The following is a 117,866-nucleotide window of genomic DNA, read 5'->3' on the forward strand; positions in this document are numbered from 1 at the left end:
ATTCTCATGCCTGTATATCAATTGCCATCACTTTGAGGAGTAAGATCACATTACGCAAATGGTATTGTCATTTCTCATTTTGTTTGATCATGCTACACAAGCTTTATATATGTGCCATAGAAGTGACATATAGAGGATTAACTACCATAGCAATAGATGAATACAATTTTTGAATATATCGCCCTGCACTACAACATTCACATAGTACCTCTGCATTGAACCATAGATGTCAAAGACCAAGGATAAAGACCTGGATCGTAATTCTGTAGAATATTCATATCATGCCGATTAGTATCTTTTATTCAATCTATGATTGCAGACATACACAGGTGGTGAGTGTAACCTGCTTGTAGTGCAGGGCGATATATTCAAAAGTTGTATTCATCTATTGCTATGGTATCCTCTTATTACATCACTTCTATGGTGAATAGCATTCAAATTTGTGCTTTTTTTTAAATAAAATTAAGACAGTTTAAACAAGTTGGGCAGCTAGCACATGTGCTAAACATTTTAATAAAGTTAAAATATGTACATACAAAGATAAATTGATAATTTAACATGATGACATCCATGATAGAAATCTATCCATGCTAGAAATGTGCTATTCCAGTTGAAATCCATACACCTATGGAGGACATACCCTTAATCTCCCACACAGGGAGTGTAGATTTCAAATACCATCACCCACAGGTAACCCATTTGAAATTCACACTCCCTGTGTGAAAGAGTTATGCCATGTTTTCCATAGAGGGTGTATGAATTTCAACTAGAATATCCTAACCTGTACCCAACTGATATGTAACATGGTGATTACTGATATTAAAATTCCTAAATCCCTGTAACCAGGATTTATATGCGGGGGGAGGGTCTGATTCTTAAAAAGTGGACTGGAGGAAGATTGACCAAAAAGACATAAACCTTTTTTTTTTTTCGCTCACAAATAGGACTTTTTGGGTCAAAAAAGGGTTTTTTTTGGCCTTTGGCATCCACCCCCTCACCCCTTGGTTACAGCCTTGTTTGCAGAGTTATGAACAATTTTCTTATGTTCTGTACTGTTTTTCCTCCTTCATCTCAATTTCATTACTGCTGACTGGTCTGATTGAATCAGATCAAATCACATATTGTCCTCTGTTGTGCAATATGTACAATGTACAGTCACAGATAAGGGCATTAGGCTATTCCAGTTGAAATCCATACACCCCTATGGAAGATGTGGCCTTTAAATCTTCCACACGGGGAGTGTGAACTTTAAACCTGAATGGGTGACTCCATTTGAAATCTACACCCCAATATGAGAGAGATTAAGGTCATATCTTCCAAACGAGGTTTATGGATTTCAACTGAAATAGCCAATTTATATTTTCCATGGGTTGAACTGCTGCACTTGCATCCCATAATGATTAGATACTTAAGCAAATGACAACAGTTTGATACACAGCCCACCACCACAGTAATGATGGACCATGAAGGACATGCCCAATAAATAACTGAAACCTTGAAAATTTCATCGAAAAATAGCCACAAATTGGCCAGACTCCCTTATTATCAACGCATTTAGGCAAGTATTAAGACTAGCCCATGGTCTCATTGTATCGAGTTGTAGAAGTATACAGAACACCTGCAGCTGCATCAACACAATTTGGAGCAATGTCTTAGCAGTTATTGAAGTCACTTAGGTTCTACCTTATAATCTATCATGTACCATTATTATGTTTTGATCAATCCAAGTGTGAGAAAGTATTGGATCCAAAACACAATAATGATAAATTGGATGCTTTACGCCCACTATAATTGGTCTCGCTATGAGTTTTAAAATATATGTCTCGTCCAATATTTAAAAACTCATAGCCAGACCAATAAATATGGGCTCAATATATCCATTTTTTTATCACAATCTGATCTACAGGCCAAAGGGGCAATTTTGAAATTGAATAATTATTGTCAACTTGCCCAAGTCATTAAGCATATTTTTGTTGAAATTCTTCAAATCCTCCAATCAATGCTCCCTGTAAGGATTTTATTATAAAAGGAATATTTCGTGATCCTAGCATCCTCTTTTTTTGACATTCTTCAGTAGATATCCACCAAAAATGCTTATTCTAAAAATGTCAGGTGATTCCGATTTTGCGTTTGCGACTTATGCATGATTATGTGTATTACACTGCTCCATAGGCCACTGTGTTGTAATTTCGTTCTGGTCCAGGGTTCTGGTATACCAGAACGAAATTCAAACTTGATGATATTTTTGCTAAATGAATTAATCTGCCAAAAATTTGGTACATAAACATTATGTAGCCAGAGGTTTCCAGTGGTATAAAAATCTCAACTTTTGTGAGATAGGGGGATGAGGCTGTGGATCACAAAATGCCTCTTTAAGCCAATTTTTCCTGTGAGTGAAAATTTTGGCCTACAGATTTTTTGCGCCAATTCTTGGAAGCGTGTGACCAATCACACACCTCATGACTATAGTAGGAACATTGATTCCTACCACAAATCATTGCAAAGTCATCAGCTTTTTAAGATGCCAATTCTTCTGCATTCTATTGTTTTCTTCCTCCCTATAGACCACTTGACATCATTGTTTATCAACAAAGGCGAGGGATTGGTCTATCGATATGCTCGAACGAACCGCTTCACTGTTCAAAATGAACATGCCCTGAGCAAACTACGATGCGTACGCACACTGGAGGACAAAGAACAATGGAAAGTGCCATAATTCGCGCGCATATTGCCGGGCAATGACGTCACATGTCAAGTGGTCTATATTGACTGCACACTCAATGTCACAATGGGCTGTTCCAGTTTAAAACCATACACCCCCAGGGAAGACATAACCTCAATCTCCCTCACAGGTGTACAGATTTCAAATGCATTCATTCACCTATTGAGGAAACCCCATTTGAAATTCACACTCCCTGTGCCGTGTCTTCCAGAGGTTGTATGGATTTCATCTGGAACAGCCCAATGCCTGCCTGTGTCCTGATTGGAACAGATCGTGCCACATAATTACTTGTATACTCTCAGTATTAACAGAAAACATGGGTCTGCAAAGAATATATGAAGAGCTTGTTTCCAAACCATGTTACGTCCACAACCACATGTTTCTCATATACTTGTGTGATACAATCACAATTATTTTGACAAGTTTGACATTAGCAACAATGAGTTATACCATCAACAAACCATTGTTTACCACAACAATGTTGCTTAACAATATGCAGACTATTGTTCTCATTTGGGAGACAAAGACCTCACACAGTATTATTACTGTGCATCCATCCACTGTTTGCTTTGTAATGGTGCATCCAACTGAAATTATAATACCTATAGCATCACAGCCCATTGCAATATCGCACAGGTAGATCAGAAACATGTGTTCGTGGACGTAACATGGTTTGGAACCAAGCTCTTCATATACAGGTGCTTAATTTTGTCACTTGTATGTAGATAGCAAAACAACACACTGTAAAAAGAGCCAGTCTAAAAAATATCATCTCAGGGCTGAGAGTCTGTAATACCTTCACAATATTGCCAATGTTCGCAAGTGTACATAAATAGGACCAAGCAAAATGCATGGTTCGCGTAAATACACAAAAAATAACACTTGTAGATCTTTAGACCTGTGTGTATTAATATAAGAAGTTCATTTCATAGTTTATAATTATTGCAGATGAGGGCTAAGTGTCTGTTTTTTGTGCCGCATTTGCTCTAAGTACTGCTCCTGGTGTTGGATACGGTCTCATCTGGTATAATGGTCCATTTGCTGTTGTGTCACGCCAGTTTTGGCTAAATCTCTCTTTGGCAGACCCGTTGACCATGTACCCCTGGGGAAAAAGATGAAATAAGAAATTTGTTAGTTTTATAAATCTAGCTTTCATAGTTTTTGGTATCACTTTGTAAAAGTGGAAGAAAGTGATGGGAGGGAACAGAAAAAGAAGGGTGGGAGGATGAGAGAGGGGAATAGAGAGAAGAGGAATGGGAGATGGAGGAGATTTAGAGAAAGAGAGACAGAAAGGGGTAGAGATGCCACTCAGTTGCACTCAAAATACCTGAAACTGGTGAGAAAAACCTAAAAAAGCATGTAAATGCAGGCCGAAAAAGCCCCACAACAGGCTGAAAATAAATAAAAACATGGGAATTAAGGGATCTAAAATGAGCGTTTATTGCGTTTCGACAGTATTTTTTGTAGAACATGAGAGCACCTCAGACCTATCGAATTGCATTCTGAATACGACGCATGTCTTTCTGATATCAAATAATTTTCATTTTTTGAAAATCACAATATAATACAAATTTTATGACAAATTATAAAAAATTTGATATTTTTCAAATTTTTGATATATAACAGTCCTCGAAGTAAATTATATAAATCTAATGATATAATCTTAAAGTGTATGTAGCAGGGAGGAAAAGCCGACGGTCAATTGAAAATTTTGACCTTTCATATTGAAGATATAGATTTTTTCCCCAAAAGACCTATTTTTTGTTGGTGTTTTGGGAAAAAATCCATATCTTCAATACGAAAAGGTCAAAATTTTCAATTGATCGTCGGCTTTTCATCCCACCTACATACACTTTAAGTATAAATCATCAGATTTATAAAGTTTACTTCAAGTATTGTTAAATATCAAAATATCAATTTTAATGATTTGCCATAAAATGTGTATTAAATTGCTAATTTCAAAAAATCAAAATTATTTGATATCAGAATGACATTCTTCGTATTCAGAATGCAATCGATATGTCTGATGTGCTCTGATGTCCCAAAATAAATACTGTCCAAACGTTCATACCCCATCCCTTAACTCTCAAACAACCTGAATTCAGGCTAAAACCTGAAAAGTGGCATATCTGAAGGGGAGAGGGGCAGGTGGCCTTACCTTGGTGTATCTGAATAACTTGCTGGATCCATTGGATCTAATTCCTCTGTATCCTTTGCTTTCCTTCTCTGTTTTCTTGTGTCTGTGAGTTTAAAAAACAATCAGGCATAATAACAACAAGTTACATCACATCAAAATAGCTGTTTCAAATTAGCCCTGACCACCGTCCATCTTAGGCCAACTATAAAGGGTTTTAACTTTTTGTTAGAGAACCCAGCAACAAGAACTTAAATTTAACTCAATATAATGTGAATGAATATCACACTAACCAATGTTGCTACTGAACATCATTTTATCATTGACATGGGTAAAACCATATTCAAAATAAAAATGTATTTCAAATACTGCTTATGTATGTTAGATCGTATGTAAAGTAGAGGTGGCTACGTCAGCACGAAAAGTTATGATTAGTAGGTTCCAAGTAGAGTTTCTTTCACTGCATCAACCCAGCCAAAAATGAATCAAGCGTACATGACGCGAACGCGCTGTGCGTAGTACGCGGAGTGCACAATATACACAATCAATGCATGGTTTGGATTTTTCTAACGATTGCTCCGATTGGTTCGCGCTAAGAGTGTATGAATTATAGGTTAATGAACGCGAGTGCAATTTCAGTGAAAGAATTTCTACTTGGAACCTACTAATCATAACTCTTCATCAGTTAAAGAAACTTTACTTGGAACCTACTAACCATAAGATCTTATGTAATTCCTTGTGCTCCAATTGGTATGATGATATTACCAATTATATTTTGACCAATCCTTTTGGTTGCTTGCAGCTTCTGAATGACATTTTTCTAATCCATTTAAGACAGGAAGAAATACTTTTTGTGCACAGCTTTCTGAATAATGGTATTTCTTTACAGCCAAGCCATTGAAAACTGAAAGAGAACGAGGCTTTATGATAAAAATACAAACCTCTTGTTGGTTTCTCATATGGTGCCGGTCTATCAGCTTTGATATCCGATGGCATCATTGGACCAATCTATAACAAACAAAAGTTGATGATCAGGGTTCATTCATAAAAGCACATAAACAATAATGGTAAACTCAAGAAGGGTGACTATTGCAGTCATTTTGCCACCAAAATAGATGAAAAGCAAACCTTACGAGCTTTCACACTAAATGTTTCACAAGTTCAATGAAACCTAATAAACGCACAACAGAATAAACGACAACGACCATTTGTTTATTTATATTTATATAATAATGAAAACTAATAATAATAATAATAATGAAAACTTATAATGCGCAAGTATCCGACAGAGCCGCTCACTGCGCAACAACAGGAAAAATGAACACAAAGGGAACATGGTGAACATAGCATAATACAGAAAATATACAAAATACCATAATAAGCAGCGTTCGAAATTTTGGTTGTCCGGTTGCCCGGGACAACTAAAAAAGTCACCGGACAACCAAAAATACTGATTCGGTTGTCCGCCGGACAACCATAAATCTAGCCAAAAGTCACATTTGTAGGCCTACGGACAACCAAAAACTTAAGACGGACAACCAGAAATTGTAATCTGGTTGTCTGTGGGACAACCATTTATTTTTCCTAAATTCGATCACTGATAATAAGAAAAACATTCTACACTACAAGTCATATGAAGGAAACAGTTTCTAGTCAAACTTAGCAGCAGGGCAAGAAATTTTTCATCACAACTTACATATTCTATCAAAATATTGATAACTTGATCTTGCATTTTAGGTGTTGAAATTAAATTACAATTATATACATTAAACTCAATCAATTGGAAGCATAGCTTATGATATACCGTATTTAGTCAAATAGTCGCCCCCCCCTCAAATAAACGCCCCCACCACTTTTTTTCAACCAAGATGTTTCAAAAATTCCGATATTTCCATGCTATCTTGTGTAGTAAGCTTACCAAGTTCCCCACATGGTCAATAATAGGCAAAAATCTGCATCGGAACACCGGAAGTGAACCAAAAGTCAGTGTCAAAAGTTCATAGTTCGTCATTTTAGCGTGACTTTTAAGCTTACCTAATGATTTTAACGGGAATTGTCGTGCTAAAAATGACCTCTAATAAACGCCCCCCCCCCTGTAACTCCCCCGGGGGCGTTTATTTGACGAAATACGGTAGTAAGTTTCAATGAACTGATCATGATTTTCAATTCTAAAAATTGCAGTTCATTCATCTGCTCACCTTTGAATTATTAGTCTACTTTGATATCATTCACATTGGGATATTCCCATTGAAACCCCCCCCCCCCCCCCGAAGACATGAGCTTTATCTTCCATACAGGGAGTGTGAATTTCAAATGGGTTACCTGAATGAGTGACTTCATTTGAAATCTGCACCCCCTGTGTGGGAGATTAAGGTCATGTCTTCCATAAGGGGGTTTATGGATTTCAAATGTAACAGCCTGTTACATCATCTACTTACACTTGACATTCTATTTACTGCTGGCGGTGCTGTTATGACTTTTATAGCTGGTTTTGTTTGTGGAGGTGGAACTGGCGGTAATGGGATGTCAGGCGTTATAGTCATTGGTTTTACAGGTGCCATCGACACTGGTTTTACCGGTGGTGGAATAGGAATAGATACTGGTTTTACCGGTACTATAGATCCGGGTGGTTTTACCGGTACTACAGACGCTGGTTTTACAGGTGCTACAATGGATATTGGTTTTACCGGTGCCACAGGAATTGGTTTTACAGGTGGTGCAGACATTGGTTTTACAGGAAGAGGGATGTCTGTTGTTCCTGGTGGTATTAATGGAGGAGGAGGCTTGCTTGGAGGTGGCGCTGATTTTAAGCTTTCCTTGTGTTGTGCTTTTAACATACTGGCTGCCAATGTGATGTCTGCATTTGGATCTGCAATCACAAAACAATCAGGAAAAGAAATCATGAACATTTGAGACACACAGAGATATTCTGTATAAAATAGTGTCTATTGAGTTATTCCAGTTAAAATCCATACACCTCTGTAGCAGCCATGACCTTAATCTCCAACACAGGGGGTGTACATTTCAAATGGAATCAACCATTAAAAAAACTCATTTGAAATTCCCACTCCAGTGCATGATTTCAACTGGAACAGCCCATCAAACAATGAGCATGACTAGATTTGATCTTAACAATAGTTCATCTGTAGCGGTATAAGTTTCAATCTTTTGATTAAAAAAATTGTATTCTACCTCATTTTGCAGATGGCATTCCATCTTTTATCAGAGGGAGTGAAACTGAGATTTGTATCTGACCTTGGACTTGATCAGAGATTTGTAGAATCCATCAGTCACACATTACTCAACGCACAACTAGCGCAAGCGCTGCGCCCAAGTGCATCATTAATAATTATATCAATACACGGTGTTACGAGGTTTATTTTTTTCGCCTTATATAAGTTGACTGAACTTTACATACAGCCCAATATGTACTTGTCCCTTCTGGGTAACTTTATACAAATTAAGTGAAGCAAAAATTAGAATACAGCAAAATTGCAGTTTGATATTCCCTGACAAACAGCAACAGACAAATAAACACCACTTTTCAGGACATTTCCTGATCTTAGAAAATTTGCTCGGATTAACCTGTGGAAATATGCAGGAAAAGGTACATTTTCAGGATTTGTTTTCCATGCTTTTGCAATATTTTGACAATTATACCAATCGGCATCTCTGACACTACAACTCACCATCTGGATGAAGCCATGAAACCTTGTCCGTCTCTGAATCCCAGTAATAGAAGTACCCACTGGTGAAAGAAAAAGGAAAAACCATTTTTTCCATGACGAGTTTTAACTTTTTACATCTCGCCCATAGCCTCATACATGAACAAAACATAAGTTTGATGACCAGTTTCCTACGATATATACCAGTTGATATCCATACACTCCTATGGAAGACATAACTCTAATCTCAAATGAAGTTACATGAATAGATCACCCTATTTGAAATCTACACCCCCTGTGTGGGAGATTAAGGCCATGTCTTTCCTTATAGGAGTGTATGGATCTCAACTGTAATTAAAGAATTTACTTTTATTTGCTCTTTTTCCAAAACAAAAAACACATTGATATGAAGTGAAGTAGAAAGAAAACAACAAAGCATTGCAGCCAATACCTTTCAGAATCTTTGACTTTAAACCAGCCCATTGGGAGTGTCTCCCCAGCTATAAGTAGCTGCTCTGGGTCGTCCTCCTCTTCCTCATCGTCCTCGTCATCCTCCTCGTCATCATCATCATCTTCTGTGATTTTATGACTACTTGTCACAGCATCTTGGTCAGAGTAATCAGCTGCTATGATCTCCTCTTGTGGATCTACAAAACAATTCACAGTGATTTCATTAACATGATGTTGTCATGCTTTATTTACCAAAATGTCAGTTCACAAATATATGGATTCTGCTTGAAGATGAATATTTAACTTTACTGTGATACTGCAATGCAGTATTTTGGGAAGAGACTGAAATGCGGGGGAACGCAACTCACCTCAATGCAGATGCAGTGACGCATGAACGACCACGTACCGTAACACTAGCTTTGATGAATTAATACCAATTTCTCTATTCCAATTCCCAATATAGAGAATTATCATTTAAAAATCTTGGTATCAACAGAATTTTAAATTAGATAATTTAAACATGAAGCCTATTAAAACAATATGGCAAGCATCATTGATTTCTGATTGCAGCTTATACAATTACCTTGACTCTCTTGTTCTGCTGTAAGAATACCTCTCTTCTTCAATCGTGCTGCTAGTGCTGGGGGTAGTGGCATCGTGAAATAATTAATACCTTTATAGAGAAAAAGAAAAAAGAAGAAACACTTAATTGTAGGCTTTGATTGATTGATAGATTGATTGATATTTTATTTTATTGCCAATTCGTGGCCCGTAGGCCAAATTACATACAATAAATTACAATATAAAAAATACACATAAGAACAATTAGAATTAAATATTTAGGCAGGCATTGCACAAGATATAAAACACACAAAAATATACAATTTGAATTAACATTTAGAAAATTGATTATAAAAGTCACTAAAATCGTATTATGAAATATTGCACTTTTTTTTTAATATAGATAAAATGACATTGAAAGTATAGTATATGCAGAACAATTCTGGGTGGCAAAGCAAAAACACAAACTATTTATTTAGGAGATCAACGAAATATGGAAGAGAACTATTTTTAAAACGATTTGTCCTAGTCCTAAACTGAGAAAATTTGCTGCAATTACGTAAAAGCACGACCATGACACTCCTTCCTGGTAGGAGGGATAAGAGAACTTGTTCGATTTGTTTTGGTAAGCCCTTCGCGAACCTAAGACAGTGGTCCTCCCTCCTATCAGAGAGGGTGTCAAACTTGCAGATTTGAGCCAGCGTTACTATAAGATAAATAGTGCCGACCCAGAATTGTTCTGCAGGCACGTTTTTTTTTTTTTTCTATATCTTTGGACTGTTTAGCAGAGATTCCAGAATGCCACACCACATCAGCGTACTCAAGAATTGGCCTGACATAACCACTATATACGACACCGAGCTCTTGGTTGGTAAAACCAAAACGCTTAAGGGTTCGTAGCATGAACAAACAGGAATTAGCTTTTTTCAACATCGCGTCCACATAACCTCCAGTTGCATAACTATCGTGTGCAATAGGGTGCATCAGATGCCCCTCATGTCAATGGATTCATCTGTCCCTAGTCTTAAAATGTTCCTATTGTCACAAAACTAACATGTGCCAAGTTTGAATTAATTCGGAGGTCGTCCTGAGGGGCCACCAAGAGCCTAAAGTTACAATGTGTGTTCCTATGTAGTAAAGTTCGTTGACCCCTGTACAATTCCAATTAGAAGCCGATCAAACAATTTAAAGTAGCTGCCATATCAAAACCGTTTGGATTTAGAAGCTCAAATCTTGGGAGGTAAGCGTACTGATAATCATCTTTGAATCTGTGATGAAAATCCATCTCCAAAGAAATGACCGTGTGTGTTTTATTGTCAAAAGCGCCCCCACAGTCCATATTCTTGGGAAAATCTATAATTTCTGTCTTAACCAAGTGCTATAATACTTTATTTCACACTGAAAGTTGTTAATATGTATTATATATTGATCTAAAGTTCAGAAAATCTGCTTTGTAAAAGTGTAATGACAACCAGGACATCAACATTTGTAAAATTTGAGGTAAAAATGACCACAAAATGCCTATTTCACTGAAATTTTGTATCGAGGGCGCTTGTGCCAATTCCACACATGCTCATTTTGTTGGTAATTAATTTTTATCACCGATTAGAAGATGATTATCAGTACTATAAGCATAAAAGATTTGAGCTTCTAAGTCCTAACGGTTTTGATATGGCAGCTACTTTAAATTGTTCGATCGGCTTCTAATTGGAATTGTACAGGGTCAACGAGCTTTACTACATAGGAACACACATTGTAACTTTAGGCTCTCGGTGGCCCCCAGGACGACCTCTCGAATTAATTCAAACTTGGCACATGTTAGTTTTGTGACAACAGGAACATTTTAAGACTAGGGACAGATGAATCCATTGACATGAGGGGCATCTGATGCACCCTAGTGTGCAAATTCGTTCGAAGCTAGAGTTCTCGAGATCGAGTAAGCGTGGCCGTGAGCTAACCTCGATCAGTTAAGCTGGATTTATACTCGATCGCTTTTGCAGGAAAGCGATTCTCACGCATGCTCAGTGTTTACTTACAATTCCAGAGCGTCGAGCCGATCAATCGAGTTAAATCGCTGAGGCAAAAAGCGATGTCGCTTTTGCGAGTTGAAGAAATCTCAAGTTCCCAGCAATATCGCTTGACACATGAATGCATCAACCAATCAGTCCAACCAACTGGATCTATTATTTTGCTAATTAATTTATCTTTCTCGATTATTAACTTTTGGTGATGAATTAATTTAAAATAATTATTGACATAAATGGATGTTCTATAAATGTATACGGTAATTGTATTTTTGTGACATTTCGAACATTTTAATTGTCGTCTGCAATCGCTATCGCCATGATAAGTATAAATGCAAAAGCGACGAGCGATGCATCACAAAATTTGGCGAATGCCCATCGCTTTCAAAAGCGTTTAATCGCAATCGCTCGGCGATCAAGTATAAATTCAGCTTTAGGCCCTATCGCAGCGCAGGATCATATGTCTAAATTCCATAATCATAATTGTGGTAAAATACAGCCTTTTGCAAAGATCCTTTGCAGTTTTTATCCCACCTCGCGCAATTTCAGGTCTGCGACACGTCACACGATTAATTGATTAATTGCTGATGGTCGTGTAAATTTCGACAACTAGCCAATCAGAATCGGATTTCATGTTTGTTTACGCCATGTGCCAAAATAAAGGCTGCAAAAGAATTTTGCAAAAGATGATAGCCTAGGTTAGGTAAGCTTAAATTCAGTGTCAGTGAGTTAAGCTCATGAGCTTATCGTCATGATCGTCGTGTGTGGACGTGGTGCAGTGCCGTACTATTACGCTGACTTTCGTATTCGGCGAGGAGGACGATTTCGACCTCCTGGTTTGTTTACAAACAGAGAGGTAGACAAAAACCCGTTCCGCTTGTCCAAACACTCAGGTATCAGAAGGATGGTCCACAATAGCGTGATTCACGTAACCTGAATAGGGATTAAAAAGCTGTCACGTAGAACCATGTGCTTCTATTGTCCAATTTGCCATCAAGATTTCATATGGAAACAGTTCAGACCCAGTACACGATCATGTCAGAAATTAATATTTTGTTCTGGGTCTGATTATTCGGACTAGACGTGGTGCAATTGCAAGCGTGTTCCTTTTGAAGCTCTTCCAATGAATTTGTCGCTGCGTGAAGCTAGTCATTGCATGGAATATTTAATTAGCACCTTGGTTCTTTCTTACCTTTATCTCATACGATAGTCGCTGGAGAAATATGCGACAATAATGACTGGAAACCTCAGTTTTCAGCAAAAAACGATAAGACGCAAAGTTGCTGAATTCGTCAGGCTCTGGTGAAAAGCGCCCTCTTACAAGGAGGGTTTCTATAACATCATTTTCTCATGTTTAAATGTCACCATTATTCTGAATTTCGCCTCCAATAAAATTTGTTTTTGTTATGTTTTTTTAAAGCATGAATGATGATTCACATTTAGAGAAATATTAGGATGAAAAGATTACAAGTTATTTGAATTTTAGAGAAAAATATTTTCTGTAGTAAAACAACTGATTTTCACACAGGGCAAGGTTCCTTTTAATTGATGCGATTGCGGATTGCGGTAAGCTTATTTTTTTTGGAGTTGTTGACATTGTCAGTTTGTCACCAAAAAGATTTTGATCCGCAATTTTAATTGATGACGTGGTGATTGAAAGGCTGAAAGTGTGAGTGGTAAGTTTTTGAAGCATTTTCATGATGTCAGTGATGAAATATCAATTATCATGGATTCATGTATTGTATTACAATATTTTACTAGTATTATTAGTAATTTACTATTAGCTACATGTACTATACTAGCTAAAATAATAGTTTCTTGATCATGAGAGCTCAATATAGGCACTCAATGACAATTGCGTCGGCGTACAATGCCTACCAGTACCACACAAGCTCTGCATTTCCTGTGCATGCACAATCAATCCGACACCTTGACTTGTCCTTGTTCATGTGTTCCATAACCATTAAGGTATAGGACATTTTTTGTATTTGCTATAGCCCCCGAATGAAATGTATTTAATTATGTTTGTACTCACTCAGGTAGCATTGTGTGTGAATTTTACATCTGAACCAAGCGCTGTTCTTTTTTTATGGGCATTTTGTCTAAAATGGCCCAAAATGAGGGTTTTTCAGGCTCATAAAATTTATTAAATTTTACTAAGTGCTAAGTTCAGATGTAAAATTCATACAAAATGCTTTTTGAGTGATTACAAACATAATTAAATACTTTTCATTCCTATGTGCAATTTTTTTAATGTATTCCTATACTAAGCTTGTACAATGACATTTCGCAATAAAATGTCCATTGGAAACAAAGGTGCGCCCGTGTCGAGCAGTCTGGCAGGCGGGGTCAGGTGCAGAAACCTGGCTGAAATCAGAGTGTGAAATTGCATGCGCAGAACACAACAAGGTGCTTAATTTGAATAATTTGACACATGCAGCATGGGATGCGCCGAAAGCAAACAGGATAAAAGGGGCTTACTTAAATACATGTACAAGGAAATCACACAAGACTTATTTTGCTTACACCTTGGAAATCATATTAACTTGAACATGAATAAAATACACTGCACTAAAATCAAATCACTGGGTCACATAATAAAACAATGATAAAACATAATAAATATCACACAACATCATGTTTGCTGATATCACATTAGAGGGCTAAGCCTTAGATCAAACTCACCAGGGCACATAACATAAAAATATACACAGTAAAATGGAACCAAAACACAGTCATAAACATGCAATGGTAACAGAAATGTGTATGAACCCGTGTGGGCGTGTGTATTAATTATGGCCATTTGTTTATGTTCGAAAAGGGCACAATATGTCAGCGCTGAACAATATGAATGAGTCATTTTCCTACACAATCTTTGAACCTGTAAATGTAGTCTACTCTATATGCTACACGCAAGATCATGATGGTATCGTTGATTCCGATGACCCATCATACTGTCCCAATACTAAGGCTGGCATTTTCGGGCGGGCTAGCGTATACCCGCCCGAGATTACATTACCCGGGTAGGAAATACCCTCCCCGGGTACCCGAAAATAAAAAAAAAAATTGAATTGAATTTGAATGCATTTTGAAATCATTAATAGAGTATGACATGAATACAAAGTTTTCATATCAATTTTCATATTAAAAATACAAAATATCTTGAATTTTTTTTTTTTTTTTCAACCATGAATGATCCTAGCATTTTAGGTCTAGGTCCAGGGACACTAAAAAACCGAAAAAATAAAAAACTTTACCCGAAAATGCCAGGCCTACCCAATACACTGTCGCTTGGAATAACGAAGAACCCAAACTTCCCATTACGCTGTATCCATGTCCCAACAAACAACTGAAGTTCCACAATGTTTATGCAGCGAAGATCCCATTTTGGATTATATTATTAAACATGTTAAAGCGAAGCGTTTGACACCATGGGCGCAGCCCTCGAATTAACCCACGGCACCGACGGCATATTGCCGTGGGTGCCCAACCCCACTGCCGCAATGCCCTCAAAATATGTCCTTTACCGACGGCAGTCACTTGCCGTGCCCTCTAAAGAAGTTGCCGTCGGTGCCCTGCACCTCAAAGGACTTTGCCGACCACTCCATTGTGAATTCCTTTGTGATGAGTTCTAAGGTCCTTGCCGACTTTTATTTACATTGATTTCCCTCTAGATGACCTTTTGAAGGGACACCTATGCTAAACTCAAAGCTGACCTCAGAAGACAGTTTTGCCGACAACCCCTTTGAGCACTCCTTTTGTGATGAGTCATGCCGACTTGTATTTACATTTATTTCCCCTTCTATGTGACCTTTTGAAGGGACACCTATATGCTAAACTCAAAGCTGACCTCAGAAGACAGTTTTGCAGACAACCCCTTTGTGCACTCCTTTGTGATGAGTCTTGCCGACTTCTATTTACATTTATTTCCCCTTCTATGTGACCTTTTGAAGGGACACCTATATGCTAAACTCAAAGCTGACCTCAGAAGACAGTTTTGCAGACAACCCCTTTGTGCACTCCTTTGTGATGAGTCTTGCCGACTTCTATTTACATTTATTTCCCCTTCTATGTGACCTTTTGAAGGGACACCTATATGCTAAACTCAAAGCTGACCTCAGAAGACAGTTTTGCAGACAACCCCTTTGTGCACTCCTTTGTGATGAGTCTTGCCGACTTCTATTTACATTTATTTCCCCTTCTATGACCTTTTGAAGGGACACCTATGCTAAGCTCAAGGTCACTTTTGCTGACTTTCTAAATGTTTACATTTATTATTTTCCCTTCCATGACCTTTTTGAAAGGACACTATGCCTAAATTTTCGAATTAATTCTTATATATGGTCATTTTCACGGTAAAGGGTGTAACTTTGGATTTTTAACATTTTAATCCGTAGTGTTCTAATAAAGCCACAGAATTCCATAATTTTTGGCCACATAAGTCATCTAGTTAGCAGCTACCTTGGGTAGCATAATCAGCTTTTGGGAGCTACTGCGTTCAGTTTTAGCAGGCTTAAATGTACTTAATATTGCCATTTTGAAAAACTATAAAAACAGTAACATTTTTGTAAAACCCTGTGTTTTCTTCAGTTAGTTCATGGATAATTTTTCTTATCCTGAAAGTACAGTCATATGTTCAGTAAACACTGCCACATTAGATTTAATTGTGAACGGCCCTGTATTTTTGAGAACCGGACTTCAATATTTGTCGTTCGGAGGCTTCATTTTCCGTTAACAATTGTTAACAAACTTTGTGGGTGTAGCTTTGGTTCATAATTCTTGGTTATTTCTTCACTTCTTCTTGATTTATAACAGTTGTTATCTTAACTTGAAATGGGTAACAAAAATTAGCCGATTTGCAAGCTTTTAAAATTTTATAAAATCTTGACTTCAAATAGCCGTTTTCCGTTAACTTTTTGAAGCCTCGAAACAAACTGTTCAGCAAGCTTGTGCAAATATAAATAAAAGAGCTCATCCAATCTATTTATCAAAATGTAGCAAAGTAGATCCTCAAGTCACATGTTTTTAAATCGTGGAGATATATATCACCGTTTGAAAATGGGACCCAATACAAACTTTCCGTTAACAATTGAAGCCTCTGAAACAAATGAAGCCTCCGAAACAACAGTAAACTTAATTATCATCTATGCATATCTAAATTGGTGTGTTTCATACTGATATCTGCATTGTAATTATTACTTGATATGTGCAGAATGTCATAAATTTTAAAAAAAATTGACATTATGGTTAATGTTTGAAAAATATACTGATACCTTAAAAAGCCTGTTTCGGAGGCTTCACATGAAAAAAACACCATACTTAACAAATGGGTGAAAAAATTAATGTGTGATAAATCTACAATATCTGCCGCATAGAATCATTGATTCAATACACACAAGAAAATAACAGCTTAGATGATCCCAACACTGTTGTTTTCAAAAAACTACTTCTGCAATGTTTAACAATTGTTAACATGAAGCCTCCGAAACAAAAAAAATGACTTGCTGTGATAATTTAATTTTTGTCACAACTGAAATTCAATACTTAGAAGCAAAGCATGAAAACTGGTAATTGTGATATTTTTTACCTATTTTTTTATGTTAACTTGTAGTACTTAGCTAAATATTTTACTTTTATGATCACCTGTGTTGTTAACTGAAGCCTCCGAAACACAAATCGCTTGAATTGCCAATTCTAAAAAATAACTCCAATTTCTGTGAAACTTGGATGGGAGGTTCCTTTCATCAAGTAGTATTTGTACATGAAGTTAGACATTCAAATTATTTTAGGAACCCAATTAAAACTTAAAAAATATGTTTAAGGTTTGGAAATTTCCATTGTAAATGACACTTGATGTTAAAAAATTTCAAAACTGCAATTACAAACATAGCAAAACATGGTATAAAATTTAACTTATATCTGTTGACTTACTTTGGAATGGAATTTCACATGTATTCCAGCTTTCATGTCAAAATTTTCTGAGGTTATGTAAAATACATTTTTTCTTAGATTTTAACCAAAATGTTATGCAAATGTCAATTTTTTTATTAGAAATCAAAAGGTTTAAGCCTTGAAACATTATTTTACTTGAATTTAAGTTGCTTCTATGCATGATTTCAGTAAACAGAAACATATTTAAGTGGTTTGAAATTTTGACCCTAAAAATCAAAAGTTACACCCTTTACCGTGAAAATGACCATATCTGTTGGATTCATATATACCCTCATTTAGACATGATTATAAATTCCATGGTGTTAAATTGTGTTTTTTTTGCCCAAAATCATTGTCTGGTGGAGTAAAACAACTTCAAATCTATTGTGTTATATCATTAAATTAAAAACATTATTAGTGCATTCAGTCATAGTCACTAAATATTTCAATGAGCTAATTTGCATATTTTACCAAATAAGGAAACCTGTTTTGTAGTATAGGCCTACGTTCATATCAAAATATTTGCGAACATGATTAAGCTCATCAGTAGAGTAGACTATAATGACTTTATGCTTAATGCTTGTGGTGATAGCTGATGATGTCCAGGGGATGCTGATGTAGCATTTACATATTATAATGAGCTAATTTGCATATTAAAGTTTATTGTATTTATACAATAAACAGATTTACCTCCTGTGAAAGAGACTAACCCTGGTCCAAAGCTTGTGCTTGGACAAATCAATATGATTGATTTATTGATTGGTTGCCTAGTAATGGCTTTATGCAATAGCCAATGAGATTTAGGGTCTATTGTTTGAAGTAGCCAATGGGAAGTAGTCAATAACCTTCTGACACTGCCAGTTGGCCAGGGATTAGGCACATTTTTATCTGTCGTGGAAGGAGAAGGTTGGGTCTCCAATGTGAAGAAAATTTTCCCACCCACCACACCCAAAAATTTAGGTCATATCCCAGTATTCAATACCTTTGTGGACAGTCACTTGGGAGCAGTAGTTGGCTGGGAAGGCTTCCATATCGTACGGGGTATAGAGGTACATAGACCTAAAGGGTATTGCAGTCTGTATTTTAATGGTAGCCTCCGGGCATGGGCAAATTACCAAGAAGAGGGCGGTTAAGCTGACCAAGGGAGAGGATTCAATAAGTGCAGATTTTAACTTGTTCAGGAAATCCCTTTAAAAAGGGTTCTGTAGCTTGCCGGTTAATACATTGCTGTTAACTTCTTTTTAGGGCTCTTTTTGAAATTCCCTTACACAGGAAGGTGTGCGCCATCCTGCAGCTTTCCTGTGCTAGCCTTCTTTTGTTAAAATCCTGTGTGATTATAACACTGCAATTAGCCACTTCACTGACTTAAATTAGGAGCGCCTTCCTGACCGAGCTTTCCTAAGGCGCGCGCTTAGCGAAGGGAATCCTGCCTTCTTTCTGTGTGAAAACGTGGTAGGGTATTTCAATATGAGCCCTTAAGAAGTTGGGCCACACTTGGCGAGTGTGGAAAGGGCTTGAGAATACCCTGGAGGACCCCGTATCTTACAAGAAATTAATTTTGGTTAACTTCTCTGCAAGAAGAGGAGTTGGGCCACACTTGTGTGTGTGTGCAAAAGGGCCAGGGAAATTCTCCGGAGGGCCCCATATCTTATGGGGAATTAATTTGGGTTAACTTATGCGAAAAGAGAAGTTGGGCCACACTTGCATGTGTGCAAAAGGGCCGAGGAAATTCCCTGGAGGGCCACGTATCTTACGAGGAATTAGGGTTAACTTCTTTGCGAGACAAGAAGTGGGGCCACACTTGCGTGTGTGCAAAAGGGCTTAGGGTAATACCCTGGAGGGCCCCATATTCATTAATTCATTTTCATTCATTCATTTCTTTCATGCATTTATGTATTGTACAAGGAATTAACTTGGGTTAACTTCTCTCTGAGAAGTTGGCCCCGTATTCAATTAATTCATTTTCATTCATTCATTCATTCATTCATTCTTCATTGCATTCATTTATGTATCTTACAAGGAATTAATTTTGGTTAACTTCTCTATGATAAGATAAGATTGGGCCATACTTGTGTGTGTGCAAAAGGTCCCGGGAAAATTCCCTGGAGGGTCCGTATCTTATACAAGGAATTAAGTTGGGTTAACTTCTCTGTGAGAAGTTAGGTTCCGGAGAGGCTCCATACTTTACGGGTAAGTAGTGTAGGCATGGGCTCGGGGAAATTACCGGGAGGGCCCCGTATCTTACGGGAGAGTAATGTAGGAATTGGCTCGGAAATTACCGGGAGGGCCCCGTATCTTACGGGTGAGTAATGTAGGAATTGGCTCGGGAAATTACGGGAGGGCCCGTATCTTCACGGGTGAGTAATGTAGGAATTGGCTCGAAATGCGGGGAGGGCCCCGTATCTTACGGGTGAGTAATGTAGGAATTGGCTCGGGAAATTCCCGGGAGGGCCCGTATCTTACGGGTGAGTAATGTAGGAATTGGCTCGAAATTACGGGAGGGCCCGTATCACGGGTGAGTAATGTAGGAATTGGCTCGGAAATTACGGGAGGGCCCCGTATCTTACGGGTGAGTAATGTAGGAATTGGCTCGGAAATTATCGGGAGGGCCCGTATCTTACGGGTGAGTAATGTAGGAATTGGCTCGAGAAATTACGGGAGGGCCCCGTATCTTCACGGGTGAGTAATGTAGAATTGGCTCGGGAAATTACGGGAGGGCCCCGTATCTTATGGGTGAGTAATGTAGGAATTGGCTCGGAAATTACGGGAGGGCCCGTATCTTACGGGTGAGTAATGTAGGAATTGGCTCGGGGAAATTCCCGGGAGGGCCCCGTATCTTACGGGTGAGTAAAGTAGGAATTGGCTCGGGAAAAAATTGGGAGGGCCCCGTATCTTACGGGTGAGAAATTTAGGAATTGGCTCGGGAAATTCCCGGGAGGGCCCCGTATCTTACGGGTGAGTAATGTAGGAATTGGCTCGGGAAATTACCGGGGGGGGCCCGTATCTTACGGGTGAGTAATGTAGGAATTGGCTCGGGAAATTACCGGGAGGGCCCCGTATCTTACGGGTGAGTAATGTAGGAATTGGTTCGGGAAATTACCGGGAGGGACCCGTATCTTACGGGTGAGTAATGTAGGAATTGGCTCGGGAAATTACCGGGAGGGACCCGTATCTTACGGGTGAGTAATGTAGGAATTGGCTCGGGAAATTCCTGGGAGGGCCCCGTATCGTACGGGTGAGTGGACACTGTGTGTAGATGGGAACAGACTCTGTATTTATGGGGAAAGTAAAGACTATCCAGGACTATTCAACCGCGACTATGCTATGTTGCTATGCATGTGTGGATATGTCCCCCCTTTGCTGGAAAAAATCATTTGTGTGTATCCCCAGTTAGATAGTATGGAATCAGACATGTGTGTATTCATCTGATTCTGTACTTTGCAATAGGGGATCTCATCCCCCATATGTCTAACTAATGCCTTTAGCGCCATCTATGGGGTTATATAGCCCCATTAGCATAGTAATAAAATTGGGGATATCCCTGTTTGCTTGCAATTTATGCATATCCCCAGTTTATTAGATGGAGCACAAATGTAACCCCATTTCACATGCACCCCACACCCCATCCCACACCCCATCCCACATCCCATCCCACATCCCATCCCACACATTATGGATAGAGCACTTTATTGTGGTATATAACTGACAACTCCAGCAGCCTGGTCATGTACATGCAAGAGGGAGTGGAGAGCTAAAACCACCCATTAGTAAACAAAGTTTGTAAGACCTGAGTCTTAGGTTTACTTTTCGCATTGTGTGATATTTGTCTTATTATACTTTAAGATGCATGAATAGCAAATATATTGGGAAAAGTTTGTTCTGCTGTGCCAAAATTAGATTGTGTTTGCCAGGCCATAGAAATAGAGCTTTGTTAAAAAGTAAAGATTTATTTTCTACATGTATGTCAGTTGCTCAAAAATTTAGTGTTGTTTTTTTTTTCTAAAAAGGAAAGATAGAAGAGAATGATTTAGTCAATAATGTGTTACAGATTAGCCAATATTTGGCCTAAAATATGTTCTTTTGTGTATAATGGGGTGTATTTAAAAAAAATTAAATTAAACTGGACATATATTTTTAACTTGTCATGTTTAAATGTCTTTGGTATCAAGAAAAATCTACCAATCACTACTATCACACAATGCTGTGATGTCCACTTGTTCATGTTTACTTCTGAATTTTTAATTAACCATTTGGCTCAAAATAAGCTAAGGTGTCATAAAAGTGTAACACACAATTATTTTTCCAGCTCTTTTCTTTTGGTCTCCAACCAGGTTTAAATTATAGTATGCACATATATCGTTCATAATACACTAAAAGAAAGATAAGTTATAGACCATTTACTTCACAAATTTAATTTTCTAGCCCTTGCGTACGTTATATTTGACAGACACAATTTTGATGATTTTCTGCAATCAAATAAAAATTTATAAAGTATTACATAAGGTATTTTGTGGTTATTTAGGTGTAGGACCTACAGCAACTGATTGTGGAAAAAAATGTGTCCAAATATTACAATAAGGAGGATAAATTGTTATAAATAAAATATGTGTGTCTGTCAAGCCATAACATACGCAAGATGTCTGTCAAATGTAACATACAGAATAATAATTTGGCAAAAACAGTAGTTCAAGATGGGAAATTGAATAAAGATCACATGCAGTTTATAAATCACATGTTTAAAAACACTTTTATAAACTCTAAACTATCATCATAATGTGAACATCAAGTGATTTTTAATTTTTTTAAACGTATTGCGTATGTTACTTTTGACAGACACATACAAATCTTGCGTATGTTACTTGCGTACAAATGTTTGACAGACAACACTTAACAATGGATTGTGTCATCAAAAAAGCTTCTCCTCACAAAGTGATAGTGCCACAAAGCTAGGTGGAGCTAAATGCTATGTCATGTAGCATAATTAGCTGTATCACCCTAGTTTAGCAGGAATTACAGCACCGTCTTGCGTATGTTACTATTTGACAGACATTTCAAGAAAAATTTTAAAATTGTTATATGTTCAAAAAAGATGGCAGCCACTTACAAATTGATTACAGTACCTGACACGTGTAAGTGACCGCGTGCCACGCTTTTTTTGGCGTGTTATTTGCGTGTTGAAAATCCTTATTATAACACGCGTGTTGACAATAAGTGGTCTCAAACGTCTGTCCCGAGAATTCTCGGTGTTTGGCATCTGGTCTAAAGCTACCGCGATCTCACGGTAGAGCACGCGATCTCACGGTAGAACACGCTTTAGTGATAATGTAGCTGCTGACGAAATTACCAAGTGTGAAGTGCTAATTTGCTATGTCAATAAACACTTAAAAAGTTGTTGAGTTTTCGATAACATGATTTACCCGTTTATGTTTATCATCGCCGGTCACCGTCCATTGAAATGCACCAACCAATCATGAATCTTCCATTCATCAAAAAGGCATACGCCGGTAATTTTTAGTGCCGATTCATATGCATGTATAAATGTTCAGTTTTTCACGCAGGGTATTGAATTATGATATTTAATTTCAATCATGTTCACTCGCTACCTTGGAGAAATTCATGTTATCTATATCGGAGTAGCCAGCGCTGAGTGTAGGGCATTGGGAGCGGCAGCGCTACACTCAGTGATCTCAATGCTGTGGAAAACACGGACCGAAAGTCATACACATTATTTTCGTATTTCACTCTTTTTAGTTTTAAATGATAGTTTAAAACAGTCAATTTAACCATATTATGAACATGATTCTGCGAAATATAATATTTTTTTCGTAACATAATTAAAAAAGTATTTAAAATAACACGGGCAGTACGCATGCATGGACACCGTCAGTTCGGACTGATAGGAAGGGGAGATCCCCCATACACGCAATAATCAAAGCGGTGCGTCATGTAAACCCGCATGAAAGTTCCTTTCAAACTATGATAACCAGTGCCAATGTAGAAAGCAAATAAGGAGCCTTTTTAAAGTACCGCACTGACGCGAGTATACATGTAGTCCCGCCTTTTTTGGGCGAGAAATTACCGAGAATGGAGGGAGGATTTATGTGACACGAGGATTTGTAGAAACGAAATGACGATGACGGTTTTTGTGTTTGTTTATGATTTATGCATCTGACCCTGGATGGAAGATAAGTCGAAAGACAATAGATGGGTCGGGGTGGGGGTGTGCCTATTTCTCGCACGTGGTCGCGGCAATAATCAACATTAGGGCATACGTCATCCGAGAATCAAGAGATGTAATTGGTTGGATCACTAGATGGAGCATCTTACCTGCACGTGATCATTACATAGATGAGACTAGTAAACCAAAGTGGCTACATCCAGTTCCGATAGTCTCGATGTTGGGTCAGTTGAAGGGTAATCGGGGGTGTCCGTAGGGTCTTAGCCAGGATATCAAAGTTATCCGTCCATTTTCCCCCCATAGATCAAGGTCTGATCTGATTTCCCGCGAACAACTGCGACGTAGCCATTGCGGTCGTTAGTGACCCCCCCCCCCCACACACACACACCCGTGATTTTCCATGCTCTATCTATCTAGCTCTTGAATTCGATGTTGAAACGAAATCTTGGGCCAGATAAACTGCGTATTATGAGATATCATGTTACCTTTTACGATATAGGTTTACGCAAATTTTATTTATTTATTCCAAAATGCATTTTTATTTTATATTGAACAGAGGAACGAGTAATAGCCTATACTTGACTGTGCATGCTTTTGTCGCTGCTTCATCATTTACATTGTACCTGATGGTGGATGCAGGAGCAAAACGCAATCGCATCGGTGGTGTTAAAAATAGCTCACAACTTCCGTGGGAACTTCCAACTTCAAGTTGCTTTTATTAGACATAGGCCTTCAAAACATTCACGTACGATTTTGCTGCATGCGCCCAAACTGGGCGTAAACATAACGTACCGCAAAAAAACCTTTGTGGAAGGGGCGGATTTTTGGGTGTTTTTCTGCCACACTCTGGAATGTCTAATGTTGCCGTTTCTGTGCCCTTCATCCCCGCCCAATGCACGAATGACGCTAATAATTTGGGCGTGATATGTAGTTACATATAGTTATGGCAGCACACACGTGAATCGCAGACCCCTGGTAAAAATAATTTTCACAGGAATCCCAGGGTCTATTTCATCATATCAACGTTCGCGAAAAAAAAAAAAAAAAAACAGGACTGCATTGATAACGATGTTTGGGGGTTGGTTGACAAGGAGATTGTTGAGAAGCAGAGACACAACAATTTGTTGCATCATTTGTGAAAGCCTTTTTTTATTTGGTTGTGAAACTGCTCTCTTTTAGACGGCTTTAAAAATTTTTGTATCCCGGGTTTTGTATCCGTCCACTTTTTTAATAACCCGTCTTGGGAAGTAAGTCTCCAAAGCAGCCAGTTTGGTTCCGCTCCCCCACCCCCACATGGAGGGAGTGTAACCAATAAACCAAACTGGCTGCGGAGGAGACCGATGGACGTATCGCAGGCTAAGACCTTGGGTGGGGGTAATTATGATGGGGAATTAATAAGCAGGGATTAAAAATAAAAGAAATTGGACATAACATTTAATTATATAGACCTCAAAAGTTAGATTTTTTTTTTTGATTTTTTTTTTTGCATAGGCCTACTCGATTTCATAAGACCTCAAAGTCAAAAGGTGAAAATTGTTTTTGTTTCACCCCTCCAACCCTCCCCCAATGGGGCAGGCTACACCTCAAAAGACGAAGACTGTGCATAGTATAACGGCCTGCTTCCTCCTTCTTTTGGCCAAGAAAAAAGGGGCCAGTCATTACCTCAAACGTAAATGGCCTGCCCCATGGGGGGGGGGGGGGTGTTTGTTAATTGTTGTTGTTTTAATCCACGTATGAAAAACTCAAACAAGTAAATAAACAAATACCGGGAGGAGGGTCTTAAACATGGTGTACGGGATGTGCCACGCAGACTTTCGGATGCTGACTTGATCTGTACTATTACTGTGCCAAAATGCGCCCATTTAGCTCCATTTGGCGCATTGGTCTTCGCTGAAAACCCAGCCATCGAGGCCAAAATCGCTGTAAAGGTACCCCAAACCCGTGGCACATGTATTCCCGTATACCTTCAACCAGGAAGAGACCCTAGCCCTCCCTCTGAGGGGTATTATCTAGCTTTCTTTTAAATGTTATATTTAAAAAATGAAGCCTGGCCACTTGAAATATTCTTTGAAACATTTTTACAATTTTACAAATGGGTTGTTGACTATACCCAATGACCCCCTTTTGAAAAGTCATACCCGATGACCCCCCTTTTTTTTTTTAAAGCGGCTACCCAATGACCCCTCTTTTTGGTCGCGGCTACCCAATCATGACCCAAAGTGTTTGGATGCGAGCCGTTAGACCAATAGTAAAAATTAGAAATACTCGGAGACTCGTTTCTGATTAGAAAACATTAGCACAAACGTGTATATCTAACCCCGGGGTTCTTCCTGGTTGAAGGTATACGGGGATGTGCCACGGTTTTGGGGTACCTTTACACCGATTTTGGTATATCGATGGGTGGGTTTTCAGTGGATACCAATGCGCCCAATTGGGCGCATTTGGGCAAAAATGCCATTAAAGCGCCCAATTATGGCAAATTTGGGTGCTTTTTGGGTGCTTTTTCTTGAAAATTGGTATACTGATGGGTAGCAAAAACAGCAAAAAGTAGGTATAGAGAAAGTCAGCATCCGAAAGTCTGCGTGGCACACCCCCGTACAAATTTTTTCGAAGAACCCCCCCGGGATCTAACCACTGGAGCTCACTGGGGCCCGAGCACTGATGAAGACCTCAGCATCGCTGGATTTAGATGTTTTTGCTGACTTCGAACTTTTGCCATGTTCAAAGACTTGTCTGACACGGCGTTTATTTTATAGGCCTATTGGTCTAACGGCTCGCATCCAAACACTTTACTTGAACCACTTTTAGAAATGCATCATCAAAATGCCGCCACAAAATTCAAAATGCCGCCACAAAATAATGCGGAAACTTTCAAATTATCTTATTTTAGCAAATTTGTATTGGAAATTTGAAACCAGAAATAGAATTTTGCTGCATTTTTTCAAAATTGTCTACCCAATGACCCTTTTTTGAAAAGTTATAGGCCTACGTGCAATGACCCTTAATACTAGTATTCAAAATGTTATAGTACCCAATGATCCCTTTTTCATTTTGTTTGTACCCAATGACCCCCAAACAACGTTTACCCTACTTGACGGAATATCGTATTTAGTTGCCATGGTTGCAATGACAACAAGTGCATGAATGCGTGACATATAATATGTCGGCAACCACAAAGCCCCTTGCAATGTTTTTTATCATGTTGATGGTCTACTTTGGCTTTTATAGATTGACACGTGTTGCGTGCTCAGATCAAGACGGGTTTTTTTGTTGTTGTGGATTTGATAAAACAAGTTAACAATTTTCTTTCATCAGAAGTGAACTATCCAAAACCAAACCATTTTCAAACAAAATACAAACAAAATCAAACTATATTTGATAAATCAAAACAAAACACAGTGATAAAACAAAATCAAACATTTTACAAAACAATCATCTATCTGAGATGACTTTTAACCAAAATAAAATAAAATAAAATAAAATGGTAATCTTTCTTTGATAAGTTTAAATTGAACGAAAGCAAACGAAATAGTCTTCTTTCTTTGATAAGTATATAGAATCAAACCCTGTTTTTCTTTGGACCAGAAAAAATTATTGAGTAAAGGTAAAGCTAAAAACAATTTCATAAATATCGTATTTTAAACAAATCTTTCTTTGATGAGTTTGAAGAGCATAAGAAAATATGAAATCGTTCATCTATCTTTGATGAGTTGCAACAAATATGAAACAGTTTGCCTTTTGTACATTTATCTTTCACAGGCCTTCATTTTTGAGAATTGCAGGAGCTCTGTTAATCACTCTCCTGAGTTTACTAAGGTGCTCAACCAGGAGCTCAATCTTTAATAATATCTGTATTATTAGAACGTACTCCTGAAATGTTGTTAGGAGCTCTCTGGTGCAATCGAGCCCCTCAAAAATTAAGGTCCGCTTTCTTCGTTGATTTAAAACAAACTATATAACACTATATTTTTTATTAAATTTTGAGTTGAACTTAGAAACAGAACATTCATCTTTCTTTGATGATTTTAAAACAAACTACAAGGATCATAATGAGTTTACTAAAAAACAAACGAATCATTCATCTTTCTTTTGACGAAAAGAAAGATGAATGATTCGTTTGTTTGTTTGTTTGATCCGTTCGTTTGTTTGTTTAAAAACACTTTATGCCATTTATTGGAATAAAACAATGTTTTAAGTTATTGCACCTTTTCACTTTGATTTTATCGTTTGTCCAAACGATCAGGTACGGTGAAATCAATGTATTTCAAGATTAACACTCGTATATACAATGGTTGATACTACCCCCCCCCCCCCTTAAAAGAAAAGAGGCATGTTACCAGCTAACTTTTCAAAAATTAGAACTAGGACAATAAAATCTGAGCTAATCTGAAGAGATATCTACATTCTATTTATAATCGCACCCTTCTACTGTAAATTGCGTACGTTGGCCGCAAACACGCACCAACGAGTACACGCGGTGACGGCCTTGTCATCCATTTTCACCGTGGCGGCCGCTCCATGCGTACGATGCCCTCACCGATTTTTGGAGATTTTCAAATATTTTAGACCTTTTTCCTATTTGCTTCCTTACTTTGTTTCTCACATTGTTCTGAAAGAAAAACATGTACAGAAGGTCTTGGTTATCATTTACAACAAATACATTGCAAACACCTTTTTGAAGCTAGGACTTTTGGGAAATAAAAAAACAGGGACCATACGTTTTTATGATCATGTTGACAAGTTTCTTTTTTAACAAATCTATTGGACAGATATTTCGGTGCTTGATTGTTTACAATTTTATGCATTGTAACTGCTTCGTTCATGTATAACTTTTCTTCAAGATTTTTCCAGTTTAAAACATTTAACGCTTCTGTACTTGACTCGACCTGTAATCATTTTTGCTGCTCAGTTTTGTAAGACTTGAAGTTTGTTACTATACGGGTTTTGTTACATTCTTTATTACTAAGGGTTTTGTTACATCTTCCCCAAACAACATTGCAATTGCAATAGTCAAAATTCATTACTCATATTCATTTATCTAATTGACACATGCATCTCTCTTTTGATGTTTTGGTGGCTCTGAAAAGAGCCGTTTGGTTAATAATAGTGGCTATTGCTTAAAAGTAGAGACATCTGCGAGCTCTTCTAACATAATGGCCTATCTGGTTGCAGCTTTGCCTTCTTCTCCAAATCCTGTAGAAACTGCGTGGAGACCTCCCCATAACTGAGCGGTGCTACTTCATTCTGGAGATCGTCGAATCCTTCATCAAAGGGTACTAGTTGTATCGGCGGATGTTAACAGTGGCGAACCCTGCCGTCACTTTTTAGGGGGGAGGGGCAGGACTACGTGTGTATTATATCACAGTGAACTTTCAACAAAGATGAATTATTACCATGTTGACATGTTGTAAAATTTCCTTTATAATTTTGACATTTTAACGAAGAACCATGTTGTAATTTATCTTCTAATTAGCCTTGTACTTTTGCTATTCATAAACACGCGCACGTCTTATATCACAGAGAACTTTCCAGCTAAATGATTTCTTGATGTTGACATTGTATTGAAGAACCTGTCATTTCCTCAGTAGCCTCATATTATTCTGTTATGATCTCAAGAGAAGTAAACACGCAAGTCTTATAGGAATTTGATGACAAGCTGTTGAATGGAGATAACAAGAGTTTGTCCCAGACTGCATGGACCATTTTGACCTCTGGATAACGCACGCAAATAAGGTCTTTACTAGCAAATGGGAGGGGGTTGGACATAACCCCCCTCTTGATATTTTGAAAAGGGATGATAGACCATACCATCATCCCCCCATGATGAGGTCTGTTTATGGGTTTCTGACCAACTCAATCCCATTGGTCATTTCGTTACTCTAAAAACATGCTAGGACCTTGTAGCAAATGGGAGGTGGACATAACCCCTCCCCTCTCGATATTTTGAAAAGGGATGATAGACCATGCCATCATCTCCCCCCCAATGATGAGGTCTATTTATCATGTGTATGGGTTTCTGACCAACTCAATCCCATATTTCATTTATTTGGTCATTTCGTTATTCTAAAAAACATACTACTTACTAGGGCCTTGTACCGAACGTTAATTCAAAACGTTTTATTGAGTAACATAATTATGCTGGGCTATATAAAGATCGTGAAATTTTTTAAAAATAATATTGAAAAATATTTTGGCAACACTTAGGGGTCTAAATAACATCATGTTTATAATGTTTTGCGGTAAGTTTCCTAAAAAGTTTTTGGAATGCTATTTTCAGATCCGTTTTCTGCCAAACGTTTTGTGTTTGTGCGTAGATACGTGTAACTGCGTGCCAAACAAAACTACATGTACTCATTGGCACAGCTAGCTAATGCTGCCATTTTATCGCGTTTACCATGTTTAGAGAATACGAAAGCACGCAAATCAACGTGGTTTCTTGTAGGAAATTCCTTCTATCGACGGGGCACCATCAAAGGGTACTAGTTGTATCGGCGGATGTTAACAGTGGCGAACCCTGCCGTCACTTTTTAGGGGGGAGGGGGCAGGACTACGTGTGTATTATATCACAGTGAACTTTCAACAAAGATGAATTATTACCATGCTGGCATGTTGTAAAATTTCCTTAATAATTTTGACATTTTAACGAAGAACTATGTTGTAATTTATCTTCTAATTAGCCTTGTACTTTTGCTATTCATAAACACGCGCATGTGCATGTCTTATATCATAGAGAACTTTCAAACTAAATAATTTCTTGATGTTGACATTGTATTGAAGAACCTGTCATTTCCTCTGTAGCCTCACATTATTCTGTTATGATCTCAGAAGTAAACACGCAAGTCTTATAGGAATTTTGATGACAAGCTGTTGAATGGAGATAACAAGAGTTTGTCCCAGACTGGGCCATTTTGACCTCTGGATAACGCACGCAAATAAGGTCTTTACCCCGTGTTCTTTACTAGCAAATGGGGGGGTCCGACATAACACCCTCTTGATATTTTGAAAAGGGATGATACATGTAGACCATACCATCATCCCCCCATGATGAGGTCTGTTTATGGGTTTCTGACCAACTCAATCCCATATTTGGTCATTTCGTTACTCTAATGCTAGGACCTGGTAGCTGCGTGCCAAACAAATCTACTCATTGGCACAGCTAGCTAATGCTGCCATTTTACCGCTTTTACCATGTTTACAATGGTTTATAGAATACGAAAGCACGCAAATCAATGTGGTTTCTTGTAGGAAATTCCTTCTATCGACGGGGCACCATCAAAGGGTACTAGTTGTATCGGCGGATGTTAACAGTGGCGAACCCTGCCGTCACTTTTTAGGGGGGAGGGACAGGACTACGTGTGTATTATATCACAGTGAACTTTCAACAAAGATGAATTATTACCATGTTGACATGTTGTAAAATTTCCTTTATAATTTTGACATTTTAACGAAGAACCATGTTGTAATTTATCTTCTAATTAGCCTTGTACTTTTGCTATTCATAAACACGCGCATGTGCATGTCTTATATCATAGAGAACTTTCAAACTAAATAATTTCTTGATGTTGACATTGTATTGAAGAACCTGTCATTTCCTCTGTAGCCTCATATTATTCTGTTATGATCTCAGAAGTAAACACGCAAGTCTTATAGGAATTTTGATGACAAGCTGTTGAATGGAGATAACAAGAGTTTGTCCCAGACTGGGCCATTTTGACCTCTGGATAACGCACGCAAATAAGGTCTTTACCCCGTGTTCTTTACTAGCAAATGGGGGGTCGGACATAACCCCCCTCTTGATATTTTGAAAAGGGATGATACATGTAGACCATACCATCATCCCCCCCCCCCCCATGATGATGTCTGTTTATGGGTTTCTTACCAACTCAATCCCATATTTGGTCATTTTGTTACTCTAATGCTAGGACCTGGTAGCTGCGTGCCAAACAAATCTACTCATTGGCACAGCTAGCTAATGCTGCCATTTTACCGCTTTTACCATGTTTACAATGGTTTATAGAATACGAAAGCACGCAAATCAATGTGGTTTCTTGTAGGAAATTCCTTCTATCGACGGGGCACCATCAAAGGGTACTAGTTGTATCGGCGGATGTTAACAGTTGCGAACCCTGCCGTCACTTTTTAGGGGGGAGGGACAGGACTACGTGTGTATTATATCACAGTGAACTTTCAACGAAGATGAATTATTACCATGTTGACATGTTGTAAAATTTCCTTTATAATTTTGACATTTTAACGAAGAACCATGTTGTAATTTATCTTCTAATTAGCCTTGTACTTTTGCTATTCATAAACACGCGCATGTGCATGTCTTATATCACAGAGAACTTTCAAACTAAATAATTTCTTGATGTTGACATTGTATTGAAGAACCTGTCATTTCCTCTGTAACCTCATATTATTCTGTTATGATCTCAGAGAAGTAAACACACAAGTCTTATAGGAATTTTGATGACAAGCTGTTGAATGGAGATAACAAGAGTTTGTCCCATGCAGACTGGGCCATTTTGACCTCTGGATAACGCACGCAAATAAGGTCTTTACCCCGTGTTCTTTACTAGCAAATGGGGGGGGTCGGACATAACCCCCCCCTCTTGATATTTTGAAAAGGGATGATACATGTAGACCATACCATCATCCCCCCCATGATCACTGCATGATGAGGTCTGTTTATGGGTTTCTGACCAACTCAATCCCATATTTGGTCATTTCGTTACTCTAATGCTAGGACCTGGTAGCTGCCTGCCAAACAAACCTACTCATTGGCACAGCTAGCTAATGCTGCCATTTTACCGCTTTTACCATGTTTATAGAATACGAAAGCACGCAAATCAATGTGGTTTCTTGTAGGAAATTCCTTCTATCGACGGGGCACCATCAAAGGGTACTAGTTGGGACTAGTTGTATCGGCGGATGTTAACAGTGGCGAACCCTGCCGTCACTTTTTAGGGGGGAGGGGCAGGACTACGTGTGTATTATATCACAGTGAACTTTCAACAAAGATGAATTATTACCATGCTGACATGTTGTAAAATTTCCTTTATAATTTTGACATTTTAACGAAGAACTTTCAAACTAAATAATTTCTTGATGTTGACATTGTATTGAAGAACCTGTCATTTCCTCTGTAGCCTCATATTATTCTGTTATGATCTCAGAGAAGTAAACACGCAAGTCTTTTTTGTGTCATTGTGTTTTTATTGAAAAAAGCAAATCACAAACACATGATTGGAAAAAATTAGAACAAGTATACATAAATCATTAAACATCAATCAAATCACAAATTGACATCAAACATACACAAAAGTTCTGTGACCAAACATATCAGATTGAACCATGCGAACATACAAGATTTACCTGCCACCACAAAAAGTGGGCCTACTTAAATTACATGTACATGTACAGGAAGAGCATGTAAAAGGTGATTTATAAACAGTACATTTACAACCAAAAGTGAATCAAAAATCAACACTCCATTTACGGAAGTGTTGAGATAGTTTCCCTTTTTTCAAAGCAATTTGATACTCAATCTTCTTGAGCGCTCTGGAATAAAAATCGGGGTCAACAATTCACAACTTCCGTCACCAAATTACAAGTTGTGCCCCCCCCCCCCCCTCTGTCCCGAAAACCTTGCTACGCCACTGTGTAGTAGACAAATTAACTAGACATTACATATTATTAGCCAGCAATATTGTTGGGAAACTGTGACAACGTGACTGCCTCAACCCCCCCCCCGTCATTAATACCATAAATCTGATACCCCAATAACAATCTGACCAATTAGGGCGCAGTATATGAATCGTGTAACACGTTTTAATGAAATAAAAATGATGAGGGGCTGTGCAATAATTTTGAGCGGGGAGGGGTAAAAGTTTTCAAAATGCCCTGCCCTGCGCCTGCCAACAAATCTTTTTCCCCTCCTTAAACATGCCAAAAATGTCGGGATCCCAATTTGCAAAAAAAACCCCAACTTTTTAGAGCATTTTATTTTATTTAAAAGGCGCCCCACGAATGTGTGTCAACCCCCCCCGGCTTGCCAAAAATCGCCCCACCCGGGTTTCCCCTTCTTCTTCCGCTGGCCAAAAAATTCTTACCCCTCCCCCGGGCTCATTATTATTGCACAGTCCCTTATGTGAACTCGCTTCTCACAGGGTTGTCCCGAACGGCTGTACACATTGACCACAAAGACCACCGCCCGGCGTTACCATGGTTACAACTCGATGCATGGTACCAGGGATGTGAGAGTCACATCCCTGATGTAAATAAAAATTCCTTTAAAAAAGGAATGGGGCGCCCAAATTATGTGAGCTTGGACGTGATATGGTGAATTCCATGGCATGGTGTTTAGATTTGGTCCCGGGGATTTGGTATCATAATGATTTTTTCTAGGGAAGAGTAGAAGATGATCAAATGCAAGACAAATGTGTTTGATTGGGGAAGGTGTATCACAGGACCGTTTTGGATGAAATAAATTGAATTGGAATGAAGCTGTCGTGTCAATTTGCGATTATGTGGGGTGGGGAGTTCAATTTTGGGGCATATTGTAGTGATGATATTGCTTTGGATATTGAATATTGTTGAATTTCGTTATGCAGGGGGTATATGATGGATAGTATAGAAGAGGATCTACCCTATGTTGACCAAAAGAAAAGTTTTTATGAATGTATAACGTCTGTGATACATATACATCATAACGTCTGTGATACATATACATCATCTACTTGCTAATACACTGAAAATCTAATAGAGATGAAGGATAAAAGACAATTACAGAACATTCATTCTTCAAAAGTAGCTATATGGGTATACAATGTTTACAAGATAAGAACGTTAATGTTTTGTACATGAACGTAACATCTTTGATACATAGTTGTTAACACACTGAAAATCTGACTAGAGATTTACAATTTGATGATATCCAAAAGAATACTTACTAACTTAGCATTGAAGAATTAAAATAATTACAGAACTTTCATTTGTTAACATACACGTAGCAATGATTAACAATGTTGAAAATACAAACGTAACGTTTTGTTCATAAACATAACATCCTCGACACATCTAGGATCCGCATAATTTGTTGATTAATGTCATAAACAGTCACAAAAGATTTATGGTCTGATCATTTTATCATTTTAAGGGGGACCCGATATTGCATTTGGAAGAACCAGGCTTTTCAATTACTATCAAAACTGCTGGGTACCAAACTTTTTGATACAGCTTGTATAGTAATTTGTTCTAATTTCCATGCAAAAGGAGCCAGTTGTTTCATCCTTAAAACAAATAGGCTACACCATAATTTCCAATTACCCCATGCAGATAGATAAGACCTTGGTAAGATAAGCGTGTTAATTGTTATGTCACTATCACTATCTTGATCTTGATAAGATGCCTGACTTTGAAACTTTGGGTACAAAAACTCATACTCTGCAAGTTAGGTCAAATTTTGCACTATGATTGTTTATTTGAGCTTATTGGACTATGCCATTCAGATTAGGCTATTGTAATCCAAAGTGTTGGTCACCGTCTATCGGGTTCTAAGAGGCGGTAAACTGGTTACAAAGGTCAAAGTGGTTACAAAGGTCAAAGGTCTCGATTTATTTGGTGTTTTTACAAATCCATTAATTTTGTCTTTTAAACAAAGAATATACGCACACCATTTTATCCTGTGCATAACAGAAAACAATAATAAAATAAAATCCAAGCATATTGTGGATTTATTTCTGAGCAAGGGCATAATTTTAGCAAAATAGCACAACAATTGCGGAGTAAATCTAGTAAGACTGAAATTAGAAGCTACTCACAAGTACATGCCAATATTGTGGGACGCCTCCGTAGAGGGCGCCCCAAAGGGCGCCCCAATAACATACTTGACCCGTTGATTACCTATCATCATGATCATAATTAATGGGGAGCGGTTGGGGACCATGTGCATGTAACCATGGTAACCAGACGGAACGGCGACAACACAGGTGTGCGTGTAAACATAATTTTGATATTGACTTTTCGCCAGCCCATTCGGGGCTGGTACCTGTTTCAGGTTTGGGGTCAGTTTACTCAAGAGATTATATTTTAGTGGTATTGGAATGATTTTTTTTAAAAACTTTTTGTGGTTAACTTTTTTTAAAAATATTTTAATTCGATTTGTTAGGAAAAGTAAGTATGTTTTGCCGTTTCAACGAACGAAAACGAGTGAGTATTACCAAAGTTATGTTTGAACTAATTAATTATGACTTTAAAAGTTTAAAGGCCTAAATGTAACAATAATAGTTAATATATATAGCATCATATGGTCAGCAGAAGAAAATCTGACATCACCTATGATGTCATATCAGTGTCCTTGACCGGGGGTCCTTACTCCTTGACCACTGAACAGCGTGATATCATGTTGATAACAGATCTATAGAATCAAAATCTTCATCATATCCCCGGATCATATCACAGATTCTCAACAATCTGTGATCATATGGACCATATTGATGTGAAAGTAGTTATCTATCATATCCTGTGTCGTTTTATGGATAAAAATGACTCAAAATGTTATTGATGAAATGGTTGCTATCATAAACATCAGTTTTGTCTTTTCAACGGGAAAAATCCGATGCAAAATAAAGTTTTTAGGGCCTAGCTATAATATGGGCATAATTTATGCATATAGTATTGAACAATGTACCCCATTTGACATGCACTTATAGATAAATAAATTGTCTTACTTTATTAATTTAATAACTTCTTTATTATAAATAAAATGACACATATTACTATTTGATTCATAAAATTACATTCAACAAAATGATTGAAGAGAAAACACACAAGGCACTAGGCAGACTGTTATAGAATGGAGTATGTAAGATGCCATGTCCATAGCTTCGCAGGAGTTTCCGACTAGCAATCAACATGATCAGCACATTCAGAAAAACACAGTTTAAGAGTGAAGATTGTAGTGAGTAACCAGTCCTTTATAAATGTGCTGGCCACTATCTATTATAATATAGTAGGCTTAAACTATACATTGCGAATTAATTAAGTTATTTTAAAATAAAATGTACATGTAAGTTAACTCAAACCGGCAGTGTATATATCGAAAGCAGTGAAATCGGACATTCCTAAGCGAAGATATTGAGTTCGTAAGTTCTGGTATTACAAAATTGGAAATTGAGATATCTTGGTTAAAAAGCTGAAAAGACAAAAAAAACCAACGACAACAACAACAACAACAAAACAAACAGACCAGAACAATTTGGAGTACATGTAATGAATTAAAAGAGTTGACATGAGATTAGGAATTAATGTTTTCTGCTGTTTCAGTGTGCATGTTCTCATCGTTGATGGTTTGGTGGACTGTCATGTAGATGTAAGCGTGATCCTAAAAATGCCTTTCACATTGACCAAAACTAATTACAAGACCTCTTCTACATTGAGGCTGGCTTTCCTTTTAAAGGGAATTTTTATTAAAATTCAATATCAAAATGTTTATCCGCATGCCGCAGTGACGGTATCGGGAATTGGGAGGGGGAGCAGCGAGAGGGAGGGGAAACAGATATTGGTATATAGGGGCTGGCATTTTCTTCGGAAGAGGGTAGGTCCCATATACTGGGGCTCATAAACTTTTGAAAAAAAGGGGGGAAGTCATAAATTGTTGATGGCCAAAATGTATAGGGAGTCACAAGATGACAATAGATAGTGTGTTTTAAGCATGTTTAGGGGGTGGGGGAGGTCATAAAATATTTGTTGTCATATAGGGGGTCGCAATTTTATTGGCGCCGACTTTTTATAAATTTGGACCCCCCCCCCCGCCCTTCCGATGAAAATGCCAGCCCCATAAACGTGCGGTGAAAAATTGTTGGAAAAGTTTCCTCTGCACCCCAATCTCCCTCCATTTTTAGTTAGATGCTGGAGCTCTGCCCCCCCCCCACCAAAAAAAATCGGGTTCTGTTGGCAAAAAAATATAGCAAGTCTGTGGCCATTCCCCTCCGTCCGTTCCGATAAACTGGCTACACACCACTGTGTAGTACAACTAGATATTTTAATATTTAAAAATATTGGCCAGCATTATTGTTGGGAAACAACGCGCCGGGCGCCTGCCTCCCCCTCCCCCGTCATTATTAATAGCCTATTTAAGCTCGACACTCCAGTAATAATTTAACAGCACACCACAGTGAGTATGAATTGAGTATAAAGCATCAGGGAAGATGTAAGGAAGGAAACATGAAAGGCTAGTACTTCCATGGCATAGATTTGTTTTTTACCTGGGGGGGGGGGATGGGGTTGGAAAAAAGTATAGTGAATCAGGCACCTTTTGGCAACAGAATAAGTTTATGGTACAAATGAAAAATTGTGCCCTATTAAAGCTAAACTGGTGAAAATACCCGTAAAAATATGGTGCAAAACTGTGGAATAATTTCAATCAATTGGGGGGGACACGTGCCCCTATGACGCGACGCCACTGGGAGGATGTATGGACCATCCCCCATGGCAAAAATTGGGAGGACATATCCCCACCCCGGGATCTACGCCCATGGTGGCATAGATTTCTAATGGGGAAAAATTCTTGGAAGTAAAGTGAATCCGAAAAATTCTTATCCCCCACCCCTCCCCGGCTCATAATTATTGCACAGCCCCTGATAAAAGTGATATGAACTCGTTTCCCACACTGTGATTGGTTGAACGTCCCGGGTTGTAATGCATACCCATGATATACCAGACATCGACCACATCACCACAAAGACCACCGCCCGGCGTTACCATGGTTACAACTCCATGCATGGTACATACGTGTACCAATGGTATGGACATGGACCACAAAGACCACCGCCCGGCGTTACCATGGTTACAACTCCATGCATGGTACATACATGTACCAATGGTATGGACATGGACCACAAAGACCACCGCCCGGCGTTACCATGTTTACAACTCGATGCATATGGTATTAAGGGACGCACCATTAGATTCTCAGGGGGGGGCATGGGAGTTTGGGTCAGGCAGAATTTTTTTTTTTCGCCGCCGAAGGCGGCGGAATTTATTTTTTTCGCCTCCAAGAGCACCGAATTTTTTTTTTTTTCGCCGCCTTCGGCGGCGAAGTTATTTTTTTTCAATTTTAATGTACATTTTAATACAAAGTTGGGTGGGTGAAATTTTTTTTTTTTACTCATCAGTGAGGCAAATTTTTTTTTTTTCTCAATAGTGGGCAAAGTTTTTTTTTTTTCTCACTAGTGGGCAAAGTTTTTTTTTTTTAAAATACTCCCATGCCCCCCCTGGAAATCTAATGGTGCGCCCCTAATGTACCAATGGTATGGGCTTGTTGGCAATATTCCAGAGAAAAGCAGCTGTTGCCATGTCATGGTGTGCTAAATTGTACATGTACTGCAAGTGAGGCCTGGTGTACTGGTTCCCGGGGCATATTTCAAAATTCCAAGCCATTTTTGCGATGGATGTTAAATCCGATGATGTACCGGCTGAACCCTGTGAATGATAGTGAACTGGGATTCCATGCGGGATCTATGTCAAGGCTGTGTTCATTGAATTGAATTTTCTAGTGTGGTCAGCCAGAATATTAGAGATGCGAACTTTTGAAACAATATCAGCCCGAAAGGCTGCCTTCACCCTGATTTTCACAGATATCTCCGATAGGCTTCGAGTGAGGTTGAGAGAGATGGTGTTTCGGCTCATGGTAGGCATCAGGCAGGCGAGCTGCAGTGCAGGGCAATGTCCATGGATCGCGCAAGGGATCACTGAGCGTCCATGCATGGTCCATCCATCCATTTTTGGACAGGATATATATAATACCAAAGATAAAACTATGACTCAGTCGCCTACGTTTTAAAATGGAAATACGATGCAACATTCACTCTAGGGTCTATGCAAAATGGAAAAAATAAATTAATGACCCTATACCATCGGTGCGCATGTGTTGTCATGATGAGATGGAGAACAAGCATGACAAGTATCTGACAAGAAAATGCCGGCACGCGTCATCGGACGCTTGTAAAAAAAAATGTATTGGGAACCCTAAAATGTGCCAAAAGTACGAAAAACACTGCTGAAATGTACAAAAATTATGTCTTGAAATGAAATACAAGCAATATAAATCAGGTAAGAAATGTGCAAGATAGGCCTATAAAATTTACAAGTCTTGTGATAATATCTTGCACATGAAGTATGCATATATCAAAATACATTTACCTTCAACTTGATTCCCTTGATGTTTCAAGTTGAACTTCTTGTTGATTTTTAAAGCGGGAAGACTACACGATGTGTCAATCGAATATACAAATTACTTGTTCAACCTTCAAGGATCGAATCATCAATTGGACCTTTTAAGAAACTACTTTCATTTTTATTTAATTTTAGCATTCCTAGAGTGCAACGACTGAGTGGATATTCAACACGGCGAAACCCCAGGGCGAAAATATATCTAACGACCTGAAGAGTTTGGCTACCTGGCCCGGTAGCATCTAGTTCTAGGTCCGTAGATGTCATTATGTTTATGATAAAGACTGAAGTCTTGCTGGCAAGACTAGGTAGCATCGGGCCGCTATCTAGGCTCGCTATCAGCTGGCCGGGGTTTCGCGGCTGGACTGGGTAGTGTCGATGTTTCCACAAGTCCCTGTATTGCCCATTTTTTCCACTATGCCTGATCTGGCTTATAATATAATTATTTCAGTATTATGTCGAAAAGGGGAACACTTGTGGTTTAAAAACAAAATTGGATAATTGCCCGCGTACCATTTATTTTTGACGAGGGGTTTTGAAGATCAAAACATGCCATTGTGCATTTCACGTGAAATATCTGGGGCGTCGCGAGCACCCTGGCTATGCACGGTGTCAGGGGAGCTGAACTTGCGTAAAGCAAGCTTGACTTTGAAAGGCCGTCAACGCAAAAATAAAAGTTAAAATACACTTTTATGATGATTGGTTGTTTATTTCATCTATGGTGAGGGGTTTTAGTCAATTTTAGAGCTATACTTTAAATTTGAAATAAATAGGAGCGATTTTAAAATGCCGAGTTTTGGGGTATTTTCGGCCCGCCGCGTGCGGTGTGTGCATCTGTATCCCTGTAACTGTAAAGTGAGACACAAAGGGCAAGCAGTCGTTCAGTCCCAGTGTACTAGAGGCTTCGTTGAGTCTGTCTATCCCTGGTTGAGTTGACCATAATTACATTAATTACACAACAATTACGTTAATCGTCATCTTGTTTGGTTTTGAGTACATGCACTTAACAGAACAAACACAACGATATTGATTTTGAGACAAGAATTCACAACACGCTATAACACGATACACGACGCGATCACACGGAAGACCACGGGTAATTTGCCGAGTTGTATCTCCTCGACCGACATCATGCCTCCCAGGCGGATTACAACACGCATTCAACCGCGATCAGTAATTCCCACGCGGGAGTTTTGCGTGGAAAAATTCGCGGGGCACGCGTGTTTTGGTCACTTACACGCGTCAGGTACTGTATAATATGGAGAAATGAAGTTATTTACAATAGATTTACCCTTTAGTTTATGCTTCAAGTCTTTGTTTATAAAAAACTGAGGGACTTCAAAATCAATCAAAAGTTTGACAGACAATAGTAACATACGCAAGGCAAACTTTTAAATCCTTTTTTTGATCTGTTAACTTATAATTCATAATGCCTCTTTCTGTTTTTTTGATTGGTTTACTGCACCATTTTGGGAAACAGGTCACATGAATTTCTATAAGGATCCATAAAAAAAATTAAAAGCTGTTGAAAAAAGGCGTCTCTTGGCATGTTACAAATAAAAGTGTAAAAATAGGCATTTTTACAGCTATTTTTTATTTTTTTATTATTTAGAGTGAAAGGATTTTACTTAAATTGTGTATGCTATGTCTTTACTACCTAAACTTGCCACTAAACTAGCAAATATTCCATTTCTATAATTATTATTTAAAAAAAAAGATGTCAAAATATATGGCTATAATATGACACCTTAGCATATTTTGAGCCATTTACTGAGTTAAGGCCCATTCAGTGATTTGCTCATCCGGACAATCATAAAAATCATCAAACTTCAGGTTTTGGTACGTTTGTCATTGACATAGATGAGACATAGCCTGCTGAAAGCTGTGTATTTAAGACAAGATAAGGCATTTACATGAATATGTAATTTACATACTTGAAATATTTTGACGACAAGCAGAATCTATGCTTAAGTTGTCCTGAGAACAACCTCCATTTTTCCTTATTTCAGTGTATTGCACTTCCCTGGTTTCAGCAGCTCAAGGCCATTTTGATTTAGGACCATTTATGTGTTTACCGGTACAGTTTTTCCAAAAGAAAAATTTGGCATGAATTTAGACAGTACTGTAAAAAGCAGCTTGACTGAGATACAAGCCATTTTCTTGAAGTGGCCACAAAATGTGTATTGACAAGTCTGTCTTACATTTTCCATATATTAATATTTTATTATCTTTTCTTCATACAGAATGCTACCAAAGAGCTGTAGACAGAGTATTGGAATGTCTTGTTGAAAGCTATGGCAGAGACTAATACAATAAGAGTGCATTGCATGTTAGCTGCCTGAGTGAAAAATACTTCCAGTTCCATCATCACCAAAGGATCAATACATTCAGTACTACGACCGAACAACCAAAATGCCGAGCCCACCGAGTCAGACCCTAGTGTCTATATCCATCGTGATCAACCTATGTTCGTCAATTTGCATCGTATTCGTCAACAAGTATCTATACGTGAACTATAACTTCCCGAACCTGACGCTAACATGCATCCATTTCTACATGACATCGTTAGGGCTGGTGATATGTCAAAAGTGCAACCTATTCAACCCAAAGAGTCTACCTATAGCACGGGTGCTACCGTTAAGCTTAACTTTCTGTGGTTTTGTAGTGTTTACTAATTTGTCTTTACAGAACAATACTGTGGGTACTTACCAGCTAGCCAAAGCAATGACAACACCGTGTATATTAGTGATACAGACTATGTTTTATAATAAGACATTCTCAGGGAAGATTAAGTTAACATTGGTGAGTTTGAAAATTTTATACCTAAGATGTAACTACAATGTAGGACCCTTGCTTACACATAGCCTGAAGTTGAGTTTAGATGTATTTGAACTCGACTTTGTGTGTAAACAGGATCAATTCTTTTTGAACTCAACATCAGAAGTCGACTTCTAATAGCTTCTAATGACGACCCGGAGCAACTTGCTTTTGTGGCATTCAAACTCGACTTTTACAGTGTAAATGAACATGCAATTAGAAGTCAAGTTCATAAATGGTTATTTCAAGCATGAGCAAGTGAGTGCATTATGTCTAATGCACTTGACTACCGTGTAAACACCCTGTCAACAAATAATTTATGCTAATCTGTAGTCGGAATCTGAATTCCATGTCACAATTGAAATCAACTTCTCTCTGTGTAATTAACAGGGTCTTATTGAATGAGTTGTGGCAGTATTTAGATGATTTTTTCCCTCCATCAAAATAATAGATGATGGTTTCAATAGTTCAGTATAATTGTCAAATAAACACATCAAAAGAAATAAGTCCCCCTCTGAACATGTCATCATAACATTGTAAGGTTTCGTTTTGTACCAATAACACTAACTTTGAAATACTTATATGACTCTTTACTAAGTGCTGTGTGAAAATGAGAGACTTCCATGACTTCAGGGCTGAATGAGCCTAAACTGAAGGCAAAAACTGCCGGCCCTTTTCAAAAAGTCACAAAGTAGGCCTATGCTTGTCACAAAAGTTGATTCATGGCTTGTTACTAATGGAAAACCCCATGTGTTTGAGTGCAGTTTAAAATCCTCACCAAGTGAACATTTACTGTAATGTGTATCGATTCTTGATCATTCAGCCATGCAAATCCTCTGGTGCAGAGTTCAGCACAGTGAGTTGTAAGATGGCCAGTTCCATTCCTTGTCCCAATACGCCTTGCAGTTAACAAGCATAGGCCTACTTTGTGACTTTTGGAAAGGGCAGTTTTTGTCTTCAATTTGGGTTCATTCAGCCATGAAGTCATGGATATCTTTCATTTTCACAAAACACTTAGTAAACAATCATATAATTATTTCTAAGTAAGTTTTATTGGTACAAAGCTTCACTTTATGATGTTATGACGAAATTTTCAGAGGGGGACTTATTTCTTTTGATGTGTTTAGTAAAAGATATGGTAGGTTATTAAATATTTTTTCCCATATTATTTTTTGACATCATCGGTGGACCATTTTGCCGATGACCAGTGTGCTGATTTTAATGTTTCCCAACTCACCGTCAACCTTTGTTTTCATCTTTTTGTCTCTTAGTTTATAATCAATCTCTTTCTTTGTTCTATTCTCTCGCTCTCTCTGTCTGTCTCTGTTTATCTGTCCCTTTCTGCCTGTCTTGTCTCATTCTGTTTGTCTCATTACCTCTTTGTTTGTTTTGTCTCTACCTCTTTCCTCTCTCTCTCCTATTCCCTTTCTTTCTCTCCCTATACCACTTTTCACTCTGATGTGGCAGTGATGTAAGTGCACATTTCACTGGGTGCAGCTGCCAGCTTCAAATTGCTAGCGTTGGCCAAAGGCCAAAGCGTTTGCTCAAAATGCGGGTGTATACACAAACATGCGTGCTTAAGACGCCGCTTAGAAGGGAGTGAGAAACAGCTGCCTCAGGGTGTTAACGTCACTGCCCCATCAAGGTGACAAATGGCAGTGTCTTACCTCCTATTTTCTCCCTTTCTCTTTTTTGCATCTCATCTTCTTTCCTTCTTCCTCTCTCCCTCACTCCCTCTCTTTCCGCTAAATAACTCGCAACCGTTTATGTAACTCTACAGAATATTTTGGCTGTCTATTTCACTTTATGTTTCAACTGTCTATTTCGCTTTCATTTCCCTATCAATGTTGTTACTTTTTTCAATCTTATTTCATGATTGTATCACAATAACAATGTAACAAATCAAGCAAAGTAGATTTAAACTGGCATTCAACTCAACATATGTAGTAGATAAAGGGTGAGAAGCAGACCATTATCAGAAATAATGGGCGTGTTGTTCATGACTGGTGAGATGTTAGTTGGTTTGAGGTTGAGACCCGATAGGGTCGAAACCTCAAACCAACTAACATTGAGCCAGTCATGAACAACACGCCTGCTATTTCTGGTAATGGTCTGTTTTGAACCGCTTATCTTACATATCTGTGCAAGTAGCAAAATTAAATTGTTTGCATCAGAATATGTATATATAATTGTTTAAAAATAAGTTTAATGCCAAACTTTACTTTCTTAAATTAAAAACACTAACACCTTAGACACCAGCATTATCAAATCAATAATAGTTATTGATCTCAATTTGCATTTGTATTTGAAGTGGTTTGGTAGTTATTAATCCGCTGGAGTGTATTCACTCCGTGACCATTGTTATTCAAATGAATAATGCAAAGAGTTGTCAACGTTTGTTCTACGGTTTCAACACCATGAAATTTATATCTTAGAAAAATGTGAGTAAGGCTAGCTTCAGACTCCGTATTGTACGTACAATATTGTATGTACAATACTTTTCGTGACGTCAAAAAGTATTACACGTGCAATAAATATCGTGCTACTGCACGAGTTGAATCAGATTAAATAACGCGCTATAACCCTGACGGTTCATTGTTTGCTAAATCCAAGCGAGGTCACCAGAAAATATATGCAAGAGAAATTTCTACTGCTGCTGATGAAAAATCCTAGAGTGCGTTTGGAGGTTTTTTCTGCACTTTACCAGTAGCCCTAATAAATTCATAAAACAATAAAAATCAAATAAAGATTTAGGGCAAATGTTTTTACTCACTGCTCATCTGATCCACTTTCCCAGGAAACTAAATACCGATACTCCTTATTTTTTCCCTGACTTTCCAGACATAATTATGAGTAAACATCAAATTTAATGTTTACAAAACAATCAAATATATATACATTATTTTGCATTTTGTACATAAATATTGATATCAATAATGTAGGCCTACAAACATTAAAAAAGGGGGACTAAGAGTATGTCTATTTTTAATCATATACTAATTCCGCCATGCCCAAACATATCTTATTATGAAATCGTGTAATGGAACCCAAATTCCAATCAAAAATAAAAACAAATTTGTTATCAAATACACTAGGCCTATACATTGTATTATAGGAATTTAATAGATGGTTCATTTTAATTAATAAATAGATTAACACGGGTAATGAACAAGAAATATTTGGCAATACCGGATTTACCAGAGAGCCAGTGGATAAAGAAATTAATTAAAATTAAAACAAATTAAATGAGAAAATGAAAGCAAGGACATTTGGCGAAGTATTGTTTTAGAATTCGAAGGAGTCCTAAATGTTATCCTGGCCCCAGGACACTGATTAATGTAAATTCGACCCATAGTTATTTTATCTACTTTTGCCAGCATTCAACCTGTTCAATGTGATTTATGCCTATTTTTAATAAAATTCCGAAATCTGACTATTTCATTTGACACGGTTGTATGGATTTCAGAAGAGCGGTCCTATAATAGATATCGATTAGAGAATTACAGCAAGAGGCTTTGAGGATGCCGTAATCCTCTTGACCATCAACCAATCAGAGAGACATATTTCAGAAATATATTCGTAAGTTTGAAACTCTTTCAACTCTGAAATATATATTTCAAGTAATCTCGTTTCACACTTTGGCTTGCAATAAAGCCACGAAGGGGCGGTAATGTTAATATACGATTTCAGTCAAATATTGGTGCAAATATACGATTTCGGTCAACTATTTGGCTATCCTTTGCCCAAAATTATGAAATGTTTATTAGTAATAACAACTCTTAGGAGGGTTTTCGAGTAATTTTAGCGAAATAATGAGGTTAAATAAAAGAAAACCCACTTACAATTTTGGACGCTTAACTGTGGTGTTCTAGGGGAATTAAAATATCACATTTAACATGTTTAATTCAAAATCGTTGTCCTACAAGCACATGTTCAGATTGTGTGAACATTACAAATACAAACAATAAGGTTGAAAAATAAATAGCCATTTAAAAATGATTTTAAAAGATCGTCTATTTTGTAGCTTTATGACACTGAATAGGCCAAATATCTGCCTCTGACGAAAAAAAAAATGTTTTCCATGCTGATTTGTTTTTGTAACAAGTACCGTATGTCATTTCAAAAAGAAAGAAAAAAGGCGGATATTACTTTTTAAAAACTCAACGCATTAGGCCTACTATTAATACGCCTATAATTAATGAATGAAAAAGTATAGAAGGCGTTGCATCCGGTTCTGATGAGGGGGGAGGGGCACAAGCCGTTTTCGGCAGTTTTCCTATGGGATTTTCTAATATTTCAGATCAAGGGGGGGGGGGGGGGGTTCCGTGCCCCTAACGCTACGGTTACTGCATTAACACGTTTATGGATGTATTGTGATGATCATAAGTAGGCCTATCATAACATGCCTCAACGATATCAATATGTAAAAAGGTGTTGCAAATTCATAACACAGCGTGTTATAATGTAACGAATGCTATGCCAAAACTTTAAAAATTAACAAAAATATCAGTATCAATACAATCAGAACCAGAATAAATACAAAGGCCTACAAATAATACTTTTAAACTTTCTAAATCAATATATGACTAAATATCAGTATAAATGAATCTCTAAATCAATTAATCAATCAGTTATCAATCAATCAATCAATCAATCAATCAATCAATCAATCAATAAATAAATAAATAAATAAATAAATAAATAAATAAATAAATAAATAAATAAATAAATAAATAAATAAATAAATAAATAAATAAATAGGCCTAAATAGATAAATCTATAAATAAATAAATAAGATCTGAATGTGCCATTTATATTATTATTACAATTGTAATATTATTAATATTAGTATTAATACGACGTATTATTAACTTTAAAAAGGTGCCCATTGATTATATAATAATTCAAGTACAGTTGAATCATGGTAGGTATTATGATACCTACCATGGTTGAATACAAGAAGACATTAAAAGATGTTCATCATTCCGTGCACTCACTAAATTTAGAAGTCTTAGAAATTTGGCAACTCCGTATCAATTAAGCAACCTATGATTGTAGCAAAATATATATTGTCCCGGTACATACTATTTATTGCACGTGTAATACTTTTTAGCGTCACAAAAAGTATTGTACATACAATATTGTACGCATAATACGGAGTCTGAAGCGCTTTACCAAATATTTGAAACACCTAGTAACGTAGTGTCCAATGGTGCTCCCCATTATGGGTAGGTCACAGTAAGGCTTTGCACCCTCAGCCTCTTGACTTGTAATGAGTACCGCAGGTTAGTTGCGAAGCTCCCCTGGTCGGGTAGTATCCCGGGGGTTCTTGCCTAGTAACTAATTAGCATGGACCGTTAAGCGTTTTCGGGTTGGGCAAGGATAAAGACAGATTCCCTTCTAGAAGCACCAGTGGTGTTATATAAATTATTACTGTTAATGTTATACGGACTACAGTAGCCCTCTATAATTTTCTCTTGCCATGTAACATTTGCATATAATTCGAGCTGTAAATGCATTTGTTTTGTAAGTCTACCTGAGACTAGTTACCAACTCAGATTCTACATGTATGTTGTGATCCTTTCCATAGTGTTTCTAGAATGTCCATGGTATTCCTTTTGTTTAGCTCGCAGCCGAGACCGTTATCTTGAGCTATTGTGTTGATAATGGTCTCTGGGCAGCTAGCCACCTCCATTACTCTAGGTAATGGTTGGGGCAGCGAACCATAAACAAAAGAAATACAATGGATAATCTGTGAATAGAAAAGGGCTAGACGTATATATTGAGATAGTTACCTCAATATTTCGATGTGTACAACACACATCCTCATCAGGAGGGCTCCAATGATGAACTGATGGAGTTGAATGTCCTGCTCTCGACCTTTGATGTCCGTTCTATTGATCGGATTAGGGCATTATATAATGAATGTAACAAATGTCTTCTACTTTCACCACCCACCTGCCTGCCAATTGTCCTATCATAATTATTCACAGGCTTACATATAGATTAAGGCTCTCACCTAATGGGTAATTGTACTGGTTACCCGATTTTTTGGGGCGGTAATCTGGGTCTCCGAAAAACACAAAAAAATATCAATGCGGATACCGGTACTATAAAGTTGTACATTTTAATTACTTTCTTTTGCTTCATTGAACAGCCAGGGACACATTGAATTAGTATGCATTGCTAGCAGCTGTTTAATAGATGCAAAAGTAATTAAAATGTACAACTTTATCCAGCTGTGAATTTATTTTTTAGTAACATTATTTCTCCGGTGTACAACCTTGAATAACATGTAATTTAAAGTCTGTAACTTTCTTTTTTCAATTTTTCTAAATTAATTTTTTTTATAAATTAGGGTAACCCGTTACTGGAATTTTAACCCGGGTAGGCCAAGGACGGGTGGGAACTCGGGTACCCGGGAATGGGTGAGACCCTTAATGTATACATATATTCACTATTCTATCTAACTGAGGTGCTGGTAGAGATAAACTAGGAATGTTGTTTCTGATGTCACAAAGTAGGAACATGCTATAATCGGGTGTCTTGCGATTATTGGATCTGGGTCGCTATACGAGCACTATCCTTTGAGTGTAGAAACTCGTCACACGCCTCAAGTTTATCTCCGCTAGCGATTATACAGTACAGATGCATCTATATGTGATAATGATCTGGTCCATGGAGGCCAAAGGATGCATCTTTGACAATTGAGTTACTATAATTGTTTCCTTATACAAACACTACATACTGAAAACACCAAAGGTCTAGCGTACATGGTTCTTAAGTTATGATGTTTTATGATGTCAAATGTATTTTGTTGTTTTTACTAAATATTTTTGCCTTTATCTCAATTTCAAATTTACCTTCTTTGACCTCCATGGACCAGATCATGTCATATAAAACACCCTACCTTTCCTGCAACATACACACACCTTCGCTTTCCTAAAGTATATTTTTTTAGTACTTCCATGGTCCGGGTACGCGCTGGTGGTTGGCGATCACATACATGTAGAAGTGGCGAGGTCTCCTCCCCTTATACACACCAATTACCAATGGGTCAACGGTCTTGTTTTCAAGAACACAGATCATCCAACCAGCATGATTCTATACCAATTCTGTGTTTACACTCGGGTACGCTCAGTTTACAGCACAGACTATTAAAGAAAGTAATAAAAAAAAATGTTACCAGTACCACATACACACACCAACCACATATATGTATTACCAGTCACTTATTTATTTTCATATTTTTCAGATCCCAATAACTCTTGGTGTGATTTTAAATTCTTACTACGATGTCAGATTTAATGTATTAGGTACAGCGTATGCCACAATGGGGGTGTTGGTTACTTCTCTCTATCAGGTGGTAAGTAACTTGTATCTCATATCTGCTGATACAGGCCCGGGGGGTACTCATGTTTGATTTTGGTAGGGACGTGCCGCTGAGAATGTGAAAGTGGACCCATAAATATACCAATTTTTCAAGAAATTTGGACCCATTGATATACAAAAAGTCAAAATTTTCGGCCAAATTAAACCCAAATTGTCTTGGTTTTTACAAATTTTCCCAATTTTGGGAGGGAAATTTTCGAAATTTTGGCTAGATTGAGGCAAAATTGGGCTATTTTTCGAAAAAATTGAAATTTTTAAAAAAAAAGGACCCATTCATATGTACCAAAACTGACTTAAAAAAAGGGGTTATTGATATACCAAAAGGCCAAAAATGCTACCCATATTATTAGCGGCACGTCCCCGTATGGTCATTTGTACTAAGTAAACCCCTGGGTGATACAGGAACAATTAAAGGGTTGTCATTGGTCCTGGAGACAACTCTGCTGTATTGGTGTACACATTGTGTGACCAAAATCATGTGTGAAAAGGTTTATATTGAAAGAATGCAGAATGCTTTTTCTGCATTTGTGGCAAAATTTTGATTTTTGGGCAAAAATAAGTCGGGGGCATTTTGAAAACAGTTTGTCACCTGTGTGTGCAGTATTTAAGAAATAAAGGGTAATGCATTATACTTTACACACAAATAATGTATCCGAGGCAGTAAAAAGGTAAATAATAATTATTTAAACGTTTTTACTGCCTATTATTACCAGAAAATAGTGCGATTTAAAGAGAAAATATCATTTTTGGCTCAAATATTTTCAGTTGTTTACTTCAAGGTGGAGCGCGTACGCGACAGCGCGTATCGCGGGATTATTGCACACGTAACCAAGCGTAATGCTGTGTGTAGAATGTGTTACGGCGCTTGACCCATTATTGCAGAATAATGGGCTCTCACAGGACGTGTTTTAACAAATCACAGTGCACGATCTTGAATAATGGGTCATAAGAATATGGTTTAGTGCCCCCTCCCCGGTACAGGAGCAAATTGACAGCTTTGCTATGAAAATTTCTCAAAATTACAAAAAATGACTTCCGCAATTATCGTAGCATTTTGTCAGTTCCTGGAATTAAATTTGATGCAATAACATTCAAAGGTGTTGTGAATCCTGGATATGTGTTGTTGACTTGCAAGTCTGAAGTCTTTGAAGTAGGCTTGGGCATCGTCAGTCTTTTGCATATCGCAGCCAAAAACATATCGCGATATCGCCATCTGACGATATTTTTATCCATACATGCATGCATGCCATATCAGAAGTTCACTGGTATATACGGGTGCAAAATGGCCCGGCATACAGTGAAGCAATTAGTATACAAATAAACAAGTACAAAACATACTTATTCAATCCACTGTCATCGTTCAAAACAGCTTCTTTATAATCCGAAACGTTATTAAAAACAGTATGAAACCATTTGCTGCCATTATAATTGTGCATGGTTTCCGCTATTGCATTGCATGAACATTAAGTTGATCGTGGCCTGCTGAGTGGATGGGAGACCACTGCTGCCCTCATGCACATTAAACATTTTGTTGATCGTGGCGAGACCAATGCTGCCCTCATGCACATTAAACATTTAGTTGATCGTGGCCTGCTGAGTGGATGGGAGACCACTGCTGCCCTCATGCACATTAAACATTTAGTTGATCGTGGCCTGCTGAGTGGATGGGAGACCAATTATAAATGTCACCATTGGTCAGCAGTTGGCTATTGAGAGCCCCTGTTCTAGCATACCAGATGAAAGGTATAATGAATAAATTTCAAACAGATTTTAATTTTTGAAGTTGTCTGTATAGTCAATACTTGCCGTCTGCCACTACTCCATCGCAATTATTTTGTGTGACTGTTTGTTTGTTTGTTTGTTTGTTTGACTTTCCTCCAGTGGGTACAAGCCAAGCAACAAGAATTCCAAGTAAACTCAATGCAGCTACTCTATTACCAAGCACCATTATCAGCTGCAATACTCTCATGTTTAGTGCCATTTTTTGAACCAGTACTAAGTGAAGGTGGTCTGTTTCAGGGCTGGCCCACAGAGGCCTTGGTAAGTAGATATATCTCCAAATTATGTGATACATGATACATACATACATACATCATCATTTTATTTTCATTCAAATCAACATACAAAATATATATAAAAGACACAAAATTTGAATGAGGAGATGCTCAAGTTGATGGGCTTTTATGACACATTACGTTTCACTACCTGAAGAGAATTGATCAAAAATTGAATTCCCTCCTGAGGTTGGTATCTGTCAATGAGTTGGCCACATCACCAGGCTGTCACTATAGCTAGAGGCAGTATATGGCACACATGGGTCAATGAGTTACATAAAAATGACCTTGTGTGGTATTTAGTTCCTAGGATGTGAGTTTTGCCTGAGGCAATACATGGTTAAATGTTAATCCCTCACTATAAGAGTTATTACCATCGATTTGGTTTAAAAAGGAGGCGAGACATGATCACATCTCTCCCGGTAACAAAACGTAATGATGTATTTGTAATGCAGATTAGGGGTTATAGCGTTATAATGGGTCAGGGGTAGCGCTAGACCAAAGTGCTCCAGATTCCGCATGGACTCCCAAAAATCTGTCAGTAGGGGGTCCGTAGTAGAGTTTGGCGAGTCAGAGTTGCAAAAATGCAGCATAAATAGTATGTCTGTAGACAATAGAGTTAGATTGAAAAGCTGGGGGTCTGTAGGAACCCCTGACCTCGCAGAAAATTTGAAAATAGGAGGGCCGAATTGTATTTTGGTGAGTCCGGGACCCCAAAATGCAGCCTAACGCTACCCCTGTAATGGGTTGGTTGAAGGACAAGTATAAAACTATCAAGCTTTTGTCAGGATTAGCTGTGACTTCTTCAGATTACTATAGATTGCTCTAGCTACTTTAGAGATGGTGGCATAGCATCATAGGGGCAGGGGGCATGTAATTCAGAAAATTCAGAAAATACCATAGGAACATTGCTGAAAAACAGCTTGTGCAACCAATCAGGCCCAATGGCCCCAATAGGATGACTCTCGCTACACCAGGCCTTGCCGTCTAGATTTTAAAGGCGAGTGGTCAATCGCTCGCTAGTATGATGCAAGGCAAGCGGTCGAATCACTCTCTAATTTTATGTAGTGGTCGAATCACTGAAAGATCATTCTATTTATTTTTTTATTTTTTTATTACACTGTATCACTGGCACAGAATTACAAACAAAAAATATATAATATTGCACATAAGTTACATCAAAAATTACACAATATTATGAAAGGAACAATATTTGTTTTAAAAAGTCCAGTGAATGGCTGGAGCGAACAGGTGCCAGGCACCTCTAAGACCGCCCCACCAAAACCAAAAAAGAAGGGAAGGGAAATATAAATTAGAGGGGGAAAATGCAGGTTAAGTTACATGATTTGCCTGCAATTTGGACCATTACAAAAAGAGGTCCAAGTGCAAACAGAAGTTGCATCAAAGGTGCGAGACTGGTAAAACTCCAAAACTTGTTGCTTAAATGAAGCAACAAAATTTGTAGATCTGATAATACTAGGGAGCTGGTTCCAAATGGGCACCATACGCTGAGAAAAGCCCATCTTGTGGCATTCAGTTTTAGACCAATATGAAATACTCATGGGGTGTTGAATAACCTCTCTCGTTTTCAGGAATTTAGGCTAATTCATTACATTTACAATATACCGAATGAATAAATTGAAGTGCTGAAACTTGAATGCAAATTGGGTAAAATGGTGATTCGCAGCGAGCGATATTTAGTATCTATGGCGAGTGTAAAATCGCTCGCTAGAAATTGAGTTTGGGCGAGCGGTGGCGAGCGAGAGCGATCGCTCGCCTCAAACGGCAAGGCCTGCTACACCACTGTTAGAGATGGTGGATCTAAAAAAGAATCATTCATAGTAGGTGCCCCTTTCTCACTGAAGATTTGGTGAACTGCCCCATGTCCACTGAAAAGTTGGAATCTCTGATATTCCCATCACTTGCACATACACAAATGAGGTGTCCAAATATTTTGGATCCTGAAGATCAGGACTACAGACAAACATAAATGCTTGATCTGCCTTGCCAGTTATAACTACTTTATAGTCAGTATGTGCAAGGTTAACAGGATGTTTATTGTTCAGGTTTTTAGGCCATAGGTTATAAGGCAAGGCAAGGCAAATTTGCCCTCTTGTTTCTATCAATGGATTATCTTAACCTTAAGGGGTACTACACCCCTGCCCAATTTTGTGCCTATTTTTGCATTTTACTCAAAAATTATAGCGCATTGGTGACAAGTAAGATATGTATATTATAGGGGTAAGGATTACAAGTACTGCACTGGAAATTTTATTTCAGCACAGACAACAGTTGTGGAGTTACAGTCAAAAATGAGGGAAAACCAATATTTGATCAATAAATCAATAACTACATGCCTTGAGTTGCTGAATTTCCAGTAGTTGTAGTCTTTGCCCCTATAATATACATATCTTACCTGTCACCAATGCGCTTATAATTTTTGAGAAAAATGCAAAAATAGGCACAAAATTGGGCAGGGTGTAGTACCCCCTTAATGCTCTGTGCAAGTTTTGGGATATTTTCTCAAAATATCATGTGTTATCTCAAGAACCACTAAGCCAATACAAGGCTTGTTTCTACTCATTTTAATGCATTTTTAAAGCTGATTCCAGATATTGTCATGAAAATTTACAATTCTGAAATTTTTAAATTGTTTTTGAAACTTGTTGTCTGCTGTCTACACCCGCATGGAGAGAGTTTATAATAGCATAAACCTATGAATCAAACCTTTCAACTTGTATTAATTATCACTATTATTTCCTTTATGATCATAATTTCTACATTTAAAAGCAAGCATATTTAACTTTTTGTGCAAATTGTTTTGTTTGTGGCAAATTATAAATTCAACATTGGTACATAGTAATATTTGTGTCAATAATAAAAATTCCTGTGGTTTCTTGTGTCTTCCTATTTTGCATGTGGGGTTGATCACCTATACTAGTATTACATTATACCTCAAGTTTTCATCCTGCCACTATCACAACTTACAAGCCCTAAGGGGAGGTTTCTAGAAGCACGGCTAGTGGTCAGACTTCCTAAGCCATCAGGCTTCAGCCCAATTAGCCCTATATATACAAGTGCTTACAATTTCACATCGTACATCACTTAGAAAGATAAATCAATGTAATGGATCCACATTGGTAGGGCTAGCCTGCTGGCTTAGGAAGCCTGACAACTAGCCAAGCTTTGAGAAATCGGACCTAAAGGGTTTATGGTTTGTTTATGCAGGGATGTGATTTATGGTTGTAATGGTTGAAAGTTTAATAGATCACCAAGTTCAAAATTAAACTGCACTGTTTACATGCTTGTCCTTATTGTAGGGACACTGCTATAATATGGATCTCAAAGGACACACTTAGGCCTTGAAAGTTGTCATTGCAAAGCAAGTTTCAAAGTGAGATGCAAAATTGTAATACATATATTATCAAGATAATCATTCGGTTGCACTTTGCATATTTTTCAGTTGCATGTTCCTGCACATTCACTTTCAAAGGCATTGCACTCATAGCATTCGAATTGTGCAGGGGTGTGATTTGTCTGGATTTTTTTATTTTTTGTGGCCAGAATTTACACAATTTTATTGATTTTCAGTCCATTTTAGGGTATTTTTGCCAAAATCTGGATTTTTTTACTATTTTCAGGATATTTCACAAGCTTTGAATCACACCCCTGATTGTGGAGTGTGGGTTTGCAATGCAATGCAAAGGAAAGAAAAACAATTATGTAAAATTAGACTTCAAAACCACTTTTTTGCTTAACAGGGGCGCTTTCGAGGAACTTCCTCGTCATCAGCTGATGTTGTTAGCTGTGATGTTTCTTGGAAACAGCTAGAGAGAAACATCACAGCTAACAACATCAGCTGATCAAAATAAACGAGTAGTGTTGAAGTGTATTTTTAAATTATTCTCATTTTATTTCCACTACGTATGAATCTGCAATCCTATAAAGAAAAACATATTTTTGCCACATAGTATTGATAAAGAATTGTGTGTTATGTTATCATTACAAACAGCAGGGGTGGAATTTCGGCGGGAGTCCGAGAGTCGACTCTTGCAGAGACTCCCGTAAAAGTCCTATTGCGAGAGTCCATGTGGACTCGCGCTGGAAATGATCGGCTCAGCGAACTTACGTTTAAGTTCAACACGCCTTAAAACTCAAAGCCTGCAAAATATAAAGGAAAAGTCGCCAAAGATGCAATGACATAATGAAGTGAGAGTATGATGACACATATATTAAAAACTTAACTTTGTTAGTTTATTTGTTAGTTTGTTTGTTTGAATGCATTTTACGTAGGCCTACATATAATACCTTTTGGACTCCCATAAGATTGTACAACGAGAATCCATTTACGGGAATCCATGGACTCTCGCAAAACTCTCTTGCGAGAATCCACTTGGACTCCTGTGGCACTTTACGAAATTCCACCCCTGCTGAAACATGTGTAATGTGTAAAGGCAATGTATCTCGCTACATAAGGGGAAGGGAATTGTATAAAATAAGAGATATAAAAATACAAATCTACCATCAAGCTAGCTGATGTCATCATCCACAGAACTTAATCAAATCTACAGTATAAGGCTATCCCATTTGAAGTCCACACACCCCCTATGGAAGACATTAATCTTTCACATAGGAAGTATGTATTTCAAATTGAATTACCTGAATAGGTTACTCCAGTCTATACCCCCTGTGTGAAAGATTAAGGTCATGTCTTCCATAGATGTGTATGGATTTCATATGGAATAGCCTTATTCTTTATGCAATCAGCAGTTTTCTCCATTTGGATGATATAATATGATTTTGGTTTTTTTCAGACAATGATGTTTTTATCTGGTTGTATAGCATTTTCAGTGAATTTGACTATATTTTGGATCATTGGAAATACCTCGCCAGTCACGTATCCTTTATATTATTGTATGCATGCAGTAGACATGGTGATACCATTTCCATATGCCGTGAGAATAACAATGTCTCGAGCAGGAGCCACTTTTTTTACTCAAAGTGGCTCCTGGTTCACAGGGATTTCATGTGTACCAGGAGCCACTTTTTTACTCAAAGTGGCTCCTGGTTCACAGGGATTTCAAGCAAACCAGGAGCCACTTCAAGCACACAAGGAGCCAGTCCAATTCAAACTTTGTTACCAAAAGTGGCGCATAACATATATTTTTGCTTATTTGTTTTTTTTGCAAATTACTTTAGAAATACCAGAATCTGTAAAAATATTGCACATTTCTTGGACTTTTTTTCTGTCAAAATCAATCAACTGTTGCTTTAAAATGGCATCTATAGCAAACAGACAATCGATAATAACCGCTAGCCTTCAAAAACTCTGCGTCCGATCGGACTCACAACTGTACCGTACATGTATGCTAATGTGTTGGGCAACAGGGAATACAGTTTTACAAAGCCCCCGATTGCCGGTATTGCTTCGCATTACATCACAGTTTGATGCAAATATTTGACTATTTCCTTTCAGATTCCTGATGAGATTTTAAAGATTTATGTAAATATTATTGTCAATAACAAATTATGGGAATGCAAACTTGCTGACAATGTACGATAGTTTAGAAAGTTGTATTTTCAAAAGCTTATCACGTCTCGCTGCCGTAAGAATGTTCATTCATTGACTGGTTGACTGGTGACCCGGAAGTGTTGCAAAATGGGAGTGGTTAAATGTGAAAGGTCAATAACTCGTTTACTGATTGGTCCATTGGTTAATTAAGCTTTATTAGGAGAATTAGGAGTGATCAGTTGGTAAGCTTATAATCACTCATTTTTGGGCTGAATCAACTTGCATCCGACTGGACGCAACTGGTTAATGAAATTTGTTGAACATTGCGTCCAGCAATACAAAAATGTGTCTGGACGCAAGAATTTGCGGGAGCCTTGACACAGATATATGTATTTTTTCCTTAACTTGGTAAATATCAGATACAACATGGTTGGACACATGAAATTCTGCCTGACTCTCTTAGGAGGGTATTTCTTATTTGCAGACCCACTCAAACTCAATCAGATGCTTGGTGTTGCCATGACATTTAGTGGGATTCTTCTATACACTCACTTCAAACTCAAGGAAAATGAAAACAAAGATAAACTGCCATCTAAAATGTGGTGAGTACTTATATAGAATCTTTTAAAAATTATCTTGGCTCTTAAAGGGAGTCTCCGGCAATCATAACATGATGCCTTATATTTTAGAAAAAGAATTATCAAGCACGAATCACATGGTTGTATTTAAAACAAACTCATGTTGACCATTGAAACGAATAAAAACAGTCGGCTCTCAACACACGATATTCAAAATTCCCGCGCCGAAATTGTCTAAGTGCAATGACGTAATGGTTATTTGTGTTCAACTGTCGTCAGTCTCCATTGTAATACTGGGATGTCATTGCACTCGACAATTTCGGCGCCCGGGAATTTTGAATATCTCGTGTTGAGAGACGGATGTGTTTTTCGTGGTCACTATGAGTTTGTTTTAAATAAAACCATGTGATCCGTGCTTGATAATTATTTTTCTTACATATAAGGCATAATGTTGTGATTGCCGGAGTCATCCTTTAAGATAATGATGATGTAACTTTGAAGCTTGGGGGCACAGTGGCGCTGTGGCCTGTAGTCTAAGACATCAGATCATACTCACGAAGTCATGGGTTTGAATCCCTGCACAGTCAACATGTTGTGCACTTAGGCAATGCTCTTCACCCCTATTGCCTCTCTCCACCCAGGTGCACAAATGGGTACCTGCTTTATTCAGTGCTGGGAAGGTAACAGGTGCATAGTGATTCCCCGCAGTAACATATGATATGGAAGAGTCTGGCCCAATTGTGCAGTTTTTATTCTGAAACCATATCCCAAAAAATATATCAAATTTACAAATTGATTATTTTGTTCAATAGTATGGTAAATTTGCCTAATTCTGAAAACATGTTTGCACATTTTGCTCAAAACAATTAAGTATCTGCATTTTTCCCAGATGTTTGGAGAAAATTTTGAAAAATACCCATTTCTGTACCAGTTTTCTGACAATTTTTGGCACCCAAATGTATACAGAACACTTGAAAATGCACCCAAATCTGCCTCACATCCCTGTTTCCACCAACCCATCCCATCTCTAGACTGAGTGGTCACTGCAGGGATGGAAATTTTTAGGCCTATTCCTTTGGACAACCACCCCCCCCCCTAAAAAAGTTCAATGCTGCACACAAGCCCTCGGCCATCTGTTGAAGGACCAGATGGATTTTCAGGAAATGGATATGTTGCCCATTTACATCCCTGTCACTGGAGGTGTGTTGTGCTTGTTCCCATGTTGTGTTTTGTGGAAGGGCGCCAGCTAGTGTGAACTTTTCCCGAGTTGTACATCACAGAATTATACTTTTTCACCCCATCGGTAGAATTGCCAGCCAAAATATATATTTATCTCATCATCCCACCAAGCATTTTGCTGCTGGTGTGTGTGTATTTTAATACAAAAAAAATTTTAATACAAATAAAATTCTGTATGTTGTATGTATCGCAAAGGTTTGATTGCGATCCATGCAACATACACAGTTTTGTCATATAATAAAATTGTTAGGGGCTGTGCAATAAGTATGAGCTCTGGTGGGAGGGTAAAATATTTGGTCAGCCAAAAGGGAGGGGGACAAAAACAGTTTTGGCAAGCCGAGAGGGGGAGGCAAGCAATTTTTGGCACACATTCATGGGGCACCTTTGAGTTTAAATGTTCTAAAAAGACTTAGGAAAACAGTATGAAAATGCTTAAATATGCACATTTTCCTGCTTGCTGTACTCGCAACATATTTTTCAAAAAGGGTTGATCCTTCTGACACCTCAGAATCTCCCTTTTGTATGTGGAAATTTGGTGTAACATTTGTAGAATCATAAATTATGACCCAATAAGTGCCTGACCTCTAATAAGCACCCACTATGGAATTTTCTAGTGACAACTGCAATTAAAAATTTAATTTAATTTTAAAAAAAGAAAAGAAAAAAAGTCTTTTATGAAAATGCAATTTACAGCTTTAAAAATAAATAAAAACTAGAGTCAACAGACGCTGAATACAAGCCGCAATTTGACCCTATAACTTGACCCCTGGGTTACGGATGGGGTCAACTGCTCTTGCATTGTGCTTAGGATGTCATAAGAAATATTCCTGGTGAATTTCAGCTTAATCGGAACTTAAACATGGATTTTGATTTTTTTTAAATTTTTGATTGACCTTTTGACCCTTTTAATGACCTTTGACCTCAAAAAAAAAAAAAAAACCACATGTACACCGACAAAATGTATTGTTCCAATTTTAATTAAAAAATTCTAACCTGTTTAGTTCTTGAGATAAAAATTCTTGAAGCTATCTAGCTAAAAACAGGAAGTGACCCCTTAATGACCTTTGACCCCCAAAATAAAAATACCGTGCATACATCAGGTAACACTAATTAATGTACGTTGGTTATATTATTCTGGTCTGTTTACATTTTGAGATAAAAATTTTTGAACATTTTTGATAATTTTGGTTTTTGACCGAAGTAACCCCTTAATGACCTTTGACCCCAAAACTGTAGGCATCCTAAAGACCCTGGCTAGTAGCAATGCATGTGTGCTAATGGCGACTCTCTGCTATGTAATTTGTAAAGACAGTGATTTTTATGCCTCCACCGCGAGGCATACTGTTTTTGCAATGTCCGTGCTTCCGTCCTTCCGTCCTTCCGTGCTTCCGTCCGGACGCTATATCTCGGGCATGCATGGGCGGATTGACTTCAGATTTTCAGGATAGGTGGGTCATGGTCAAAAACTCTGGCTACTTTTTTTTGGGTGAGGTTCAAGGTCATATACTGAGGTTAAAGGTCATTTGAGGTCAGGGGGCCCATTTTCCTTATTTACCTCTTTTCTCAGAGACTAGGGGTCGCACGTTCCTCAAACTTGGTGGGTGGGTGCATCTTGACCCCAGGCAGAACAAGTTTGTATTGGTTAGTGGGTCAATGTCACCTGAGGTCACCCAGGGGTCATCTGAGGTCAAATGAGCAAAAACTGTTGTATGGCCATGATACTTGGTACATACAATCAACATTTAGAGCCAAATTTTTGGAAGGTCATTTTTGGGGTCATCTGGGGTCACCCAGGGTCATCTGAGGTCAAATTAGTAAAACTGTCGTATGGGCATGAAACTTGGTGGGTACAGTCAACATTTAGAGCGAAATTTTTGAAGGTCATTTTGAGGTCATCCAGGGGTCATCTGAGGTCAAATTAGTAAAAACTAGCATATGGGCATGAGACTTGGTGGGTACAGTCAACATTTAGAGCCACATTTTTGGGAGGTCATATTGGGGTCATCTGAGGTCAAATTAGTAAAAACTGTCATATGTGCATGAAACTTGGTGGGTACAGTCAATATTTAGAGCCAAATATTTGGAAGGTCATTTTGGGGTCATCCGGGGTCACCCAGAGATCATCTGAGGTCAAATTGATAAAAACTGCTTTGTATCAACTTTTGAGTGCCACATCGCTCCCTTTTGGTGGAGGCATCACGGTCGACGCTGTGCGTCGAAAACCGCGACATCCGAGAACCGCGGTCCATCTAGTTTGAATATTTTTTAGACTTTGACCGGAAATGACCCCTTAATGACCTTTGACCCCTTATCTGAGCACACCCTATAGACACCAACTAAAGTCGAGTCACATGATATAACCATGTCCTCATCGCATGAAATTTGTGGAAGGAGTAGCATTTTTTGTGAAATCACATTTGTGACCATTATAGCTAGGTCAAAGGTCACAGCAAGGTCAAAGTCAAATGGAAGGTTTGGCATAATCCAGTGGTCATTTGGCTCAAGTATGGTTGAAATCTGTCGAAGCATAAGAGAGCTAGGGCGAAACGTGGCAAGTCATGCAAAATGTCACGAGGTTGCCAGAAGAAAGAAGAATTGAGAAGAGACAGCACAAGCCGACGTTTGATGTCGGCTTGTAACAAATCCCTATGTACCTACCCTAATTTAGGGAGCATGGTGGCCTTGCGGAACAGGCACTGACTCATAATCGGAATGTTGCGGGTTTGAGCCCCGGCGACGCCATCGTGTTGTGCCCTTGAGTAAGGCACTTTATCTCGATTACTCCTCTCCACCCAGGTGTTTAAATATGTACCGGCATTCTTAAATGCTGGGAAGGTAACAGACTCACTGTAGAGGAGGTGTAGCAATCACCCTATAGCAACATTTAACTGCGGAGTCTGGCCCATTCGCCAATGAAAGAGAGATGGGCACTCCGATCACTGTTTATACAGGATCGTCTCCTTTACTTTACCCTTACTGTAAGCACCCCTTTTCAATGCATCTGCATCTGTACAACTAAATTCTGTAAAATACCTAAATATAACTATATGATTGGAAATTTAAACTTATGATCTCAACACAAAATTAAGACGTACCTCAAATTTCCGGTCACAACTTTGACCTTCATCTGGAGACTGGCAACCCAAGTTTGGGATCAGTGACCTTTTGGACACTTGACCCCAAAACCCGGTTGTACACTCTTTGTAACTTGCCCCGTCACAGTTGAGAGATGGTTGGTTGACTCTGATGTAAATTGACTCCTTCACACCCCTTTCAAAGTATCTAGCGTCCCGGTCAAGGATTTTGACCTCATCCAAATCAACTTGGTGGCCGGGAGATTCAATGTGGATGTGCTGGGAGACTTCCGAAGAGGTAGTTCTCGGACGACGGTGTTCTGAGAATGTTCATGAACTTTTATGCTAGTAAAATAACTATGTATGTGATCAAGCTTTGACCTAAAAAATTGTTTGTTTGGCGTAACCGGACCGACCCCAAAAGTAGGCCAGACCTGCGACTGTTTTTTTACAAAAAAATAAAGGCCTTAATCAAATGCAATGTACAGCTTTAAAAATAAATACATAAAAAAATTCCTACCTACCTACCCTAATTGTTTTTTAAGTTATGCAAATCAAACAATTTTTGCTGGACTTAGTGATATTTTTGACTTCAGATGCTCTGTATAATTCTCATTTTGACTTTCATTTCGTTGCTGTCTTAAGCACCCTTCAAACTGACTGACTTGAGTACCTGGGGTAAATATAGTACTATTGCTTTCTTTCATGCATGCAAATATGCTTGTGATTTTATACACCATGCATGGATTAACCTAGCTAGGGTACTAACAATGCAATACTGCATTTACCATGTTTACCTACTTGAAAAAGGGACAAGTCATTGAACTATAAACTAGAGCTATGGGCTATGTATGTTCATGACTTTAAGACACTTTAACAGATTTTGAGTTTTATATTTTTCCCTAAAATTTTGCCTTATGATGACACTGCGTGCATATTTCAAAAGTTAAAGATGATGAAAAATCGTTTTGGTATGTGACATGGATTGTAAATTAATCATTTATTGCTAACCCCTTCGTACATACTGTGTACAATTGTACACATGGACTTCAATCAATCAATCAATCAATCAATCAATCAATCAATCAATCAATCTTTATTTCATTCAAAATACAACAATACAATAACAGCAAAACAACACATTTGAATGAGGAGATGCTCAGAAGGCCAAAAAGGCCTGAACAAGCACCCCTTAACCTTAGCCTAAGTTTCTTAATTTGTCTAATAAAATACAATTACATACATACAAACACCCCCCGACCCTCTTCTATTGCTCCCTGTATACCAGGGGAAGCTTATTACTGCAAACAAACACCATGTGCACAATTGTGCATTCATATGCTATCCTCCAGTGCAGAGCGCCCTCGCCTAACTGAATGTCACTTTTCATAATCTAAGAGGGCATCACCCACTACAGCACGTTGCCAGAAGACATGTACTTTCCTTTTTAATTTTATATGAAATATCATTGTGGACAAGCTAAATTCTAGTCAGGTGGTTAGTGTAAGACCCGTAGAAAACATGGAACACTATTTTTGATCAAATGCTTCAAACATATGTGGTGTAGAATTTTTTTTAAATGGTGTGTACAATTGTACACAGTGTGTCTCACCTTGTAAATATAAGACTATATTGTGTTCAGTTGTACACAGTGTGACTAATCTGATCAATATATAGGAGTTATTTAGTATACTTTGTACATCATTATAAGTTATTTTTAACTCTTTTGTCAATACTTCCATTCAGTTTATAATTTGCTCTGGATGCATTTTTTGACAAAACCACTATGTAGGCCTATTATTACAGAGATAGTTAGGAGTAACTGGTCGTTGATGGGCCCGAAAATGGATGTAGAGTGGAGTAACAAAATTAGTCTCAGAAATCAAGTTTATTAAGTGTGATGTCTTTTTCGGTCTCTCCAAAGACAAGAACTGTTTATTAGCATTTTATACCAAATTAATGAGAGTTAAGGGCCTACAGATACGGACATATGAAGGCAACAGAAAAAAGAAACAAAGGGTTCAAGTTTGTTGCTTCACATATCTTACCAAGTTTTACTGCCATTACTTAGTCATAATGTGTACAATTGTATCCAAAAAATCATTGTAAACGTCGTCACTTAGTCACAATGTGTACAATTGTACACATGCTCTAATTTGCATAATTGATGAGGTAATTATTATTTTTTTAGTTTTTGACAAATTACTATCCAAAATAGTTATAATAAGCATAAAAAATATTTTTTTGATCGAGCCATCTTCCTTCGTGTCCGAAGGGGTGATGACCAGCTGGGATCATAATTGTGATTATACATGTAGGTTTTATTGGGGTTGTAGCACAAAACCTCTCACAGACCTGAGACAAATATACGTATATTCGTCTCAGCACAGACCAACATGAGTTTGAGAAGTGTGTAAGAGCTGATTAAAATTATTGGATCCAAATATTTTTCACCAAACATTTTGTTAAAATAAACATGCTCCTGCAGGTATTTCATGCAATGGCCTAAAAAATTGTTTGATTGGCATAACCCGACCTACCTTAAAAGTAGGCCCGACCCGACTTTTTTTTTTTTTTTGCAAAAAAAGAAATAAATGAAAAATTAACAGAAAAAAAATTAACAAATAAATTTTTTAAAAGAAGAAAAAAAAGTTCCAAATGCAATTTACACTATTTACAGCTTGAAAAGTTATTTAAAAAATCTAACCTACCCTTTTTTTAATGATATGCCAATCAAACAATTTTTTAGGCCTAAATCATTACCATCAAGAAGTCAAAATAACAACATTTTGAAAAGGGATTAGCACAGCATTTTTGAAAAGGTACCCTATTTTATTATTATTTTTCAAAAATGACAGATTAGTGCATGCAAATGCCCGACCACTGTCAACAAGTAGCTAAACAAGAACGAGACCAAAACTGGTTAGTTTTGGAAATATGCTGATTTATCCGTAATCTGGACCAAATTTATTGATCACAGAATAATAAATCCCTTCATAGTCTTGGTTAAGATGTGCTTAGGCCAAAAAAAAGAAGGTTTGTCTCAAAGCTTGCGCACGCATTTGTAAAATCATGCGATTTGAAAAAAAAAAAAGAAATGCAGAAATTTTTTTCACCAGATTTTTCACCTCAAAATACCATAAAAATACCAAGTCGGGAATAAAAAAAATTAAAAAATTGCATTTCGCATTTGTTTTCAAACCACTCGTGAGCTTTGAGACAAACCTTTGGTTTTTTTGGCCTTATGTAAAAGGCAAAATGCAAAGATCTCACAAAAAGTAACTCAGCCGTTATAAATATGCCTATCACTTTAACGCTATTTATCATATTTGGTATTTCAAAACATCAAGAGAAAGAAAATTTAATTACCATAATTTTGACACCTCATTTGTTACATTTGACCAAGTATTTGTGGTCTCAGTGAAGTTTGCAAAACTTGTGACCATGCATATTTATTATATCCTGGCAAACAGAAGGGCTATTATTTACTTTATAGCTCTTCATCTTGATAATGAGTTATAATACACATGAATATTAAGTTGTCAGTTCACTAAGATGTAGGTGAACTTTACAAAGGTCACTTAACCTTATCAGCACAATTTATCTAAGTGTGAAGCCCGATTCATACACCACTTCGAGCACGCGCATATTTTTCGCCACAATAAACCTTGTGGCGGAATTTTACAATTCCTGCGATAAAAACCCTTTATGCAATATATTCACTTGAGTTGGATTTTGTTCAACTTGAGGGAATATTCGTACCCAATAAAAGTTTCTGATTGGCTGCTTGGCAGGCAAGATCAAGGCGTTCACCTCTTTGAACTGTGTGATTTGGTAGTTCACAGCATCTTGCGAATGGTAGTGAGCTTTGGCAAAAATTGCATTGATCATTTCATAGCGGGCAGAAGAATTCAAATATCACAGATACTTTTGTAGGTCCTGTGGTTCTTGAGTTATGTTGTAAAGAGGGCTGAAACAACAACACTTTTGTAAAATGTACATAACTCATGAACAACAATAAATCAAGCAGGTTTTCAAAATATATGATTTGTAGAATGAACTTTTGCAAAACATCAAAGTGTTATTTTCAATAATTTATTGATTTAGATAATGAAAATCGAATTTTTGTTGTTGTTGTTTGGCTGCTTCGACCAACAATACCTCGTCTACCCTTAATCTACTAAATTGTACAGTAAATTTGACAGCTAGCCCTGTGTGTTGAAAATGGTATGAAAATGTATAGGCTCTCTAGCTTTCTTAAAATTATTGAAATTATCTTGTAATTGAGATAACCAATTGGTAAATTTCAAAATTTCTGTTAACAATAAAATAGGACTGCATTAAAAATGTTGTATCTGATCATAAGAATTTGTCTATACGTCATGATATCGCTCAGAATATAGGTGTCAATCTCGAGACCCACATGTCAAGTTTCAAATTGCTCGATGACGGTGAGGTTCATGAGATTGTGGCCAGTTCTGCAGACAAGACCTGTAATCTTGATTGTGTTCCTACTTGGTTGCTAAAAAGCAATATCAGTGTTGTTTTACCTTATATCGCTGAAATTGTAAATACATCCCTTCAATGTGGTGTTTTCCCAAGTGAGTTGAAACATGCTATTGTGGCGCCTATACTAAAGAAATCTTCTTTAGACTGGAACGACCTTACCAATTATAGGCCTGTCTCAAATGTCAACTATATTGGTAAAGTGATTGAGAAAGCAGCCATATCTCAGATCAATGAGCACATTGAGAGTAACGGTTTGGACGAAAGTTTGCAGTCTGCTTACAAATGCAGGCATAGCACTGAGACTGCTTTGCTCGTTGTCAAAAACGACATCATGACTGCCATTGACGAGAACCAAGCTGTTTTCTTAGTCATGCTCGATCTTTCTGCTGCCTTTGATACCATTGATCACACAATTTTGTTTAACAGACTTGAATGTGACTTTGGTATCAAAGGCACAGCACTCAGTGGTTTCAATCTTATATGACTGATCGCAATTTTCAAGTATGTGTTGGTGGTAATATGTCTGAAAGGCACTATCTCAAATTTGGAGTACCTCAGGGCTCTATAATCGGCCCTAAGATATTCACAATGTACTCTCAACCTGTTGCTAACATCATTCGTAAATTTGGCATCCAGTTTCATATTTATGCCGATGACATCCAATTGAATATATGAATACAAAAGCCACCTAAGTCCATGGGAAGTGATTTTGAGAGAAAAACCTGTGTATCATTTTAATACCTTCAGTTAGATTTACCTGGTCAATATGGTTAGTTTTACGTGCAAATGAGTGGATTAACCTGTATTAGGTATGACGATTAGCATTTCAGGGACTTCGTGGGGTTCATTTTAAATTTTGGACTTAGGTGGTTGTTTGAATCATATACAAAGACAACAATGTTAGAATGAGATTACCACTAGTAAGATAATACAAAATAAAGCGCACAGGTATGTATAATGTTGATAAGCATTCTGCCATGTAATATAAACCACACACTTTCCTTTATTAAACCCATTTTTTTCAAAAGTCACTCTCTAGCAATGAATGTGTTACAAGTGGACTTTTATACATACTGGATTTTAATCAATGTGTTACAAGACTCAAATCATGGAATTGGGTGATTCTTTCATACATGCTATTTTTCACATGCTCAATAGACACAGAGGATGAATTTGAGTTATGACAGGCCTATGTAAAGGAACACTTTCCCATGCTTAACTCAATTTGGTTTAAGTATGGACTTAGGTGGCTTTTGTATTCATATATTCAATTGTATGTTTGTTTTAATCCCACAATACCCGGTGATAGTGCTTGCGCTTTATTAGACTTCTCCGTAGTCCACTTGCCAATTGTGCACAAACTATGGCTATTACATTTAAGCTTAAAACTCTGATTTAATTAATGAGTGCACAATTGATAGATTTTCACAACTGATCTTTTCAGTCACCGTACGCCCTCTGTTTGTTAGCTTCCCAAGTGGACTACTGACTTTGTTTTGAGAGTTAGGCCAATTTCTGGCCTAACTAAAATTGGTGATGATGTAATGCATCTTTAAAATGAATCTGGCTTGTGATTGGTCGCCCAGATCTCGTTATTGTTTAAATCCTCCCGACGCTGCACTGGTACCATTATAACTATACATGGTACACAACTATCTAGGGAATGCGGCGCTTTTGTGCTGGTGGATGAACGTATGCATCTAGCGCGTATTGTACCACCATGCTTAGTCTTGTGGTTAGATTTTATTGATAAACAAGTATGATTGACAGTGTGTGAGTCCCGGGGTAAAAGTGAAAGTCCATAGTCGGTTTTTCGGATAATAAACTGGCAGATTCTAAAATTAGAATTGTTCCGTATTGAAGTGTCATTATAATTATGCCATTATGATATGTTGCATTCAATAATATAAGCCTACGTAGGGCCTATACTTTACTTTTACTGTCACAAATATAATTATATAGCCTAAACTTTTTCATAACCATTTTATAATAGTATTTTGATGTAGGCCTACTAAATATCAGTATAATTTCGAGTTCAACTGAATGCGTTCATCATGATTAATAACATTTTTATTTATCAAAAATCGACTATGGCATAGTCTAGCGCTTTATTTAAGCTAACTGCTTGTGTTGACGAAATACATCGTTGGATGAACAGCAATAAGTTGAAATTAAATCAATCCAAAACTGAATTCTTTATTGCCGCCTCTCAACATAATATGAACAGATTACAGGACACTGAAATCCACATTGGATCTGACATCATTCGTTCTTCTGACACAGTAAAAAACCTGGATGATATTTTTGACTCTACCATGAACATGTCATCTCATATCACATCATTATGTCGCTCTATAAATTTCTCTCTTTGGAACATATCTCGTATAAGAAGATTCATCAACAGGGACACAACCAGCCATGCCATGCGAGCCCTTGTTCTGTCCAGATTAGACTATGCCAACTCACTCTTAATTGGATGCAACTCTAGCAACATCACCCGCCTTCAGAGATTGCAGAACAGGGCTGCTCGCAGATAATCTTTCAAGTTGCTCGCCGCCATTCTACAACTCCTCTTCTCGCTAGTCTTCATTGGCTCCCAGTTAAAGATAGAATCGCCTTCAAGACACTTTTGTACATTTTCAAGTCACTTAATGATCAGGCTCCTTCATACCTCACAGACTGCATTACCATATATCAATCAGGTAGACAAGGTCTACGATCTGCTGCAGACACTTCTCGCCTTGTCATCCGTCGGAATCACCGGGTGGTTGGTGGTGGGGCTTTCAGCATTGCTGGTCCCAAACTTTGGAACAACTTGCCATCATCCATACGGTCATGTCCCACTGTCAGCAGTTTCAAGAGCCATCTAAAGACTCATTTGTTCACCTCATAAGATTTTTTGTTGTTGTTTTCCTCTTTTCTTTTTGTGTAAAGTGCTATGTTCATATTCCTTGAATTTGTAATAGCGCTATATAAGTGCTGGTATTATTATTATTATTATTATTACAATTATGTTAAATTTGATTTAGTGTTTTCTAAAATTCCCAAGGGAGGGCGTTTATTAGAGGTCATTTTTAGCACGACAATTCCCGTTAAAATCATTCTAAAGGTAAGCTTAAAAGTCACGCTAAAATGACTAACTATGAACTTTTGAACTGACTTTTGGTTCACTTCGGGTTTCTGATCCAGATTTTCGCCAATTATTGATGCTATTATTGACCATGTGTGCAACTTGGTAAGCTTACTACACAAGATAGCATGGAAATATCGGCATTTTTGAAACATCTTGGTTGAAAAAAGTGGTGGGGGCATTTATTTGAGGGGGGGGGGGCGACTATTTGACGAAATACGGTATTTGTATAGTATGAATAAGCCCTTGGAAATACTTCGCCCGACAAATTTGTGTGCATGAAGTGGAGTATGAATAGGGCCTAATGCAGAATATAAAAGATTTAAGTTTCTATCTGGTGTAGTACACAAATACTATATAGGCAGTGGTGGCGCCAGGCTTTTTTCGGGGGTGAATTTCAGGGGGGCAAAATCAACAACTTTTGTGCAAAATTGCCACAAAAAGTGGACATTTTGTAGTTTTTTGGTTTTGGGGGGGGGGGGGGGGGCAACAGGGGTGCAAGAGTTCCGACTGAGGCATTATCCCCCATGCGCCCCCCGCCCCCGTGGCGCCGCCATGCACTGTATAGGTCTATATATTTTAGAAGGAAAGCAACAAGATATAGGTGAGAGTATGCCTTGCATGCATCAGCCAAGATGTAGGTGAGAGTGCAAAATTGCCACAAAAAGTGGTAATTTTCATAGGTTTTGGGTTTTTATTGGGGGTGCAAGAGTGCCGACTGAGGCATTATCCCCCCATCCTTCCCCCCACACCCCCGTGGCGCCGCCATGCACTGTATAGGTCTATATATTTTAGAAGGAAAGCAGCAAGATTTAGGTGAAAGTATGCCGTGCATGCATCAGCCAAGATGTAGGTGAGAGTGTTAAAATGCCTTGTATGTATGGTAACTGCCATTATACAATAGCACACTATTTTTCATATTCGGTATTTGAAAACCCTAGAAGAAAGAAAATTTAATTACCATAATTTTGACGCCTCATTTGTTACATTTGACCGAGTATTGTGGTCTCAGTGAAGTTTGAAGGTGACATTTGGCCTTTTTCATTTTTGTATGAAACATAAGCACTGTGCAGTGGACATGCCATTATCATTGTGCTGAATTCAAAATTTTATTAACCATTGATAGCAGTAAATGCAACTTTCAAATTCTGTCTTTTCCCTTCAAAAACACTGCTGTGTTGATAATGTTGAACGAAATTGGGCGAATGAATATGATCAATAATAGTCCTGAATCTGTAGATATATTTACAACAGCCAAGTTACTTTTTGTGAGGGCTTTATGTTCATGATTTAAAAGTGAACTCTATTAACTTACCCCTGAACTCAGTTAACATTGCCAGTGACACTTGAATTCCACATAAAAATACAATTTGCAAAAGAATATACAACTCTAGGATCATGTCTTAAAATTGAAAACTACTATCAACATAATGTATACACACCATCATGGTAGTGATTTGAAAATAAGTTGTGACGTGAAAGATATCTTGGAACATGACTTAAACCAGGCGCTTAAAAAAGGGTGATATTGGAATTGGATTAAGTTTTTTGTTCATGGAGTGAACATTTCCCCCACTTGAACCCATATGTCATATGCACAGTTTATCCCTTATATACACTATGTCTTGAATAGCTATTGTAGCCCATCAATCCTGTGATTAAGAGGCTAGGAAGTAATTCCTATACTCTGATCAGCTCTTAATAGGCGGGGACTCATAACATCGTGGATTGATACAGAATGGCGTACACACAGCTAGGCGCAGTGCCTACACGAACTGCGCTTCACGTTTTGCGTGAATGATGCGTGCTTTTGTGAATTTACGCATGCGTAAGTTGGAACTTTATTGACTCGTGTAGTAGCAAAAACCGAATAATTCCCGCCTATTAAGAGCTGATCATAGTATAATGTCTCGTACCCAGGTTTGTATCTCTTTATCTAATCCTGCCCCACATGACAAGGACTTTTTAGCACATCTTATCTTGTATTGAGACAATGGCAGCCAGGACTATTTTTTTGCCTTTTTTCTAAGCATTTTTACTATTGGATTGAGCCATCACATGATTATAATAGGCTATACTGATTGGTGAGTAAGGTCAATGCTATTGTTGTGTGACCCTTAAGGGTATCCGTAGGGAGAACACTTTGTTTTACGGCCAGGTCTGGCCAGGTGCATGTTTGTTCGCAGTCTACAGGTGTAACTAGGTTGTTGTATATTCTATAATTTTCCTGGTGTGTTAACTGTGATTACATCTAGACACCAGTTTATTTTTTATTTGAACGGGACCCTAATTTAATGAGAAAAACGCCGAAAAAGAGAGGCCCGGCAAAAGCCTATTTGCAGACAATTTTGTAGCTACAGACAGCTCGTCAGGGGCGGATTTAGGGGGGGGCGCAGCCGGCGCGCGCCCCCTCTATTTTTTGACTAGCAAAGGGCGCCGGTAACTTAAAAATACAAAAATATAAGAAATTTAAAAAAAAGGAACAAATTCGGCCATGAACAGCAAACAATGGGCCAAAACCGTTGAGTTTTCGAGGGGTAACCCCTTTAACACATTTTTTCGTCATTGTCGACCAAAAGGCGCCTTTATCAAAAATTCCTGGATCCGACCCTGCTCGTATTCCATATAACAACTACGGAAACCAATCAGTGCCAGAAGTGTTGATTTATATTTCATCCACTTAGGTTTGGCTTAACCCACTAAAAGGTAAAACTTTAAGGCTGATCATTGTAATTATAAATGTAGTGTGTGTGTAAAAGTATATTTCTCAAAATGGAGGAGAGCGCCTATGACTATTGTCCGTTCTGTCTACATGGTCTATGATAATTATTTTCTTACGAAATATATTCACTTAACACAGACCACGGTTGCCAAACAAATGAGGGCAAACCGTGGGTCAAATCATTGAAAAGTCGCCCAATATTTTTTTTATCAACCGTTGGTTTCTATGAGATAAAAAACTACCAGAAGTCGCGTAAGCCAATGTTGAGAAGTCATGCAATATTTTTCTTAACCATCAATTGGTGTCTATAGGACAGGAAATTGTCGCGAGGAAAATCTTCAAAACTCATCCTATTGACCTAGGCCTATTACATCGCGGGTTTGGCAACCCTGCAATATATACAGTTATATAACATCAGGCGGCGGATGACATGATCGAGCCGGCAACTCGTGAAACCGCCCGGCCGTATGGCATTTTCCATATACTCGGTTAGTTTTGTGGGGTTCATTATCGAACCCCAACGGTTTTAGCTTGTATTTATATTATTTATCAACATAGGCCTATTTGTTTGTGATATTTCAAGCGTTTTAAAATTTCAAAATAATCCCATTCAATTACACGGTTGACGATGAAAATTTACTGAATTTAGGGACTGCACGTCGTACACCACCTGTATAACATCGCACCGCATTGTGAGGTGAACGAACTGAATGTTGACATTGTATTCAGGATTTAAAACAAGAACTGTCTTTAACCAGACAATGCGGTTGGTATAAAACATAGCGTGTGATATCATGATATCAACTTCAAAATCTAAAAACAAAAGTAAAGAAATAATTTAGGGTGAAATAAATAAACAGCGTACAGCAGGTGCTATCTTGTCAATAATGATAAGAGGAACATGAAAAAAACCAGCAGAGAGCATGCACCCCAGTAAAGAGTTAAATAAAGCAAGGAAAAATCATAATGTGCAGAAGGCCTACTTTTCGGATGATATTCACAGAAACAAAAATAAAGAACTAAAGATCTAAAAACCAAAGTAAAGAAAATGAGGGCGAAATAAATAAACAGCGTACAGCATGTGATGATAATTATACACTTCGACCAAAAATGAAAAAAATACTTAACACGCGACATAAATAAACAGCCATCTATCAAGAATGACAAGAGGAACATGAAAAAAAAACCACCTAATATATGAGAGCATGCACCCCAATAAAGAATTGCTTTAAAATAAAACAATGAAAAATCATGACATGTGAAATGTATGTTGATACACTTATAAATAATACTCAAGGGTGAAATAAAAAATACCTTATCTACCGATATTTCCACAGTTAAACATACTCAGTGATCACTTGTACTAAAACAAAAATAAAGAAATACTTCACAAATGATAAGAGGAACACATAAAAAATAAATAAGCGAGCATGTCCCAAAAAAAAATTAGTAAAAGATAAAATAATGATAAAATGTACTAGAAGGGGCAAAATATTTATCTCAAAAACTTATTAAATGCTCATTTGCTCTAAGATATTTAATGTTTGCAATTTACTCCTAGTTTATCATTTATTTATTATTTATCTAGGCTTATATATCTTTTATTTATTTATCTATTAATTTATCTATTTATCAATTTATTTCAATATCATTATTATTAAGTGCCTATTTATAATGATATTTAAATCTATCAACATTATGCTTACGTCATCCAGGAGTTATTATCCCACTTGAAATCGCCATATAAACACAAATTAATAAAGAAATACCCAATGGGTGAAATAAAAGCATGATCTATCTTTTCAAGAATGAAAAGAGGATATAAAATATAACAGAGCATGTCCTATAAACATGATAAAGAATTATTTAAAATCGTACAAATGTGAAACATGTAATATGACATATACTTAAGGGATCTGGAATGAGCGTTTTGAGCGTTTCGACAGTATTTTTGTGGGAAATGAGAGCACATCAGACATATCGAATTGCATTCTGAATACGAAGAATGTCTTTCTCATATCAAATAATTTTCATTTTTTGAAATTCACGATATAATGCAAATTTTATGACAAATTATTAAAATTTGATATTTTTCAAATTTTTGATATATAACAGTCCTCGAAGTAAATTTTATAAATCTAATGACATATTCTTAAAGTGTATGTAGTTGGGAGGAAAAGCCGACGATCAATTGAAAATTTTGACCTTTCATATTGAAGAGGACTGTTATATATCAAAAATATCAATTTTTAATGATTTGTCATAAAATGTGTATTACATTGCGAATTTCAAAAAATCAAAATTATTTGATATCAGGACATTCTTAGTATTCAGAATGCAATTCGATATGTCTGATGTGCTCTAATGTCCCACAATAAATACTGTCCAAACGTTCATACCCCAGCCCTTAACATAAAACAAAATAAAACGGGCATGATAATATGAAATTAAGGGCGAACACCACTAAGAAAGCGTCTTGGTTGAAATGCACGTGAAAATTAATGTCTTTCTTTGCTCAATTTGAGGCCTTTTTGGCTCTCATAGTTGCCTGATGTTCCCCGTTACATTTTATTAAGAAACAAGGTAGTATAGTTTCTCTCCATTGATTTTGCAATAGCGTCTCCAGGAGGGGGGGCTCAGAGGGGCTTTCAGATTTATGCGGGGGCTTAATGGCTAAAATCGCAAAAACCGCCTGATTTTACATATCCCTCTAGCGTTGGTTGTCAGTAGATTGCAGTCACTCCTCATCAAGTGTTGACAAAGACAACAGTGGTTGTTGAAACGTACACAGTAAGTGCATTTTCTTGGATCAGATACTACGAACTCTGGTTTACTAGTTTACTCTACCGATCCTGATGAATTTGTTCAATCAATAACGATATCTGGGGACCAATCACAAGCCAGATTCATTTAAAGATGCATTACATCATGACCAATTTTAGTTAGGCCAGAAATTGGCCTAACTCTCCATAGAATCCCGTGTTAAAAAGTTATCCGCAATCCAAAGTCAGTAGTCCACTTGGGAAGCTAACAAACAGAGGGCGACGGTGACTGAAAAGATTAGATGTGAAAATCTATCAATTGTGCACAAATAATAATCAGAGTTTTAAGCTTAAATGCAATAGCCAGAAGCACAATTGGCAAGTGGAGTACGGAGAAGTCTAGCTACACCCTGGAAGGGAAAAAACAGTATTTGAAACGAGGAAATGTGCAATATGACTTAATGTAATACATTAGAAAAGGCTTAAAAGGCAACTATTAGGCCCTGATTCATATTTAATCATCATTTAGGCCTGTAAATTAGATTGTCTGTGTAAATTTAGCAGGATCCGACTTTTTATGACGACTTTCAAAATGTGTTACATTTCAGAAACACCAAGCTGTTTGTGAGGTGGCGTTAGCTGTATGGGTTACAGGTTGAACTTTTTACAATATTTCTGGAAAAAAAATCCTGAAATCCATATATTAATTTTTACAATGGATGTCGTCATCTGACCTTCTGCTTGCAGAAAGGGAAGTTTTGAAGAACTGAGTTGTTTTCCCGGCCCCTGTCTGTACAGAAAGTCAGTGGGGGTTATTTACTGGTGTGCACCCTAAAAGGCCCTTGTCATAAATGGTGGCGGCATGATTTTTCCCGTGCATGAGGGTTTAGGGAAAATTAAATTATATGTCTAAACTTGAGGTTGCATGTGTAAAACATGGTCTTTTTTAACGCATGTTTGGGGTATTGAAATGATATTTTTTGGCTTGCACAATCATGGTAAAGATCCATGTCATACATAAGAGATTATAGGACATACAATACTTGGTAGGCCTAATGATAATGCGTAAACTTTGTACCTGTTAGGGAACTGAAATCAGACTGAAAACACAAACGTCATTCGAGGCTCTGTCTCACCAGTTGCATTTACAAGGCCCTTGTTATAACCAGTGGTGGCGGATGATTTTTTTCTGGGGGAAGGGTCACACAAGGTTCTGAACAGAAACGTCACATACGGACCAACCCACACTACCGAGAACCGCGAATGCCGAGAACCGCGAAAGCCGAGAACCGCTCTAGTTTATTTTGTGATAAGGCTGAGCATATTACTGCATATATATGACCCTGCTCACATTTAAAAATCTTTTTTCCTAATGTGTACGCACTTTTCTTCCTTCGACGAAGATTAAAATTGCTTCGTTCAACGAAGCTAAAAAGGTTGTTTTGACGTAGGAATACTTCGTTCGACGAAGCTAATTTTGTAATGTGTACGCTCGCTTCGTTCAACGAAGGAAAGTGATCATGTGACAAGTGACCTTCGCCGGTTTTAATAATAGCCGGGCGTTAATAGCTTCGTTCGTTTTTCATGAAATGTGTACAGTGCAATGTCTTCATTCGGTCTTCGTTCAGCGTAATGTGTGACGCATGCTTAATCAGTTAATCAAGATTAATCGTCGAATGAAGAAATTTTCTAATGTGAACAGGGTCTATGAAAAATGCACTGTATATTTTGATACAGGTGAAATTCTGAATTGTGAAATTCTACCAAAACTAAAAATTAAATCATACAACATTCCAACAATCCAACATGATCTAGCCTAGCCTATTTTCATTATTACAAAATTGACTTGGCCTAGCCCTACCTGTAAAGAACCCTTTGCGGATCACTGCATCATAATGGTGAAAATACAATGCACAATATTTATGATGTAGTACACATTGAACCATTGCAAATACTGATATCTTACTGATATTATTTAAGGGATCCAAAATGAGCGTTTATTGCGTTTCGACAGTATTTTTTGTGAGACATGAGAGCACCTCAGACCTATCGAATTGCTTTCTGAATACGAAGCATGTCTTTCTGATATCAAATAATTTTCATTTTTTGAAAATCACAATATAATACAAATTTTATGACAAATTATAAAAATTTGATATTTTTCAAATTTTAGATATATAACAGTCCTCGAAGTAAATTATATAAATCTAATGATATATTCTTAAAGTGTATGTAGCAGGGAGGAAAAGCCGACGATCAATTGAAAATTTTGACCTTTTATATTGAAGATATGGATTTTTTTCCCAAAAGACCTATTTTTTGGGGTGTTTTGGGGAAAAATCCATATCTTCAATATGAAAGGTCAAAATTTTCAATTGATCGTCGGCTTTTCATCCCACCTACATACACTTTAAGTATAAATCATCAGATTTATAAAGTTTACTTCAAGTACTGTTAAATATCAAAAATATCAATTTTAATGATTTTCCATAAAATGTGTATTAAATTGCTAATTTCAAAAATCAAAATTATTTGATATCAGAATGACATTCTTCGTATTCAGAATGCAATTCGATATGTCTGATGTGCTCTAATGTCCCAAAATAAATACTGTCCAAACGTTCATACCCCAGCCCTTAAGATTGATATCTTACTGATACTATTTAAGATTGATTTTCTTCAAAATTATTCCCTATTAACAATGAACCTGGCATATTGTATATAGGCCTACATGTTGATTGTATATGTTGAATTTTCTGTTGAATATTTACACACATTATTATGCATTTTCTTCCAGAAAAGCATCAAGTACTAAAATAAAGCATAAAATGCTAACTGATATTTGTGTAATAAATATGTAATTTACAGTGGCGGTGCCAGGGGGCCCCCAGTCAGAACTCTTGCCCCTCCCCCCCCTGTTGCCTCCCAGTAAAATTATGAAAAGTTCCACTTTTTGGTGCAATTTTGTGCAAAATTTGTTGATTTTGCCCCCCCTGAAATTCACTTTGCCCCCCAATGCCCCCACCAAAAAAAATTCCTGGCGCCACGCCACCATTGGTAATTTAAAGATTGTGGTTATCTATTAGGGTTGGGATTTTCGGGTAATTTTGTGCCCGGTACCCGTTTATTTTTCGAGGTGGTATTGTCCCTGGACCTAGACCTAAATGCTAGGATCATTCATGGTTGACCTAAAAAAAAAAAAAAAAATTTCAAGATGTTTATTTGTATTTTTAATATGAAAATTGATAATTTGTATTCATGTCATAGTCTATTAATGATTTCAAAATGCATTGAATTTGAATGCATTTTGAAATCATAATAATAGAGTATGACATGAATACAAAGTATCAATTTTCATATTAAAATACATAACATCTTGACATTTTTTTTTTTTTTTTTTTTTTTGGACGGGACTCGAATTACCGGGACTCGGTCCCTACCTTATTATCTATTGGCCAAAAATGAATATTTATTGGTCACCTAGGTGATGAGACAATTGAAATATCTCGTAGCAATGTACAGCTCCCATGCTATGCCTTCATCACCAACCAGGGCTCGATTTAGAGGGGTTTACATGGACAAATGCATGTAGGTGTTCAGCTGTGCATATAATTTTTGCTGCTGTGGTGTACTTTTTAGCCTGTTTCAGCTCATTTGTGCATGTTTGTAGATCTTTTCTATGACCCTGTTCACATTAGAAAATTTTCTTCTTTCGACGAACCTTGAACGAAGATTAAAAATCTTTTTTTCATAATGTGCACGCAATTTTCTTCATTCAACGAAGATTAAAATTGCTTCGTTCAACGAAGCTAAAAAGGTTGTTTTGACGAAGGAATACTTCGTTCAACGAAGCTAATTTTGTAATGTGTATGCTCGCTTCGTTCAACGAATGAAAGTGATTTTGACAAGTGGCCCACGCCGGCTTAGGTCATAGGGCGTATGCATCTCAGCTGTCTCTCGCATGCTGTCTCAATTCATATAGCACCAAATTAGTTTCTCGGATTAGTTAAAACATTTTCATTGAATTTTCCCAACTTATTCAATTAAAATTAGCTTGGAAAGTGTGTTTATAGTCTTTAAGTCGATTGAAGTCATGAACACACGGGGCAAAACATGGACAGAGGAGGAAGAGTTAGCCCTGGTAAATATTTTCTTCGAAAAAGAAATCCATATGATAGCTTCGTTCGAGCTTCGTTCATTTTCACGAAATGTGTACAGTGCAATGTCTTTGTTCGATCTTCATTCAGCGTAATGTGTAGTTGACGCATGCTTAACTAGTTAATCAAGATTAACTTATCTTCGTCGAATGAAGAAATTTTCTAATGTGAACATGGTCTAAATCAACCCCTGTCACCAACATGATTGTATTGTAGCTTATTGTTCTACGTCATGCTCACATTCATATTTCGCAGTCTTCTGCGTTCTTCTTATGTTCATGTAGTGTGTCTGTACACACAACTGTTGAATACAACATGCACTCACATACCATTGTGTGCTAATCCAGGGGATGGGGCATACATACCATAGTGTGCTAATCCAGGGGTACTCAACTTAAATACTTTTTTGGTTGGCATGTGCTGCCCAGATTTCAATAAATGCAGGCCCTGGACCAGACATAAAATGGGGCCTCTGGAACTAAAATGGGGATTTGTTTTGCCCTTATGGCCCAAAAAATCTATTAAAAAATTTAAGAAACAAAAGCTTGGAGCTCAAATTTGAAGCTAATTTGTGGGTATAAGACAAAAGTCTTAAAATGGGAGTCTCTAGAATGGAAAAACTGTTTGATGGGAGGTCACCTGAATGGAAAAAGAGGGTCTTATAGAGTACCCGTATTGCAAGGGATCCAGAGTATAAAAATGACCATATGTGACACGGCCAAGGAAAATGAGTCAGATGTCGCCAATATTGATTTTGAGATATTGGCAAAGCAAGTGTTAAATTCTTTTGTTTTATATTGTTTTCAGTGATTGATAAATTGATGTAACTTCTCAAAGAAAAGATGTATGGGGTTTTCAGTTTCTGAAAGCTCCCTAGATATTCTATTTAGAAACATGTAAAACTCATTTTTGACCAACATCGACATGTGACTCATTCCCCTTGATCATGTCACATATGTGGACGTACCGCAAATATGAGGCCCGTTTTGGTACCTCTGGTATAGCAGTGGCCTTCTTTTTTAGGTCAATTTTAGTACTGTTAGCACAGATTCCAAAAATGAAATGAGAAATTTTGCAAAAATTGATATAAATTTAGGCCCATTTTCAGCATCTCAGAGGTATGTCTATACCCAAACCAAACGTGAGCCCCCCCGGTGCTAATCATGCATTACAATTTATAATGTTCATCAATCTTGGGCCAAAAAAAATTGTCTCAGTTTCCATTTGGCCAAAATCCTAAGTCCCATGCGGTATTTTTTGTTTTTTCAGATTCAAGTTTTAATTTTTCCTCTGACAATTAAAACAAACCCCTCAAAAACATTTTTAAAAAGAAAAGAAAAGCACACACTGCATATTTTAAAACCTATGCGCCAGGGAAGCCGAGACAAACTTTTTTTGGCCTTATCCAATCTTTGGTATGATAGCAGCTTGTCATAGGCTTTCTATTGTATTGTTCTCTTTTCCTAGACCTCTACTGATGTGGTACTACTCGCTCATACATGTAGACTTGTTTCATCATAACGGCTTGCTTAGTGGTTCATGAACTCACAACTCGGGGACTATGAGTAACATATTAACATCTATTGATAAAGTCATGCATTAGTACAGGAATCCATCACCAAATAGTCTTGCAACTATACATTAAAGGAACTTTCAGGGATTTGTTAATCCCAAACAACTCTATTCCCATAGGACGATATCATTTTTTTAAACTTTTCGAATATTTACTAATTTAGAAACTAATCCCTACAATGAATAATATAGACACTGTGTTTTCATGTCTAACAAGACATATATATTTTCTTCTTGCCGAGGCATGAATTATTCGGGGGGGGGGGGTACTCAAGTTTGATTTTGGTAGGGACATGCCACTAAGAATTTGACAGTGGACCCATAAATATACCAATTTTTCAAGAAATTTGGACCCATTGATATACCAAAAGTCAACATTTTCAGCCGAATTTAACCCAAATTGTTTTAGTTTTTACAAATTTTCCCAAAATTTTAGGAAAATTTTGGTTATAGATTAAGGAAAAATTTGGTTATTTTCCAAAAAAATTGAGAAAGTTTTGAAAAAAGGACCCATTCATATACCAAAATAGGCTTTGAAAAAGGGGTCATTGATATACCAAAAGGCTGAAAATGCTACCCATATTTGCGGCACGTCCCCGTATGGTCATTTGTACTGAGTACCCCCCCAACCCCCAACCCCCAGAATTATTCTGTTCAAATCCAATAGATGTACATTACCATTACTTAATAAGGTGAATATGCATAGAGTGAATGGGGACATGGGTGAATAGGAACAAGAATTTGAAAGTGTTCTGGAGACTGGAGCTCAATTTTTAAAACTTTATTCATTTTAAAAAGTACCAACAAAAACCTGCTCACTAGATGCAAAATGTAAGAAGTCTGTGCTGTGCAATAATTATAAAAATAAATACTGATATACTGTACATTTTATTGTTCAATATAAGTTGGAAAGCAAACCATGAGTGTTTGGAAGATGGTTCAGCATATATTAATTGAGCTAAAAAATCCTTTCCAATTTTTGCCCCTATTTTCCCCTTGTCCCTATATTGACTAAGATTTAATACTGTAGAATTCTGTCTACAAGCATATGCCTCTAAACAAGGGTGTTTTTTGTTTTTGACGAAAGAGATGAGAGGCAGACACTCTCCACCAAAACGTTATTCTGAGTTTGAGGTTTGAGCAACTATGTTACTGATATAGGCGGCTGTACAAACACATATTATTGTAAAACCAATCTATTGAAATGTTTTTGTGGAGGGTATTTGGCGTTTGTCTCTTTCATCAAAAAACTCTCATTTAGAAGCATATATGCTTGTAGGCGGAATTCTACTGTATCGTGACACAGAGTTGTAATAAAGTGCTCTACAATAATTTTGAGTACTGGGAAGGGAAAGTTTAGTAACATCATACCAAAAAATGCTTGCCCCTTCCTCTCATGTTAATGCTAAAAACCTTGCCCCCCCCCCCCCCCACCGGTCAAATTTGGGGAACACTAACTTCTAATTTTCATGATCTAAATCAAAAAAATTAGATGATGCATATTGCATATATGGTTTCAAGCAGAAAATTGTATATTTGAACATTTTCATTTAGAGGGTACATGTAATATTGAAGAGGTGCCCATTAACATTAATGTGTGCCGATAATTTCTTGCCCCCTTTTGGCTTGCCAAATATTTCTTGCTTTCCCCACCTTTTTACCCATTCCAGGGGCTCAGTTATTGCACATCCCTTGACTCATTTGAAAATGTTATGTACTCAATTACACAAGCCATATTGTAACATTTTCTTAAGAAATAAGAATTCTACTTCTCTTCCACAAAATTAATATAATACAAATATAATGTGTATAATTGAGTTAGCTTGAAATTCCCTGGACAAGGAACTTACTGCTAATTGTCTCGTTGTAACCCGTACGAAACTCGGGGAGCTGATCCTGGTTACGAAGGTTATTTGTGGACTGTCTAAGGGTGTGCGCTCTTGAAGCAGCAAATTCCCTGATTTGTTGTTTTATGGTTTATGGGATGATGTGGGGCCATAGTGGTCAGCGACAACCTGTAAAGTGTGCTGAGGCTTGTGGATCAACGTCTAGGCGTTGTGCCTGTGCGTAGCGCACTATAAATCACTGCGCCTTTTTTTTAAATGAACAACACTGTATATGGAGCCTATCAAACTGTTTAAAATGTGCATTTCACAATGTGGCCCTCAGGTTAAAAAAGGATAGCCTTTAAAATATGCATTTCACTATGGGCCCCTCTGGTACAAAAAGGGTGGTCATCCACTGGGGTGGGGGAGCTCGCATGTAAAGGTGGTGCTGGGTATTGGTCAGTCATGTTGCGTCAGTCTAGGGTCCCTTTTTCAGGTTTTCCAGTGGTTCTGAAGACCCACATTTTGGAATCATGCTGCAGTTCTTTAGCCTCATAAAACTTTGACAATTGAATTTCTTTGCTCCACATCCTATAATTTTGACCAAATTTAGTTCACTAGACTAGACCCAAATAAATATGTTGAATTTTCAGTTCAGAAGCCCCTATTTTGCCGGAAAATCAATTCTAAGCTCTCAAAGCTAGACGCTTAATGCTGCACACCCCTACCAAGGGTGCATTTCAGTAACAAACATAATAATTCTTCCAAGTGCCTGTAAGATGGCATTTGTGGTGCTATCAAATGAGAAAATTTCAAATTGTATTGCTTTAAGGGGGTACTACACCCCTGCCCAGTTTTGTGCCTATTTTTGCATTTTTCTCAAAAACTATCGCGCATTGGTGACAAGTAAGATATGTATATTATAGGGGCAAGAACTACAACTACTGCACTGGAAATTTTATTTGAGCATAGACAACAGTTGTGGAGTTACAGTCAAAAATGAGGGAAAACCAATATTTGATCAATAAATCAATAACTACTTGCCTTGAGTTGCTGAATTTGCAGTGCAGTAGTTGTAGTCCTTGCCCCTTTAATACATGTATACATATCTTACTTGTCACCAATGCGCTATAATTTTTGAGAAAAATGCAAAAATAGGCACAAAATTGGCCAGGGGTGTAGTACCCCCTTAAAAAGATGAAATTAATTAAAAAAGAAAAAACTAGATCAATATTAATTTTGATATCATGTACGTATAAACAATTCCTCATAGACAATATCCAAATGTTTGATTTTACGTGGAAAAACAATAGTACACTGTCATGTGCTGTATCAGACTATCAGTGATGTTTTGTAAACAGGAAAACAAAGCGTGGTTTACCATGTTGGTTCTAATGTTTGAGACTAATATGATATGGTTGATTGCTGTATCAATGACATTTTGTATACAGGAAAACAAAGCCTGGTTTACCATGTTGGTTGTCATGGCTGCGACTAATATGGTTGATTGCTGTACCAAGGTATTTTTGTAAACAGGAATACAAACTGGTTTTAATTGACCAAATTGAAACCTGAACAGCCAGGTGTGGAGATCATATAATGTACATGCTAAAATCCCTGCTATAAAATGCATATAATACATTTCATATTATCAAATCCAAATGGTTAAGTTGTAGTTGTACTAAAAACATTTCATCTTGTCAAAAACAAGAATTGTTTGCTGACATCTTGGACGATGGCCATCTTCAGAGTGATATTTGTTGATGGAAGAGAGCACCGAACACCATGAACAGAGACGAGGGGGCATATTACCTTAGTCACTTTTACGACCCTCTTCTGGGTGCTAATGCACCCTCTATTGGCATACAGAACTTAGATCGACAAACATCACTCTGAAGGGGGCCATTGTTCAAGATGGTCGAAACTGTAAGGTCAGTAAACTATTCTTGGTTTGACAAGAAGAAATGTTTTTACATGTAGTACAATTACAACTTAACATAAGACTGAGAATGTATGCTACCCTTGGCAGTTGTACTAAGTTTGAATGGTTAAATTACAAGTGTAATAACAATATGTACCATATTCACCATAATTTGCTCCCTTACCTCTTTATTTAATTGGGTAAAATGGTTAAAATCACAGGAAACCCTTTTTAATAACATTCAGAAAACAGTTTCGAAAACATGATAACGTAATGTTATTAAATATTGACAAAATATACATAAATCTCAATAGACACGGTGCATGAAACAACTATGTGTTTGTATTCCCCGCCGTATTCTTATCAAATAGCTCATCCCACAGTTTGATATAAAAAACCTTTAAAAAAAACCACATTCTGCATTAGGCTTTCAACCTGGGATGGGGTTTGAGAAAAACTATTAAATTAAGATGACCTATGCACCCGTTTCAATTGTCTTAGTAAATCACCCAGGGCACCAATTAGATCAAATATGGTACAAGATGTCTACAAGAAAGTAACATATCGAGGAGTCAGAGCCAGAAGGCCCTAAGTACAAAAATGCCATTTAATGATACATGCATTTTTGCCTTCTGGCTCTCACACATTACATGCATTAGTGTTGCACTTAAGCTTTACATTTCCGCTGATAACAGTTTCTGTGGATATAGCTTCATTATGGCTATACAATCAAAAGGTGCCCAGGTTAAGTTGTAATGATTATTTTGGTACCAAAATCTCATTTTGGCCAAAAATGCACTTAGGGCTTTTTGGCTCTGCTCTGACCCCCTGATATGTTCTACAAAGTGGTAGTATTATCTGTGTTCATGTGATATTCATGCAGCATAATTTGCTTGGACAAATATATCAAGATTTACAAGCATGGTTGATATTTAACTATAAGGCAAATAAAGAATACTTATATACTTTTGTAACATTTGTCAACTTGTCCGTTCATTATTGATAAGGCCAAAAAAAAAAAGGTTAATCTCAAAGCTTGACGCAGCGTTTGTAAAATCCACGATTTGACAAAAAACAAATGCGGAAATTTTTTTATTTCAAAACAATTTTTTTTATAGTTTTTCCAGAAAAAATCGGCTTTTTTCTCAAAATACCATGAAAAAAGTCGTGAATAAAAAATACAAAAAAAATCGCATTTCGCATTTGTTTTTAAATTTCTCGTGAGCTTTGAGACAAAGCTTTTTTTTTTTTGCCTAATGATAATATAAATGTTATGAACCAGGAAGTCAGTTTGGAGAAAATTACAGTAAATGAACATTGTAAATTTTGATGTAGGAAATAGTGCCCCGAAACCCATCACAACTTGTATAAATTGGGCTATTCCATTTAAAATCCACACTACCCCTGTGGAAGATTTTGGAAATATCTTCCATAGGGGAGTATAAATTTCAAATCTAATGAACATATTAGGCAGCTTATTATTAGAAATACTTTGACCAAGTTTCAGGGCAAAAGTATGCAATATAAAAGTACCCTGAACATCTATGCATTGATTTTAAGCATAATATTGGCAAAAATTACATATTAATGAGCCTTTCCAGTCCTTTTAGCTCATTAACTGACAAAAACGATAGGATACAAAGAAAATATACATTTATGTATTATAGAAACTGTATGTCCGATTTGCTCCAAACAAAGGGCATATTGATCAGTGTACTTTAATCTACTCAATTAACCTGTTTAAAACATGCTCAAAGCATTTCCTAATTTCTAGAAAATGCCTCCAATACCACCTTAAAAAAGAACATCAACTCAGCGGCCAGAAGGTCTCAAAATGACTAACTTGCAAGTTAACACTCATTTTGTTGGAGCAAGTCACAATCATCATCAGATTATGAATATCTAAATTGGCAACAATTCTCTTGTTTCATACAAACATTATGTACAAACAGACAGCCAAATAGAGATCACACAAGATGGAAAAGAGACCCCCCCCACACACACACCCCACCAGACATCTTAAAAAGGAAACAAATCAGCTCATTTGAATATATGTAAATTGTTGTATGAATTCATGCAAAGCATTCATACTTAGATCATCATTCATCAGCCTTTTCAACATTTACATTTTCTTGTGTAAAAACTTTTAAAGTTGCTATTTGGTCTTGAACCGATTTTGATAACTATACTTGCAAGGTTTACAATATACTTGCTCTAGTTAATAAGGTGAGTGCCCCGGGGGGTCACTCACTACTTAACTTGCTACGCACCCGTGTCCAAGAAAAGCGTCTAAAAGGGTATGTTTTTCACCACACAGCGGCGTCGACGTCTTTTTGAAAAAGGGGTACTTTTTCAGAAGGCATCGCAATTTAGGGTCCTTTTTCAGCCAAATCCTTAGACGTTTAGGGTTGGTAATATTATTGTTTGAGTGAGTTTGCACTAATTTGATAAAAATCACCACTTTTTAATTGATTCTTGTTACCTTTGTGCATGTTTTCTTCAGTATCTATATGTCTGCAACATCAAAAAGACACCTTGGGTAACAAATTAGCTCATTTCCCTGTTTACGCCACTTAGGGTATCAATATAGATATTTCCAAGTTGACGCCATTTAGGGTATGGTTTTTGCATGTGCTACGCCATTTAGGGTAGGATTTGGCATGGGGTGCAATTTGGTGATGTAAAAATTCGCCATTAAGGGTGCATTTCAGAGGTGTTCGGACGCAGGTGGGAGACAATTTTTGTGAGAGTGGCCCCGGGTGAGTGCACTTTGAAAAGTATTGTTTAATTGCTGCTTGAAGGTCAGTTTTAGACTGACCTTTTAGCTCCACACACACCCCACCGTGTTAATGATATCATTTGCATATTATTTGCATTTACAAACCTTTGTTGTGAGGCCCATCTTAATTACAAGCCGCATAATTATAGTTCACAAAAGATGTGGCCCAGTTTACATTAGACCCTAGTTAATAAGGTTGAATGAAAAAATTAAAAAAACCTATACCATGAATCGATGAATCCGATTGGTTGATTAAATCTTGAGGTCCCAAGATTTATTTTAAAATCTCTCCCAATTCACACCTTTTTTCATTATTCAACAAATTATGTACATTTTAAGCTGTAAGTGTCATTTACAAATAAGCAAGTTATTATGTTCTTTCTTCATAATAAAAATGTCCTCATTCTCACAAATTTTTACTTTATTTTGCAGTGACACAGATACAAAGAAGGAAGGAGAACACTAATGCCAACTGTTCTGTGGATCCCAGCTAACTGAAGAAGCATAAAAGGCAACAAGTGCTGATCTACGACGAGAATATGGTATTTTTAGTTCAGGTAGTGACACTGATGATGTGTTCAGCGGTCAGAATATAATAATATTCCTGTGGTCCCATTGGAAACTAATGGGGTGGAAAGAAACTTCTGATCACCTCGCAATGTCTATATTGCCTGTGAAACACAAAAAAGTTTTTAATTTTAAGTTCATCATGGTGGTGTGCAATTTGTAAAGCACTTCAAACTTTAAATATGCAAGCTCAACATGGTGTATTAAACACTTAAATTTTAAAGCAAGTTCCTTGTGGTTTATAAAACGCTTCGCTCCACATTCTTCATTTGCAATCCTCACACCATCTTGGGCCCTGGTAGAATGATGCATTGGGCTATTCCAGAAAATAGATGCACGCCTCTATAGCAGAGTTTGGATTTCCAGACTTTTTGTCCAGATGTGATTGTTGAAAATCCAAAGGCTAAAAAATCAGGCAGAATAATAGTTCAAAATCATAAATCATCTATTTAGGAGCTCATTATGGACATTTCCATGATTTTTTTTATTCATTTTATTGCATTTCCAAGCTTTTTCAAGTCATACTGGCAAATGGAATTACAGTCGTTTAAAGACAGCAGATTTGGAAATCCAGACATTTCTTTAATTGAAATGTTACTCTATAGGGGGTGTGCACTTATTTTCTGGAATAGCCCATTTAGACCATCTTCTTAATTTAATATTACATGATTGTGACATCTTTCCTCAACTCATGCCTACGAGGCAAACACAATCGAATATTGAAGAAACTGTCTTTTGGAGTATTAAAGGAGGATTTCGTGATCCTAGCATCCTCTTTTTATGACATTTTTCAGTAGATTTCCATGAAAAAAGCGTATTCCCAAAATTTCAGTTGATTCCGATTTTGCGTTAGTGAGTTATGCATGATTATGTGTATTACACTGCTCGATAGGTCACAGTTGTAATTTCATTCTGGTATACAAGAACGAAATTCAAATTTGACAATATTTTTGCTAAATGAATTAATCTTCAAGAAATATTTGGTACATAAACATTATTTATTATGAGGTTTCCAGTGGTATAAAAATCTCAACTTTTTTTGAGAAAAGTTGGGGGATGATGCTGTGGATCACGAAATGCCCTTTTAAAATGTAGCTCATTACTCGTTCACTGCCGATAAACGTCCCAATAAATCGGACTTAGTCACCGGTCAGTTCTCATGATAGATATCCATGGCTAACGATGGTTAACTATGAAAACATGTTAAAGGACATCAAGAAAATTTTCTAAGTTATTTATTTTGAGCTCTTTCGAGTATCGACGAGTAATGGATATATTCTGTAGATTTAGGTTTTGTCTGTGACTGCTAATGTGAGGCCGTCGTGAGGTCGTACGGGGCTCAAACTCGGTGGGTGGGTGTAGCTCTGTCCTGGCAAGAAGAAGTTTATGTTCGTTAAGTCATCCGACCCCGCCCCCCCCCTCCCAGGGGTCATTTGAGGTCAAATGACTAAAAACTGTCATATGGGCATGAAACTAGGTCGTACGAGGCTCAAACTCGGTGGGTGGGTGTAGTTCTGTCCTGGCAAGAAGAAGTTTATGTTCGTTAAGTCATCCGACCCGGGGCCCCCTCCCAGGGGTCATTTGAGGTCAAATGACTAAAACTGTCATATGGGCATGAAACTAGGTCGTACGGGACTCAAACTCGGTGGGTGGGTGACGTTCTGTCCTGGCAAGATGTTTATGTTCGTTAAGTCATCCGACCTCGGGGCCCCCTCCCAGGGGTCATTTGAGGTCAAATGACTAAAAACTGTCATATGGGCATGAAACTAGGTCGTACGGGACTCAAACTCGGTGGGTGGGTGTAGTTCTGTCCTGGCAAGAAGATGTTTATGTTCGTTAAGTCGTCCGGCCCCGGGGCTAACTCACAGGGGTCATTTGAGGTCAAATGACTAAAAACTGTCATATGGGCATGAAACTAGGTCCTACGGGGCTCAAACTCGGTGGGTGGGTGTAGTTCTGTCCTGGCAAGAAGATGTCTATGTTCGTTAAGTCATCCGACCACGGGCCCCCCTCCCAGGGGTCATTTGAGGTCAAATGACTAAAAACTGTCATATGGTCATGAAACTAGGTCGTACGGGGCTCAAACTCGGTGGGTGGGTATAGTTCTGTGCTGGCAAGAAGATGTTTATGTTCGTTAAGTCATCTGACCACGGGTCCCCTCCCAGGGGTCATCTAAGGTCAAATTACTAAAAAGTGTCGTATGGGCATGAAACTTGGTAGGTACAGTCAACATTTAAAGCAGCATTTTTGAAGGTCATTTTTTGGTCATCCAAGGTCACCACGGGTCATCTGAGGTCAAATTAGTAAAAGCTCATATATGGGCATGAAACTTGGTAGGTACAGTCAACATTTAGAGTTATAAGTTTATGTCATTTTGGGGTCATCCAATGTCACCCTGGGGTCATCTGAGGTCAAATTAGTAAAATTGTCATATGGGCATGTCACCATCAGCCTGGTAATCGCGCCCAGCCGAGAACCGCCAAATATGGGTAACCGCCTAGTCTATTTTAAAACTGATGCATCAATGACTATGTTCATCATGTCATATAGAGGCCTTGCATGCGACGTATCATCCCGTAAATATGGCGGACTACTCAAATGCATTCAACAAAAGCATGATTGCAATCTACCGTGACAGTTCGTCTCACACACATAATCATGCACTACGATCAAATAGGTTGATGACAACATTTGATTGAATGGACTGCACTCCGCCATAACTACGGTGAAGGACACGGTTGAAAACCTTTGTTTGGAGCCAATCAATAATTTCATGCAGGGCCTCTATTGTATCATTCTCACATAGATATAGAAATACTAAATTCGTTCACTATCTATATTTTTACTTCTAGTAGAGCTCCAATCTAAGGGTTAAAGTTATGTTTTAGGTTAGGTTAGGATTTTGGTACAAATGCGCGCGAAAATTTTAGCATAGGCCTATTGTGGCACGGTGGCTCAGTGGTTACGGCCTTGGACTCATAATCTGAGAGCTTGCTTGACGTGCGTGAGTTCGAGTCCCGTCCGCCACCGTGTTGCGCCTTTGGGCAAGGCGCTTTGTCACGCTTGCCTCACCCCACCCAGGTGCAATGGGAAGCTGTTAGGGGTAGTCACAGTCGTTGTACTGATGAACCCTGCGCCATTTGTAGGCAGCAAACGTGGTTCCGACATATTCTAATAACGGCGGAATAAATGTAAAGCGCTTTGAGGCTGTTTACGGCATAAAGCGCTATATAAATATCTACATTTATTTATTTATTTATTTATTTGAAACTAAACTGGTGAAATATGGGACAAAAGTGGAATAAAAAAAAGAGAAGCTATAAAAAATGACATTTTGTGGCTATAAAATGGCCAAATATGAGGTTAATTTCGACACAAACCAATACACAGGCGTCAATATTGGGGGTGATTATATTGACCATCCCCCTGGAAAAATATTGTGGCATTTATCCCCCGATCTACGCCTATGTAATTTAGAGCCCTGTGACTCCATCGGTCTCTCTCTCCTTCCCCCCCCCTCCTTTTTTTTTCTTCCTCCCTTGGCGGAAACTCTAATAGGCACAAAGGACCAATATGCGATCGTAATCTATTTCCTCTTCTTTCTATATCTAACCTCCTTGGGCCTACATATTAGTACTGATATATCATACGCTGGCGAAATGACGTAATTAATCGGATTAATTAACATACTGAGCAATAGGTGAAAACAATTTTGACAAAAGGAGTTGTCCTTGTCAATTTGTAGACATGTACTTTTGATTATTTACATAGTTTCTTCTCCAATCACTGTGTAAAACATCCATCCAAAAATCTGATTGCTATTATTATATGGATGAATGGACATATCACAAAAGGATTGCTTATCTCAATAGGGCATGTACTTAAGCATTTTTTTTTAACTGACCGGCGTTATTAGGCGTTTTATCGGAGGTCACCGAGTAATGCCAAGATCAAAATCGATTTTATGTATTGTGTATGTATCATAGGACTTTCGTATTAATTGTCTCTATGCGCTTGAGAATTCAACAATATAAATAATGGTAGCTCTATTATAATACACATTAATGTTTTAAGCAGATAAAATTCCAAAATATAATACGTTTTCTGCCTTTGCTTGTCACGTGGTAGGCCTATGTTGAAGTTGCGATTATATTTTTAAATAAGTTTCAGATGAATAACAAGAAGACAAGTGGCCTAGTGGTCTAAGGCGCTAGGCTCATAGAGTACTAAGCGTTGCGCCGTGAGTTCGAACCCCGCCTCTGCCAAACTTTAAAAGAAGTAAATTAAAATTTGACTTTTTTTAATTTCATATTTGGGAAATGTGACTGGGAGAATTTATGTATGGTGTGGAGTGGTGTGATAGGGCATGTACTTTAACTGGCGGCGCTTGGTCCGGTGACTAAGTCTTTATTGGGCGTTTTATCGGCAGTCAACGAGTAATGTTGTGATGTGTGAAACACACAAACTTTTAACTTATGCAAATTAATTCATGTAGTGTGTAAAACATTTAAAAACTTTTAATTTATGCAAGTTCGTTATTATTGTATTGTTTGGTTTAGTTGCACCAAAATTCATTGCATTTTTGAAGTGCTGTAGTGTGTTTTATGTAGATTTTAAATAATCAATTTATGGTGCATAAATGTAGTAACATTTATGATAAATTGGAAGTATTGACTTATTTTCGTGAACAAATACTGTGTGGTGTGTACACAGCATTAAACTGTGCTATTAGCTATACATTTGTACCAGTGGCATAGCCGGGATTTTAGTAGGAGAGACAAAGCCAAAATTTTCTCCCCATTTGTCTATTTTTTTTGGTCATTTTAACCCTAACCACAGACCCTAGAACTTTTTCTACGGTCTGAGCCCTAACCCTACCTGTGGTTTTTATGCTATCGGAAGGGAAAGAAGAAATGAAAAAGGAGAGAAGGTGAAGAAAGAAGTCACTTGTTACCCCTGGGATTCGAACCCGGGACCCCTTGCATGCCACGCAGACAATCACCAACATGTAGCTACCGAGGTTTGGCTGCCCCGGGCAGCAATTCCATGGGTAGGGTATATGTGACTTAGGCTGATTGCGTCATCATGTCACATGGAAAGCATGCACGCAGAGTGGTTTTAGTTGGGTTAGGGTTAATGACACTTTACTCTTTGCCGTCCCCAATTTATCCCTGAAAAAATTTTGTAGGGGCAGTTTTCCCCCCTACCTGGCTCCCCCTGGCTATGTCACTGTGGGCAGCATTTATCATGATATTGAAAATTTTACAAATTATATTTTAAATTTTTCATAATGCAAGTAACTAATCCTCAATTTCAAACAAGTATTATTTAACAATGGATTATTCCTTCAATTCTGAAATCCATACAACCCCTATGGAAGACAAGATCTACACAGGGAGTGTGAATTTCAAATGGGGTTACCTAAATGGGTAATTCCATTTTAAATCTACACTCCCTGTGTGGGAGATTAAGCCTTAAGGTAATGTCTTCCATAAGGGGTATATGGATTTCAACTGGAATAATATAATATTGTATTGTATGTAAATTATAAAAATCATATTTTTTTAACAATCTTGCGTAATACAAATGAATAATTTTAATCATAGACATAGTATTCATGACATTTTTGTAAATTATAAAAATCATATTTTTTAATAATCTTGTATAAACTAATAATTAATTTTCATCAATGTAGTATTCATATGTAATTTTAACGATTATCTTCAGCTTTAACAGAGTCCTCAATAACATCTCAATATAATGATGTGTTCCTGAAGGATCAGTATTGGGGCCATAATTTATTGATATATTTATTTATGCATCTCATTCATTCAAAGGGATTTTGTGTATGTGTAAAATAACTTGGTTCTTGATAGGATGCACAATGTGGTATTCAGAAAATATGTATGTAAAAGAAGTATAACAAATGCAGTAAAGCATGTACATTCTACGCAGAGCAATGTACAATTTTTCTGTGAGATGCATTGTCACTTGCGTTGGGGACGTGCATACGCTCTTTACCTTAATGTAAACAACTTCAAATATTTGGTAAAAAAGTGATATTTTCTCTTTACATCACACTATTTTGGTTGTAAAAGAATATGAATAAAGGTTGCTGCCGTATCCTTTACATTCAAATAATTTATACTTGGCGGCTCACCCATTACTTTCATTTTTGTTGCCTCTGACACATTATTTGAATGTAAAAGATGCAACATTACCCTTTGTTCTTTAAATATAATGTACTGGTAAAGCTAACATACATATAGTATAGGGCATCTAGTATTTCCTATAACCGTAAGTTTGTTCAGAAAAAATACTTGCACCTTTGTAGTTTTTAGGATTTTGATTTGTTTGTTTATTTATTTTTATTTTGCATATTATTTAAAATATCTCAAAACTGATAATCTGTGCAGACAAAGTATTGTTACAAAGGTAATCAAAATCAATACTAAATGGATAGTGTTGTTGCCTGCCTTTGCATCCTATTTGATGTAGGAAATAGTGCACCGAAACCCATCACAACTTGTATAAATTCCAAGTAAAAGGTATATAGCAATTGGGCTATTCCATTTAAAATTCACACTACCACTGTGGAAGATTTTGGAAATATCTTCCATAGGGGGAGTATGAATTTCAAATCTAATGAACATATTAGGCAGCTTATTAGAAATACTTTGACCAAGTTTCAGGGCAAAAGTATGCAAAAATAAAAGTACCCTGAACATCTATGCATTGATTTTTAGCATAATATTGGCAAAAATTACATATTAATGAGCCTTTCCAGTCCTTTTAGCTCATTAACTATATTGATTATTGAAAAAAACGATAGGATACAAAGAAAATATACATTGATGTATTATAGAAACTGTATGTCCGATTTGCTCCAAACAAAGGGCATATTGATCAGTGTACTTTAATCTACTCAATTAACCTGTTTAAAACATGCTCAAAGCATTTCCTAATTTCTAGAAAATGCCTCCAATACCACCTTAAAAAAGAACATCAACTCAGCGGCCAGAAGGTCCCAAAATGACTAACTTGCGACTTAAGGTGGTACGAAAGGCAAAATCAAGTTGCTCTGATTGAGATTAAAATAGACTTGTTGCAGAGAGATATGCAAAATAATCTTAATTCCAAAATTTGAGCCAAATTGGACAAACGGTTTTTGAGATATTGCTGTTGAAAGATTCTTTGTATTCTATTGTTTTTGCCAATATATTGATGAAGCTAATGAGGAAAATTGGCAAAATGTGCTCATTAATATTAATTTTTGCCAATATTTTCCCAATATTTTATGAATAAACCTTCATACTACTTTTACCTTTAAGAATTTTGACCTGAAACTTTGCCAATGTGTCTCTATGACCTAAACCTTTAACATGTGATTTTCCCGCCCATCTAATTTGCATATTTGCATAATTAATTAGCTTTAAGTATAATGCTAATTAATTATGCAAATATGCAAATTAGATGGGCGGGAAAATCACATGTTAATGTTTTAGGCCATAGAAACACATTCAAATAATTTATACTTGGCGGCTCACCCATTACTTTCATTTTTGTTGCCTCTGACACATTATTTGAATGTAAAAGATGCAACATTACCCTTTGTTCTTTAAATATAATATACTGGTAAAGCTAACATACATATAGTATAGGGTATCTAGTATTTCCTATAACCGTAAGTTTGTTCAGAAAAAATACTTGCACCTTTGTAGTTTTTAGGATTTTGATTTGTTTGTTTATTTATTTTTATTTTTATTTTGCATATTATTTAAAATATCTCAAAACTGATAATCTGTGCAGACAAAGTATTGTTACATTACAGGGGTGCAAATTGTGATTTCTTCCTCAGGAGCAAGTTTTTAGGCTCAAGATTTCCTCAATCATACCACGCATAAAACAGCTTATATTCTGCACTTTAAAAGATGAGAATGCTAACATAGCGTGTATTCTTAGAGCGACTCTATGTTAAGTCTTCGAGCTTCCAAAAAGGCCTAATGAGGACAAATTATGTGCGCGTGTAGCGCGCAAAAATTTGTTTTTACACTAGTTTGGGGTCACAACTTGTTCAGTGCTTTATGGTTCTTCTTTTTAAATTGCCTCAATTCTCAGTGACATTAGTATTGATACACTGAATTTCTTCATGATTTTTGTTCCCATAAAATCCTCATTGCTGCTTCTCTATAAATTTCCTCAGATATGATTGCCGCATCTCTGTCAATTTCCTCAGATATGTGCCCTGTTTTCACCTGTCTTCATCCAACTTCTTTTTTTCCTGTTAAATTACATTGAATACATCATATGGTGATGAATTGTAATTTTCCTCATATCCCATTTCCTCTTTCTTGCTCTTATTTCTTGAACAATAATGTGAATTCCTCCAAATTTTGCACAACCAGTGTCAAGATTTCCTCTCTTCCATTCAGTAGCTTCACTGCCTCACAGCCCTCCCCTATTATCTTGTACCTCACTCCTCTTCTTTTTCTTTTCTCTTTTCCCCTTTCCCCTCCCCTTTTCTTTTCTTCTCTTTCCTCCTTTTTCCTCTCTTTCTTTGTTCTTCCCATGGCATTATTTCCTCAATTTTGACTCTCATTTCCTAAGAGCGGTGCTCCCCGCTCCCGCACAATTTGCATCCCTGTTTACAAAGGTAATCAAAATCAATACTAAATGGATAGTGTTGTTGACTGCCTTTGCATTCAATGTACATGTACAAGAAGACTATCTGCTGTGTTGAAGGCCACTTGCGTATTTATAAATACGTATTTATAAATATAGTTGAAGCATACTGATAGGGCTTAATTTGAGCTAAATGTGACAAATTGCATTAAAAAAGGTAGTCTAATTTTTGGAATGTTTAAACGTATGGTATTCACACATGCAATCTGCAAACTTAATCAGAATTTTTTTGTGACTCATCCAAGTTCACTTCTTTAGCTTTTGTGACTGCTTCTTGATGTTGGCGATATTGGAGTGATATTGACTCATGTGACTCCAGAAGTTTGTCGTAGATCTTTGAAAAGTGGTGGCAGCCTCTGTCTTGGTTGAGATCTGGGTTGTTGATGGCGTGGTATTTTCCTCACTCATGTGAACTTGCACTTTACTGGAAGGAACTTGACAGGGAAGTTGAGACCTAAAAATTGCCCTCATTTAAAGCCTTAATGTACGATCTTTTTTCAGAATATACCTTTATTTTTTTCAAAAACGATTTTTTTTTTTTGGCATATTTGTAATACTTACACATGTTCCAACTTACATCTATGACCAAACTGTCAAATTCGCCCTAGTTGTAGTAAAAGGGGATGATTTTCTGTTGGTCCGACATATTATCATAATTTTCAGATTGGGAACTTTCATAATGATTGCATATTAACTATTTTATCATTTTGGGAGAAAAAAAGAAAAATTTTAAAGATCGTACAATAAGGCTTAATTAAGCATAACATATGCCTTTTGTCACATTTACAAAGTATTATTATGTACAGCATTATTTTCTTTGCAAAAATTTATGTGTATGTCTATGCGATGAGTGAGCAGACCAGGGAGTTATGCTGCTACTTGTATTGCATTCCTTTGTATAGTTGTCTTATGTTTTAATGTTGTTTTATGAATACATAGTTAAAAAATAAAATATTAATTTTTTGAAGTAAAAATATCCTTTGTGAGATTTTGTTTGTTACTGAATTGATGTTAAAATTGTGACATTGATTGACATTACTGGTGTAATTCTTTTGAACATGGGTAGGCATACATGACATAAAACTTTAAAAGTGGTGTAACTGCAGTGGCATAGCTGATGAAAAGGGAGGAAACATGCCCTATAGTTTGATCAGCTCATAATCGGTGGGCCTTATAACATTGCGGATTGATATCAATTACTTTATTTGGAGAGTTGCTTTGTTACATGCCCAGAAGCATCACAAATTATTAATTGAAGTCCTATACTTTGTCTAATTTATTTAAGACGCACTATAGACCAGAAAGGTCAACTATATCACTCTTAACGTGGGTCTACTTTTCGGTGTACTGGTAAAGGCCTAACAATTCCCGCCAATTACAGGCTGATCAAAGTATAGGTGCCATCTTAGGGGGCACTCAATAGACCAATATCACCAATTCATAGCCACCTATATTGATTCTGCGCCACCTTCTGATTGAGAAAAATTGAGGAAAAAGTTCTCTCTAAAAAGTTTTGCAGTATGCAGTACATTATGAGTAACACTTGATTGCATGGTGAAATCACTATACAGAGAGAGAGATAAAGAGAGTAAAAGTCAATCCAAAAATCCATTTCAATATAATATTTCGACTCTATTTAGATTAATTCTATTGTCAACAGTTAAGAGATAGCAATATCTGCAATTCAGGCCCGTATGCAGGGGATGCACCACCCCCCAATTTGGAAAAGTATACAAAAGTCAGGTTTTTTACACTTTTTTAAAACAAAAAAGTCCAAATTTTGTCCACTTTTCACAAAATCGCCCCTCCCCCCCTTGGAAAAAAGTCCACTTTTTCACAATCAGCACCCCCAAATGAAATCCTGTGTACGGGCCTGCTGCAATTGGTCAATTTTAGAGAGTAGACAGAACCAATGAACTATATCATCAGTACACATCTACTGTAGATACACAGATCTACAGTAGATGTAAGCAATGCACTACTTCATCAATACACAGATCTACAGTAGATGTAAGCAATGCACTACTTCATCAATACACAGATCTAAAGTAGATGTAAGCAATGCATTACTTCATCAATACACAGATCTACAGTAGATGTAAGCAATGCACTACTTCATCAATACACAGATCTACAGTAGATGTGTGCAATGCATTCATCAATACACAGATCTACAGTAGATGTAAGCAATGCATTACTTCATCAATACACAGATCTACAGTAGATGTAAGCAACGCACTACTTCATCAATACACAGATCTACAGTAGATGTGTGCAATGCATCACTTCATCAATACACAGATCTACAGTAGATGTAAGCAATGCACTACTTCATCAATACAGATTTACAGTAGATGTAAGCAATGCATTACTTCATCAATACACAGATCTACAGTAGATGTAAGCAATGCATTACTTCATCAATACACAGATCTACAGTAGATGTAAGCAATGCACTACTTCATCAATACACAGATCTACAGTAGATGTAAGCAATGCACTACTTCGTCAATACACAGATCTACAGTAGATGTAAGCAATGCACTACTTCATCAATACACAGATCTACAGTAGATGTAAGCAACGCACTACTTCATCAATACACAGATCTACAGTAGATGTGTGCAATGCATCACTTCATCAATACACAGATCTACAGTAGATGTAAGCAATGCACTACTTCATCAATACAGATTTACAGTAGATGTAAGCAATGCATTACTTCATCAATACACAGATCTACAGTAGATGTAAAGTATACAAAAAGTCAGGTTTTTTACACTTTTTTGGACAAAAAAGTCCAAATTTTGTCCACTTTTCACAAAATCGCCCCTCCCCCTTGGAAAAAAAGTCCACTTTTTCAAAATCAGCACCCCCCAAATGAAATCCTGTGTACGGGCCTGCTGCAATTGGTCAATTTTAGAGAGTAGACAGAACCAATGAACTATATCATCAGTACACATCTACTGTAGATACACAGATCTACAGTAGATGTAAGCAATGCACTACTTCATCAATACACAGATCTACAGTAGATGTAAGCAATGCACTACTTCATCAATACACAGATCTAAAGTAGATGTAAGCAATGCATTACTTCATCAATACACAGATCTACAGTAGATGTAAGCAATGCACTACTTCATCAATACACAGATCTACAGTAGATGTGTGCAATGCATTCATCAATACACAGATCTACAGTAGATGTAAGCAATGCATTACTTCATCAATACACAGATCTACAGTAGATGTAAGCAACGCACTACTTCATCAATACACAGATCTACAGTAGATGTGTGCAATGCATCACTTCATCAATACACAGATCTACAGTAGATGTAAGCAATGCACTACTTCATCAATACAGATTTACAGTAGATGTAAGCAATGCATTACTTCATCAATACACAGATCTACAGTAGATGTAAGCAATGCATTACTTCATCAATACACAGATCTACAGTAGATGTAAGCAATGCACTACTTCATCAATACACAGATCTACAGTAGATGTAAGCAATGCACTACTTCATCAATACACAGATCTACAGTAGATGTAAGCAATGCACTACTTCATCAATACACAGATCTACAGTAGATGTAAGCAATGCACTACTTCATCAATACACAGATCTACAGTAGATGTGTGCAATGCACTACTTAATCAATATAGATGTAAGCAATACACTACTTCATCAATACACAGATCTACTGTAGATGTGTGCAATGCATTACTTCATCAATACACAGATCTACAGTAGATGTGTGCAATGCATTATTTCATCAATACACAGATCTACAGTAGATGTAAGCAATGCACTACTTCATCAATACACAGATCTACAGTAGATGTAAGCAATGCATTACTTCATCAATACACAGATCTACAGTAGATGTGTGCAATGCATTACTTCATCAATACACAGATCTACAGTAGATGTAAGCAATGCATTACTTCATCAATACACAGATCTACAGTAGATATGTGCAATGCATTACTTCATCAATACACAGATCTACAGTAGATGTAAGCAATGCACTACTTCATCAATACACAAATCTACAGTAGATGTAAGCAATGCACTACTTCATCAATACACAGATATACTGTAGATGTGTGCAATGCACTACTTCATCAATACACAGATCTACAGTAGATGTAAGCAATGCACTACTTCATCAATACAGATCTACATTAGATGTGTGCAATGCATTACATCATCAATACACAGATCTACAGTAGATGTAAGCAATGCATTACTTCATCAATACACAGATCTACAGTAGACGTAAGCAATGCACTACTTCATCAATACACAGATCTACAGTAGATGTGTGCAATGCATTACTTCATCAATACACAGATCTACAGTAGATATGTGCAATGCATTACTTCATCAATACACAGATCTACAGTAGATGTAAGCAATGCACTACTTCATCAATACACAGATCTACAGTAGATATGTGCAATGCATTACTTCATCAATACACAGATCTACAGTAGATATGTGCAATGCATTACTCCATCAATACACAGATCTACAGTAGATGTAAGCAATGCACTACTTCATCAATACACAGATCTACAGTAGATGTAAGCAATGCACTATTTCATCAATACACAAATCTACAGTAGATGTAAGCAATGCACTACTTCATCAATACACAGATCTACAGTAGATGTAAGCAATGCACTACTTCATCAATACACAAATCTACAGTAGATGTAAGCAATGCACTACTTCATCAATACACAGAAATACTGTAGATGTGTGCAATGCACTACTTCATCAATACACAGATCTACAGTAGATGTAAGCAATGCACTACTTAATCAATACACAGATCTACAGTAGATGTGTGCAGTGCACTACTTCATCAATACACAGATCTACAGTAGATGTAAGCAATGCACTACTTAATCAATACACAGATCTACAGTAGATGTGTGCAGTGCACTACTTCATCAATACACAGATCTACAGTAGATGTAAGCAATGCACTACTTCATCAATACACAGATCTACAGTAGATGTAAGCAATGCACTACTTCATCAATACGCATATCTACAGTAGATGTGTGCAATGCATTACTTCATCAATACACAGATCTACAATAGATGTAAGCAATGCATTACTTCATCAATACACACATCTACAGTAGATGTAAGCAATGCACTACTTCATCAATACACAGATCTACAGTAGATGTAAGCAATGTATTACTTCATCAATACACAGATCTACAGTAGGTAAGCAATGCATTACTTCATCAATACACAGATCTACAGTAGATGTAAGCAATGCACTACTTCATCAATACACAGATCTACAGTATATGTAAGCAGTGCTCTACTTCATCAATACACAGATCTACAATATATCATGTATATGTAAAAGCTTGTAAACAATGCACTACTTCATCAATACACAAATCTACAGTATATGTAAGCAGTGCTCTACTTCATCAATACACAGATCTACAATATATCATGTATATGTAAAAGCTTGTAAACAATGCACTACTTCATCAATACACAGATCTACAGTGGGTGTAAGCAATGCATTCATCAATACACAGATCTACAGTAGATGTAAGCAATGCACTACTTCATCAATACACATATCTACAGTGGGTGTAAGCAATGCATTCATCAATACACAGATCTACAGTAGATGTAAGCATTGCACTATCATCATCACACAGATCTACAGTAGATGTAAGCAATGCACTACTTCATCAGTACACAGATCTACAGTAGATGTAAGCAATGCACTACTTCATCAATACACAGATCTACAGTAGATGTAAGCAATGCACTACTTCATCAATACACAGATCTACAGTAGATGTGTGCAATGCACTACATTAATACACAGATCTACAGTAGGTAAGCAATGCATTACTTCATCAATACACAGATCTACAGTAGATGTAAGCAATGCAATACTTCATCAATACACAGATCTACAGTAGATGTGTGCAATGCACTACTTGATCAATACACTGATCTACAGTAGGCCTAGGTGTAAGCAATGCATTCATCAATACACAGATCTACAGTAGAAATAAATACACTAATTACAGTAGATGTAAACAATACACTACTTTATCAATACACAGATATCTACAGTAGATGTAAGCAATGCACTACTTCATCAATACACAGATCTACAGTAGATGCAAGCAATGCACTACTTCATCAATACACAGATCTACAATATATGTAAGCATTGCTCTACCTCATCAATACACAGATCTACAATATATCATGTATATGTAAAAGCATCAATAAGCTTCAATACACAGATCCAGTAGGCCTACATGTAGTGTAGCCAGGGGGCAGAGTGCCCCTGACATAAAATGAAAGAAAAAAGTGCAGAAAAATCATGAAACAAATCACAGATCTACTGTATAGAACAAGCAATGCCCTATTTTATCAATACACAGAGCTACACAGATCTATATTGTAAATTATGTGCATGGCTACTAAGGGTCGGACGGTGCAGTGGCGCACTGTGTAAAATTTCCAGGGGGAAAGGCCTTAATTCCGGAACTCCCTTGGGCAATAGCATGCCAAGATGTTACCCGATAAATTGTAAAAATCTAAATCTAAAAATCGTCACTCAATAGGCCTACTTTACCGCCCGCGCCCTGGCTCGACTTTATAACAGGACAAAGCTGGGTTTGTGATGTACATTATCCTTTGGGCCTGTTTCAGATCAAAATTAACCTCTTTTTAGAACATAATTATAGGCCTACATGTAGGCCTACATGTAGGAGTAGGCCCTAATATTTCTATTGCAAATTTTCGCGCGCATTTGTCCTGATTAGGTTCTGAGAGCTGCATGCAACGGGATAGTGACTTTGCATTTTTGCCAATATAAATGAAAGTTTGTTTGCCCTTCAAAAGACTTTAAAAGAGGGTCGGTCGAATTTTTAGACGTGTCAGACAATCATTTATGCTGGTCATGGTTTATTTCTAGATTGCGAAATAATCTTAAATATCAGATTTATAGGCCTATAGATGCGCTTTAGCCTATACAAAGTGCAATAAAACATATGATTTTTACAACTAACTAACTAACTGAAATATGCACCCTTAAAAAAATTATAAAGCAGACGATTTCTGGAAAAAAAATTTGGGGGGGGGGGGTCGAGAAAGGCCATGGTATCCAAACCACAATATGAACCTGAAGACTCGTCATCAGACTTGGACACTATCCATGCTATTAGTGAGGAATTGCTATTATAGTATAAATGTACATGTATTACCCCATACCACAGTATTATGTTTGTAATCATTCCTTATTAAAGGCTCAAATGCATAAAACCTTATAACTCATTTATGTTAAAGCCATATTATAACATTTGCTGTTGAGGACGCCCTCACTGATTTTTTAAAATTCATTTTTTTACACAATTATATTGTACTTTATTAAACCAATATACTCTGCAAAAATCAAGACTCTAGGTGCTGTAGTTTTGTCAAAATCCGATATTTTGAATAAAGCGCCGGAACCGGCGTCTTATTATTACGATGGAATTATTAGTCGATCGCATACACGATGTTCATAACACACAGTGCGGGACGGTGATCTACACAACAACGGGTCGTACCATAACATGACCGAAGGAGTGGTACGTATTGGCGACATACGCGCTGGTAGTAAATTCCAATTTTCTTTGCTTTGACGTAGTTGTTCGGCTCAAAAATAAAGGGGATATATCTGACAGTAAAACTAACATTTTATGTCAAAGAAATGCTAATCTATTTTGTATGATAATGTTATAATATTGCTTTAAGTACAAACTTGTGAATGTGTTTTTCATTTTAAGTAAATGTCATCAAAACATGTATACCAAGAAATGAACTAAGTACTCAGCATATAAATTTGTGCCCTCCTTGTGGGTTTGTAAGACAAAATAAAAGAAACAAACAATACAAACTTTATCTGCTTGCGTTCTCTTTTTTACAGTGTTGTTAGTGTTCCTCCCAGTGAATGTGAAATCCAAAAATTTTTCTTCAATCACTGCGCCGTCTTTTTAAAGACATTTCTTGTTTTGCCTTGACTTCAAACGCGACGATATGCGGTAGGCCATAGGTCTCCGAGATGATCTGTCAACAAATTCCTTGGGTATGATCAAAATATTTGTATGGTATTTAAAACCAATTTATACTGTTCACTTGGGATTTTTCCACCCCTGAACCGTGTCAAACTTATGAGCAAACTAGGACGATCAGTTTGTTTGCTTGCTTTCTGAATTGGCAACATTTGGCAAAAAGTGTCACATTTTATTTATATATTTCAGTGATCACTCCAATGTAGTGAAATTTCCCGAGGAAATTTCACTAATTCGACATGATTGAGAGTAAATTGCACTCATGTTCGACATTCACCATGCATGTTGGCTCTTTTGAAAGCGGATTGACTCCCCGTGTTCAATATTTGCACAGTGAATTTCACTCTTTCCAGAAGTACAAATTACTTTAAATTTCCACTCTCGTCATTTCAGTCCATAAGAGGCAATCTTTTTTGACATTTTTTACTCATAAATTATACGGCCCCGTATTTTTTTAATGCGCTTACATGTACCGTAATTATTATACAGTTAGCTTATGGCTGCTTATGATATTTTCTTGTAACAACGCACATTTATAGTGAGGGGGCAAGTGAAAATCTGTAGAATTTTGATGATTATATAGAATGCCGCCTATCTAGGTATATTCTACACATGTCTAGGAACGGGAATCTTTGTTGCCAATTTTGGAGATGCTGCAGAGGGCGGCCATCTTGGATTTCAAAATGGCCGCCATATTCACTATATTTTGCCCTATATTTATCAGCTTGTGAGCAACATACAAGGTTAAAAATAGTGGCAATAGACCTACCCATGTTTGTAATACCAAGGATTCCATAAAACCCATTATTTGTAAGTAGTTTAATTTGGCGGCCATCTTGAATTTCAAAATGGCTGACATTTTAAACATGCTTTTACCTATATCTTAGCTTGTGAGTATTTTTGTTTTTTGCTGCTTATGATATTTTTTTGTAACAACGCGCATTTAATGTCCATTTTTATGTGTTTGATATATTCATTTAGCAGCAGCTTCAGAATACCGCAGAAATTATATTCAAGATTGACAGCTCAAAAGTTAAATATTCTGTCACATGCATCCAGAAACCGGCATTTTCTTAATTTGCAGCGATTGCAACCGCGTCGGCAATTTTTAGACCCAAGTATAAGGTCTGGAAGAGGTTTAAAGGTTGTCCATTTTTTCGCCATTTTAACTACTCCAAACGACCAAATGATTTATGTCCGGCAGAGAGGAGGGGAAATGGACACTTTTAGACCAATGGATTTATGTAGTAGGCCTAGGCCTAGTATAGTAGAAGAAAACATCTCATTTACAAATAAATGATATAAAACGTCAGCTGATGGAGAATTTTGACAAGTGAAATCCGGGGGGGGGGAGCACTCAACATAAATGACCAGATACGGGTCAAGACCCCTGTTTTTTGGACCGCGCAGCTCCTAAAGACCCCTTAATTTTGACCAAAATAGAGCACTGAAAGCCGGGACTGAAAGACCCTTGATTTTGAACATTTCAACTCTAAGACCCACAAATGCCAAATTGCTTATTCCTCACATTTCTGTTTTTCGGGTGTTTTTCAGGCGATTGTCAACCAGAAAGCCACAAGAAAGACCCTTGATTTTGACTGCTCGCAGATTCAAAAGATACCCTTTTTACATGTTCGCAGCTCTAAAAGACCTCCGGTTATCGGTACGATGTCAAAGACCCACCACCTTAAAAATTTCAGGGGTGGGGGTGGGGGGTGGGGGTGGGGGGTGGTGGCATATTTATTTATGATCCCCTTTCAACCTGCAGATTAAAAAAGGTATTTAAAAATATGTGTGATGTTTTCTCCAGTAGTTTTTCACTACGCTCGTTTGTTTTGTAATGTGTAAATGTTTACTCCAGTAGTACGGTAGTGTTTTATATTATTTTTGCAATTTTTTCCTTGGTTTTTTTTTCTTTGAAAAGTGAAAAAATAATTCTAATGCGAAAAATATAGCCGTCAAAAACGTAATGCACGCGCTACAGCCGGAAACAACCGTGTTTGTTGTTGTTGTTTGGCCTAATATCCCAATAAATGACCGCGGGATTTGTGATATCAAAAAACCAATTATCCCGTAGTTTTTAAAAAGTTTCGTTGGCCCTACGTTTTGTACGTAGGGCCCCTAAGTGAAGATGGCGAAAAGATTGGCAGACCCCTAGATTTTATCAAACATCTCATTTTTATAAACTTGAACTTGGAAACCTTGGTTCAACAAATCATGCATCGGCCATATTTTACATCGTGTTGATGAATTCGTTTGGTTTGGATAAATAAATAATTATAGGGTCAGTCGCTTCACCTGTTTACCAAGTTTATTTCGACCGTTATAAAGTTATGGTCACGGCCCGGCCAAGTCCGTACATGTAGCCAGAGGGTTTTTTTACGGATGAGGAGGGGCGTGCAAGGGCTATAAAAAGGGGTGTAGAATTTTCCAAAGTGGATAAGCCTACATTTTTACCTGAATAAATTCGTTGAAATGAGCTGAAATGCAAACTGTACTGAGACTTAATCCATACAAAGGACTTTTTCGGGCCAATTCAGTTGAACGGTTTAACATGATCGGGGAACATGATAAAAGGGCTTGTTAATTTTTCTTAATAGTGTCATTAGTATGTACATGTATATCCCGGATGTATATCTGCTGGTACATTTCGCGCGCCTTTCAAAGAAAATAGTCCTAAAATAGTCTAAATTCTAGTATATGACCATAAAATTTTTGCACGCGCTCGCTCGCAATACCACGTATAAAATAAAAAGACGATAAAGATATTATCTGTATAGGACTGATCACTGATGCAATTCGCATCCTCTTATTTTCGCAGTTTTCTAACTTTTTCAGAGGAGGACCCACCGTTCCATTAAAACCTATATAGGCCTACGCATGGGACACCTGAGGCCTAGGCCTATATCTATGAGTTTTATTGGGCCAATTTTAACATAAATTGTAATGATAATTATGGATCATCAAGATTTAAATCATGAAATTGTGAGCTATAGGCCTATGCCAAACAGTGGAAAGGGCATCATATCATAATATTGTGCCCCCGGGGGGGGGGGTTCTTCGAAAAATTTTGTACGGGGATGTGCCACGCAGACTTTCGGATACTGACATTTCTATACCTACTTTTTGCTGTTTTTGCTACCCATCAATATACCAATTTTCAACAAAAAGCACCCAAAAATCACCCAAATTTGCCCTAATTGGGCGCTTTTAAGGGCACTTTTGTCAAAATGCGCCCAATTGGGCGCATTGGTCTCCACTGAAAACCCACCTATCGATATACCAAGATCGCTGAAAAGGTACCCCAAAACCGTGGCACATCCACGTATACCTTCAACCAGGGAAAACCGGCCCTCCGGGATTGTGCCTCTACCCCTACTTTGGCTAATATCTTTGACAAAGATTTAAATGCCCACATTAAAACGGTAGTTCAATCAAGTGATTTGAACATTTTTAATCCATGAACAGTTGTGACGGTCCCCATTAATAATATTATTAGGCCTATTTGGAAACAACAGAGGTTTGGCTTGGAAAGGTGTTTAAAACTCATATCGTCAGCCTGCTATGCTATATGCCTAAGTCATTCTTACATGTTTCTCATTTGCAATTTTGATTTTCTGAGTAATAAACCCATAATTCATCCAGCGTGTAGTTTTTCATTACTTGTGGAATACATCTCTTTTGATGTTTGTTTGTTAGCATGCCTGATGGGACCAAGCTCAAACAAAATGCTCAAGCCAGGCTAAAAAGCATATAGGCCTATAAGCATGCTGGCGTGTATGGAAAGAGAAGTGAGAATATTCCACAAGTTATTGAAGAATGCGGCTGGAAATTTGATGAATTATGGGTTTATTACTCAGAAAATCAAAATTTCAAATGAGAAACATGTAAGAATGACTTAGGCATTTAGCGTAGCAGGCTGACGATATGGTATATCTTATGGCTATACCCGTATATTCCTGATGTGAGTGCCCCCGAGAAGGATTCCGGGCACAGTGGCCAAAAAGTTTCATGACATTCTTGGACTTTGCTCGCACGCATCTTGCACTCATGTAGGGATAACCATCAAATCTTCATGTTGCCCCTATTGCTACAAAAGATTGTATTCTGGATAGAACGCATCAATAAAAGTATTTTGGTGGTTAAATAGTCAAAATCGGTCAAAAACTTTTCGAATTATGAATTTTCAAAGTTTCCCATTCTGACCGGTCATTGGAACGAAATAAAATGACGAGGTCCCAAAATAGCAATTGGGAGCAAAATTGGCATAAGCATATATTTACCTTTATATATTTCTTTATTTTAACATATATGCAAACATGAAACAAGCATATTGTGAAAGTATCAAAGGGGTTTCTTATGAAATGGCACTTTACTAGTCAATTATTTTTTCAAACCGAGGCATTGAAATCATACATTTAGAGAATATTTGCCAAAAATCATCCAAGACAGCCGATATGGCACAAAATCAAAATTGCACTAAGTCCATGTGAACTTTTTTTTTTCACAACCGAAAATTTCAATGTTATTGGGTTTAATATGACCAATTAGTAGGTGTATGCAAACAAAATTTTAATTGTCATTGAAGGTCATTGACTCATTCACAACAATAGAGGTTATCCACTTCACTCATCATGCTCATGTGTGACTTCTAACAAAAGGTGCTGGTTCCTGTAGTATTGCTCATTCAAAACAATTCAATGCATGACCTCGGAGTTACCTGTATGACTTTCGCGGGCTATTTTGAAACAGTTATGGTTGCACATTCAGGTACTTCTTTTGAAAGTTCTAAACAAGGTATAGCCAGCAGCAAGTTGTAGATGGTATAGGCCTAAATATAAGAAAACGTTTAGGGTTGAAATCAGGTGAACAATACATCGAATGAGCACGAAACTTCACATTTATGTTCAGAAAGGTGTCGTCTTAGCATGATTCGAAAGGAATATGGAAATTCCAAAGGGAAGCTGGTCATTTAATTTGTAACTCGAGATCTACTTGTTCAATTTTTTAACCTTTTTACAGAGGGTATGATATAGGTATTACTGGCAACTCTGCCAAATTACAGCTCAGTAGGCCACGTTGTTCACCTGATCTTATTGACATGAATATTTTGTGCCATTCTTGAGCAGTGCTGAACTCAGCCACTGGCAATTAAGCGCACTGTGGCGATGGACCAATTTTGACTCGCACTTACAGGAAAATGAAATAAGTTATGTTGCTGTAATTTGCAAGATAGTTACAAAATATAATTAGCATTAACTTCCCCAATTTTTACAGAAAAATATTGAAAAATAAAAGAATGAGATTAATTTAGAAATGTCTATGCAAGCAGTGCACAGTTGAGCTCCCTGCATGTCTATGGGAGTGTTCTAATCAAGTTGATGGTTCATTGGTCATCCCTATCATAACAACTGTATGTTACATGTACGTGCAGAATATTTAATCTAGAATCATCTGTTATATATATTGACAGTTGTCTGATTGGAGTTGTAAACATGGTAAATGGTATTTGCCAAATAGCGTAAATTTCTCCTGGCTTTATTTGGGGTAGGCCTATTTTACAAAATGTTGGTAAAAGCACAGTATGACAGTCCCGATGACAGTTGGGCACTGCGACTTAAGCGGTCTTGGTACGTTCCATGATAGGGGACAGTTCAGTGTAGAACCTTTAAAAAAGGGGTCATTCGGTGTGGACTGTGGACTGCTAAAAATTAAGGTCATTGGTTGATATTTATGAACAAGCACATAAATTAATCTGGTGAGAAATAAATCTGGTATCTAATGCAAGCTTAATTTGCTTTAAAACAATAATCGAAGTGGTAACCTGAGCTTTATTCTATTTGAAACCAATCCTCTTGCATCAGTAGGGGAGAGCGGGGAGTGTTCGCCCTATTTTTTTCTGACCAGCCTAGCGATGTCAATTTTAAGGTTAGGGATGATCTGATTAGCCCATGTGAAAGCCCTATGTCTTAGCAATATACGGCCACAATCCCAGAACTATAGGCCTTACAATAGCAACAGGATAGAGCAAACAAAAAAGTTTTGCAAAGTGGCGAACTTGTCCCACATTGGGGCAGGTTCGCCCATATGGTGGGGTAAGTTCACCCTAATCACAAAAAAGGTTTAAACCGTTGCGTAACAATAACATATTCGATGCAAACATTTAGCAAGAGTATACAGGGCATTCATTCTCTTCTGGGGAATCACTAAATTTGTTGCAGGGGTCGGGTCAGGGTAAAATGTAGGGGTCCAAAGTAAGCCTAAACGTATCATGTTTACAACTTCAGGGGATTATGGATTAGGACATAAACGGTGGTATGAGTAATACTGATACCACATAACTTTAAAACACATGCTTTTCAGTAGTTTTACCTTGTTTAATGGTATAATTATCAATAGTTTGCATAATACGCTGATGGGGCAGGTCCGCCCTGCAGTTTGGGGTAAGTCCGCCCGGGGAAGATATAGGGCGAACATGCCCCATCCTCAAAAGGGCGAACGCGCCCCTTGTGCACATTTTTTTATTTTCTTCAGGGTATGTAAAATACAAATCGAATAAGGAGTTTATAACTGCATTAAATCTTTAACAAATCCCATATGTTCCAAATACAGATTTCCATTAAAACCATCTGAATTTATGTATCAATGATAATACAACATTATTAATGCAAGAAAAAATTACGTTTTGGTGTAATTTTTTTGTTTTGGCTGCAGTTTGATGAACACGTCCCTATATGTCGCGTAGCTAATATGAGAAGTTTATAATGACCTATTTCACCTAATTTTGCCATCACCAAATCCCCCGATAGCCGTACACACTTAAAACTACGGGGTCAAAAAATGACCCAAACGGGGTCATTTTTGACCCCAGCATAGTTATCAACTAAACACCATACCACTAACGGGGTTATTTTGACCCCATTGGTCGGGGTCATTGCAATGACTACGTATTTGGGTCAAAGAGTAACCCCGTTGGGGTCAAAATATTACCACATTTCGGGGTCAAATGAAATGACCCTTCAAAAGGGTTGCCTTATTGGGTTACTTAATGACCTCATTTCGGGGTCAAATGAAATGACCCATTTGAAAGGGTTGTTTTATAGGGTTACTCAATAACCACATTTAGGGGTTGTTTGGATTTTTTAGTAGGCCTATGGTCATGCTGGTCCCACCAGGACATAAGTGTGTTTCTGCACAGAGAAAGCATTACATAAACAGCAAACTGCAAAATGCATCTGTGTATCACACTCACACGCAGTCAGTCATCGCCTATGACAGTTCACATATTATAAGCTTACATGATATAAGCTTATAACAACTGCAGCCAAGACACCGGCCACGACAGCATGAAATTAGAATGAATCTGCGTGCATAGACAAGGGTCTATGCATCCTTGCAGTCTCACTTTTCAACTAACTTTTCATATTCCATCATGCAGACAAGCACACACGACAATCCGCTGAGCTGCACAATCAGAACAAATATGGCGCTGATGTGACCACATGGGAAGCCGATGCACACCGTGTGTGCAAATAGTTCCGAAATGCAAGTCATTATAAAGTTGACAAATTGGGTAACTTCGGTCAAAAAATTAGTTTTATTTATTAATCAACAAACATTTATTGCAGCTCATGTTTAAACTCATTTATGAATTGAGATTTTCAAAGCGGAAGATTGAAACTGATATCAATGCGCGACGGTATCGGCAAAATGACCACTAAGTTTTTGACCACGTTCGTCGTGGCTAAAATGACCTCGTGAATGTGGTCAAATTAAAACAGTACAACCCCCTTGAAGGGTCAAAACAACCCCAAACGTGGTCAATTCAAAATGACCACGGAAAATATAACCCCGTAGTTTTTAGTGTGTAGTGCTGAGAAACAAGGGGTGGGCGAACCTGCCCCTAGGGCGAACACTCCCCGCTCTCCCCTACCATTTTACACCTCTCCCACTTCAATGCCTTCCATTTCATAGTCTTTCTTTGTTTAAGCTAATGTTACAATTGTTTTAAAGAAGTAAATCCAAACGGTTACTTTATACCGTACATTTCAAGTTATTTTAGCACATCACATCAAAGCTTCCATTGGGTGCCCCAGTCCCTTTTTAAAGGAATATTTATTTAGCGTTGGCACCAGGGTCACACTGTAGAATCAGGAAAATGGTAGAATCTATATAATCATCTGAGGTCAAATTAGTAAAAACTGTCCTATGGGCATCAGTCACCATCAGCCACTCAGGTAACCGCGACAGCCGAGAACCGCCAAATACGGGTAACCGCCAAATACGGGTAACCGCCTAGTAATATATGAATTCTTGTCATGTTTAGGCCTATATCGTAAATTGTTTTTCACCAAAGGCACGAATGCATTACTCAGCAAACACAAAAAAATTTTTAAACGTTATAAACACGTTTTGGTTTTGCTCAAAACGTTAAATATGAAAAAACACTGCAACAAAAAAATTTGTCAATTGTTATTGCAAAATATTTTGGTAAACATTTTTGGAAAATATTTTATCAACACTTAATAACTTCCTATGTTAAGTTATCAAATATAATTTTCTGAATGTTATCATAACCAGTTTATACCCTTTAGGCATATATAACCCGCGACATTTCGTTTTCTGTAAATCGTTTTGTGCTTGCTGGGTAATTATTAAATGCACGATCTTTTACGCACATGTAGGTGTGTAATTAGTGCAATAATTATGTGTACCCCGGGGTGGTGAATTCTCAAAATTGTCTGCCAAAAATCGCTTGCCCCCCGCTTTGGCCGTGCCAAAGAGCCTTTCCCCCCCCCTTTTGACGTGCCAAAAAATCTTTGCCCCCCCCCTTTTGATGTGCCAAAAAATCGTTGCCCCCCCCTTACACATGCAAGATTTTGGGGAACCTGAATTTAAAACCTTAAATTGTCTTATCATAATGCGAGCGCAGCGAGCAGGAAATTTTGCATATTTGAATGTGTTTCTAATGTTTTCCTACACCTTTTTAGGGCGTAATAATAGAAACGGTGCCCAAAATATCTGTGCCAAAATCTTGCCCCCCCTTTCGACCTGCCAAAATTGCTTGACCCCCCTTTCGACCTGCCAAAAATGCTTGCCCCCCCTTTTGGCCTGCCAAAAATCTTTGCCCCCCTATATAATTCACCACCCAGGGGGTACACATAATTATTGCACCACCCCTAAGTAGCTTTGTATTGTCCAGTTTAAATTTGTTCAACCAATTGAAAGGAGTGATTCTCAATCCTTTAGCTATATAGCAAGTGACAAATCTTTTCCAAATGAATAATCAGACGAAAGGATGGATATTCATTGTTTTTCAATCGTTTGCAAACTGAAGTTATAACGTTTCCAGTTGAAGAAAAATATTGAAAATATTCACTCATAAATTTGGATATTATAGGGGTAATACTTAATTGGTTTAATAAAATCAACAAAAAGAGTAAAAGTAAATCTAATAATCCATTTCAATCCTTTTATTCCCTTCAATATTTCCTATTGTCAACTGTTGAAATTGAAATTATTTAACTTTAAGAACGTATAACATGGAAGAGAGTGTTTCTTCATGAATATCATAGATCTGAATTGAATCCATATAGCTCCATATACCATTCAGTAGTCAGTGATTGCAATTGAAGCTTTAAAATGTCAAACCACTGAACTGAATAATTCATAATATGTATGAACATATTATGTGCCATAATACATGTATCCGATACTGCGCCAACAAAGTATCCTTACACTTGGAAAAATAATCACAATTTCAAAACCGAGCAATATTGGGGTAAATTTGTTTTTTAATAGACGCACTATATAATCCGGCACATTATGACACCACATTGAATCCAATGTGACCTCAAGAAGTAAAGTTACAAGCAATTGAATATATGAATACAAAACCCACCCAAGTCCATACTTTGGCCAAATTGAGTCAAGCTTTGGAAATTGTTGCTATACATAGGCCTGTCATATGTATGAAAGAACAACTCAAATTCATCCTCTGTGTCTATTGAGCATGTGAAATATAGCATGTATGAAAGAATCACCCAATTCCATAATTTGAGTCTTGTAACACATTGATTGAAATCCAGTATGTATAAAAGTCCACTTGTAACACATTCATTGCTAGAGAGTGACTTTTGAGAAAAAATGGGTTTAATAAAGGAAAGTGTGTGGTTTATATTACATGGCAGAATGCTTATCAACATTGTACATATACCTGTGTGCTTTATTTTGTATTATCTTACTAGTGGCAATCTCATTCTAACATTGTTGTCTTTGTATATGATTCAAAAAACCACCCAAGTCCAAAATTTAAAATGAACCCCACGAAGTCCCTGAAGTGCTAATCGTCATACCCTAATACAGGTTAATCCACTCATTTGCACGTTAAACTTACCATATTGACCAGGTAAATCTAACTGAAGGAATTAAAATGATACACAGGTTTTTCTCTCAAAATTACTTCCCATGGACTTGGGTGGGTTTTGTATTCATGTATTCAATTGAATAGACGAAGGTCCAGTTTTAAAAGTGACAAACTGGCCAATACAAGGCGCAAAAAAAGCGAAACAAAGAGACGACGCAGTTTCTTCAATGAAGCGTTATTTAAAGCAGTTTTTATTTCAGTTTTTGCTTCCCTGTACTTTCATTTTATTTGTCAGTTCTTTGGTTTCCGTTTTCTTTTGTTCCTTTTGTTTTAAATTAAAGCCAAACGCATAAATTAGCCATTCACCACTCTCAAACCAGATGTCTAGTCTGTGGATTTTTGAATCGGGCCAGTTTGTCACTTTTTAAACTGGACCTTCGTCTAATCAAATGCTTGTAACTTTGCTTCTTGAAGTCACATTGGATTCAATGTGCCGGATTAGATAGTGCATCTATTGAAAAAACAAATTTACCCCAATATTGTTCAGTTTGGAAATTGTGATTATTTTTTCCAAGTGTAAGGATACTTTATTGGCGCAGTATATGTTCCATATCGTACACACAACTGTATACAATATTAATCAATTTATCATGTATTAAATAATTATGCCATTGCCAGGTAAGTTTTGGGCAATTTGAACATGTTAGTGTTTTCCGTTCAACAGTGTTCAATATCATATAGACCTAAATATATAATTTCAGTAAATGTGTTTGGTAAAAAGCTAACCCTGGCGATGAAATTTCAGTTGAAAAATAAATATTTTGGCTATGTCACCTGGTCATGTGTATAGCCTACAGAGTCAGCACGTTCAATTTTAAAGCGACATTGTACAATTTTCTGATTATGTTTATGGGTTAAACATTATATTCATTCATTTTTTATTGTGTACATGTATGTACTGCGATAGGGCCTATATAGTATTCATGATTTGATTATATATTAAAAAAAATTAAACTGAAACTGATTTTATTCCAGTTAAGCCCCGGATTTGAAATTGCATTAACCAACCTCCACTTTCACTTATTTAAATAAATTTGCACAACAGGAAATTTGAAAATTTGAAAAATAAAGAGACTTACTAGTACAAATCTTCAAACGAAACATAAACATTATACATTTTAATGCAGTTAGTGTGAGGATCATTAGGCTTACTAATCTGAAAATAAAAAAGAAATTATACATTCTTGAAAAAGTACAATGACTTTTCAGTGATAATAATCTAAAATGGAAAAATGCACGTACACCATGATTGATAAATCACTACGTATACGCATTTTCTTTTAAAATCATGTTTTTTGTGCAGTACATCAAATGACTAATTTCCTAGGGAGCTCTGGGGTGTATGCCTATACACTGTACAAGTAGGCCTATACACTGTACAAGTATACTTTTGTAATTGAACATTATTGACTGCCTGCAACACAAAAAGGGTAAGGCCTGTAGCCAGGATTTTTTTTTTTGGGGGGCGGGGTGCTGATTTTGAAAAAGTGGACCTTTTTGGACGGGGGGATTTGAACATTTTGGACCAAAAGGCATAAAAACATCTTTTTTTCGTTCGCTACGCTCGCAAATGGGACTTTTTGGGCCTTTTGCATTTCCGCACCCCCCCCCGGCTAGCTACGGGCCTGGTTAAATGCATTCTTTTTAATAGTTTTTGAGAAAAATGTGATTGAAATTTTTCTTTACACATGAAAAACCGTAGTCTGTGTTTTCACACAACAACTATGGATTCATGATGGCGTCCGGGGATAGCGTTTCAAATGAAATTCTTACATAAATGTGACGATAAAGATATTATTTTGGCCAAAATTGTACTAAAACTGACGGTGCTTCAAACAATATTGAAACTTTTCTATGTGGTTTTGTATGTACCGAAGGTTTTCAGGTCTGTGCTCCACCTGCATTCTATATGCAAAAATAAAATGATTTTGCTCCAAGCAGCTCTTTGCTCCAAGCAGTTGAATAATGTGCACGATATTATTACCTGTTTTTCAATATTAAACAAACACGTTCTTCTCTTTTGTCCATATTCTTGAAATATGCTTCAGAATGGTATATTTTGTATAGCATCCACCTCCTTTAATTAATACTGTAGTTTTGATCAGGCGGCGGATGACA

The 117,866-nt window shown here is 37.2% G+C and overlaps 2 protein-coding genes across 8 annotated transcripts; one reads left to right on the top strand and one right to left on the bottom strand.

The window, feature by feature from the left end:
- Positions 1-1,532: 1,532 nt before the first annotated feature.
- On the bottom strand, positions 1,533-14,507 carry LOC140147911 (uncharacterized). Of its 2 annotated transcripts, none has more exons than XM_072169703.1 (8): positions 14,425-14,507; positions 9,555-9,644; positions 8,973-9,168; positions 8,546-8,604; positions 7,295-7,725; positions 5,798-5,864; positions 4,881-4,962; positions 1,533-3,824 (listed from the first exon to the last, which is right to left on the bottom strand). In XM_072169703.1, exons 2-8 carry the CDS (start codon positions 9,625-9,627, stop codon positions 3,740-3,742), a joined length of 993 nt encoding a protein of 330 aa, XP_072025804.1. In that variant the 5' UTR covers positions 9,628-9,644; positions 14,425-14,507; the 3' UTR covers positions 1,533-3,739. The 2 variants fall into 2 exon arrangements, with proteins under 2 accessions (XP_072025804.1, XP_072025803.1); XM_072169702.1 differs by lacking the exon at positions 14,425-14,507 and adding an exon at positions 12,749-12,875.
- Positions 12,990-89,600, top strand: LOC140147912 (solute carrier family 35 member E3-like). Of its 6 annotated transcripts, none has more exons than XM_072169708.1 (8): positions 12,990-13,232; positions 42,142-42,700; positions 49,971-50,081; positions 51,989-52,147; positions 56,976-57,058; positions 58,093-58,275; positions 63,210-63,242; positions 88,375-89,600. In XM_072169708.1, the coding sequence occupies exons 2-7, from the start codon at positions 42,311-42,313 to the stop codon at positions 63,226-63,228; spliced, it is 945 nt and encodes a 314-aa protein (XP_072025809.1). In that variant the 5' UTR covers positions 12,990-13,232; positions 42,142-42,310; the 3' UTR covers positions 63,229-63,242; positions 88,375-89,600. The 6 variants fall into 6 exon arrangements, with proteins under 6 accessions (XP_072025809.1, XP_072025808.1, XP_072025805.1 ...); XM_072169707.1 differs by lacking the exon at positions 88,375-89,600 and adding an exon at positions 81,312-84,433; XM_072169704.1 differs by lacking the exon at positions 63,210-63,242.
- Positions 89,601-117,866: the final 28,266 nt, after the last annotated feature.

The sequence above is a fragment of the Amphiura filiformis genome, chromosome 3, assembly GCF_039555335.1.
Source record: "Amphiura filiformis chromosome 3, Afil_fr2py, whole genome shotgun sequence".
Classification (NCBI taxonomy): domain Eukaryota; kingdom Metazoa; phylum Echinodermata; class Ophiuroidea; order Amphilepidida; family Amphiuridae; genus Amphiura; species Amphiura filiformis.

Bases quoted from the DNA above. Each gene is read 5' to 3' on its own strand.
- LOC140147911 (XM_072169703.1), bottom strand. From the start codon at position 9,627: ATGCCACTACCCCCAGCACTAGCAGCACGATTGAAGAAGAGAGGTATT. The intron at 8,605-8,972 runs GTATTGGCTGCA...TTCTTTCACCAG, and splicing joins AAAGTCAAAGATTCTGAAAG to TGGGTACTTCTATTACTGGG. The intron at 4,963-5,797 runs GTTTGTATTTTT...TTAAACTCACAG, and splicing joins ATATGAGAAACCAACAAGAG to ACACAAGAAAACAGAGAAGG.
- LOC140147912 (XM_072169704.1), top strand. From the start codon at position 42,311: ATGCCGAGCCCACCGAGTCAGACCCTAGTGTCTATATCCATCGTGATC. The intron at 42,701-49,970 runs GTGAGTTTGAAA...CATATTTTTCAG, and splicing joins GGAAGATTAAGTTAACATTG to ATCCCAATAACTCTTGGTGT. The intron at 57,059-58,092 runs GTATCCTTTATA...GGTAAATATCAG, and splicing joins GGAAATACCTCGCCAGTCAC to ATACAACATGGTTGGACACA.